Source organism: Micrasema longulum, unplaced genomic scaffold (assembly GCF_059751315.1).
Source record: "Micrasema longulum isolate JH-2025_06_02 unplaced genomic scaffold, ASM5975131v1 h1tg000418l, whole genome shotgun sequence".
NCBI classification, from domain to species: Eukaryota; Metazoa; Arthropoda; class Insecta; order Trichoptera; family Brachycentridae; genus Micrasema; species Micrasema longulum.
In genome coordinates this window covers 1-106,724 of record NW_028277618.1, presented here as the reverse complement: position 1 = coordinate 106,724, position 106,724 = coordinate 1, and the positions used below count along the sequence as shown (strand labels likewise).

Here is a 106,724-nt window from a genome sequence, read left to right as displayed (position 1 = left end):
TCTAAAAATATACAAAACATATACGTACTGAAAAAACACCCGAGCAAAACAGTTCTTACAGCCCGTGTGACGAGTGATATGTGATGTTATTTTATTGACTTTTTATTTAAACAAAAAGTATTGATAAATAAGTATTTTTTCCATCTGCCAGTCTGTAGCACTAACTATGCACAACACTCTTTCCTCTATCGTTCTTGCTCTAACCATAATGTTTTTTTTTCATCTATTGATATATTTTACATACCCCTTAATTTATTTAAAAATAAATTAAGAATTATTATTTCTAGCTGCGATACGATCCCACTTACTATTTAATGATGCACACTCCTGAACACTTACTCCCACACTGATACACATGAATACACATCTACACTTACTCTCATACAAATACACATAAACACATCCTTTTGTTGTAACACAATTTAATAATATGTATGATTTTTATTTAGAAATTTTGCTGGTCTGTCTTTAAACTGTATTAAAAAAAATGTTATTATATCATTGTCGACTGTTTGTTTATTTTAAATAAATAAAAAAAACCATTGCGTTATCATATATAATAACCCCTCATTCCAGCACTTTTGCTGATTGGGAATATTTCGTACAAATAAAATATGTAATGTAATGTAATGTAATATGTTAAGTTTATAAACCTTGTATTTTGTCATAAATAAATAAATCTAAATTAATCTGATTGAAATTGGCACTGATTATCATAGGCAACTGAAATGGCTCAAAATTAGACAGCAAAGAGAGACTATCACTCCCTCTCACTTCTGTTCAATGTACTTCATAGCCCCAACGCTCCTATATACCTGCGTGAACAATTTCGACGCTTATCAGTTCACGGTTTACCTGTTTTGCTGATTGGGAATATTTTGTACAAATAAAATATGTAATAAGTAAAGTTTAAAAACCTCGTATTTTGTCATGAATAAATAAATATTTAATTTCTATTAAAAATACACCATTTTAAGATATTTTAAAATGGATTATTTAATAGTTTAATAAAATGTAATGAAATTGCAATATATTGAGCAATCCTTTGATACATCTCTGTATCAAAATGAAGGGTAATCGCAAACCGTTCGTTCGTTTCCCGCATGCGTTAGTCGGTCGTTCGCCATCAAGCGGTCACCATGTCGGCTATATGGTCCGCCCTAAAAACCGCATCTAAAGACGCTATCAAACAAAATAACGTCTCGGGGATATCCACCATAAAAACTTTATTCCCGAAGCAAAACAACAACGAAACGAGTGCACGCGACAGCCTTAAACCAAATTTAAAAAGTAAATTTTTTAGCTCGAAACAAAAGAACGCGTTTGAATTTGAGCGGGCGGAAATTGGCGGGTTAGAAAATTCTGACAGATCTAAATGTTTTCATTTGCAGAATCGTTCGTATTCGATTGATAAAGGTGTAAAGGTTAAAAGTGATAGTGTCGAAGGTTCTGTGCCAGTGAGAAAGCGCTCGACAGCTACAATTGAAGAGTTGGAAAGTGCACAAGTGACATGTCCATATACAGCTAAGGAATTCGAAGCATCAAAACCTTATTCCGAAGTACCAGGTCCTAAGCCTTTACCGATCGTCGGGAACACCTGGAGATTGATCCCTTTCATCGGGCAGTATCAGATATCGGATCTAGGAAAAGTTTCCCAGATTTTGTACGACGAGTATGGGAAAATTGTGAAGATGTCTGGATTGGTCGGGCGGCCGGATTTGCTTTTTGTGTACGACGCTGATGAGATCGAAAAAATATATAGGAGAGAAGGACCAACTCCGTTTAGACCTTCCATGCCATGTTTGGTGGAATATAAAAGCATTGTGAGGAAGGATTTCTTTGGAGAGCTAGCAGGAGTCGTCGGGGTGTAAGTTTTTAAATTGATTTATTTTTCTACTCGTAAAAGAAAACGCGAATAAAATAAAATTTTGGAATTTAAAATCGAACACCGCATCACTGTCTTTGCGTACAAACCTCACTTCCTTTACATTCTTACATTTTCTGATACACGCACGCCGATTATTCCGAATCTTGATATGGCCATTTTTAAGTATTGGGTGTTGATATAAGTTTTCAAAAATTCAAAAATTTTGCTATCAATAAAACATACAATACATGAACAAGATATTACACTCATAGTGGTGGTATTCTGAATCTTCTCTATCCCCTAGAGCAGTGGTCGGCAAACTTATCAGTCAAAAGAGCCAAAAATCAGCGGTACAAGAATTAAGATTTCTTTTGCGAGCCAAATTTATTTTCGTGAGGTATCCTCAAAGCCAACAAACCTTACTATGTGGTAGAAGATTTGCGTATTATCTCTCTATTTTAACTGAAAATTCTTTGAATTGGCGATAATTGACCAATTGTGTTGACGATCTTGATTACCAATTCCAAAATATTGAATTTCTTCTGAAAATGTCTTCGCACAAAGCGCTTCTTGGTGAATGATGTAACGATAAACAAGTATCTCGTGATGATAGAAACAGAACCTTTTCTTTTTCCGGTCACACTTTTTGTCCCATCTGTTGAAATTAAAACAATTTTATCGAGTGTAAGACGATGTTTCTCTGTCCATTTAATGACAGCGTTTGCAATATCCTCGCCACGTGTTTGACCTTTCAGTGGCAATAATCCTAAAAGTTCTTCATTAGGACCGGTTGACAAAATAAACGAAGAGTGAAACTTGGGTTGTATGAGCCGCACTCGAGTGACTTGCGACACATGCGGCTCGCGAGCCGCGGTTTGTCGACCACTGCCCTAGAGAGTGGTTAATTTGGGATTTTATATTTTTTTGCATGCACCTAAACTTTGCTTCAAATACGACCACACTGATGATTAAACGTCAAAGAAATACGAACACGTGAAACTAAATATGATCTTTTTTATTTAGATCATTATTGTGACCTTAAGCATTACCCAAAACACTTCATTTGGTTCAATTTACCAAACCATTTTAGTTTTTTCAATTTTTTATACATCATTTGACGTTTAATTATCAGTGTGGCCATTATATAAAGCAGTAAAGTGTCTTCGCATAAAAAAAAATAGATCCACAAATTAACCACTTTTCAGGGGGTAGAGTAGATTCAAAATATCACCCCAGGAGTTATAAAAAACCTCGTTTGGGGTGGCACAAAAAAAAAAGTGATAAAACATAATGTCAGTCAATACAATCCAAAACAGTAAAAAAATATAATATTAGAAACATAAAACACAGTTTTCTTTTTTAAAATTGATTTATTTCTCAAGTTAGCTTATAGTATAATTCATGATATTTAAACTAATATTTACACTTATTTCACTTATATAATATCTGTTTACATCATTTTACAGTACACAACATTTATTTTTGAATTCATTCAATTTTTTTTCATTCTTCACACATTCAGGTATTTCTTTATACATTTTCAAACCTTTAAATATAATATAATTTTGAGGTTTTGTTTTTTTTTTAAATGGCAGACTTATTCGATTCTTATTTCTAGTAATATGATTATGAATTTTTTTATTCAGCACTATCTTATTAATTAAGTATTTGGGCATTCAGTTAATCAAAAATTTAACTATAAAAACAAGCATATTATTTATATCAGTCTTTTTTTTATTGCTATCCAATTAGGACCTTATCGCATTTTTCTATTTTATGATACTTATTTTTTTTTAACACGTTTTTTTTGGCTCTATTTTGAAGTGGTTCCAATTTAATCCAATTTCCGCATTGGCTAAAAATAATACTGTTGAGCTGTAATCTATATGCGGAATGATTATACTTTTTTATAAATAATGCATATAGTTTTATTATGCATTATTTATATAAATTATATTTATAACTATCACTATTAAAAAGATTGAAGTAACAACAATTCTAGATTTGCTATTTGACTTTTCGTTTCGGGCAGTTGTGCCCGTTTTTTTTTCAAAATGAAGAGAACTAGAGGACACAACTAAACAAACTTTAAACGAATTAGTCAATAATGTATTCTTTTTCGTTATTTTAAAACAAACTATTCTAAAATATATATACAGGGTGACTGAAACTGCCCGCTATTGTAAATTCGCACAAAGAGGAGGTCATTTGCTAATTATTGGACCCAACTTTCCCTAACTAAAGTTTTATAGTTTGAGAGATATGTCATTTTTTTACTCTTTTGAGATTTTTTCACAATTTGACCTTTAAGCATTTACAACTTTTTATATATATATGTAACCCCAGTGAGGTAACATTATTTTTATTATTGATTATAGTTTGTAAGAGTAAAATATGAATAAATAAACAGATATTATACCTTTTATAAATCAATTCATTTAAAAAAAATATATAAATATATTTTTGAACTTACCGGTAATCGAATCCAGAATCTATGGCAGGCTAACGCGCTTACCGCTGGTCACAAAGCGAACAACGAATAAATATTTTTCTTTGTAGTGTGATTACGAATTGATCCACATAATTAATGAAGCAATGTTGCGATTTCGTTATTAAAGAGAAATTTCACAAGTGAAACCATTTTAACTCACATGCGTTCATCAACATTTGATACGTACGATGAAGCTCCCATAAAACAAATCATTAATTAAACATTAGCACGCTTAGCAACAAAAACAATTTAAAATCTATATTTTAACGAAACGATAATATATAGTAACATAAAACTAGAATCGAAACAATAAAAGAAAATCTGGTTTCGCACATGTAGTATATGTGTTTGTATATACATAGCACTTGTCGGCCCCGTGGTGTAATGGTCAGCGCGTTTGTCTAGCATGCAAGAGGTCTCGGGTTCGAATCCCAATATGGTTGATACGAAATATCTACAAGACGCTCGAATAACGCTTTTAGCCGTTCTTTCGCTGTACATTTGCACAACATGTCCAAATCAACGCAGCACCCCTTTCTTGATTCTGTCAATAATGCATGTCACAGCCTTACACGGTTCACGGATCTCGACATTTGTGCACCTATCACATATCTTTTAACCACACATTCGCCCGAGGGATCGCATTTCGACAGCATTTAACCTATTTTCATCATTATACTTCGCTCCCATACTTAAGAGTTGGCACTAGAACTCCATTGTGAACTGCTAGTTTTGCCTCCTGCGGTAGACATTTGTTTGCCAAAGTAGATTTCAGTGCACCGCTCACCCTGTTCCCGGACTTACCCTCCTTTCAATATCTTTCTCAGCTTTCCATCCCTAGTAAACATACTTCTTAGATACACAAATTCCTCTACCTGATCCAAAATATCTCCGTTTACACTGATCTCACATTTAGTTATATTGTTATCCCTTTCAAAAACCATCACTTTCGATTTATCAACATTCATTAGCAAATGGCTTTTCTTTCATACATCGTAGACTTTTGTTACCAAAAATCGACCGAGGAACATAATTTCCAAGTCTGTAAAGGAACATTAAGAAGTATTTGTTGAAGAATAGTTGAGACATCAAATACACCAATAAATATTTTAAAGATGCAGATTTAGTTTACATTAAATCGGCGTTCTAAAAGACAAAATTAGACTTCCATTTAGGAAAAAGGCAAAGTCACAAAATTCAGTTTTATTTAAAGCAATTAAAAAGTATTACGAAATGGAAAAAAATATTTATGAAGAAAAAACATATCAAAATTTAAAATAATGGTCAAGACATATGTGATAAACAATTTATAAATTAAATATATTTGCAATGTTATTATTAGAACACACATAACAATATGTATGATATGTGTGCCCTACTTAAAGATTTAAATAAAAAAAATAAAAAAATAGATTAAGAAAAAGTTCCATGTCAGTATATTTATAGTTCTCTCATAATTCCTAATTTGTAAGAAATTTTTCCTATATGGTTTCGTGTGCTGAGCTAACTCGATGCAATTTATATAAATAACATATAAAATAGTCCATATTACATCGGCGTATTCAAAAACGGGAGAATACAATTAAATAAATCGTGATAAATCATTATATCGCATCTTTGCAAGAGCAACGTATTATCTCGAAAAACGCAATTTTACAGGAATCACACTTACACAACATTAAAAAAAGTATAACACCTGAACGAATGTTTATTTTTACTATGAATCTAAATTGAAGATAAAGGAATTAATTGAAAATCCATAGTAAAAAAACATTCGTTTAGATTTTTTACTTATCTTCCTTTAAATTGCATTTTTCGAGATGACACGTTATTCTTGCAAAGAGGCGATATCATCAATATTGAAATAAATTAGTAGTAACTTTACACACTGTGTAACATTCACCATTCTCCCTGTATTTAAAAATCCACATTTCCTTAACTTTTCCATCTGTCGACTTTTGTGAAGTGAAAGAGCTGACTTTCTGTTGAGAAAAAAAATCATCTCTATAACTCCATATTGTGGTAATTCAGCTCTGCTACAAACATTTGGTGTTGATTTAACTAACTGGTAAATAAATAAATATTAATATTAAAAATGTGTTAACAGGCGTTGCCTTGTTGTTGAAATAATTCAGTCAGGTGAATCTTATTCCTCTTATAATTTTAAATATGTATTTTTATTACATTTATATATTCATACAAATATTTATATTAGGTTGGGGAAAGGGTAATTTCGTATTTTACGCCCTTTTTTTCAACTACGTATTTCTCGTTCATTATTGGTTATATTTGATCGTACGATACGGCGTTATAAAGGTGTGAGTGTATGCTACAAACGTTTTGTTGACAGTATTGCGCTTAGTCGGTTCAGTCGTGAACTATCGTGCGTCGAGTTTGGAGGTTACAAAGGAAGAAATTCGCCATATTTTACATGTTTTCTACCTGAAAGAGAAAAACGCCTCAGAAGCTCCGGGAGCTCGCTTGGGAAGTTTTTATGCATCCACCCTATGGTCCAAACTTGGCACCAGTTGAATACTTCCTATTCCTGTCTATGGCCAACGCGCTTGGGGGTACAAATTTGGCTGAGGCCAAGAGAGGCCTGTGAAAATTGGTTGACCGAGTTTTTTAAAAATAAGGACAAGAGCTTCTACGAAAGGGGCATTATAAAGCATTATTCTCGTTGACAACAAGGTATCAAACAGAACGGCGCATATTTGACTTGAATCAGATGATTGTAACACTTTTTATGAAGCATTGAAATAAAGCAAAAAATACGAAATTACTTTTTCCCCAACCTATAATATATAACAAAAAAAAAACGTATCCCTAACTCTATGAGGCCAAAAGCTTTGTGTTGAGTTGGGATACAACATAATGGAAGGTGGAAGCGCGGACATTATCAAACAATAGCAAAACTAAAAATAAAAGATTATTACTTTCAATAAACATCTGAACAGCACGCTTAATAGTATATACATCCATGCGATATCTCGCTGCAGTCTCCTGCAATAGTTCTTAGACAAAATCCAAACTTGTACACGTCTCCTAAAAAAGGCTTTCGTTTTGGAGGACTAAATATGTTCTTCCAGGATATTGAACATCTTTGGAGCCACAAAAGCTGAATTTCTCTGAGCGAAAATCATACGTATTTAATTATAATAAAAATATGATAAATAGTATTTTGTTTGTTTGTACGTTTTTATACAAAAAATAACTAAAAGGAAAAAAATATTATTGATAAAAATGGTGGGTTTTATCCTCTTAAAGAAAACATCGCGTTACGTCATCGTTGGATATAGTACGTTTTGGCTTTGTTCTATTTAAGAATATGCACGTGTAATTTACTAAGTCTTCTATATTTTTTTTTAACTAATGAAGAAAAACGTCATATATTCATCATAATTCCCTTTCCGCACCTAATAGTGCATAAGGCACTGCTGCATCGGTACACCAATTGCAGCGTATCTTTATAAATTTTATTACATGAAGGTAAGATGATCAGTCTTACGCCTCAGGTACCTGTCCAGGGACTATGAAATATTCTAGTGTAAAAACACCCCTTCAAATAAATATTTCATATCAACCATGTCGGAAATCGAACCCGAGACCTCTTGGATGGTAGGCAAACGTACTGACCATTACACCACGAGGCCGAAAATATAACATTTAGAAACATATACCTTTGTATTTTGAAATGTATTTTTTTTCGTAATTTAATTTTAGCCTTGCCAGGAATCCAAACCCAAGATTTAAAGCATAGTGTGCAAACGCGCAAATCGCTAAACTACAATACGGACTTATATCCAGACGATTTTCTTATTCAGAATGTTTACCCGAAAGTAGCCGTCGAGTGTTGAGTCGAAAACGGATTATGTTTTGTTTTACATACATAATTGTATTTTCCATTCACCCGGACATCGATAAAAACTACTAGCTACTAGTATATAATAAAATATGATGTTTCCATTATTTTCGGCCTTGTGGTGTGGTGGTCAGTGCGTTTGCCTAAATGCAAGAGGTCTCGTATTCGATTCCCGACATGGTTGATATGAAATATTTATTTAAAAGGGTGTTTTCACACTAAAATATTTCAGTCCCCGGACTGGTACCAGAAGCATGAGACTGATCATCTACCCACATGTAACAAAAGTGATCAAGATACTCTGCGATTGGTGTACCAATGCAGTGCCCTATGCACCATTAGGTGCGGAAAGGAAATGATGATGAATTACATGGGAAAATACCACGGAAATAAACGTGCTAATTTATTGAATATTTTCACCTCCTAATTAAAAATACAATCAATAAATATTTGCATTGTTTAATGATAAAATATTACAGTGTGTAACCACTATAAAATCTGTACGCGAGAGGTAAACTACAGAATCTCCAAAATCCAACATATTTAATGAGAGAGACTTTATTGATTTTTTATACTTTAAACATCATGCAATTTTTTAATGGAGGCTTTAAAGTAAATTTCGACGCTGGAAAAAAAAGAGTTACTAAGCTTTATGTAGCAACTTTATAAAAAAGCCAATAAATGTTTTTTTTATTAAAAAAAAAAACTCATACGTACGTATTATTTTGGGGTTATTCAGTAATATTTAAAAATACAAAATTCCTTATTAATTAAAACAAAAACATTTTAACTGGCTCTGCTGTAAGGTTGCTACATGTCTTGATAGCTGTTTTCCTTTCTAGCGTCGATTTGTGAAAACTAGAAATTGTATAAATTGATACACATTACAAAAGTGCACTTAAAAAGTAGTAGAATCAGATTGCGGTCCCATGGCTTGTTTCTGAAATATTTTTTGTGCATGGAAGTTGCATTATTTTTTACCTTGCCTATAATATACAAGGTTTATTTTTCAAAGAGAGGATTTTTCTGCTATTATATTACTTAATTTTAGATATTGTTTGGATTAGGAAGGATATTCTTATGTGGGTCAATCAGGAACTTCTCAGTATTTGCTCATGTGGAGAGGAAACCACTTAAAACTCTTCAGGAGAAGCCGGCCTGTTGGCAGTAGTCAACAATATTAAATTATGAATCTTACCCTAAAAAATAATGGTTTCAGCTCGTTAACTTCACTAACATCAACACATGAAAGATTCAAATAATGTTTTTTTAAAAAGGAATAACCCGCTAAGCCTCTATTTTGAGGCTTGTCAGCAGGTGGAATAGAGGGAATATGGAAGGAGGTGACGAAAAATACGCCCCAACACCTAGACTAATTAAGAAAAAAATATTTCTTGGATTTTTTTCTTGCAACTAGCTGGAATCGATCCTGCGATGACAGTTTCACGGTTGGCCGTCTAACCAACTGCGCCACGGCGTCTTTCTGTTACACAGTGTGTAAAGTGGCCACTTACACAAGCCGATGACAGGTCATGAGCCCTGTAGATGCCTAGGCTTCTATATTACCTTCTCTAAAATGTTCAAAAAATTTGTTGTAATATGTTCATATTGACAGCTTCCCAGGGAGTTGAATCCAGTCCTTGTCTACAAAAATTTGGGCAAACTTAAAATATTGTTCATTTCATCGTATTTGGAGCTACCGTAGTTTACTTTTCGCGTACAGATATGTTTGAATGGTTGGGAATAAATTATAAATTATCACGAGGAGTTATGCGAGTGTAATAATTTCTAAAATAAACCGCCGCTCGGCGTTTCTTTGCGATGTATCACCACATTATTGTAACAGGAAATTAGCTATCACGCAAACCTATGATTTCTCCTGAATCAAAAAATATATCTATCAAGAAACCACAAAATACCAAATGATTTTATATCACTGACCTCCTAGCTTCGCTTCGTGGTGTAGTGATGAGTGCGCTTTCTACAATGCAAAACTTTGTTACCAGAACAACAAGAGAGTTTACGTCAGTTGATGCATTCAAAATATTATACATGACCCTTGTAAGAAGCCAGTTAGAATATGGGTCCTCAGTTTGGTCTCCTCATTATGTTACCTATATAAACAGTGTGGAGAAGGTCCAACACAAGATTTTAAGATCCATGAATTTTAAATTAAACATTCCAATTGAAGAGCTTTCCTGTAAATGTTTAATGAAGCAGTTAAAATTCATATGCATTAGTGTTAGAAGGGAAATTTCAGATTTAGTGCTGCTTTTCAAGTTATTAAATAATGTTCTTGACAGTCCCGAACTTTTAAATTGTGTGAATTTTTATGTGAGACAGCGTGGGACGAGACGAAATACTTATTTTGCTGTGGATTTGAATAGTTCAAACTATGCTAAATACTCACCTATTTTACGGTTCCACATGTTGGCAAACAAACATGGAAGCTTTTATTTATTAAATTTATCTTTATACCGATTAAAACCATAACTTTTTTATCACTTCTTTTCTAAATTATAAAGATGTACTAAGTGTTATACTTGTTTTACTGTTTATGCTATGATTCATCGCCTCTGTTATTTCAATCCGTTTATATTTAAACCCTTTATTAATTGTTAATTTGCTGCATACCTATGTTATAATTTCTTATTAAATTTTTCTTTATTATTTCCTTATTTTCTGCTGATTTTATTTCATGTATCTATATTTTCTATACTATGTTCATGTGTTTTGTTTCATTATATATATTTTTCAATATCATTTTATACTTTGTCAAAGGCGTAAGCCGTCGAAATAAATAAATATCATATTTATTTATTGTACACGTTTATTTCAATTTCAATTTTTTTATTTAATACGTTTATGGACATAAATTTTTTATTCAAGGCATCACTATCATCATTCCCTTTCCACATCTAATGGTCCGTAGGGCAATGGATTGGTACACCAATCACAGCGTATCTCGATAAATTTTGTTACATGAAGGTAAGGTGATCAGTCTTACGCTTCAGGTACCAGTCCAGGGACTATAAAATATTCTTGTGTGAAAACACTCTTTTAAATAAATATTTCATATCAAACATGTCGGAAATCAAAACCTATCCACCACGAGGCCGACGAATTCAAGGCATACATAACACAAAAATAATAGCGATACAATTTAAATGTTATTAAGTGGTAAAATAAGAATTTCCAGAAATGAGGATGTTAATATCTTATATTTGGTAATAGACTAAATAACAAAGCCAATTTTTTTTTATATTATATTTTATATAAATATCGTATTATCGCGCTATGATTTTTTAATGTTTTGTATTCCTGAAATAGATCCGCTTGTAACGTCAGAGGTTTTTCTCTGTCTGTTCTTCCGATTGGCTCGTTTGCGGTAAGGAAACCGGATATCCTTCACAGCTCTCATATCATTGGTTGGTGACATCATTATCATGAACCAGTGACGTCGTTCAAAGAAGTGCGTTTTTTTTTTGTACATTTTCAAGAAACTTTTCCATTCAAATTTAATGCTCTAATTTCCCGTAGGGCTGAAGTTCTTTATTTATGTAAAAGGAAACTTCCCTCTCTGAACTTTTTTTCAGTAACACGAAATATGTCGATATCCGAAGAGATACGGTTTAGTAAAGACATTGCTCTTCCTACTGGCATTACCATTGGCAGGCTGGTTCTGCAAGCAGGAAGATAAAACAGCTTAAGCTGCCTGTGTCTAAGTTAGTCATTAGGAACGTAAAGAAAAATACTTTCCATTACACCTAAGTTGATTGCTATACCACGGATCAATCGGAAAAAATACATAAACAAATACACATTTGTTCTTTTCTCCATCCTAATGTGGCCAAGCATTCCCAGTATGAAGTCTGAGGGGTACAACCACGGATAGTATATGTACTCCCCTTAAGTATAGAAACTTCAGAAATTTCTTCTGAACCATCTCCAGCATAACAGAGTACTTCAATTTGTGGGGTGCCCAGTTCAGAGATCCACACTCAAGTTTGCTTCGCACTGAGTTATGAAGAAGCCTAAAAAACGAGTATTCAAGAAAACCTTTACAGTTCGGAGAACAAATTCTAACATAATGCGGAAATGCGTAAATGTATTTAATTACAGTCATTCCGGGTATCATTGGAATTCAATATAACATTGGACAAAAACCTGACTTATATATGACTTTCTAAAAGAATAAAAAAAGCTTTATCAATTTTTTTTTATTTATTTGTGTGGTACCATCGCTCGAGCCCCAGAGTAAGTATGTTTGGGGTAATGTAACCAAATTCATGTTTTTTTAAAAATGCTTTGGATCAGAAGAGTATTTTATATAAAAAAATATAGTTTAATGTTACCCGGAGAGATTTTTAGTCAAAAATCAAGAAATTTGTTCATCGAAAATATTTAAGTTCAAAGTTACCCAAATATCAGTATAACATTGGACCACCCATAAAAAACATCATTAAAGTTATGTTTTCATATAATTTTATAAATTGTGTGGTCAAATTTAGTTATCCTGGCTCAATCCAACGAAAAAAATATTAGAAAAAACGTGTTGAAGTCGTCCAATGTTACCCGACATGACTGTAATAAATGGTTTTTTTTTGTTAGAGTTAGGTCATCGTCTTGTTTGTTTTCCAGTGCATTTTTGTGTACGATTTGAATGACGTTTTATAAAACACAACTTTTAATTAAAAATAATATTTTACGTGTACGACTTAATTATTTGAATACTTTCCGTTTGCTTTTTAACATAAATCGTTTTTATTGGCTTTAGGCATTAGCCTTTTAAATATATCATTTGTTAGTTTAATGTATTAATCTAAGTAAGTAGCTTGACAAATATTAACAAATAGCTGTAAATTGACATTGAAGTGATATCTTACAAAAACAAGCCTCACGAACTAAACAAATATTGCTTTTATCCTTATTGACAATACGGAAATATCACGTACGACGAATATCGATCAAAATATATTAAATGGATTCAGAAAAAATAATTGTATTTTCGAAATTAATATGGATAATGTTAAGAAATGTTTTCATACATAACCTTAAAAAAAATATATAAAAAATATGTCCCTAGAAAAACGCGACATGTGTGGCCTTGATAATTGTGAGATTCGTGACGGTGTTCTATAAAAATTGAAACGGTTACAAACAAAGTTCAGAATTGACAAAATTCGTAACGTATTCGAGGCGTGGCCAATGTTGTGCCAAATTCAAAATTTTATAAATTAAAAAATATTTTTTATGCTATCTTCTAATTAGTATTTTTACTAGTACCCTTATTACATAAAAAAACGTGTTATTTCCTAATTATGTCTGTACTTATTTTTTCTGGACTTACCTGTAATAAAAGAAATACTAAATGTTACTTCATTACACAGAATAATGGACCAGAAAAATAATTATGTCACAAAAGTTGGAAGATTTGGCATGTGAGCATGAGGACATGAATTTGGTGTAGATTTTTAAATATTTTTGCTGGAGACCTTAACGCTCGGCTATCTGAAAATTGAAACCCGCAACTAATTTCAGTCAATCGCTCATAACTTATTACGTCATAAACATTAGAAACAATATGCCTGCTAGTAAAACAATTAGAAAAAATCATTTTTCATTATTTTGAAAATGATTAGCAAAAGTAATAATAATTTTAAAAAATAATGAAGAAAAAAAATCCTAGTTATTTGTGGGTAATTTGTTGATTTATTATATACACACAAACTGTTAGCAAGAAAAAATAATCTTTGAGATAATAAAGGCAAATTACATAATTTGAAAATAAATTAACGTTGGTAAAAACTTCAAATAGCATGTGTGTTATCAGCACGTTGGTTTTATATTTTTGTGCGTCTACAATTGCGAAGGTGTGTTGTAGGATTCACATGTTAGTGTAATCAATATCCTGATAAAGAGACGGGTCTTGAAACCGGCTGACATTTTTTAAAAAATATTTTCGCCGCAAAACAAATATTTTTGATTAAAATTTCCTAGTAGATAATTCAGAAATACATGACAGTAAATTTAATTCACTTGTTTTTGTTTTATGGGTCATTAACAAAGTGTTTCGGGTTAACTAATGAGTTGAATCCATAAAACAAAAACAATTTAATTAAATTTACTGTCATATAATTATGAATTCTCTATCCTTACCTCAGTTTTGTGTGAATGCATTGAATTTCATAATAAAGATACCAGTCTCGAAGATGTCGTGAAAGCGATGAAACCGATCACTGGATTTTCAAATTTATAGATTAAAGTATCACTCGTCTTTTATTTCTATAATAAATTACAACGAACTTCAATCAAGAATTTTCACTTACTAACTTCAGTGCCTAACTAAATTTAATAAAATGTTGTAATTTGATATAACTTATTATTTTTGTTTTGTTTACTAAAAAGCATATCCGCCATGTGAAGGTTTGCACGTGCTACCATAACTAAGAGTGACTTTATCTTCTTTATGTCTATTAGCGTTAAAATACCGGTTCCGTACATTAAAGGTCAACGCCCATCATAAATTCAAAGCCCCGCATTCACTATTTTTGATTCCGCATTCAGCCAATACTAGACATGTTTATTTCCATATTTTTTGGACATTTTATTATCTTCTATCCACAAGTGATATCATGATTAACGTTAGCACTGTTAATTTAGATTGTTGCTAAAATTACGTGTTTTTTTAAATGCAGCAATAGATCATAGAAGCAGCGTAAGTTTATGTATCAACGATAAATAATCGGCAAATAATTATAAAATAATCCATTCTTTAAAAAAAATTGTATGTGTCATGTGATTATCAAAAAAGTATTATTTTTGATTTTAGTAATAATAATTTATTAATTAGCTCCGCAAAATGGAAGATCTATCATCAAAATGACACCACTGAGTTTTGGCAAAATATTTTTTTATTTACCAAGTATATTTTTTTTATATATCGCACCCCCAGAAGTAGGTGTCGAAGCCTTAATTTTACCCCTTTGAGTAATGAGGAGTGCAGCTTTATAAAGGTGTAAATATTGTCTTAAAACAGCAAATGTCACACTGACATTATTTAATTTTTTTTTATTTTTTATATCGATTAGTATAATGTAAAATTGCTTTTATTTCTTTATTGTTATGTTTTTTTACAAGTTCAAGATATTTATATTACCAATGTTTGTTTTTTCATCAATGTTTTTATAATTTTCATACTGATTTTTTTTTTCAGACTTTGTCATTTGTAAATAACTGTTATGTAATTTTTTTTAAATGCTACCTTTCACTTATAATTTTACTTACATGTATGTTTATTATTTTATTTACAGCTAATATGTTAAAAGCAGAGAGTGCCGTTTATTTCAATAAAATAAAATACGATATTTATAAATTTTTCAAATTTTATAAAGTGCACTAAAGGTATACTAATAATTTTATTTCATTAAAATACATGAAAAACATTATGAAATCGTGATATTCAGTTTAAACACTGTCAAGTTCAAGTCAAACACTGGTAAGTTTTTTGAGATTAAAAGAAGCTTGTTCGATTGCCGGCCCTCCAACTATCGCTACGTAAATAATACGATGGTCCTTTATTCTATGTCGACGTAGCTTCGTTATTCTATTTTAATATTTATTCATTTTTTCTCTAAGAATTTTCCCGAGGGAGTAAGATATTTTTTTCGGGATGTAAAGTTAATTCTGACACTTATTACCTCTTTGGCTATACATATGCAAAAAATCAAGGCAATCAGTTTCTCCGTTGCGACGTAAACGAAGAATTTATTTTTACGCTAAAATTTTTCCTGAGGGAGCGATATTTTTTTTTCGAAGTAAAAAGTAGCTTATTTCACTTCTCATCTCTTCGGCTATTCCTATGCAAAAAATTGCGTCAATCGGTCACTCCGTTGCGATGTGAAGGAAACACAAACAAACATGGAAACAAACACACTTATAATATTAGTACGAATTAACCTAGTATTTTGTCACTTTAAAAAAAAAAAAATATTCAAATTTTTGTTTTTTACAATAAACATAATAACAAAACAGAGTTTAAAAAGAAAAGCATAATAACATATCAATGAAATACATATTAATAGAAAAATAGTAAACAAAAAATCCCACAAAGGCACTTCCCGGGCATAAATATGTGTACGGGTGCCTTCGATAGCTATCGATGTTCTTATTTCCATAATCGCCTGGGAGAATTTATCTCCAACTATACTGTCACACTGATGTATTTCTGTATTTTCCAATTATTGTCATCGCCACTCTAAAACGATTCAAAATTCACCTTGGAAAAGGATCGTATTATTTATTTTTCCAATTTCCAGGAAAACTATTGGTACAAAAGGGATAGTGTTGAAAGATTCTGAAAAAATATTTTGACAAAAAATGAAAAGACAATTATATATAATGGACAAAAATTGTGTGATGCAGGTTGATTATAGGTGTATAGAATTTGTTGAATAATGAAGATCAACAGATCTTTTAACGTGGCTATTTAGCATATTATTTTCATTGCTAGTAAAATCGCGCTAATTAAATTCAAACAGCAACAGATGCTATCAACATCTGTCCACCTGTCGAGGTCAACATAATTTGTCGACAAACTATACAGATACAGGTAGATTTTTTAAAGACAGACTTTCTTAAATATTGAAATGTTTATTCGAGAAGTTTTTTTTTTGTACATTGACGAGTTTAGTAATTTCATTTCACGAGTGACCTACCTTAAAACCCAATACTCAGAGAGAAAATTAAAAAATAAATCATTTTAAAAATTATCATTTAATTTTTGGTGTTAACGAAAGTCGTGTCAGTTTTTTCCCAAATTTAAAAATGAGCTCCAAAAGTTTTAAACGAAGATTTATAAGTCGTTCAACGTAAATTTTTTTGCTACCAACGGTATTTTGATTGCTTTTACGTTGCATGCATTTTTTTAAAGCCTTCAAAATGGATTGTCAAGTAGACGAACGTGAGCATTTTCGACACCTTTTTCTGTTTTTGTTCGATCGAGAGAATGAAAAAGTACGGTGAAAATACCATAAATAGATGACAAATTAGATGTAAAATAATGAAGGAGAATACATTATTGACTAAATTGTAGTACTTTTTTTGTTGTGTCACCTTGTTCTGTTACTTGGAAAAAAACAGACAAAACTTCTATCAATACCTAATATTTAATTTATCTCTTTTACGTATAGTATATCATTTATATTACAAAACACGAAAAACTCACAAAAAATAAAAATATAAATTATTATTATAAAATTTGTTTCGCCTGACATGGGATAGATATAAGAGCTAGCACACCAGCGGTGCCTTTCTGAACCGCTCTCGCGGCCGTAGAAAAACTTTTATTTTGCGTATTTTGTATGTAAATTCTTTAACAATTCATATTGAACATGTTATCAATAAATCTTTAAAACACCTTGGATTTATTAACAGAATCTCATCTGACTTCAAAAATATCAATACCCTTAAAACTCTCTTGTGTTCCCTAGTTCGCCCGCACCTAGAGTATTCTCTCTGTTATCTGGTCTCCGTATTATGATGTTCACACAAAAAATATTGAATCAGTTCAGCATCGATTTTTAAGAAAGATAGGCTGGAGGTTGGGCTTATCCAGAGACCAATATACGTAAAATGAGTTAGAAACTAGCTTAAATATTTCTTATCTTCTAGTCATAATTGAAATTCTCAATCCACTTTTTGATGCGCCTGAACTACTGAGCTCCCAACTAGAAACCTCAGACAAAACTTACTCTTTCATACCGTTAACCATATAACTAACTATGGTTTTCATTCCCCTTTGCCAAGAATTCTTAGGTCTGCCAACAAACATACCAGTCTTGATTTCTTTGTTAACAAGTTGTCTTCTTTCATACGATCACTGAATTAAGTTCAATCATAAACACCTCTCTCGCGCTTCCACTCCCACCAAGTCTACTATATACCATTGTGTCTTTGTACTTTTTTCATATTAATTTTCTATGTTTACATAAATATGTCCTTAATAATGCCCATTGGGCGTATATATAAATAAATAAATCAAATTAAATACTCATAATAAAATAGGCCGAAGAAAACGCCTTTATTTTTAATACGCGAGATAAATGCTTTTTCTACGGCCGCGAGAGTGTTAGGAATATCACTCCAGGACAAAGAATCTGCTCAGAACATCAAAAATGCATAGGTAATAAGTCCCTTTGACCTAAAGTGGTGTTAGTTTGTATTTGTTTATGTTGTCTTTGTGTCGAAGATCTAGTGATTATATTTTTCGTAAGGTTTTAGAGTAAAATGCGCAAGAATGACGTAGTTAAATAATGATCTAATTTATCGAAGAAACATATTTTTATTCAATTTTGCCTGTATTCCATTACTGGCTTATCTCTTTTAAGGTCCAAATAGTAGTTTGCATGCATGTTTTCATCCCATTTTCCCCTATAGCGTGATTCTATACGGCTCATATCTTGGTTAAATCTCTGCTAAAAGCTTTTTCTACGGCCGCGAGAGTGTTTGGCATTTCACCCCAGGACAAAGAATCTGCTCAAAACATCAAAAATGCATAGGTAATAAGTCCCTTTGACCTAAAGTGGTGTTAGTTTGTATTTGTTTATGTTGTCTTTGTGTCGAAGATCTAGTGATTATATTTTTCGTAAGGTTTTAGAGTAAAATGCGCAAGAATGACGTAGTTAAATAATGATCTAATTTATCGAAGAAACATATTTTTATTCAATTTTGCCTGTATTCCATTACTGGCTTATCTCTTTTAAGGTCCAAATAGTAGTTTTCATGCATGTTTTCATCCCATTTTCCCCTAAAGCGTGATTCTATACGGCTCATATCTTGGTTAAATCTCTGCTAAAAGCTTTTTCTACGGCCGCGAGAGTGTTTGGCATTTCACCCCAGGACAAAGAATCTGCTCAAAACATCAAAAATGCATAGGTAATAAGTCCCTTTGACCTAAAGTGGTGTTAGTTTGTATTTGTTTATGTTGTCTTTGTGTCGAAGATCTAGTGATTATATTTTTGATACGTGGTATATTGTTGGGGTTATGTGTGTCGTTTGATTGTTGCATTATATGTGTTGAGTAAGAGTGGTTTTTAAAAAGCCAGGGGCATATTCAATATGACCACATCTATGTACGGATATAATAATTTACATTTAAATATAATTTATTATGACTGTGGCTACTACTTTCTCCCAAATTTGCCTCAAAACCAGCCATATGATAAATTGCAGTTGTGAGTTTTTGCAGTGAACTAAGCACTTTGCAAAAAACCGAGATTATGTAGTAATTCTACTAAAAAACTTTCCAATAAATGCATCTCAAATTAAAATAAATAAATTGGTCAAAAAATACAAAATATATAAATCCTCAATTTTTGAAAAACTTTTTAAATGTTGCTTTCTGCTTTCTTGTATGGAATTGGAGTATACTTATGGTTATATTTTACTTCTTAAATTATTGTTTCAAACGTATACCACTGGTGAACGGTGATTTTATTTACAAGTAAGCTATTAAAAATTCATTTATTTGGATGCTTACCTTATAATATTATATATGCATATGTAGGTATATTATAGTAAGTTATAATACTAAAATTGCTATTTTTTTCTGTGGTTCTGTGTGATACACAACTCTTATCTATGAAATCAACTTAAACGACGTAACTTTGTGATATATCATATTGTGTAGCTATATTATCCATCAATTTAACACATAACTTATATAAAAGTTTATAAAAAATAGCTCAATGAATTCAGTCAGTATTAGGTACTCTCATTGCGATTAAAATGTCAATTGGCCGATTTGTACTAGAAATGAATAATGCTAAAAATAGCCGCGTCGAGCGCCACGTGTGTTGCGAGTCATATGGCAAAAGTATAATCTCTAAGAAAAATAGTCCTTAAGAAATAATGTTTGAAATACTGTTTTTCAAATCGAGAATCTTCAAAGAATTCGTGTAATCTGAAAGTTTACTCTAAGAGGAAAATCCCGTCACTGGGTTTAAGATGTTCAAAATATAGTACACTCATTTGTATGAAAAAATAAGCTGGAGTAATCGGCTAGCTTTTTGACTCATTGCTGGTGCTGGGCGCGCTTTATTAATATTTTTATTTATACTTGGCGAAAAATTCAAATGGTGGCAATGATTCATAAAAAAAGAGTAATTATTTGTTTGTTTTTCTGTAAATAAAGTTACCGTAAAATACTTTTATGGATAGTCAAATATAATGGTAAAGCTGTGCATAATCGCTTCCATACACGATTCCCCCTGACGTATACATATGTTTATTTAGTGTATTTCAATTCTTATATATAGACTGTTAAAATATCATTCTTTGGTATTTGACAAAACATGAAGGCACATAATTTAACAAACGTAGCTTTTTGATAATATTTGCGTTTGTGGGGTTCATAGTCCATGACTAATGACATACATGTGCTAAATAATTTTAGCTGAAATATTGAGCCATGACGCCAAGAAGCAAGTCAGCGTTTTCTATTTAATGTAATTCATTACATTCTGCGAAACACGAGATCAACGTCCTGCAGTACACTAATATCGTCCCTACCATCGAAATATTATAAGTTTATTAATAATTTATTTATAGAACATATTAACAAAAACACTGATGAATATATTTATTTTTTAAAAAGTAAAAATTTACTTAATATTTACACTATACTGTGAAGAGTATATACACACTCTGTTTTGAAGGTTTTGACATACCTGGTAACAAATTTAGGCTCTTATTGGAATACAACTAAAATTGCATTATACTCGTATACCTTAGAAATATTCTCTATGTCTGTTTTTATGACATGTTTGTTCGTTTGTTGTATTGTATTCTGTTGCCTTTAAAAAATATAAAAAACTTAGGCGTAAATTATAGGCGTTATCGAAGATCGGATGTGGCCGCAAGATTGTTCTTTTCGTACAGATGACAAAGAACAGATAGTTTTCGAATTGTTATTAAATATTTATAAATAACCACTTACCGATTTTTCTATGTCTACCGGTTTCAAGATATACCCGTCTCTTCACCGTAGTTGTTGCATAAAAATATAAAACCAACACGTCATGCATTTTAATAAGGGCATGCACTGATTAGGACAAACGTGCACTTATTAGGTTATGAAAATATTTTATGTTGTGGAAGAAATCGAGAATTTTCATTTCGTTGCGCAAGCCTTCATTGTTGAATTGTGTCAACGAAGCAATGCTCACATATAAACACAGTAATTTTCTCCGCCGTTAGAACAAAACAATGACGCGCTAAAAATGAACGATAAGACACTAATTATATTTTATCACGAAATACATCTATGTTGCAGAGGCGAACCGTGTATAGAAGCAATTATGCGCAGCTTACCATTATATTTGACCATCCATAATAATGTTTTACGGTAGCTTTATTTACAGGAAAACAAACAAACATTGCCACCATTTGTATTTTTCTCCAAATATAAATAAAAATATTAATAAAGCGCCGAGGAACTAGCCGATTACTCCTGCTTATTTCTTCATACAAATAAGTATACTATATTTTGATCATCTTAAACCCAGTGGCGGGATTTTTCTCCCAGAGTAAACTTGCAGATCACACAAATCCTTTGAAGATTCTCGATTTGGAAAACAGTATTTCAAACATTATTTCTCAAGGACTATTTTTCTTTGAGATGATACCTTTGACATATGACTCGCAACACATGTGGTGCTCGACGCGGCCGTTTTAGGCATTATTAATTTCTAGAACAAATCGGCCAGTGGACATTTAAATAGTAATGAGAATACCTACTACTGACTGAATTCATTAAGCTATTTTTTATAAACTTTTATAAAATTAATTTGTTAAATTAATGAATAATATAGTTACACTATATAATATATCACGCTGTTGCGTCGTTTGAGTCGATTTCATAGAAGAGAGTTGTTTTATCACACAGAACCACAGAAAAAATAGCAACCGAACAGAACCACAGAAAAAATAGCAATTCGTAATATATATAACTTACATTGTATTATGGACCTTCTATGTACGTACAAGTAAATGATATTTTTTTTAAACTTACCTGTAAAAAAAACTACCGTTTGCCACTGCTATGTTGTGTCTATGACCGAATTGGTAAACCACTATGACAATTGAACGTAGTTGAGCAGAAAACAGCCGGTCCACAATTTTGAAAAAATTAGATATTAATGTTATCGAGTGCAGTAAGGTCAATTTCATGTTCAGTTACAAACAGCCAAGCTGATTTCTTATAAAAATTTTAATTATCACCTTCTGAAAATAGTGTTGATTACAAAAACGGCATTTCTCACTTGCAGAAATCACCTACGGCACCAGAAAAATCTTACCGTATAGATGCTGATAGGAAGATTAATGCCTCCAGAAAATACAGTATTTTAGTGTCGTAAATTCATTCATTTAAAAATACATGTACTAAAATAATATGTTTTAATACACAATGTCAACTCATACATTCAAAGTTTGAATGAGGTATCTTTCAATTTTAAATCTGGCTGTTGTCTGCAAAATGCACATCTTAGTTTGTGTGGTTAACCAGACTTTAAATCATTAAAACTGAGCGTCTTATAGTTCGATTCGTCGTATCATCCAAAACATTTTTTTTCTTCTAAAAATTTAAATATGAATTTTGGGGTGCGTCTTATGATCCGATGCGTGTTATCGTCTGCAAAATACGGTAAAATAGCTAAACCTTTATTAATGTGTAAAATTTATCTCATCGGCCTTGTAATATAATGGTCAGCTAGTTTGCTTACTATGCAAGAGATCTCGGGTTTGATTCCCGACAGAATTGATATGAAATATTTACTTAAAAGGGTGTTTTTACACTAGAATATTTCATAGACCTAGGACTGATACCTAAAGCGTAAGACTGATCATCTTACCTTCTTGTAACAAAAATGGTCAAGAAACGCTGCGATTGGTGTACCAATGCAGTGCCCCATGTACTATCAGGTGCGTAAAGGCAATGATAGTGATGACGTCCTTTTGTTTTGCGGCTAATTTCATGTTTAGTATGCTGTCATAAAATCATACTTTATTTTTTGTGCATTGGGGATCCTCTGTGAATTGTAGCATATTGAATTGAATTGATAATGAGATTTATCTGGTTGAATTATTTCACCAACGCCTGGACATACTCAAAATATCGATGATACTTAAGACTTCAGATGCTATGTGCGGTATGTGATGGTTAAGTTGGAGACTCTGTCACCTGAAGTAATTTAAATTGTACTTTAAGTTTCTAGGTCGTCATGTCTTTATTATATATAACCTTGCATACATAATGGCGTGGGCTTGAATAAAACAGCGGGTGCTCCATCTCAGGTAATTTAACGTAGTTAATGGGATGTATACCAAAGGTTTAACATCAATTGAGATAAGACCATCAATTTGACCTAGTAAGATAATACAAAACATGGCGTTGTTAAAATTACCAAATATTTTCTCGCTTGAAAACAAGAAAATTCTCATAATTGACAAAACTAAACTTTTTGAATCTTAAATGAACTATGTAATTGACTAATTTGTTTTAAATTTGTCTTGGTTTGATAGGATAATGTGCTGACGCGGTGGTTGGTGTGTGGTTCAGTGATTGTGTTGTAGATGATTTTGCATGAACCCATATAAAGAAATCTTTTGGTTTTTCCCAAAATTGAAAATGTTTTGTTCTCTGCGATCTTTTTCGTTAAACCCTAGTGTTGTGATGAAATGTAAGTTTCAAGTGTACTTATATAGTTTATAAATGTTGATTATTAGTATATAGTAAAATGATGATTAGATATAAGTTTATATTAGGACATGGTTGTACCTTTTTAAGACCAAATATATTTTTTTTTTAAAGAAGGTGATTCTTTTTTTTCCCTTGCTAATTCTGAATCTGCTCGTAAGGTTTTAGAGTAAAATGCGCAAGAATGACGTAGTTAAATAATGACCTAATTTATCGAAGAAACATATTTTTATTCAATTTTGCCTGTATTTCATTACTGGCTTATCTCTTTTAAGGTCCAAATAGTAGTTTGCATGCATGTTTTCATCCCATTTTCCCCTATAGCGTGATTCTATACGGCTCATATCTTGGTTAAATCTCTGAACACCCGAGGTACGTAGGGCCAAACCCTTATCTAGATCTCCAACTTTACAATCAAAGATAGCTCATATCTTTTTTTTTACAATGTACATAAGAGGTATAGAGTATTCAAAAAATAAAAGATACATAGCAAGGAAATACATATTAATGAAATACATAAAAAATATTTAAAAATAGTGAACGGAAAAATCCCACAAAGGCATGGCCTGTTCGTGGGTATACAAGAAATGTTTATGAATTTTTGCTCCTATAATAAATAGACAGGTAAATGTCTTTGTATAAGAAAGAGAAAAAAAAAATCATTAAAAGATTAGTAGGTACTTTTTTATTTTATAGTAATTAAAAAGGGAAATAAAAAATATAAAACACAAATATTACTTATTATTAAAGGGCAACAATATACATCATAGAAACAAAGAGTTAATATCATTAGTTTGAATCCAGGATAGTGCGTGTTTTTTAAAAGAAGGAACATTTTGAAAGTTTGGTATCAATGAAATATTATCAGTAAAAAAGAATTTAAAAGGATTAAATTTTTTTTAAGGCTTAAATCACTTCACCACACACGTAACAAAAGTTATCAAAACTACTTACACGGTTGAGTGGCATTGTAAAGTTGAAAACTTGAGGAGAAAAAACTGCTTGAAAACAAATGCAGGTTAAATATGTCCCGATGTCTGAGTGTTCTTAATCCCGCATTTTTTTGAAATTGCAATGTTGGTATCATCTTTAAAGCTTTATATTTTAAAGCTAGATAAATTAAATATCGATAACCACGCGATGTTTTTAGGGAAATTAAAACAAAAATGAAAGAAAGTGGGTTAGAAATTTGAGATTTTTCTGAAAATCGATTCTATCGAATGTTCGCGATTTTGATATTGACGACTCCATACTCACGAGGCAGACTGAAGATGATTTCAAATCCACTTCATACTACCCCAAGATTATTAATAATGTTAACCCTACTTAACGGTTCGTTACCGAGATACTCTTACTAATTTACACTTATGTTTTTGATTGCATAATGCGATGGTATATACATTTTGCTCGTGGCACAATTTCTTACATTCGTAAAAAAGACTATCCAAGGTCTGCGGACAATAATTCTGATAGGATGATAAATAAATCTCAGATTGACAATAAATTTGAATGAAACTGAATGAATTAGCCTTATCTAAAAACACACGCATAGTACATAACAATGATGACTTCACATATTTTTACACTTTGAATTATTAGTAAAAAAATTGTAAGACAATACATCACGTAATTTAATGTTTAATTTAAAATTACAAAAAAATCTGTGAGAAAACTTCGAATACGAATAACGCGACGTGCCATGAATTTAAAATGCCGATTTGTTTCAGAACATGAATTTATACAATTTATTGAAATTGAACATGTTAAATACTTAGGACTAACAATAGACAGACAATTGATATGGACATTTCATATCAACAATTTAATTAGCAAAGTGGCGACATTATCGAGTCTTTTTTTTAAAATCAAAAACTTTGTTCCAATAAAGGAAAATAAATTAATACACGAAGCCTATGTAAAAACTAAAATATGTTATATGCAACTTCTATGGGGAACAGGAAATCAAAATGACATAAACAGACTACAAAGACAGCAAAATAAAATATTAAAGTTAGTATATGACCTATTCTATCTAACAGCAACTAAAGATCTTTTTAAACAAACTGAACAATTGAATGTAATTGAATTCTTTAAACTAGAATCCTTAAAATTTATTCATAAATTAGCCACTGATGTAATTGTTGACGAAGACTTAAAACTTGAAAAAAACTGTAGTAAACATGAACACAATACGAGAATATCAGAAAAATATCATATACAACCTTTTAAAACGAGAAAGGACAATCGAGACTAATAAACCATGGACTGAAATTATACAACAAACCACCAGACAAAACTAAAGAAATGACTCAGACAACCTTTACAAAAGATGTTAAAAATATTATTATTAACAGTAGAATATGAATTTTAAGAGTAAAAGTATTTTGTTAAATGTATGTAACCCGTAAGAGTTTTTCAATGAAAAATTTAAATAAAAAAATATATTAAAAAATACCAATATTATGAGTGCGAAAGTGCGTTTGTTTGTTTGTGTTTCTTTTACGTCGCAACGGAGCAACTGATCAACAAGGAGCTTAAAACTGTTATAGGCTACTTTTTATCCCGAAAAAAATATCACTCCCTAGGGAAAATTCTTAGTGGAAAAAATAATTATTTTTTCATTTCGCAACGGAGCGACCGATTGACGTGATTTGATGTGACGTGACATGGCGTAACGGGCATAGGGATAGCCGGAGAGCTGACAAGTGTCACAAGCTACTTTTTATATTGAAAAAATATTACTTCTTCTGGAAAAAAATATTAATATTAAAACAGCATTTACTAACAGATTGTCGTTTCTTTTTGCATAGCGATAGTCGGAGGACTGGTAATCGACAGGCTACTTTTTCTTATGAAAGAATATGTCTTCCCGTCAGGGAAATTCTTATTAATAAACGACAAAAGTAATTCATTAATCGATTTCTCCCTAATACCAGGCGAGCGATGCCGCGGGTAAAAGCTAGTGTAAACACACTTTACATTACTTTACTTTATAAACATAAAAATAGAATAAATATTCAACAATGTTTGAGTATGTGCAAATGCTTGCAGTCTGACTGGATTTCCTCCCTAGGGAGTCGTTTATATTAATATTTATTTCAACAGAGAGGGAAAACATTTTTGAGAAGGGAATAGGGAAGTCTAGGCATTTATCCGGCTGAAGATTCATCCGGCTGAACCAAATCACCTACTAGGTAACGCCTAAAAAAAAAATTCCAATTTTTATACTTTAATTAAATATGAACAACTCCCTAGGGAGGAAATCCAGCCAGTCTGCAAGCATTTGGATATACTCAAACATTGTTGAATTAACTACCTGGTAAAATAAGAAGTATAAAAAATGGAAAATTGTTTTCAGGCGTTGCCTAGTAGATGATTTGGTAGTATGCAGTGCTGGGAACCATGTTGAGTTTAATTTAAGCCCGTCGTCTTTGTTTATGTTATCTGGGTGTCTGTGTATTTCAATCGCCTCTTTTATTGTTTGTGCACTGAAATTAATGGGTTTATGTAAAAATTTTGGTTCAATGCAATGGTAGCCGAAACGTCGGAACAAATCCAACACACACGGTATCACCCAAAAAAGAAACATTGATAACAGTGACCGTGAAAACCTTCGCACCTATTCAATATTGTCTGTTAACCATTACGTACATATATTATTTACAATTCGTAAGATGCCGTTTTTTACTTATATTTCTTCAAGAAAAGTATGGGGACTTGACGTTTAAGCAATATCTTCAAAAATTATATGCCGTATAGTACAAATAAAAGGTAGGTACTCTAGTGGTCTTTGAGAAGAGTGACCTGTCTTTTTTAAATTCCTACTTATTTTTAATGTGTTTTATAAGCGCTGTGGTGTAATGTAATATACTCGTAAGTCAATATTTATCATGACTTTACTATCAGTAAATACCACCATATTGATTTTCGTCCCTATTTACAATACGATTTCTGAATACGTCTTCTTATATCAATAATATTTTGAGTATGTCTAAACAAGTGCTGGGTTTAGCTTTATAGAAAGTAAATTATTTATCATTTATTTATTTTATTTATTTGTTTAATCTAATATAGAATACAAATACATAGTTTACAAAAGAAAATGATTATACAATAGGTACATTTTATATAATTTCCTTTTTTATTTATGGATGTAGCCACTCTGCTGGCCCACAGGCTTGTTTCAGAGTGTCAGTGTATTATTTATTTCATTTAATATTTTTTTATTTTAAAAAAAAATTTTTTTTTAAAGGAAATATTTGTGTTCTTATGATTTACCCAAATATTTAATTTTGAGGGCCATTTTCAACGAGTTGTAAATAACTCACTATTAGAAAATGGGAATCAAGTTGGGGTAGAGTAGGATTCGAACCACAGACCTTTGGTCCGTGAGTCCAAGACACTAGCCACAGGACCACAACCCGATTCAAAGAAACAAACAGTCGATAATGATATAGTAACATTAAAAAAAAAAAATACAGCTTAAAGACAGACCAGCGAAGTTTCTAAATAAAATTCATACATATTATTACATTGTGTTACAACAAAAGAATGTGTTTATGTGTATTTGTATGAGAGTAAGTGTAGATGTGTGTTTATGTGTATTAGTGTGGGAGTAAGTGTTCAGGTGTGTGTAAGTGTGAGCATCATTAAATAGTAAGTGGGATCGTATCGCAGCCAGAAATAATAAGTCTTAATTTTTTTATAAATAAATTAAGAGGCATGTAAAATATATGAATAGATGAAAAAAAAACCTTATAGTTAGAGCAAGAACGATAGAGGAGATATATATTTTATACATAATTATACATACTTTCACATCGATTGTTGTGTAAAAATTCAAAAGAAACATGAGCAAAGATTCTAAATCATACCTACATCAATAAAACGAGAAAGGACTTTCATGAAATAAAAATTATATTCTGATATATGAAACATATTCCTCAGCTTCCTGTCTAGTCTTTTTAGCAATCCATTTATGGACTCTAGCTTTGATTGTTTTTCATTTTGTTCACCAATATTATAGTATTTTTTTTGTCTTTGCCTAGTGTCGTAAATTTGTTGTCCGTCATTATGTCTGTCAGGCTTTTGATGGAAATGCCTTAAAATTGTCTTTATGTATATTTGTCTCATGTCTAGTACTGGAAATTCTGTAAAAAGTCTGTCTGTACAGTATTAGTAAGGCTTTTTTGTGATATATACTTCTTGATATTATATTGAACAGAGATGTAAAATAAAAAATATTAATGAAGTTTGTGATAGTTATCAAAAATATGTGAAAAATAAACTGCAACTAACACATTAAAATCAAATGTATGAAACATTGTTTAAATATTTGTAGTGAATTCAGTGCACTCAGTAATCTCTATATATATATAATTCCTCTGTTTTTGTGATGTCACTGAACTCCTGCTAAACGGCTTAAATGATTTACGTACAGTTTTCAGAGAAATATAGATCTTTGCGCTGTGCGTGTTCATAGATATTAAAATCTTCAATCTAATATGTAAAAAATAAGTAAGGAGCATAAATGTTTTATTCACCGATTTACCAGAGTTACATTCGAGGAGAATGCATTTACAAAAAAAATGGAAAGATGTTGTTTTTTTGTGTTTAAAAAAAGTTTATTTTTGAATGTTTACAAACAGCATTTGTTTTTTGTGGATCTCAATTAGATTATTTTCTTAAATTCCTCATAATTTCTACCCATTTATTAATTTTTATTGGATTTTTGGTAACACTAAAATAATATGAAATTCAATAGATTTAAAAAAATCGTATTCCTACATAAGTACACCCCTCTGTTGGTGAGAAGACCATAGTTTGACGTTTGCAAAAAGAATGCCTAAGAATATTTATGAAAATAATATTTATTTTATATTTTGGAATTTAACCACAAAAAAGTACCTACTCACATTCAATATTTGAATATTAACAATTTTTAGTTTTGGTTAGTTCCTAGGACAGCGGTGCCCGTATCTTGACGGCCGTAGTGAACGATGATGCAGTGAACAGCCGTCGTAACAGTGACTGGAGAGTGAGTTTCTTAGGAAAACGGTGTTGTTAAATGTTATCAACACCGTTTTCCTAGAAAACCACTCTCTAGTCACCGTTACGACGGCTGTTCACTGCATCATCGTTCACTACGGCCGTCAAGATACGGGCACCGCTGTCCTAAAAAACCCTAGGTTAAAGCTTACTCCCGATTCTCTACGTAACTAGATGTTTCTTATCCGGTTGGAGTTTTATATGAAGCATGGCTCTCATATATTCTCTGAGTCACACTGAGCTTTCTTAGAGCGGAACTTTCTTGTGAATGACCATTACACCTCGTGGTGTAATGATTAGCCTACCATGCAAGAGGTTTCGAGCTTGATTCCCGACATGGTTGACATGAAATATTATTTAAAGGGGTGTTTTTACATTAGAATATTTCATAGTTCCTAGACTGGTACCTGTAGCGTAAGACTGATCACCTTACCTTCATGTAACAAAAATGATCAAGATACGCTGCGATTGGTGTACCAATGCTTTGCCCTATGCACCATTACCTGCGGCGAGGGTACGATGATTATGCTCAGCAGTGGACAGATGATGATGATGATGATCATAAATAAAAAAATAAGTTATATGAAATACTAGTAAAAAGAAAAATAAAACCAACGTGCTGATAGAACACCTGTTTTTAGAAAGTCAAGGTGTATTGCTGAATTTGGATGTCAGTGTAATTAGTGTGCTGACGAAGATATGTGTATGTGTCGAAACTAGTAGACGCACAATATATTTAATACAAATATTTACTAACATTTACTTTAGAAAAATAAAAAAGTTCTTGATTAATATCTTAACATGTTACACTTAAAATGTTTGGGAGTAGTTACAAAAAAGTTTACAATGAAACAAAATAGATAAAAGTACATGGATACAAGTCGAGAGAACTTAATATTAGGTGCTTACATCGGTGTGTCCGTTTTTTGTCTGTCCGTTTGTTCTTTTATGCATTGTCCTTCTTAACTTCACAACAAATAAGTCAATAATTCATAGCATCTTCACAGTATACGGCGAAAATATAGCGAGCATCGTTGGCAGCTTTATTTCCTCGATTGAACGCGAACAGAAGGAGGTGTCGACAATGCTCACTTTTATCTACTTGACATTCCATTTTGAAGGCTTGTAATCAATTAAAATAATGTGTGTAACGTAAAAGCAAACACAATATCTCGAAGAGCAGAAAAAATTCTTTCGAAATATTTATTTTGTTTTTCATTTGGTGCTCATTTTTAAATTTTGAAAAAAATGGACACAACTATATTAACATTCAGACATATTTTTTAATTTCGTCAACACAAAAGTACGATTTTTACATATCTTCAAATTTAATGTTTTTTTTAGCAACACGTAATATTACTAGCGTTTAGAAATTAACAGATTGAGGTTTTTACACAATTTTTGTCTTAAATACTCATAAGTTCCTACGACTCCTCCTGACTAATGACATAAAGAAACGAGGCCAGCATCTTTTTAAGTTTGACAATACCACCACATTTTCGTGTTTAGGGATAAGATATTTAGAACCTACATTAATTAAGTTACATAAGGCTACACATCCTCGCCGTTCAGGCTAAATTCACTAACCCTAAAAATAACAGTTTTGAGTTAAATGTGCCATTCAAAGCGTAAAATTATGTTATTTAACAGGCAAATGTCACAATGGTTAGAAAAAAGTTGCGTAAATTTAAATTATTTGTTTTTTACTTGTGAATTTATGTCAAATATTAAAACAAAAAAAAACATCCTAAAAATATTTTACCAAATGTTATTAACTATTTGTATATAACCATTTACCGACTTTTCTTTGTCTACCGGTTTCGAGACGTACCCGTCTGTTCGTCACAGTAAAAAGTAAATAATATGGAAATATTTCACATTAGGAAAGCTTTGAAAAATAATGATCCTTTGATCAATGATCGAACAACCTTTCAATATAACCCGTTATACGATGTTCGGTTGTAGAGGTCACCCTAAACTTATTAAGCTCAAGCTCCTCCCTCCATTTCTTCCAACCTGTTTTCAACTATTTCTGAATAATAATAAGATATTTTCATAATCTAATCAGTGTATATTTGTCCTAATCAGTGCATGTAGTTATAAAAATGTATGTCGTGTTGGTTCTATATTTATGTGCAACAACTATGGTAAAGGTGTATAGTGGGTTTTGCATGTTGGTTTAATTGGTGTCCTGATAAAGAGACGGGTACGTCTTGAAATCGGTTGACATAGAAAAGTCGGTAAATGGTTATATACAAATTTAATGCTTGAAATATTAATAATACTAAAAATATATTTTATTTAAATAAAAAATCACATTTAACTACAAGATTATAATAATTGAAGGTATGAGTAGATATAGGTGTTTTGTGAAAAAAACTAAAAGCTGGGATATCTGGGGTTAAAGTTTTGAACACCAGTACAATTGTTCATAAAATAATACCTTCATTTGCTCTTAAAATCATTTGTCTGCTACATTTTTATGGCGCAGTTAGCTTTATGTGATAGGGTTGCATATCAAATATTAATTTGTGTAAAAAAAATATTTTTGGAAATTTTGGACATAACGCGTTCACCCACTCATGTCTTTAGTTATCTATAATATTTCCTTCCTTTCGCTAACTCTTATATCTTGCATAGTTCAGATTGTAATCACGCAAAAGTAACTTAATTATAGCCACCTTACCCCAATCTCAAATCTCAAATCTTCCACATATATTTTAATATATCAGAGGGAAAAATGTTACCAATGGAATTTAGACATTATTGAATTATGTTGTGTACCTACATAAAGCCTCCAAAACACAAACATTACATTTTCCTTGGTCTCCAAACGTTCAAATCACGATTTCTCAAAATGATTTTTTTTGGGTTAGTAACTTTTGCCTGAACGGCGACGAAATAATTTTTACCAAGTTGTCCAAAGAAATTTTACAGTATGTTAATTCAAACAACTTAAGAAAATATAAATTGTTGAATTAGTGAAACTTTTTGCTTGGAAAGTCCATGAAGAACATTTGTCATAACATTTTTATGTCAAATCCTTTTAAAATCATTATTTAGAAATAATATTTGCATGATTTTTAGATTTATAAGAGAAAAATATTTATTTCGTAAAATATTATGGGTGAATTCGTCAGTGACCTAACATGGACTTGACGGTATTTGACTCGATTCGAAAAGTGTTAAAACACTTTAAATTTTTCGTTTTAAATGTCATCCGTTGGTACTAAAAAAACAATATTGTTATTTCATTTTATGTTATATTGATTTGTAAATTTTTTATTCAATTTATTTATTTTATACAAGTGTATGTACATTACATAAATATTTCAATGCGTACATAACACGAAAAAATTAATACTAAAATTAAAATATATATTTAGATGGTAAAATAAAAACACCCAGCAATTATAGAAAAAGAATGCTATCCTCTCTGAACTTCTTTTCACTAATATGAAAGATGTCGATACCCGAAGAGATACGGTTGAGTAAAGACATTGCTCTTCCTACTGGCATTACCATCGACAGGTTGGTTTTGCAAGCAGGAAGATAAAACAGCTTAAGCTGCTTATGTCTAAGGTAGTAGTCATCAGGAACATAAAGAATATACACCCACGGATAGTATCCGCACTCCCTTAAGTAAAGATACCTCAGAAATTTCTTCTGAACCATCTCCAGCATAACAGAGTACTTCAACTCATGGGGCGCCCAGTATAGAGATCCACACTCAAGTCTGCTTCGCATCAATGAGTTATAAAGAAGCCGAAGAACACGAATATTTAAGAACACCTTAGCTGTTTGGAGAACAAATCCCAACATTTTGCACGCATTGGACAGTGCCTATGTGCGTATGAAATTTCAGTCTAGCATCAAACATAACTCCCAGATCTTTTACAGTGGCAGTTTAAGTGAACTCATTCCCATACAGTACCGTACAAAAATAGTTTTTAATGCCCTTGCATATGAAAAAACATTACATTTAGAAACATTAAAATTGAGTTGGTTCTGAGTTCCCCGATCAAATATATTATTTATATCAGACTGGAGAAGGTGGCAATCATCCAAGATGAAAATCTCCAGAAACAATTTTAGATCATCTGCTAACAACAGAACTCGGCAATGCAATTTTGATCTGAGTACGTCCCATTCGTTGGCCTCGTGGTGTTATGGCCAGCGCGTTCGCCTACCATGCAAGGAGGCTCGAGTTCGGTTCCCGACAAGTTTGACATGAAATATTAATAAAAAAGTGTGTTTTTACATTCGAATATTTCATAGTCCCTGAACTGGTACCTTAAGCATAAGACTTATCATCTTACCTGCATGTAACAAAAATGATCAAGATACGCTGCGATTGTGTATCAATGCAGTCCCCTATGCACCATTAGGTGCGGAAAGGGAATGATAATGATGACGGCGTCCCATTTTTTCCAGATAACATCATAATTGTTACTTTTCATCAAAATAGACAAATGGTTTACATTAAACACGTGAGATGTGACAATCCATTTGATTAATTTTGACGAAAACGTAACAATTATGAAGTAAGCATTTGGTAATTGACCCTGGTTATTTTACGTTACTTTTAGCATGCATCCAATTTGGCCATTTCGATGAAAATACCCATCGACAATTCCTCTCTCTTCTGTAACTCATAGTGTCCATGCGGCTCGACTGTGGAATCATCTACCATCCACCATCAAAGATGTTACTACATTATCTCTGTTTAAATCACGTCTGAAGAAACATCTCCTTTCTCTTCCTTAATCTCTCCTCCTTTCCTTTTTCCTCTTTCCTTTTTTTTCCTTTTTTCCATTGAGTAATAGTTTTGATTTATGGTAATTTATAAACGAATACGTTTATTTCTATTTATATATATCTTTAGCTTATTAATGTTTTTTTTTATTGAATATGTTCTTTAACTTGAAAACAAAGAAACTTTACCTTCCTGGCTCCGAAATTTTTTAATCAACTTCCGGCAGCCATAAAAAACTCCACAAGTGCAATTGTATTTAAGAAAAATGTTTGCAATTGGTTGCTGCACATCGATAGGGACGAGGATGTCAATTTTTTTTCAAGTTCGAGATTATCAAAAATTTACAAATCTGCTTTCCTTCCATACTTTTAACTTTTATTTGCTTTTTAAATATATTGATAATTTTTATGTTTTTCTTCTTATGTATTTTTGTATAATTTAATTTAGTACGTACTATTATTTGGCATATGATTTATTGCTCCTATTTTTTATATTCTTACTATAATTGAGTGAATTTCTAGAAAACATAACTCAATTATCATTTCAATTATACTTGTATATATGTATATTATTTTTCTGTTGATTTAAATGATGCTCTCATTTTGTTTTTTTTTTAATTTTTTTATTTTAATGATACCACTATTTTGTATATTTGATTATGTGTGATTCTTAATTTGTATAATTTATATTTTAAAAATTATTTCTGACTATCTTTTTTGCATTGTATTCTTTGGAATTCGATTATTTATTACATTTACCTTTTTTTCTAGATTGTGATTCTATGTCATTATAATTTGATCTAATTAATTTTACTATGTATTTTTATTGTTATTTATTGTGGCTTGACACAGGCATAGCCTAAAAAGCCTTAATAAGTTAATAAATATTTAATTTTGTAATTTTGAATGAATAAATAAATAAATAAAATAAATAAATAAATTATAAAAATAAAACTTTTATTTTATTGGTTGGTTGGAAGAAATTGCCATTTGGCAATAAGCCCGCCAATGTACAAATAACATTATGTACAAAAAAGTCAAATAAATAAATAAAATCCAAAGATTAGTGAACTTTACACTTTTTAGGTGCAACTGACTTTCAGTTATTTAGAAATGAAACAAAAATTACAAGAGTAGATGCGCATTAGCTTTAATTTTATTTAGTTGTATTTTATTTTTATTAGTACCTATATTTATTATAAGAAATTGCATTTACCATCGTTAGAATGGACTGCAAAAGTCCGTCAATTAAATAAATCAATTATCAAGAAATCACACAAAAACTTGATAATGCATTCATTATTTAACAGTAAGAATTTATTTAATTTATAACAAAAATAGTAATTTAAAAGGAATTGAACTTTACGGAAATATTCACACACTTCCTGAAATTTATAATGTATAAATTATCCTATGTATGACCTCGAACATCACATTTGCACTTTTACAATTGGTTACATCGTGCGGGAAAATCATTAATAAAATGAATTCAATGCCATCGTGGAATAATTATATGACGTCACCCTAAGGTCATTGATTTGGTGTATTCTAAAACTAGTTTTGAGATTGAATAAGAGCGAAGCATTTTTATTATGAAATTCAAGATTATTCTAGAACCTTCAAGGCAAATCATGTTTTCATTATCATTGCCAACATTTATTTATTAATTTATTTATTAATAAAATCATACAGTCTTTATATAAAACAAGGTACAAAAGAGCAATTAAAAAAAGGAGGACCAATTACAGATTTCACACTAATGAATGCAGGAGGAGAGGGGAAAAATAATTTAATTCTAAAAAAGTAAAAATAAAAATATTACATAAAAAGTTCATAAAAAGGAGAAGACATGGTACAGCTACTCTTCTGTCCTCCCTCTCTCCCTGCTTCCGTGAACATTTAAATTTAATTGTAAAAAATCACAACCAACAATAAATTATTCGATGCAGGTAGTAGAAGTATAAATTAAGAGTTGAAAGCAAATGTTTAAAATTAAAAGTAAAAGTTAAAATTAAAATGAAAAGTTTAAATTAAAATTCAGTTAAAAGTTCAAATTAAAAGTTAAAATTAAGAATTAAAATTAAAATGTTAAAATTGAAAGATAAAATTAAAAATCAAATTTAAAGTTAAAAGTCAAGCAGGAGATAAATTTAAAATGTCTTTAACTGATCTGATAAAAATATGGTATTTACAATGTAGTATGTCGATGTCACTAAAAACTGTCATTATAGGTAATCTGTATTCTTCGTAAAGTGCTATTTTTTAAATAATTAGTCATTGAGTTAGGAATGTCGAAGAGTACAGATTGACGAGTTCTACGGATATATTATATATTCTATTTAGATATCATTATTTCCGTATCACAAGTGATGTTAAATAGGTTATTGCGTTGATACACTGAGAGGGTATTTCACCATCTTCCTGTAAACCTTGATTAGCTAATATATCCTACTGAATCGATATCAAGTTAAAAAATCAACCACTCGGATTTTTTCACCGATGAAATCCAAATTTCATCCGATGTTGCCAGACAGATGTTTTGATATTTTTTGTTGAATCATGGTAAGGTGGTCAGTCTTACGCTTCAGGTACCAGTCCAAGGACTATGAAATGTTCTAGTGTGAAAACACCCGTTTAAATAAATATTTCGTATCTACCATGTTGGGAAACGAGCCCGAGACATCTCGCGTGGTAGGCAAACGTGCTGACCATTACATCACGAGGCCGACAGAAAAAAATATGTATAAAGTCATATTTGCGATCTAATGATTTACCCAAATAGTAAGTATGCATTTATTCACCTCGGATGCGACGATGAATAGTAAATTAAATAGTTTTTCTTACATTTTAAATCACTAAAACTCTTAGGTTTTGTTAGAAGGACATCTGTTGACTTTATTAATATGTTCACAGTTCACAGTGAAAACACTATATTGCTCACTTGTTCGTCCTCTTTTAGAATATGCCTCCGTGATCTGGTCTCCCTTCTATGTAGGCCGGATAAAGCATACCGAATCGGTGCAATATCGTTTGCTAAGAAAAGTAGCATGGATGATTGGCCTCGAGAAGAGAGACTACACTTACAGAGAAATGGAGTCAGTATTGAAAATCTCTTGTCTACAAAAACGTAGAAATAACATCGACTCCACATTTATGATTAATTTAATGAATGGCTTCTGGAACAAGTGGCATTCAATGTTCCGATCCGCCGGTTGCGAAATAATAATGTGCTGTTCCTCGATCAACACAGCGCAAACTATGGCTTGCATGCACCAATGTCCCGATTGTGTCGTATTTTAGACTCAAGACAAGATCTGGAATTTTTTTGTGTAAGTCTTTATAGATTTAAAAAATCACTAAGATAGACCGGATCTTGTCTTGAGGTTGTAATAGTTTTTTTTTGTCCTAGCTTTAATTTTGTTAAGTTGTATTTTATTTGTTAAGTTGTATTTTATTTGATTAGTACCTGTATTTATTATACGAAATCGTATTTACCATTGTTAGAGTGAACTGCACGAGTCCGTCAATAAATAAATAATAAATAAATTCAGTAGTACGAGAAACTTTTTTTTATTTTTAAAGTCTCATACCTAGCATAATGTAGTATGTACCAACTTGTGCCAGAAACCCGACGAAATATTAAATTATGACGATCAATCAATCAATCTAATCAAGCTATATTTTAAGGACTATACGAACCCTATATTCACCGATTATCAAAAAAGTATCAAATGACTGGACTCAAACCTCGCAGACTAAAAGTAAATCTCGGCTAACACGAGATGGATTTAAACGTGATTTTCATTGTCTTCTAATGTATTCATAGACCTCTACAGGCCCAGTATTACAATGAGAAATTAACATTTAACATCAATTTTATCATTAACATATTACAACAGAGATGAAGAACATTTAAGAGAAGGTAATATAGAAGTCTAGGCATCTACAGGGCTTATGACCTGTCATTGGCCGGCTTAAGTGGCCACTTTACACACTGTGTAACATTCACCATTCTGCCCATATTTTAACATCTATATTCTTTCAATTATTTCATCTGTTGATGTTTGTGAAGTTAAAGAGCTGAAAACTTTATTTATGCGGGTGAGATTCATCTAATTTAATTATTTCACGATTTGTACGTCATAATTATAGACTTGTATCGACTATCGTCAAGTCTTTGCAGAGGTAATAATCACACGTAAGCTTCACTTTCTCCATCATGGGGAATGGGAATGTATAATGATACCCATGGCTCTTACTATATTTTGACTTTCCGATACTTAAATAATCTAGGTCGCCGGACAGACAATACACAGTAATGGCCACGTGTAGACATCAAGTAATTACGACGATCCATCCTAACATAAACAGTATTTCGTCGACGGTAATCTACGAGTGACCGACCGAAACACTTTTTTCGACCAAAACTTAATTTTGGCTTCTGTTCTATTTCCAGCTGAAACCCGAAGCGAAACTTATTCAAATAAGTTAAATACACTTTGAAACGCCGAAAATTTTGCATTTTTATTTCACAAAGTAACGTTCGAGGGTTGTTTATTACACATTATTTGAGACATAAGTCCCAACTCCATGGTACTAAAAGTCCTGTGTTAAGTTGGGACGAGCAATTAGTTAACACAGACACATGAGTATATCATCACAAATATAGTATAGGATCAAAAACAAAACAGCAATATAATTTAAAAAAACAAAAGGTTCTTGTTTTGTCTTCAAAGGTGTAAAAAAATATAATAATCTTCCCAGTGAACTAAAAACTATTAAACAAAATATATCAATAAATAAATTTAAAGTTAATCTAAAGAATTTTTTGAACACGTGTAAAAACAATATAAAATTTTAATTAGTATGAATTTACCATTGTTTTATGTTTTTTCTTTACATATCCTTTGTTTTTATTTTACTTTTTCATGTACTCGTATTTAAAATTATATAAACTCTTATAAATAAATAACTAAAACAGTGAAAGGGCCGGTTGCATGGACAAAAGTTAAGTTAAAGTCAGGGCTAAAGTCAAATAAAAGTTACTTTTATGTCAAAATGCGTTGCATCAAAAAAAGTTAACTTAATATTATCAAAAAAGTTACTTTTATTTGACCGGCCGCTAGGGGACCGTTTAAAGTTATGTTTAAAGTTAAATGCGATCTGCCATCTGTCAAAAAAGCGTCGTTAGTGTTGAAATCTATTGATCGATCTGTAAAAAGTTGCACAAAATGTCCATTATATCTGATTTTTCGTCTTCCGATGACGAATTTATCATCGAGTATATTCTAAACCGAAAAAAAAAACTGTTCAAACCACGAACGGACCATTTTTTGTGGGAAGAGTCCGACCTTATCGCAAGATTTCGAATGCCAAAAAAGTGAAGAACTAATAATTATTTGAATTTTTAATTGTTAATTATTTTTCAAAACACAGGACTTGATCATCAGCGGCGTGGTGTAAAATAAATCTAAATCATGATTGTATTGAAATGCTGTTTATTTATTTTTAAATAGAGCTAGATTGAGCTCAGCTAACTCTTTCTGGGCATTTAAGGCTGCCATAGTTGCCCGAAAAATGTCATTATTTTGCTCTACTTCTAGAGTAAAAAGTTCTTCATTTTGTTTTAACTTTTGTTCTTTTATTTTTTTATCTAGTTCAAAAAGGACGATGTCCCTTTTGTTCTTTTCTTCTCCGAATGCGCAGTGTTGCTTCGCCCTTTCGCACATACTGAAAATTGGAACGAAATTTAAACGTTTGTGCCCAAAGACGCGTCGCGGGGCATGTGTATTGCTACATGTAAATAAACAAGTACGTGCTTGCGCAAAAATCCCAATATTTTTTAGGGTGAAACTTGAACCTTTACAGTGGCAACATTCTTAACTTTAACTTAACTAAAATAATGTTGATGCAACGGAATTTTTCAGTTACCAGATTTTGAACCTTAACTAAGTTTAAATATTTAACTTTAAACTAAATTTATACCAACTTTGATTCAACCGGCCCTAAGTCACTCTTCAAGCACAAGAGTTAGTCTCTTTTTTTTTAGTGTTACAGTGATAACATTTACTAAATGTGTAAAAGTCGATATGTTTAGAATTTTACATGTACTTTGTAAAACATGTACTTTTTATGAAATTTATTAATAAAAAAATATATTGCACATTAATTTGATAAATAGTAAACTAAAACATTGGGAAAATCATCAAGGAGTTTCCTACTCAATTTCCTCCCACTAAGGAAAATCCAGTCCTTAACTCCTCTCTTGAAAATAGTTTTTGTCCTTGAGAGTTTAATACGCTCAATCAAAATATTGAACCCTCTCCGTGTGATAAAAGAGAGATGTCTCTGAGCAAAAGTCGTACGGGTATTAGGTATGACATAATTCGTGCTCTGGGAACACCTTGTACGAACATTTTGCTGAGATCTCTCCTTATTGTTTGACCAGAAGTGTGTAAGTGCTTCTTTTCTTTCTTTAAATTACCTTACTAGTTCATTTAAATAAGTGTTTTTATAAAATACACAATGAAATCAAAGGCATAAATTTAATGGTCCTTTGTTATGTAATACAGATAACTTAAATGTAACAGTTCTTTTATGTTCGCTATAACTAGTTATCGGTTATTATTTGTCCGCCTCGTGGTGTAAGGGTCAGCGCGTTTGCCTTCCATGCAAGAGGTTTCGGGTTCGATTCCCTATATAGTTGAAATGAAATATTTATTTAAAAGGGTGTTTTCACACCAAAATTTTTCATAGTCCCTGGATAGGCACCTGAAGCGTTAGACTGATCATCTTACCTTCAGGTAACAAAACTGATCAAGATACCATATTTTTATCTTTTTTTATTTCGCAAAGTTACTTTTGGTCTTGCATTGCAGTACGCTTTTTTGGTTGCTACATATCTTTAAAAAAAAAAAAATTGTTGTTAATTTTTAAAATTATAATTACGTTTCCACTTTTTATTATTATTTTTTAAAAATATTTATTTAATTAACACAATTATACATTTTTACAGTTTAAACATTCAATTTTGATATTTTTACTTAAACTAAAATACCACCAAGCCAATTTCTGTAGCTTGTTGGTGGAGATTTATATTTATACTAACTTATATAATATTATCTACATTTATAAAAACAATTAATTAACAGCCGGAAAGATCAGAATGTACATGTATGTACAAATAATAAAAGTAATAATATATATATTTTTTTTAATACAAGAAAATATATGAACAATTTAATTATTTACACATAAGCTACTATTCATATATAAACTTCGAGTAGCCACTCTCTTATTTTGCTCTTGTTACATTGTGGGTTAAATTTTAGTTATCTCGGCAATAAATTTAAAATGCTAGGTACTAAATATTTGAGAATTCTACTACTATACTTATTATTGATTCTACTAAGGAAAAAAATAATTTAAAAAAAACTTATTCATATTATTATTATTGTAATAACTTATTTTTACAAATAAGTCATTCATTAAAAAAGACCAGTCTGAATATGCCCATTAGATGGTGAAAGCACTAATTGGTCAGAGCGTAATAAGAATTTTTAAATTAATAACTTATCTGTAAATATAAGTTACTAGGGACCCGACAGACCTTGTCCTGCCCGAACGTTGGCTTGCCTGCTATTATCTTGGAAAAATACTTTTCATCTAGGTACTTGTTTGTGATTAAATTCCAAAACTAAAAATTGACAATATTAAAAAAATATTGAATTTAAGTAGGTACCTAGGTACTTGTTTATGGTTGAATTCCAAAACATGAAATCAATATTTTTTCAAATATGGCATTCTTTTTGCAAACGTGAAACTCCGGTCTTCTCACCAACAGAGAGGTGTAAATATGTACGAAAACGATTTTTTTAAATGTATTAAATTTAATATTATTTTTGTATTACAAAAAATCTAGTAAAAATAAATAAATGGGTAGAAAACATAAGGAATTTAAGGAAAGGATCTGATTAAAATCCACAAATAACAAATGCTGTTTGTAAACATTTAAAAACAAACTTTTTCATACACAAAAAAACAACATCTTTCCATTTTTTAGTAAATGCATTCTCCGCGAATGCAACCCTGGTAGATTGACGAATAAAACATTTATTCTCCTTTTTTTTTTGTAAACTTATTAATTTGAAGATTTTAGTATCTACGAACACGCACATCGCAAAGATCTATATTTCTCTGAAAACCGCACGTAAATCGGTTAAACCGTTTAGGAGTACAGTGACATCACACTAACAGGGGAATTATATATTTAAAGATTACATCATTACAATGGAATTCCATCAAAAAATGTCAATAAATAATTTTAATCAAATAATGTATTATTTTTATCAATGCCCGCCTTTTTTATGTTAAGGCAACCCACCCTACAAGAACGATTTTTGCCATATGGTAAATAATCATTTTTATATTTAAAAAAATACATAATTACGAACAATTTTTAAAAAATATCGTAATATAGTCCATTCAAATATTTAATAAACTTATTTGTGCGTAATAAAAAGTTTTTATATAAAATCATTCAAATGTGCGTGTTTACTCAAGCAAAAATGTATTCTTACTTCGTTAACCGCCAGGCACTAAGGCATCAAATTATTTTAAAATATTTGAACGCTCAATATATAATTTTTAAAGGAAGATTTATGTGCCATATTAGTAGAAAAAAAATAAGAATCCAATCTTCAAACGGTGATTTGCGGTTAATCCGAGCAAACAGTTTATGTTTATGGCCACTTAATGTTTATGTCGCGTTTGTTTGCTAAACAATTCACAAATTTACATTCAATATACACACTCTACACCTACACCTATGTATTGACTACTTTCAAACAGTTTCAAGGTTACCCCTACTGTAGAACAAAACCTAAAGAAATACAAAGAATGAACGTGTAATAAAAAAAATGATCATGTTATGGCAGCCGATGAGATCACAATAGTTAAAATGTGATTTTTCTCAGGTCCAGATTTTTTAAATTTGTTGATAGATTATCAAACAACACCAAATAATAATATGTATCGTATTATCATGATTTTTTTTAAAGTTTTGTAATTTTGAAAATTCCCACCGAAACTTCTGAATTTCACCGCCCGTGACGTCACGCGTTCAGAACGGTAAGCGTTTCTGACATTAAAAGATCTGAACCCCGTACAAATTATCGGTTAAACGTCAAAAAACACTAAAAGTCGAAAAACATGGCTTCCCCAGTAACCAGAAACCTTTTGCCGGTTGCCGCAAACACGTAACGTAATATTCAATTCAATATACGAGAAAGACTATCATTTTTATTTTGTATTTAAATAAGAAAACATACATATTACAAAAAAAATAATAATGTTTTCCTAAGTCTATGAGGCCAAGAGCCCTGTGTTGAGTTTAAGATTCAGACGAGTTGAGTTTTTTTGCCGTTTGTCAACAATTACCTGAAAATCACCAACAGACATATAAAAAAGAACTACATCGTCTGCATTCTCCAAGTCGCACAAATTTAGGGGGGAGATCACTTGTATGCCTTGATCAGGTGGTATTGATTTGCATTAGATAAGTATATAAGTATTGATTTGCATCAGTATGATAAATAAGAACGGTGCAATAACGCATCCTTGCCTCACTCCAGTCAAGACCCCGAACCAATCGGTCAAAGAGCTGCCGATTCTCACACGACAATTTCTGCTATGTGGAGCGCCTTTAAAACGGCAATAATCTTGGGAGGAATACCATACGCATCGAGAATTTTCCAAAGAGATGATCGATGCGGACTATCGAATGCTTTCTCGTAGTAAAAGACAAGAAACAAATATGGGACAAGAACTTTAAAATATGTGGTTCCGGTTATGTTCAATTTGTTACCAAACAATCTGAGAAATGGCACCACCAAAAGTGACAAGACCCATGGACCCTGCAGAAGTAACAAAATAGACCAACCTAGCTGTTTCTACACCAGTAAAGCTAGGGTTTCCTAGGACAACGGTACCCGTATTGAACGGTGATGCGGTAGATAGCCGTCGTAACGGTGACTAGAGTGTGGTTTCCTAGGAAATGGTGTTGATAACACCGTTTTCCTAGGAAACCACTCTCAAGTCGACGTTACGACGGCTGTCCACCGCATCACCGTTCACTACGGCCGTTAAGATGCGGGCACCGCTGTCCTAGGAAACCCTAGCTTTAGATGTCGAATCTTTTTTAACAGCCAAGGCTGCAGAACTAAGTCTGCTCGATAAACCAGCTACATGTGCCCCATTGAAGCTTAAAATCTAATTTTATGCCCAAAAATACAGTAGTATTCACAAGATCCGGTTCTTGGTCTTTAAGTTTTACATTAAACATAGTTTGTTTGACATTACGTGTCAAAAATCGTATACATTTCGTATTTTTTTCATTGAATCATAAAATGTTGGAATTAAACCAATTCAACACCACGGAGAGAGCATTGTTTATGTCGTCAATAGCCGATTGGTGTCGTTTTACTTTGAATAGAATCGATGTATCATCTGCAAATAATACAACTTCCTGATTTTTATTTACAAAATCTATAATCTATATAATAAAGTTATTAATATAGACGAGAAATAGGAACGGTCCTAATGATTACTAACCTGTTATAAGTATAGATCTAATATTGTGTTGTAAATGTACAACAGGGATTGAGAATACCTTAAATAAGGGAATATGGCAGTCTAGGCATTTACAGGGCTAACACTAATAATAAAGTTTTATTTTCATAATAATTCGACAAATTTGGTTTAATTGTTTTTTTAAAACATAAATTATCTTTTACCTAAGATTTATAAACATAAATTAAACCTAATAATTATAAAACGTACTCAGTAAAAGTTCAAATAATTTAAGAATAAATGTAAAAATAAAATAATAACGTATTTTAAAGTAATACGATTTATTCCTTAGAGATTATTCGCTAAAGGTTGGGAAAGAAAAATGAAATATGTCGATTTTGCTATTTCGGCAATAAACTTATTATACGAGTATGATTCCTGATTATCAATAGAATATATTTTAAATGTAAAAACCAAACACAAAAAACAAGAATTTTGTCCTTGTGAAATTAATAACAACTGTTTATTTTTATTGTGTTTATAAACGACACAAAATAAACTAGACTCCATTCGTTGATGATGTCCTGATTAAAATATTTAAAAAAAAACGTTATTGAGTTGTTTATTATACTCCACCGTCAAGACTCGTAAAATACGTTTCTTTATAGTTCTTGCGCTAAGTATTCAGATTAAAACTAGTTTTTATTTTCTAAGCTAAAATTAAGGATAATTATCGCTGACTGTTACATTCAAGAAAATTATCCTCAGGGCAGCTATTACAAACGCTATCTTCGTAAAATCGAAATTTATTTACGAATTTTCATAATCGCTAGAGGGAGTTTATCTTTAACTATACCGTTAAGATGAAGGTATGATGTCTTTATCTTCCCATAATAATCGAGGCCCTGGTCTTTAAACAGTCTGGCTACTATGGAATGCGAGAGTTCTTATTTTGCATGATCTTAATAACCCGCTAGGGAGTAAAGCCAGCGTGTTTACAAACATTTGGACAAACTTAAGACATTGCTTTTTTTCATTGAAAATAATTTTTACAAAATAAGTATAAAGTTGCAAATGTTTTGTACATACATAATTAATAATAACGTTTCTACCTTTCTAATAGAGTAAAAACTCGTGTTTAGAGAGGAAGTTCGTTTTGCATTTGTTTTTATTATCTAAAACAGGTTCCTTAAAATATATATTACATTTATTATATACGCCCAGAAGGCTTTAACATGAGAGCTATAAAATTAAAATTCAAGCGTTTCGTGGTGTGACAAGACAATATGTAGGTCTAATATCGTAATACCATAAAAAGATACCTAATTTTCTACTGCATGGAGTAAACGATAGGGTGGGTCCCATGTTTAAAAAAAAATAGATTGAAATGTTTTAATATTTGCTGAAATACATGCGCGTTAAATTCATTTGAAATTATTTATTGATGACGTTACTGTGTTACAATTAATTAATCCTAAAGCGTATCACATTACTTTCGCGAAGTAACGGAGTGAAAGTATGTATCTCTACAATATATTCTTACATTGGCCACCTGTTTTTTTTATTTCTTACGCTTCATAAAACGGCTGAACTGAAAAACAATTTCTTACTGTGCACTGATCAAATTAAGAGCGCAAAGAGGATAGCCCGCTTTACCAGATTAAATTTGCCATTCTTAGTATTTGATACTGCCAGTGACTGCATACGCATTAGAGACCAGGGCCCTTACACAAAGAGATGTAGAAAAACTCAAATGCACACAGCAATCCATGGAAAGATCCATGCTCGGTGTAAGCCTAAGAGACAGAATAAGAAATGGGAAATTAGGAACAGAACCAGAATAGCGGATATCATGAATCGCGTAGCGAGGCTGAAGTGGCAATGGGCAGGACATGTTGCGAGACGAGACCCCACAAGATGGACCCCAATTTTTTTTAAGATGGAGACCTTGGGAAAATAAGCGAGGCATCGGAGGACCTCAGAAAAGATGGTCCGACGACAAATATTTTCTGCAAGCAGCAACCGAACGAAAGAAATGGAAGGCTATGGATGAGGCCTATATCCAGCAATGGAGGGCAGAAGGCTGAAGAGAAAGAACAATGAAGTATTTGATTTGGGCGAAAAATCTTAGAAACCAATCCAATGGAACAGAAATTCAAATTATTTTTTTAAAAATGGCTTCTGGATTTGGGTCCTGAAAACTGCCTTGAGATGGGGTCAATCCACCAAAACAGTAGTCTATTTGAACTCGGAATTATTGTTGCATGTCTGCTATTTGCTATTGTTATATGCGATCAGTTATATACATTTATATTTATTTTTTCATTGTTTTATATTTACTTACTATTTCTTCTTCTCTTCCTTCTCTATTTTCCCATCCGACTTTCTTTCACCCCTAGCTAATTGTACGTTTTGTTTTTTTTTGTTCCTATATAAAACTCGTAATTGGTCTTGTTATTTGTTGTTACTCTTAATTTGTTGTTACTCTTTATGTATTGTTTATAAGTATGACTGTGTTGGTTTAAAAAAAAAAAAAAGTATTTTTTGTTGTCAATACAGTGTTATTTACTATATTATATTTATTCATTATTTACTAGAACAAAATATAAAAATAATGTAAATGAATGCCTTCACACGGGTTATGCCCAGTGAGGTGTTCATTTAGAAAATAAAAAATAATAAATAAGTTTTATGTAAAGTAAATAAATATAAAGATTTAAGAGAAAACAGTCTCTCTTTTCTTCATACAAACCTATTCCCAGATTTTTTCTGTGGATTATGTAACTTGAGCAATGATTTATTTAACAAACTATAGATATTTACCATTGGCGCGACTATATTGTTTTACTTTTTAGAAAAATTCTTTATTATGGGAGTTAGGACCATCCAAAATATGATAATTAATTTGGAAAAACGGAAAAAGTACCTACCCAGCAAATTTCTTTCTAATACTTTTTCTTTAAATAATTTTACCTAACGGCACAGCGACACATCGCTCTTAGTGAGGCATAATTAGTCTGATGCGGTTTTCTTTTCACACAGTACCGGAAAGGAATTTACGAGAGAGTCACAGAAAAACAATGTATAAATACCTAATAAAAATATTGTTGTATTGTTGTATCGTTTTGTAACGGTGGCATCTACGTCAATTCATTATCGGAAGCGAACGCGCAAATAATTGGCGAGAAAGTAAAAAAAATGGGTTACTTGTTTGGCGCTGTGAGTGTGGTCAGTGATGGTGCGCTTAAGGTACTCAAATTGCAGTAATAAATTTAAAACATTATTTTTAATCTATCCACTTAATATTTCGCTGGGTATCTGATAAGATTTTAATGTGTTGTAATTTCACATCGTGTAAATTTTTGAATAAATTGTTTTTTTTTCATTAATATGATGCATGTTTTTTTCTTCTTTTACAATCTACTTAACTTTTACAATCTAATAAATTTAGTTAATGTTATAACTGTAACTTTCCAAAACGAGACTAGACTAGACTTGTGCTCGGAGAATGACTGACACTGTTATAGTTATTTAGTAATTTGATTGTACAATTATTTAAAGCATTAACTTTGTGGTCAAACATTGTACTAATGTTATTAAATATTTTTATATAACCACTTACCGGCTTTTATATTTCTACCGGTTTCGAGACGTGCCCGTCTTTTCGTCAGGACACCAATTAAACCAACACGATCGTAGTTTGCTTGAATTTAATTCTATTATATGGTTTCCTAATTATAATATTCATATAACGCGGATTAAATAGGTGCAGCTAAATTTTTCAAATCGTTAATATTCAGAATCGGATTAAATACTTTCATAATTAACTATTATGATCGTCTAGAGTACTTTCACACATTTAGCTTAGAATTCAGAAGGATTTTGGCTGGTTTGATATTCTTGCACAAATTAATATCTCATTGTATAGATGCCCATGATATCCTTGTTCAGATAAACATTAATGTACCTCGCCGTAACTTGCGTACCAATCATGTATTTGCTGTGGGAAATTATAAAACTAACATCGGATTCTTTTCCCCTCTGCCAAGGATCCTCACAGAACAGTGAACGAAATCTCACTAAACGGTACTGTCGATGTGTTCCTACCAAGGGCAGGCATTTAAGAAGCAAGTGGTGTTGTCTCTCCTGACTCGAGATGTCACACTTGCCATTTCCGCTTGGATTATGCTATATTCATACCTTTTGTTAATTATACACACTAAGCACGTTTAGATTAAGCATTCCTCATTAATACCAATCTAATAGGGCTAACTTAAGCCTGTTGATTGGCTTAAAAAAAAACATGCTTAATAACATGCAAAACCCACTATACACCTTCACCATAGTTGTTGCATAAAAATATAAAACCAACACGACATGCATTTTAAAAGGCACATGCACTGATAAGGACAAACATGCACTGATTAAATTATGAAAATATTCTATGTTGTTTGAGAAAAAAATGAAAAAAAGTAGAGAGGATGGAGGAAGGGGGTAAGCTTAATAGGTTTAATAGGGTAACTATTACAGTGGAACATCGTATAAACGACTATATTAAAAGTTTGTTTGATTATTGATCAAAAGAACATTATTTTTTAAAGCTTTCTAGTAATTTGAAGTCATATAATATACGAGCTGAACCCGGCAATGCTTTGCTATTGCTAGATTTGAGTACATACTCGTGTATATGTTTATATAGAAAAGAAAAAAAATGTTTTGTGTTAAATAAAGATATATATATATTAATCGAAAATTTTATATCAATTGTTGTATTTAGTCCAAATGAAATATGTACGTATACATTAATATGTTTAATTGTGCAGAAAAAGAATTACATTATTATCTCTTTTTTTGTGTGTCCTTATGTTCTCTTCATTTGGAAGAAAACTGACACAACTTAAGTTTACACCTAAAATATAATGTACAATAAGTTTATAATTGAAAACAAATAAATGCCTAGAATTCAATATTCCCAATAAGACTTCCATATTCCAGAAAATAACAGAATCGGTTGACTTTTGAGGTGCGGAAAACGGGATAGCGAAACGTCGATTTTGTCTATTCTAACAAAAGGTCTTACATGCAGTTGTCTTTTTTGCACTGTACTGGGGATGCATCTGCAAGAGAGAGACCGAAAAATAATGTTCAAATATCCATTCGTCAAAATTTTTACATACGGCCCCAGCCTCTGAATTGATTTTTTGACGTTATAATTTGTCAGTTTCAATTTTAATTATATTTTGGTAGTCAGGTGCCAGAAGGGAGGGGTCCATTTGTATTTTTTTCTGTTTTTTAATTTTAGAAAATTTCAGTAAAAACACATAAGAAAAAAACAGAATTATTAAGAATGGTAATTTATCATTGAAAGGCAAAACTAAAATATGTTGGTTTGTGGATTAAAGATGGTCCTTTTTGCCATCTGACTGCCGATTTCATATGACATGACATTAAAATACTTGAAGGCAAACAGAAATGTCGAAAATGCTCGCTTTCATCAACTTGACATTCCATTTTGAAGGGTTGGCTAATCAAATAAAATAATGTGGACTCACGGCCAAAAGTCCAAGGTTCAAATCCCACTCTACCACAACTTGTCAGTATTTCCAGCACAAGCTGTTTACGGCTTTTAGGAAATGGTCTGATATTTAAAATAATAATTCCTCTTTTTTTCTTAAAAAAATAATTTTGTAGATCAGAACATTTTCTTTTGAATGACGTATACTATTTTGTTTTACTTTTGGTACTCGTGAAATTTGGAAAAAAACGTACTCAACTTATTTTAAAACCTAAATATATATTAAATAAATATACTTACTACAATGTTACGTGAGTATTTTGCAAGTAGAGATTTATTCATTTATTTTTGTTATTTGCAGGCATGGAGAACCTTGGAGACAATTCAGAACCAAAGTGCAGAAGCCCGTTCTTCAGATCCAAACGGTGAGGAAATACATAGAGCCCATTGAGCATGTGACCAAGGACTTCATACAGAGAATGCAGGAGATGAAAGATAGTCACGACGAGATGCCAGCAGACTTTGATAACGAGATACACAAGTGGTCTTTGGAATGTAAGAATATTTTTTATTTTTCCTTTAACATACTGTGTGAAAAAAACTCCCTCGACTCACTGCATGGTAACCTGAGGTTAGGAAATGATCGCCTGATAATAAGCGCCTCTTTTTATTTTATTGAAATTATATATGTGTCTTGCTAAGTGATCTGATTAAATAACGTCTCTTTCTCTCAAACGAGTGTTTTATATCTATGTGGGGTTTATAGTCCATAGTCGGTGACACACACGTGCTTAAATATTTCACCTAAAATAGTGCGATGACCGATGAAGCAATGTTATCGTTTTCTATAGAATCCAATACAATAAATTATGCAACTCTAACAGTATTGCTCAGAAAGAGAGGAGCATTGCTCTGCAGTACATTAACACCGTCTCTACCATCGAGATGCGAACAAAAAAGGAACGTGGCTTATACAGAGACTACAAGTCGTGGTAGTTCAGTCAGCCAGTCCCACAGTTCCAGCATATAATTTAAGTGCAGTCTCTTCAACCCATCATCGCCGTAAAACTCGCGTAACACAATTAAATAAACAGCAATATTGTATCTTGTGTCAATCTCTAACTGGGGTAGGAGCTCCAACCCTCAACAACAAAACTCCTACAAATATTTGTCTCAGGCACTGTGACTCCATTTGTAAGACGTTCAACTGAAACTGGTGAGCGGGTTTGATTCCCGCCAGTTGCACGAAAAAAATCTGGGTGTAGTGGTGTATTTTTCATTACCTCCTTCCATATCCCCTCTATCTCCTCTATGATGACAAGCCTCTTAATAGAGGCTTGGTGGGTTATTCCTTAAAAAAAAGTGTACTCGATATTTTGTCATTTTCGAAGATCCTTATGGACAAAACATTTTACTTAAATGATCTAATATACCTAAATATGTAATATATATATTTTTGCATGATGTAACATAATGTTACATCACCGCGCCAAAAGGATTTTTCTAGCACAGCTTTTTAACAGTTCAAATGTTGATACTAACATACCCGTCACCACCACAATATATTCTATTTATGAACGTATTTTGTAACAGGTATTGGACGTGTGGCGCTGGACGTCAGGCTCGGTTGCTTGGACCCGAACTTGTCGTCAGACTCTGAGCCCCAGAAGATAATTAACGCTGCCAAGTTTGCACTGAGGAACGTGGCCACCCTCGAGCTGAAAGCGCCCTTCTGGCGGTACATACCCACCCTGCTGTGGTCGCGATACGTCAACAACATGAACTTCTTCATAGAGTAAGTAACTAAGGCTGGGTCGCCCTCCCGCACCGGTTCTCTGCTCTCTTTTCTGAGTCAAAAGACATAACCTGAAGACTCGACTCAGAACCTTTGGTAAAGATCTGATGCACATCTATTCCAGTAGCTCAGACAATGAGGATAGTAAATGTAATCTGCCAAAATGCCACGATCTATTTAAGGGAAATTAAAGCCCCGCTGATGCCTATCGATAGAACAACTTCAGCTCAATATTTTATTTACCAAGAAAATGGGGAGAAACTTTTACACTTCTCCAAACTACTGCGGGATGAGGTGAGTCCACTCAGTCCTGTTCAGGCAGTGGATACAAATACCCAGACCGACATTATGATAAAATAGTAGGGAACAGGGTAAACGGTGCGCTAAAATCTACTTCGGCAAACTAATTCTAATAACCATGGTTTTCAGGAACCTCTGCCTAGAATCTTCATACTTTTTTACGGAAGTCAAGATCTTAGTTATTTTGGATATCCACAAAAAACCTGAGGTTTTCCTGTAATTTGAATTATTTAATTCCAAAAACACGTAAGACGTTTGCTTAAAGGAATTTCTCTTTCGTGGCCCCAAGAGTATTTAATGTCCTGGATGAATATATTAAGTTCTTTAAAACAAACGCCATTTTTTGAAAGAGTGTACAAGTCTGGATTGTTTCTAAGGGAAGAGACCATTGCAGGAAACTGCTAGGAGATATTGCATAGATTAATATACTGTTAAGCGTGTTGCCCAGATGTTTATTGCAATATATGTATGTTTATGTAATAAAATTTAATTTTTATTTTTGCTATTATTTAATTATGTACATGCTTCCACTTTCCATTATGTTGTATTCCAACTTCACAAAGGACCCTTGACCTCATAGAGTTTGGGATACGTCATTATTATTTTTTTGTAATAAATATATGTAATTTTATGAAAAAAAAAAAAAAAAATCGTTGATAGTGGATAATTGATAATTCCACAGCAGAGCCGAATGGACACTATAAAAGTTAGAGAAGAAAGAGGAATTGTGGAAGGGTATTAATTATGACGACCATATAAAATGTGCTTTCCATTGATGAGATAATTCTTTTTACAGGATATGTTCGAAATACATCGACATGGCGTTGGACAAACTAAAGGACAAGGAGGTGTCCTCAGACTACGACCTTTCTCTCCTGGAGAGAGTCTTGATAAGCGAAAAGGATCCCAAAATAGCAACTGTCATGGCCCTGGATCTTATCTTGGTCGGCATTGACACTGTGAGGATATTTCTATTCTATCTAGAATTTTACTTTTATATTTTATCTAGAACATTCGATTGTATTTAAAAGACAGGCATATATAGATATTTAAATCGATTTTAATTATGCACATAATCCAATTTTCCATTCTTACTTTCCTTTATTCATCCTCTACCACTTCTCACCAATTTTCTTCTTTTCCTTCCCACTATCTCCTTGTTTTGTCCATATTTATCTTATTCTTATTAATAGTACATATTTTTTTTATATAGTTTAAGCCGTCGTGACTTTATTTTAGTACAATTATTAAGTAAATTCATGTTGTTGGATGGCAGGCACTACTATTTTTTTTATATACATTTTTTACTGTTTCTGTTTATATTTATTTAACCTGTACATCTGTTTGTACACTTAATAAATAATATTACGATATTTTAAGCTTTTTCTAATGTTTAAAGACAAGATACTGGATTTTACCCCCTATAATACAATAAGATTAAAATATTACACCTAAGATGGATTATATTTTAGAGGAGGAAATATGGAAGTCTAGGCATTTTTAAGGCTTATGACCTGTCATTGGCTTGTTTACGTAGTCACTTTGCAAACTGTGTTCATTCGCCATTTTGACAATTTTAATCTATGTTTAAACATAGGCAAAGCAATGAATACTCTCATATACTCTTATGATTTAAAAAAAGTTTTATAACGCGTTTATCAAATATTATTTTGCCCAGAGATAAGAAAAAAAAAGACATTTTAGGCATCTATAAGCTTTATATACCCTATCGTTGCATGCTGGTTGGTTTAAGTATGATAATTAAACACAGAGAATGGTCATTAAATGATTATCACTTTACACATTGTGAAGCGTAACAATTTCTATTCTGCCTATGTTTGATCATTCATAATGACGGATCATAAGCCTTGTAAATACCTCGTCTTCCGATTTTTTTAAATGTTCTTTATTTCTGTTGTAATAAATTTCAATCTTAATAACTCTCTGGGTAGTGGAATCCAATGCTAGTCTACAAACATTTGGATACATTTAAAATATAGCCAATTTTTTCCCCGCCAGATTTCCATGGCGGTGTGTTCCATTCTCTACCAACTGGCCACGAGATCAGAAGAACAAGAGAAAATCTACCAGGAGTTGCTAAATGTCCTGCCGGACCCCGACACTCCGATCACTTCCTCTCACCTGGACCAACTGAACTATCTCAAAGCCTTCGTCAAAGAAGTCTTCAGGTAAAAAAAAGGATGGAGATATCACATATTACGAATACCGATAAAATATGTGAAATGGATTTTTAAAAAATAATTGTATTTTCAAAATCAATATGGAAAAAAAAAATTATTGCGGAGAAATGTTTTCATACGTAACTTTAAAACGCAAATTCTTTAAAAACACATGCCTACAAAAACGCGATATGTTTGGCTTTGATATTTGTGTATATTATGGTTAGAAAATAGAAAATATAAGCTTATGTTAATTCTTTTCATTAAGAATTCGTCCTTGTGTAAGTATGTAAAATACATAGGAATTCATTTATCATCGAACCTTATCCAGTCTAAACCAATGCCAATATCATATTATTATTATCAATCTTATTCTTATCTTTCTTGTTTCATATTGTTGTCTCCCGGGACAATGTCCGCGATCAAACTAATTTTGGGCGAAATGTTCCGATGTTCATGTACGCACGGAAGGTTTCATCTCTTTCTTTCTCATGAGAAAATCTAGAGATAAGACATTGGTTTTGGGACAGATTCAGAAATGACCCGCACAACTATTTTAATAAGAGGCAAATTTTGGGGGGTCATTTAACCAATGGACATTAGGGAAAGCCGCCTCTGGTGTGACGCCGATGAATAAAATATAAAGTAAACATATGTAGGCAGTTATAAAAAAATAAAAAATTATTCGAAAATTTTTATTGTTTTTTTCATAGCTTAGAAGTTATTGTGATGTATATTTTCTCGTAATAAGCTTAGGTCATGGGCCAGGAAGCAGAGCGCAATGCTCTAGCAAAAAGTACTTGGTCAACACCACCCGAAGGAACTGATCAAATAATATTCGCAAAAGTTAGCTTTCAACCTAATAAATCTCAGCCTAAATCGAGTGAGGGTTACACCTTTACAGAGACTATGTGAATGTGATGCTTCACATCATTAAAGAAGCCACATCCTCGAGGGACCACTGGTTGAACCTGAGGATGTTTAAGTACTCATGCTCTAACTTATAGCCCGATACTTTACGAATGGAGGGGGAGATTTAGCGAAATGAGAACTCTCGCCTTCCACACAGTAGCCAGGGTCTTTATAGACCTGAACTTGGAGGGAGAGAACTATTCACGGGGATCCATCACAATAGATCTTCACAAGCCGTGGTGATGTCAGGAGCTTACATGGCACTGCCCCCCCCCCTCTTTAAATAAGAATAAGATTAATCATATTATGTATTTTAAACTTATGGACCCATTTTGAAAATATTTCTTTGTGACTAAAATAGAAAATATGAGCATGTTAAATGATGCATTATTTCAGGGTCTACTCGACAGTGATTGGCAACGGTCGGACATTACAGGAAGACATGATCATCTGTGGTTATAAAATACCTAAAGGGGTAAGAAACATAAAAATATAAAAAAGAAAATTTAATTTAAAAACTAATATATTGAACTCACAGATCAGCGGAGTAACTGTTTTTTTTTTTATCTATTAAATATTAGGGCCCAATACACAAACTAGCCGGCCCGTGACACTAGATATTTTATGTACTTCTATAGTGTATCATTCCACCTTGTATTTTCAAAACAAAAAAAAACTACTTGCTGGACGTGCATCCAGCTCAAAGCATTTCTCCGAACTGATAAATAAATTAATATATGTACTGTCAGAATTGTTTCAACCCGTTGCCTCCGGCCGTGTGTCAAATCATCATCATCGAGTAAAGTTGGAGCTATACAATGTCTTCTCCATTTTATGTACTTTTTATTTAATATTCATATTTTTATTTTTTTAGAATTTAATTCTTTTTTCCCCTCTCCTCCTGCATTCGTAATAAATTAGTGTGAAATCTGTAATTGGTCTTACTTTTTTTAATTGTTTTTTTGTACCTTGTATTTATATTGTGGCGGGTCGACAACGACGGCACGAGCCGAACATTGCCGAACGCCGACGTAGAGCGTACGAACGGGCCAAACCGGCTTCGAGAAAACTACCGGATTCCGACCTCACCGCACGCGTCTTCGAGGCACAAAATTACCGCCAATTTAGATTTACCAACTTCATTTTATTTTGCCTAATATAGTTATTAGAATCCTTCTTTCAATGTGTTAGCTTCAGTAGATTAGTTTCGTGAATAAATCTTTGTGTAAAACGTAAGTACCCTGTTTTACTTGCTCTCATTCTGTGCACCCACATAACTTTGTACATCACAAAATTAGGCCACCAACTAGGGGCCTACATAAAGGTGGTAACAACACGACTAAAAGTGGTATACCCCGACGTTTGAACACGAAAACACAACATTAAACAATCAATCACGGTGACCCCATTCAAATTCCATAAAAATTGCGCAAAATTTCAGACAGAAATATCTTCGCTTGACAAAATTGTACAACAATTATTTTTTTTCGGTCGGTACATGAAAAATTTAAAATTTCATTTTTAATTTGATTGCACTTTTAATTTATTTGTAATTAATCAAGGTTAATCTATTTCAAGGTTAACTTATTGTAAGGTTAATTAATTTAGTATAATAGAATTATATTATAATAATTATAATATATAATAGAATTAGATTTTTCAAAGACCGAGCGAATCGAGTGAATTTTTCTGTCGGTAACAATCTTCAATGTAAATGTAACTAATGTAAATGTAATTAATGTAACTAGTGAATTGATTAAACTGTGATTAATTTCTTAACAATATTACTCGGCCGGGATTAATTCAAACAGGTGATTCATAATTTAACTAAAATTATTATAAACAAACATAATATAATACGTTCGAGCGACTCGCTCACCAAAAATCGCACGCCGAGTAATACATTCCTACAACACATATAAATTTTATTTTTTTATTTTTCTTGAGTCAAACACACAACAAGTAACAGCAGTAACAATTTCAATAACAACAAATACAACAACAATTTCAACAAAACAAGCTATAGGGCCAACGGAAATAACAAGAAAACTATTCTTTGTTACTTCCACACAAAATTTGGCGATCAAGCTAAGAAATGCGTCACACCATGTGAATTTAAACCGCATCTAGCTTCAAAAAACTAGATGGTCGAATCATAGCGGAGGCGGCTGATTCAACCAACACAACACGTCTCTTTGTTAAAGATCGGGATACCGGTGTGTCATACCTCGTTGACTCCGGATCGGAAATATCATTAATTCCTAGATCTTTACACAAACGCCATGGAGAAAAGTCTAAGCTAATTCTCTATGCAGCGAACGGGACTACGATCCAGAATTTCGGAGTTACCACGGTAACACTGAATCTGGGATGTAAACAAATGTTTACATGGAAGTTTATAATAGCGGATACGACACGCCCTATTATAGGAGCAGATTTTCTCCACAACTTCCACCTGTTAGTAGATGTTAGGAACAAACGGTTAGTAGACAATACAAACGGCAAGATAGTCAGAGCATTTGACATCTCCACAAACAACAACATAACATGTTCCATATCATTAACAGACAAAACCAACATTTACCACTCACTCATATTGAAGTATCCACAACTAGTAGATATCAATAAACCATACGCAGGGCTGGATAAACACAACACAATCCACCATATAGATACCCGTGGCAAACCCGTTATGTGTAAGACTCGTCGGCTGTCCCCAGAACTACTGAGGCAGGCGAAGCAAGAGTTCGATCACATGGTGGCTCAAGGTATTTGTAGACCCTCCAAGAGTGAGTGGGCCTCTCCATTGCATATGGTGAAGAAGAGCGATGGTACTTATCGCCCTTGTGGCGATTACCGTAGCTTAAACGCACAGACGGTACCTGATCGTTATTCCTTGCCACATATCCACGATATATGCAATGACTTATTTAACTGTAAAATTTTTTCCAAAATTGACTTACAACGAGCATATCACCAAATTCCAATTAATGAAACTGACATTAAAAAGACAGCTATAACCACACCATTCGGGTTATTTGAATTTGTAAGAATGCCATTCGGACTATCATGCGCTGCACAAACATTCCAACGTCACATCAACGAAGTCACAAGAGGTCTAGAAGGAGTACACGCATATATCGACGATATATTGATCGCTTCACCAGACGAAGAAACACATGTGGAACACTTAAAAGCTTTGTTCCAGCGACTTCAAGATCATGGAATGGTGGTAAACCCATCTAAATGCGAGTTTGCCAAGAAAACACTGTTATTTCTTGGTTATGAAATTTCGGCTGAAGGCATCGGACCCTCGCCAACAAAAGTGGAAGCCATCACGAACCTCAACAAGCCAGAAACCATTAAGCAGTTGAGAAGATTCTTGGCCATGGGAAACTTCTACCGAAGATTCATACCACGAGCAGCACACAAATTGATACGACTACACGATTACCTCAAGGGAGCAAAAAAGAATGACAACAGAAAAGTAGAGTGGAACGAAGTCACTACACACGATTTCGAAGAGGTCAAGAACTCGCTGATCAACGCCACTAAGCTTAGCTACCCAGAGGAAAGCAGCAAGATGTCAGTGTGGACAGACGCCTCAGATTACGCAATCGGAGGCGTGCTACAACAAACCACAGACGGCATCAACTACAAACCGATAAGTTTCTTCTCAAAAAAGTTGAACAAGGCTCAGTGTTCATATAGTACGTACGACAGGGAACTACTAGCCATTTTTGAGACTGTAAGGTACTTTCAACATTATCTGGAGGGCAGAGAATTCTGTATATACACGGACCATAAACCACTACAATTCGTGTTTAGAAGGAAAAGTCACGACAAAGAAAGCCCCAGACAACTCAGATATCTAGACTACATCTCACAGTTCAGCACGGACATCAAATACATAAAAGGAGAAGACAACGTCGTCGCCGATACCTTATCAAGAATCGACATGATCGAACAAGAGGCAAACATATCGTTCGAAAAGATCCATAAAGAACAAAGGCAGGACAACGAACTACTCGCACTCTTGGACGACAAGAACACTGCTCTGAACCTGATCAAAACCAACATGCAGGGACAAGAAATCGTCTTCGATCTCAACAAAGGCAACATGCGACCGTACATCCCAAAAACGCTACAGAGATCTTTCTTCAACCAAGTGCATAACCTCAACCATGCAGGAGCCGACGCCACGACCAAGACCATCAGTCAAAGAGGCGTCTGGAAAAATATGAAAGCAGACTGCGCAGCTTGGACGAAGGCCTGCATACCCTGTCAGAAGAGCAAAGTCAACAAACACACGAGGACACCGATCATCAAGATCGACATGCCGAGACAGAAATTCTGCGTGGTCCATGTCGACCTCATCGGACCTTTTCCACCATCAGAGGGACTGAGGTACTGCCTCACATGTATCGACCGATACACTCGATGGGCGGAAGTAATCCCTATCGCAGATATCCAGACCCACACAATCATCAGAGCCATCTGGGACAACTGGATTGCGAGATACGGCGTACCGGAGAAAATTATAACTGATCAGGGTAGGCAATTCATGTCTACGGACTTTAACTTGTTTTGTTCCAGATCAGGCATAGCACACTCCAACACGACGCCTTACCATCCACAAAGTAATGGCATGATCGAGCGATTTCATAGAACGCTGAAGACGGCCATTAAAGCTCACCACCCTGTTCCGTGGACAAAATCGATCAGCACCATACTACTCGGACTGAGGGCCACACTGCGCACGAATGCAGAGCACTCAGCAGCAGAGATGCTGTATGGGTGCAAACTAAAGTTACCAGCAGACATCCTGGAGCAGACGAACGACTACATTGACCCGGACTCCTACACTAGGCAACTGGTAAATTTCATGCAAAACGTCAAACCAAGGCCAGTCGAGCACCACAATAAAGGTAACGTTTTCATCCACCCGGAACTAAAGAGAGCCACACACTTGTTTCTGAGGGACGACAGAGTGTACAAACCCCTGATGCCGAACTACAAGGGGCCCTACAAGGTCATCACCAGGGCGGAAAAGACGGTAACACTGGACGTGGATGGCGAACATAAAAAGGTTTCGCTGGACAGGTGCAAGCCGGCGTTCCAGACAGCGGAAGAACGAGCCAGTCCAGCAGAAACGGAAACACCAACAGAACAACCGGCATACACAACGCGTAGCGGCAGGAGGGTGATACAGCGTCAGTTTTGAAAAACAGATTTCAAAACTTGGAAGGGGGCTGTGTGGCGGGTCGACAACGACGGCACGAGCCGAACATTGCCGAACGCCGACGTAGAGCGTACGAACGGGCCAAACCGGCTTCGAGAAAACTACCGGATTCCGACCTCACCGCACGCGTCTTCGAGGCACAAAATTACCGCCAATTTAGATTTACCAACTTCATTTTATTTTGCCTAATATAGTTATTAGAATCCTTCTTTCAATGTGTTAGCTTCAGTAGATTAGTTTCGTGAATAAATCTTTGTGTAAAACGTAAGTACCCTGTTTTACTTGCTCTCATTCTGTGCACCCACATAACTTTGTACATCACAAAATTAGGCCACCAACTAGGGGCCTACATAAAGGTGGTAACAACACGACTAAAATATAAAGACTGAATGATTTCCTTAATAAATAAATAAATCATCAACATTCCATGTCCGCTCCCTAGTTGGAGCATTTGGTACCCACGAAGATCATCCAGGCATCTCTGTCGGCTGCCAGCTCCTGTGCATCCTCCCAAGTTAGGTTTGCGTCTCGTAGTTCTGACATGAACTGCCGATGAACAGTCATCAGTGGACGTCCAAGACGTCGAGAACCTGATTTATTTATATTTTTTTACATTTGGATTATTTATATAGCGCCGTTTGTGTGAAAATCACCTCAAAGGCTTGTGTCTTGTAATGTAGGCAAGCATGGTTAAGGCTTTCAGGAGGCATCCGCAGTACATGGCCAAGCTAACCGTATTGCCTCCGCTTGATGACATGTGCCACCGGAGTTTGCTACGTCCGTTCTCTTATAACTTAAAAAAAAAACTAAATACAAATTTCTATGGAGACCACTTGTGTGTAAATTAGCCACTTAAACCAGCCAATGACAGGTCATAAGCCCTGTAAATGCCTAGACTTCTATATTCCCTTCTCAAAAATGTTTTCCCTCTCTGTTTCTACAAATTTTAATCTAAATTACTCCCTTGAGAGGAAGTTCGGCCTGTCTACAAGCATTTGGACACACTCAAAACATTGTTAATTTGAATTGTTTCCATCGGCACGGGACACCCCAGCGAGGTTACATTTTTTTTAATAATAGTAAAAAAATACGAAATATGTTGTTGCAACACCAAAGCCGTGAGGTTGACAGGTCCGAACGCGCAGTCCGCTGCAACATCAGCTCGGACAAGAACTCGTGTGTAACGGATTAATAAATAACTTCAATTGCAATTCATATTTCTCATTTAACCTTAAATCAACTCACGCGCACCCGTCCTATAATGTAAAAGAATAAATAAATCAATCATCAAAATTTATCTGTTTATTCGATTCTTATTTACAGACAAGAATGGTATTCCCCACCCTGATCACGGGCAACATGGAGGAATGGGTGACGGACAGCAAAACATTCAGGCCTGAACGCTGGCTTAGGGGCGCAGAGGGGACCATCCACCCCTACGCCTCCCTCCCCTACGGGTTCGGGGCCAGGATGTGCCTGGGGAGGAGGTTCGCAGACATGGAGATTCAGATCCTCTTGGCTAAGGTACGTGTTGGAAGGAATTAGTGAAGAACTCGTTCAAAATCTTCTGAGAATTATAACTTTCATAAACTGTTATAAAACAACTTTGTATTTAACCACTATTATTTTTTCTACCGACCGGTTTCAAAGCTACACAAGCTTCTTTATCAAGATTTTATCAACTAATGAATCCTATTCTACTTTATTTTAACAGTGATGTTTTAATAAAAATCAAAACACATGGAACTCATAAGTTAAGTCTTTCTGTTATTAATCTGATTGAGAATTGGCACTGGTTATCGTAGGCAACTGAAATGGCTCAAAATTAGACAGCAGAGAGAGACTATCACTCCCTCTCACTTCTGTTCAATGTACTTCATAGTCCTAACGCTCCAATATACCTGCGTGAAAAATTTCAACGCTTATCAGTTCATGGTTTACCTCTTCGTTCTAATTCTCAAGGCACTCTCTTAATACCCATCCACAATTCCTCTATCTTCTCTAATTCATACAGTGTCCATGCCACTCGACTGTGGAATCATCTCCCATCCACCATCAAATATGTTACTACAGTATCTCTGTTTAAATCACGTCTGAAGAAACATCTGCTTTCTTTTCCTTAATCTCTCCTCTTTTCTTCTTTCCTATTTTTTTCATTTTCTCATTGACTAATAGTATTGATTTAAGTTAATTTTTATATAAATACATCTTGTTCTATTTTTACATATCTTTAGCTTTTTTTAGTCTTTATTTTTTTTTAATATGTTTTAACTTGAATTATAAAAATAAAACTTTTATTTTATTGGTTGATTGGAAGAAATTGCCGTTTGGCAATAAGCCCGCCAATGTACAAATAAAATAATGTACAAAAACTTAAATAAAAAATGAAATAATAATCACAATTTTAAAATAGACAGAGGACTAAAAGTTTTTTATTTTGAAAAAAAAATATTTAAACTAGACAACTTGGTTAGCTCTAAAGTTTAAAAAGCGATTCAATATAAGAAAAAAATTAACAAAATTTTCTTAAGGCCACTCCTGTCTAGTTTTAAAGATCGTACCCATCTCACATTACGTTTCCCATCCATACAAAACAAAAACACTTGATTAATAGCAGCATAATATTTGGTAAACATTGATAAAATAATAAAGGATAGAATTCATTAGTTAAGTATACCTTGATAAAGAACATTGGATAGCTTTGAAACCAGTGGGTAGAAAAAATAGAAAATAAGTGGCTCAATACAACGCTGTTTTATATTTATTTCTTACCATAAAAATAGTGCTTCAAAAATAGATTTTATAAATGTTTTTGTGTTTACTGTATACAAAAATTTTCTCCAGTGTGCATTTATTAATAAATAATACATATATTAATAATGGTTATATTTTTTTCTTTTAAGCTGATTCGCTCGTACAAACTGGAGTACCATCACAAGCCACTGGACTACGCAGTAACCTTCATGTACGCCCCTGATGGAGAACTTAAGTTTAAGATGATCAAACGATAAGAAAATACTTAAATGCTATAAAAAACTATGTAATACTCAGTATTTAATAGAAAACGAACGGAAAATGGCGAACAAACTCCTGGGCTCCGATTAAAATGGAAAGTCAACAAAGTTATCTTTAATTGTCTTTAAATTAAAATAAAAAAATAATTACAAAAATGTGTAAATTTGTATGAAAATTTTGAGTGTCTTTGTCGGTAACTTATAGTTAAACACGTTTTACTAAACATATTATGTGAATGTAAAATTTTACTTTATATATTATCAACGATAACTTGTTAAATTTCCATTGTGATACGGGCTATGATCACTTTTTGAACGTAGAACAACACAATTATATTAGTTTTTATGTATTTTTTGTTTCATTAAATAAAGCTGGTTGCGCCACATTTGCTATATGTATTTTGTATTTCAAATTTACAAAGTTGCTGCGTTAATTTTTTTGCTACCTACTGAGCCCTAGTTTGGATATTGCGTTTATTCTACTGTGGGTACAATATTTTTCTCTTCGGCCGATTAAACTGTCATAGAATGTGCATGTGATCTAAGATTTTCAGCGCGATTGCTAACAAGTTGTTTTAGCTATCAATAAGTCATACCAATCGACTGCGTCGTGTTATCGCATGAATCAATACTTAAGAAACCGACAAGTGCCGATTTGACAACAGGAAATCTGATAGAGCCTGCCGTGACAGAAGTTCGAAAATTAAGGTTATAAAAATCCCATTATAAGGTAGGTAATCGGAAAATATATCATACTACGAATTCCGATTAAAATATATGAAATGAATTTAGAATAATTGATTGCATTTTCAAAATCAATATGGATTTCTCCACAATATTGTGGAGAAATGTTTTCATACATAAATGTAAAAAAAAAATCATTAAAAATACGTTCGTAGAAAAACGCGACGTGTTTGGCCTTGCTTTTTGAGACGTCAAGATTTGTGATAATGTTCTAAACGAAATTTAATGGCTAGGAACAAATAAACGTGAATCGTGACGTATTAGGGGCGTGGCCGAAGGAATGACCGTTTTTACGGGAATTCAAAATTACAAATTTAAAAATACATTTTGTGCTCCAAAAAAATTGGCAAAATTTTTTTTTTTGGACAGTATTTAATAGGCTTTTATTACTTTAAAAATGTTTTTAAAAAGTCACATTTCCTTATTGCATCCATTTGTATTTGGTTTTAGTGAAAAAGTGAATAAAGATAACACCATAGCAACGCCAAATTCCGCGAACCATCAAAACCCACAAATTTCGAGCATCCACCTGCTATCTGGTGTGTGGCGCGATCAAAACGGTACGATAATTTAGAAAAATCAGTGTTTCAATTTATGTATTTTTTGTAATAAATATGAATCCCCGAATTTAAATCTGTTACTATTGGACTGGGCCCCGATTACAACGGGACGTTAACAGAGTTATCTTCAATTATTTATAAAGAAAAATTTAATTTTCTGTACGAAAATTTGAAGTATCTTTTTTTTATAAAAATAAATATTTGCGATCTTATGATTTACCCAAATATTTAAATTTTGGGGGGCATTTTTAACGAGTTGTAAATAACTCACTTTTAGAAAATGGGAACCAAGTTGTGGTAGAGCGGGGTGCGAACCTTGGACCTCTGATCCGTGAGTCCGCGACACTAGCCACGGGACCACAACCCGGTTCAAATCTTCGTTGGTAACCTGCAATTAAACGTGTTTCAGAACACATTTTTTTATGAATATTTATGTCATTGTTTATATAGAAAATTCCATTTTATATTATAAATGAAGATAACTCTGTTACCATCTCACTGTAAAACTGGCACGATTACAATGAGAGAGTTATATTCATAATCGAGTAAGATCGATTTTAATTTTTGAAAAACTGTATAAAAAGTATCTGATAATATTTTTTATGTGTGTGACTTCATTATTTTTAGTAAATCTTAATATAGTATTATAAATTCAAACACAGAAATGTAAAAAAAATATTTGCTAAGTTTAATATAAGAAAATATATTTTTGAAATAAATATTACATTAAATATTATTACTTTTATATTTTCCCATTATTTTAATTTTAAATTGAAAAATTTCAAATGTTTTTTTTTATTAAATAAAGTTCCTTTTTTCCCAGGACTGCTCTGTAGCTCAATCACAAATAACTATCGACGTGATTGAAAACATGCCAAGCATTTGAGCGATCACAATGAACAATAATGAACATGCTTAAGTTATCTCAGTCATAAGTCAACGCGTGTGTAATCTCTAATTCAACGCTCGTGTCGAAACCGAAAAATGCTTTTTGTTTTCCTCGTAAATAAATACAGTTCATTGGCGAAAAATAGGTGTTACTATAAAAAAATAATACAATTTATTGCATTTGCAAAAAAGTAAGGAGCATTTAATACAAAAAAGTGAAAATTAAATTACAATTACTATGGGGACTGCTTTTCTTGACATTTGACTTGCCAACCGCCGCGCCGGCTAAATGCAATAAATAGCATAAAAAATAATAAACAAAACAGCAGTGTTGGAATATTTTCCATATTTACACCGGTGAAATTCAAATGTGTGATTGCGCAGCAGGATTGTACGTCGCGAAACGTAAATATTTTGACATTTAATATAAGGTGTTCACGGATGTTGCATTGTGATCGCGAATACGATAAACAACCATGGTGAAAAATTGTTTTCGCGTCGCTTCTTAGCACGTCGATAAAGCACTTTCTACATACACCGAGCATCTGTCTTTCCTTGGATCGTTGCGTGCATTTTTATTTATGGCTACTTTTTTGTGTTACATACATGGTTTCTAGTCCCTATGTTGTCACCGGCAATATGCACGATTCACATACTTGTCTTTTAAAGCATATAGAGACTTCTTTATTTTCAAAAATATATTTAAGTTTGCCGTAAGCAACCTAGCCCTATTCTTCTTGGTAACTTCGCTATCTGGTTATCTTTACCAAGCTTGACTTTGTGGCCTAGATATACGTATTCATCAACCACTTCGAATTTATTATTGTTAATGAAAATGTTTCCTGTTGGACTCATAATCTTTGTTTGATGCATATTCATTTCCAAACAATTTCCTTCGCGGAGCCTGTAACCGCTAGAAGACGCGTCCCCAGGTGGTGGATGGGTAACACTCGGCAGATATGCAGGGTAGGAGAGAAATAAAATACCTCCCGTGAACCAAACAGGCAGTAGCGTCTGACCCAGATTGGGCGGCTACAAACAGCGTATGCTCCCTATGTTAAGGGCGGCTTAATCCAAAATCACCAACACGTCTGGCAAGCGTGGTGTTTTAATGCCAAAAACCTCCAAACAAAACGAAATGAACTCGAATCTTTTTTTAATTTAAATGTTTTATTTCTTACTTTTTTCAAACCTACATGTGTTACGCACATCATTTAAACAAAAAAAACTAATATTTTGATCATTTAATGTATGTTGTCCTCACAACTTCAATTGAATTCTCTTTACAGAGAGAATTTTATCGCCACCCAAAGTCTTACACTTGTAGTGGCGACTCCGGACACTTTTCTTAAACTAGCAAATGAAAAAATTACATATATATCATAGCGGTAATGTGCTTCACATGTTCTTAAAACATTGACTAGTTTAAATTATTTTTTTAAAAATATTTTGTCCACCCGAATACACTTAATAAATATTCGGAAATGTGTCCGGAGCCACCTCGTTCTCCGGTACATAAAAATATACATTTTTTAATTTAAGCTTCGTTAGATAACAATTTTAAAAAAAAACACTTATCTTCCTAATTGTATTAAGGTGAATGAATGATCGCTTTGCTCGATGAATCCTTTATCGGACAGGACTCTTGAAACTTTGAAATATTTTTTTTAATAGTTTTCTTTCCTTATACAGAGTTAAAGAGCTGGAACCTTTATTTATGCGGGTGAGATTCATCTAATTAAATTTTGAAATCTAATTGAACAAACTCAAAATATTGTTGATAAATTACCTGGTCCATGAAGAAGTATAGAAATTAAAAAATAATATTTTCAGGCGTTGCCTAGTGCAGGTGAAATAACTCAATTAGATGAATCTCACCCGCATAAATAAAGGTTTCAGCTCTTTATTTTCACAAACATCAACAGATAAAAGAATTGAAGGAATATAGATGTTCAAATATAGGCAGAATGGTGAATGTTACACAGTGTGTAAAGTAGCCACTTAAACCAGCCATTGACAGGTCATAAGCCCTGTAGATGCCTGGACTTCTATATTACCTTCTCTTAAATGTTCTTCATCTCTGTTGTAATATGTTAATATAAACAGCTCCCCAGGGAGTTGAATCCAGTCCTTGTCTACAAAAATTTGGACAAACTCAAAATATTGTTGTTAAAATGAAATGGACTAAAAGGTTAATAAAAAAATATGACAGATTAATTATTTATTTATTTCTCCAACCTTTTGGTCTTATGTTTAATTGAGCATTTATTAAAAAATAATTAAAGCGCGATAATAAATTCTTGATCATGTTAACGATCAATAAGCTTCAATTTAAGGGGACCATTCGGTGTGTAAATGGGGACAATATGATAGTCCAGTTTCCCATAGTGATATTCTATTTTATACGCCTGCACCATCTGAAAATAAATAATAGATTAATTTACTGTCGTAATCATTTACATAATTTTTAGTTTAATAATAAAATGTTTTTACAGGGCCTTACTTATAAACCTGGTATAAAATTATGCCTAGGCATAACGGTAGATATTTCGACCACTTTGCCCGGGCCAACTTTATACCAGATTTATAAGGCCTACAATATACTTGTTATTTTCTTACAAAAATCGTATTTTGTTAAGCCCATTTTATATGGGACCGAATCTTGTCTACCATGTTTGACAAGTTTTATCTTTCCGAGACTAAAAGCGAAAAAAATCCGCGAGTTCCTGACGGAGATTCCAGGAATACTCAAGCTAAAATGCTCGCAATACGATTTAAAATATATATGTATTTATATACATATGTTTTTATAATTGTCATGATAGTATTTAAAAAACCGTTTCATAATATTTCGAGTTTTTTGCGAAATTCGTACATTTTATCATAAAATACTGTTCGCGCTGCTCTCATTGTGACATGTTCAACAACACTGATCTAAATTTTTGCTATGCGTTAGCAAGGCGGTTCAATTAAAATATAAAGCACGAAAACCGGATTTATGTGGTTATGGTTGGAAATATGTGCCCAAATAGCAAAAAGCACACGTGTAAACTGACCAACATATCAAAGATTATAAAACTGTAAAGCGATGAATTGTAATGTTTTCTGTTTGCGCAGGGGGAAAAGAAAGACAAATTTGAATTATTATTAAGAGAATTTGGCAAAAAAACATTTTAACGATTTTGATATATTCTTAATGTTATGGGGTATGATTACGCAAAAAATGAAATTAATATGATCATTAACAAAAAAGTTTTAGGAGACCCTAGACAGCCTAGACTATAGTTAAAAAGCTAATTTTATGTGCAGTAAAAACGTTTTCCCGGGGCCAATCACCTCAGTACGAGACGGACACTTATCAGTATTTTTAACTGAAAGCAGCCATCGAGTTAAAAGCATTCTTCCGAGATTTTAATTCTATTTCACAAAGCATTTTATTACTCATCCACCCAGATACAGAGAAATAATATTTTTATTACCTTACAAATAACCATTTGCAGTTCTAGCTCTGCAAATCTTTTTCCAATGCACATCCTTTTTCCGTATCCAAACGGGAGCGAGGCAAAAGGGTGATGCGTTGGGCTCTCTTTTCTATCGTCTTCCTTAGTTTCCTGCACTCCTGGTGTCTTGTTGGGACATTCAGCCTTCAGCCATCTTTCTGGTTGAAATTTGGAGCTGTCTTTGAAGTATTTATCTAAATTGCTGGCCACGTAATGTTGGAAAACCACTTGCGTCTAAAAAGCGTAAAAACAATTATTTATTAAGCAAATATTTAGAGTTCGTCCAAATTTTCGTAGAAACACTGCAATTCTCCCCCTTTGGGAGTTATTATAATTAACAAATTAAAAAAAATGGAGAACATTTTAGAGAAGAGAATAAGGAAGTCCAGGCATTTACAGGGCTTATGTTCAGTCATCGGATGTTTTTATTTTTTGAATATTAGATTTAAAAAAAAAATATTTTCTTATGATTTACTCAAATACTTCAATTTGGGTGTCACTTTTAACAAGTTATAAATAACTCACTATGAGAAAATGAGAATAAAGTTGCGGTAGAGTGGAATTCGAATCTCGTATCTCTGATCCGTTAGTCCGCAACAGTAGCCACGGACCGCAACTCGATTTAAGTGATTAATTTGGTTTGAGTGGTATTTTTACACACACACACGTGTTATATTAACCATTCTGCCAATGTTCGAACATCCATATTTCTTTATTTATTTTCTTATTTTAATTTTATTTTTTAAAATTTATTTATTCATATCTTTTGCTTACAAACTATAATTAATAATAAAAATAATGTGACCTCACTGGGGTTTCCCGTGACGAGGACACTTAGCAATATACTTATTTAAAATTACATTTGAGAATAAACAAAGAAGACTAACTTAAAAAAACGAAGATAATTATCAAATATTCAGACAGTTTTAAAAACAATGTATTTAAAAAACCTAACATAAGCTATACACTTGTGGAGCGGTTGATTCAATATTGGTTTGGGCGAATGAGACAATCCATTTTACTTCTACCTAGCTCCACTATCCATTTTTTTATAGCCTTTTTAAACATTTTCTCGTTACTAATTGTTTTAATAGATAGTGGAATTAGGTTATAGATTTTAATTGAATAAGATCCCTTTGTCCGAAAGTGGTTTGAGTTTGTATTTGTTTAAGTTGTCTATGTGTTGAGGATCTAGTGATTATATTATTTGTATGTGATGTATTGTGGGGGGGTTATGTCTTTCATTTGATTTCTTCCATCTATTGAGGTCTACGTGTTATTTGAAAGGGAAAATAAAAAGCAAGTTGCATAAACTTAATCCTTGACGGAACAAATTTGTCATGGTGTAAAATAACGCATTTAACTCTTATATGAGGATGCATTTGATGAAATGAATCACTGTGGGCATATATTTGAAAATTTTTGAGTAGTTTCGGCCATTTTTTGCAGTAATAAGGTTTAAAAAATACTCCTGGGGACTAGTTTTGCGTAGAACTATCACCCGTTTGATTACTTACTTGCTATCATAATATAATAGCAAGTAAGTTATGTATTTTAAAAATATTTATGTGGTTTGATTATAATGCAAGTTGTCAATGTAAATATAACTAGCGGGCCCGACAGACGTTGTCCTGCCCTAACGTTAACTTGCCTGCTATAACCTTGGAAAAAGACTTTTCACTGATAAACAGGTATTTGTAAATAACGGAATTCCAAAATTAAAAATTATTAATATTCAAATATTTCATTTAAGTAGGTATCTAGGTACTTGTTTATGGTTGAATTCCAAAACATAAAACAATAAATTTTCAAATATAGAATTATTTTTGCTAATGTCAAACTCAGCTCTTCTCACCAACAGGGGGGGCACTTTATTCATGAATGCGATTTTCAAAAATGTATTGAATGTCAGTTGATATTATTTTAGTATTACCAAAAATCCAGTAAAAAGAAATTAATTGGAAGAAACAATAAGGAATGTAAGGAAAGAATCTGATTGGGATCCATATAGAGCGAATGTTGTTTTTAAACATTCAAAAATAAACTTTTTTTAAACACAAAAAACAACATTCTTCCATTTTTGCCTAGTATGCATTCTAGTCAAATGCAACCCCGGTAGGTCGATGTAAAAAATATTTATACTTCTAACTTTTTTTTTACTGATTTGATTGAAAGTTTTAATATCTACGAACACGCGCAGAGCAAAGATCTGCATTTCGCTGAAAACCGCACGTAAATCGGTTAATCCGTTTAGGAGGAGTTTAGTGACATCACACGAACAGAAAAATGGTATATATAAAGATTGCCACTATTTTTTTATTATATAAAGAGTTTTAAAAAAAAAAGTTTGATGATTGTTTTCAAACCATAAAATATCACAATTCAAATATAAAAAGTTAAAAAAACTCTACTAAATTTATGTTCAGGGAACAAAAAGTTAAGAGTCTAAAACAACTTGCAACTTTACTAATATAAAAGTAAAAAAATATTATTTAAATAATGTCAAAATAACTGTATGCAAAATATTATAATTTATAGTAACTAATGCTAATCAAAATAATATACTCACTCCTTTAGGAATTCGATATCCTCTTATGACAGTATCTTTTGTAAGGCATCTTCCATTTCCAATTACAACTGGATACATTCTAAAAAAAATCAAGATATAATTCTGATCAATACAAATACTCGAGCGATTTTATAATAGGCAGTAAAATGATTTGTTATTTTCTTTGCCTTGTTCAAGTGATCAAAATTACATTAAATGAAAAAAAAAACGAAGCCCTAAATACACAAATACAAAGTTATTGTTTTTAGGCAATGAATTATCAAAAAATTGAAGCTGCAGGACGATTTCTTACTTAAAAATGCCCGGAAAATGGTTTTTCAAATATGTTTCTAGATTATTTGAGTATCTTTGTCAGTTAGTCGCCGGTAATATTTTTTTAATGTAAATTACATAGGTGTTTTTTCAGTATTACCTATATCTTATCCTTATTCTAATCATTTTTTATCCTTTACATCCCTCCTAACGCCTTTAGGACGTAATTATTATTTTAGATTTTTTTTGTTCATTGGTATGTTCAAAAAAAATGTCGTGTTGTAAAAAACTTTAATTCGACTGTGATTGTGTAAATTGTTTATAAACCTTCTGTCGTTTTTTCAGATAAATAAAATAATCTTACATGTATCGTGTTTAAAAAACCTTTACGTGTAAAAACTGCATTCAATTTTATTTTGTATGAATGTATTATAATTTTATGTTTTTTTCTTCATATATCCCATGTTTTTTTTCATTTTTCATTTCATTTTTATGTACTCGTTTATTCAAAATTATATAAACTCACAACTACAACAGTGTAAGTCACTCTCCAAGCACAAGAGTTGGTCTCTTTTTTTGGAGAGTTACAGTGATAACATTTACTAGATGTATAAAAGAAGATCTGTATAGAAATTATTTTAAACATGTACCTTTTATAAAATTTATTAATAAACAAAAAATAAAATATGTTATACCTTAATGTTTCCTTGATGCAAGCCTTTAGGTATTGCATGCTTTCTAATTTTGCTGCTGTAATTTGAGTATCTTTGGTTGGTAGTACTGTACATATTTCCTTATAAAGATTTTCTTGAACTTCTAGATTTTGTGTTAGCTGGTAAAGAACTGAAGCAACGGCTGTGGCAGTCTAAAAAAAAACAAAATTTCTGTTTTGATAAAAAAAAAAACGAATAGCCAGTTGAAAAGATTAAACAATCATCATGTATTTTTTATTTATATAATTTCGAAACAATTTTTTTTTTAAAATTCTGGACAAGGACTGAATTCAACTCCCTGGGGAGCTGTTGATATTAACATAATACAACGGAGAAGTAGAACATTTTAGAGAAGGTAATATAGAAGTCTAGGCATCTACAGGGCTTATGACTTGTCATTGGCTGGTTTAAATGGCCACTTTACACACTGTGTAACATTCACCACTCCGCCTATATCTTAACATCTATATTCCTCTAATTCTTTCATCTGTTGACGTTTGTGAAGTTAAAGAGCTGAAACCTTTATTGTGGCGAATTGTTCTTCATCTCGCTTATAATATGTCAACAAAAGTTTAGACAAAACAAAAAAAAATTGTCACAATTATTATTAAAGCCAAACATGTCGCGGTTTTGTAGGGACATGTTTTTCAATAATTTTTTTTTAATGTTATGTATGAAAACATTTCTCCACGATAATATCCATATATCCATAGGACCAGGGCCTATATTCTCTCTCGCACAGTAAATAGATTCCCGGACGAAATAAAGAATAGTGATATAAATAAAAATAAAGTAAAATTGGTTTTAAAAATATTTTTCTGAAATTCTAAGTTTAGTGTGTAAATAAAAAAAAGGGGGGAAACCAAACAATTGAAAACAGTGTCAAAAAAAGTGTTTGTTTATTATTTTTTATATATTTCGGTATCAAAAAGACTTGATTTACTTGTATTTCATTTTTTTCAACTTTTATTTTATTGATGTATTTAAGATTTTAATGTATTTTTATGTAAACATTATTATATTGTGTTACCAAAATGTTTAAAGAGAGAAATCCCTGCTTTTGCAGTTTGGCGGGAATTATAAAAATGATTAGAAGAATGCTTATGTAAAAAAATTTCAATAAAAAAAATAAAAAAATAGATTTTGAAAATTCAATTAAATTTTCTATATTTTTATCTGAATTCGTAGTATGAGATATTTCCCTTTTATTACCGTGTCAATGCCAACTATAAACATGTCTACAGCCATCACAATGGCCACCTTGGGATCGTTGGTATTTGCGTCTAATAATCTCTGGAGCAGGGACCTTTCTCTTCCTTCTACAACCTTTCCTTCGTCCCTCTTAATGGCGGCCTCCACATGATGGACTGCCAACCTGAAATCAGAAACATCACATTACCTGCTGCAGGACTCAAACCTCGAACATTTCGATCGGAAAAGCTACATTTTAATACCAAGCACCTAGATAAAAACGAACTAGATATTTATAAGGTACTAGCTGACCCTACAGACGTTGTCCTGCCCGAATGTTGGCTTGCCTTGAAAAAATACTTTTTATTGATAAGTAGGTGCCTGGGTACTTGTTTGTGATTAAATTCCAAAACTAAAAATTGTAAATATTTAAATATTAAATTTTAGTAGGTACTTGTTTATGGTTGAATTCCAAAACATAAAATAAATATTTTTTCAAATAAGGCGTTCTTTCTGCAAACGTCAAACTCCGGTCCTCTCACCAACAAAGGGGTGTACTTATGTAGGAATACGATTTTTTTAAATGTATTGAATTTAATATTATTTTAGAATTATCAAAAATCCAGTAAAAAGAAATAAATGGGTAGAAATTATAAAGAATTTAAGGATAATATCCACACTCTTCTAGGTACAGATAGCGCAGAAATTTTTGAATGAAGTACCTACTTACTATTAACTCAATCGTAATTACTAGTAGTGTAGAGTGGGATAAATAACCCTAGTTAGATAGTCAAAGGCACTTTGTATAAATTATAATTTTTGTGTGTGTAATATAATAATATATGATAATAAATAAATAAATACAAATAACTCTAAGCTTATGACTATTCTAGAATCTAGAACGAGCTATCCATTAAATGTGGGTATGCAAATGACTGTGTATATGTTGTGGTTCCCGACAAAATACCTACATTCATTATAGCTAATGTGTAGTTCATTTGATTTGTGTGTAAGTTTTTATTTTAATTAATTAACTTGGGCGTCTTACTGCTTCGCTCAATTAAGGAATTGTTGTGGCCAGCAGCTCAATTTGACGCGGCGATTACCCCTGTCGGAAAGGGATAATTTAAATCATGACAGCACATTTAATTGAGTTCTTCGATTATATGTGTAGTTGAAATTTTCCCCCGGAGATGTCGGGCATTTTGCTCGGTCGGTATTACCGCGCCTGAAGGAAAACGGATGTGAATGAAACGCGGACTTGTGACAGTTTTGGTCACCTGCTTGACTTGATCTTCAAGATCTCCACCGCAGCATCGCGCTTATTTCATCTCCACGAGCCAACAACGTATCAAACCTAGACAAATAACCTCCTTTAAGTGCTCTACAAAAAATGGATAAAAGAGGACGCAACTAGATTTTCAAGGTTCAGTTTTCTTTATCCTTATTTGACGGGTGATACTTTTTTTGTGTAAATTGAACTGCTGGCAATAAATCTGTACCTCAGAGGCTGAAAAGTGCAAATACAAACGTCAAATCTACTTCTAATAATTATTATCATTCATTTGTATGTTTTTAGTATCGTTGGTTCTTTCATTATAAGACTTTAATTTCTTCAAATCAATGGACATGATCATAAACTGGATACAAAAATCGAAATGTCATTTCATCAAATTCTGTATTTGCATCCGTCTGCCTCTGAGGTACAGAAATATTTTATTAAATTTTCTATTTATTATATATTAATATACGCATTGCTTTGCTAACCATACATGTATCATGTTTCATTTGATTTTGGTATCAAAACTGCAACTAAGTCAGTTCCTTAATCGATTCGGGTTTCAAAATTATAATTGGGTTATTTCTCAATTTTTGTTACGTAAGTGTTAAAATAAGTACCTGCTGAATAACTACTCTTTTCGAAAAAAAAATCAAATCAAGTATTGAATTAACAATTTACGATTATTCGATATATACTACTTTATTCAATATGTGCCTCAAAATATAATTAAATCACAATTTTCTTTGACATGTTTGTCAAAATAGCAACTGATTTACTGCTCCACTTGATTTGAGTGTCAAAATAACAACTTATTTACTGTTTTATTTGACTCCGTAATAAAATATTACCTTTTGATGGTGTCCAAAGCCGCCACATATTTGTTCCACGTCGGGGTGCTGAAGAGTCTCCAGAAAGGGACCTTCAACTCCAGAACTCCGACGTTCTTGAAGAAGGTAGTGACTGCATCTATCAACTCCTGAGTATCCGGCGGTGAGTTCTCATCTAGGCACCCTAATCTGGTGTCTAGAGCGACTCGAGAAATAGCTAGAAGTAGAATTAATTATCTTTTTGAATTAAAACTGAAGAACATCATGATCATGTGAATAATTATTCCGATAAACATATAGGAACAAAGATCGGGAACATTTAAGAGAATGGTATATTAAAGTTAAGGCATTTACGCTTACGCATTTAGGCTTTCGACCTATAATTGGCTGGTTTAAGTGGCCCCATTACACACCGTGTAACGTTTAGATTAATCTGACTGATTAATTCATTATTTCACCTTCATACTTTATATTTAAAATATTTTTTCATTTTAATGCTTTTTTTTTGGATCAGTTGGTTTAATCAACAATGATTTGAGAGACAAGGATTGAATTTCAGCTCCTAGGAAGTTATTGGGATATATGCAGGTCTAATAACCTGTCTTTGGCTGGTTTATGTGGCTAATTTACACTCCCATTCAGCCTATATATTTTTTCTTTTTTTAATAAAATATAAAGTTAAAACATGTAAACAAAAAAAAATACATAATAAAGCAAAAGTACAGAATCAAAAAACGAAACAAAGTACCACACCAAAAAAGAGGCAAACTCTTGTGCTTGCTGTGGGATTATATTATAATAATTTAAGTACAAAATACACATATATTTTTAAAAAATAAATGAAGGTATCGAAAACATTTTTTATAAATAAGTGCATATATATATGCATGCAAATGCGCACATATTAACATACATATTCCTTCAACTCTTTCATCTGTTTATTTTTAGGAAGTCAAAGAGCTGAAACCTTTTTTGACACCAGTGATATTCATCTGACTGAATTTAAACTTACGTACTGGGCAACGCCAGAAAAACATTTTTTTTTTTTAAATTTAAATAAACAAATCATTAAATTACCATAGAAAAATAGTTCGAATAAAAATTACTATTTTATGCCAAAGAAGTTTATTAAAACTTACATTCTAGGGACCATTTGTTGATTTCATTCAAAAAATCGGCTGGCATTTCAAGATTCTCGTCCCTAATACTCCGAGCCCTAAAACAAAATTTTCACATTATTTAAGCGAGCAATATCTCAACAGAGACGAAAGAAATGATTCTTTAGACGCCGAAAGGTTACTGCAAACAAACGTGTAGTTTGCAATTGTTAGGCTTTGGTCTATTATGTGAATTAGGCTTTGACGCGCACACTATGATGTGATTTTTGACAATCCTGAGGAAGTTATAAGAAACGAGACCACTTCGGGAAGATGTATCGACATTTTGAGGACCCCGGTGAAAAAAAATGAAATAACTTAAAATCCGTAAAAATCAACAGGAGTAAAAAAAATAATTGGATTTTTTTTTCATGTATATCAGTGTTGTGGCGTACGCCCTACTGGTGGGGCATAGCGCCTTAGAGGGGGGGCACCACGCTTCAGAGATAAGACACGCCGGCATTCCACATATAAAGGGGAATACTCATCAGTCATACAAAAAAATGCCTGGGATGTACAAAATTTAAATATACGCCCAATTGTACTTGTGAAGTGACTGATAATGCTAAACTTGTTATTTTCGACCATCTGCAAACTTTATTAACTGATTTTAAAGCACAAATTGCTGATTTAAAAGAAATAAATTTTCCAGCTCGGTTGATAACCAATGCCGGTAGATATACCAAATGAACAACTGTATCAAGAGGAATTTTCAGAAATGCAAAATGATGATTCAATTACAAATTTATTGAATATAAAAGGAATAATGGCATGGATTTGCTTGCGAAAAAACTAACACAAAATAACATACTACAACAGAGATGAAGAACATTTAAGAGAAGGTAATATAGAAGTCCAGGCATCTACAGGGCTTATGACCTGTCAATGGCTGGTTTAAGTGGCCACTTTACACACTGTGTAACATTCACCATTCTGCCCATATTTGAACATCTATATTCCTTCAATTCTTTCATCTGTTGATGTTTGTGAAGTTAAAGAGCTGAAACCTTTATTTATGCGGGTGAGATTCATCAATTTGAATTATTTCACCTACATACTAGGCTAGTTGAATCCAGTCCTTGTCTACAAAAATTTGGACAAACTCAAAATGTTGTTAACACATAATATCCTAATACTACTTTGCATGCCAGAAAATGATTATTACCCTTTCCCTCATCTTATTTGGTGGAATGTGGTTTTAGCGCCCTACGCGATTTACTCATTAAAAAACGAAATCGATTACCTCAGACTGAAATAACTCAGTAAGATCCGGACATCAAATTTCTTTGTAGCAAGCGTAACTGTATTTACTCAAAAATTAGGCGTCGAGATATGTGTGTGTTTGTTCTCAATTTCAATTGTCACTTGTGTTTTATTTTTATTTTATTCTACTTAATTACATTTACAATTTGTGTTTTGTAATAATTTTACTTATTAAATATTTATTATTTTATTTATTTAATTTTACAATACGCCCAAGGGGCATTTACAAAAAATATACAGGTAAGTACAAACATAGTGCGTAAAAATTTAAAAGATAAACAACGCTTTTTTGTATACATGTAGAAACAATAAGAAGCATACTGCCATGCAAAAATAAAAAGTAAAACTTACATAGTAAAAACGAAAAAAAAATGGATAAAAGAAAAGTAATTGAATTAAAAAGCAAATTGTAAATAACTTGTAAAGAATTCAAACAAAAAAAATAAATACATTTTCATATACTTATAAGTATAAAAAAAAATGGTATCAACAAATTATTGTTAAAAACAAATAATGAAAATTAGTTAACAGTAAGTATATATGTGAAAATAATATAATATACGGTACACAAAAATATTTGATAAATTAATAGCAGAAAGAGATAAGATAATAATAATACACATCAAAAACAGAAAAAGAATTGTATGAAAAAGAAAGTTTTATTACGACATTAATAATTAGTTTCAAACAGTGCATTTAAGAACGTTTTAAAATGGATAATTGTCGTATTAAAAATGTCTATATCACAAGTAAATTTGTTGGCTAAGGAATGTAAACGCGGAATCGGAGAGTGTCGTGCATAGTTAGTACCTACGTATGTACTCGTAGTTGCAAACAACTCCGTACTTCTAGTGACTCGATTAAATATGTACCTATTAGAATAGGTTTTATTTCATTTCATTAGGGGTTCATATGTTTGTAAACACGGCAGAGCCAATTGTACAATTTTGAGGGGTCGAGTTGAAGTTGGTATTTGCGTGAGCAAACGCAAATATTTTCATTGTATTTTTACTATCATCTTGTTTTTAGTCATTACCACGATTTCGATTGGAATGCATTAAAGTTTCGTCATGTGTGCGTTTTACGAAAATAACCGATCGGTGATCGCCACCCAGGGGGCTTTTTTCGTCAATTCTCGTCTACGTCACTCTGCACGTACCTACATGTAATTTACTTCAATACAAAAAATAATGAAAATGAAAACATTTTTTTGTTTTATAAAGGTAAATTCGGAAGTTTATAAAAACAATTTGGCTTGTAAAACACTGTATCAAAATACCTGTTCTACTCGTAAAGTTACGTGAATATATAATAACAATAATAAAGAATACAGAAATAAAATATTTGAAAAATGGTGTAATGTCAAAGCACCAGTAAATGACCACCCCCCAGTAAATAACCATTCGTTAATAAAACACAATATAATAAGAATTGCTACATGTGTCCAGTCAAAAAAACTTTTAACATTAGAAACTATTACAAAAGCAGTAGGCGGATACATCTTTTGGTATAAAACAAATCTATCAGTTTTGAACTGTGAGTTGTCAAAAGGTAATAGTGCGTCTTCCCGTTATTGTTCTGAGATTGATAGTGTTTTATAAGGAAAGGTGTGGTAAGTGTTTTATTTGATGCTATTTCTTATGCACTTCTTTTAATATATCCATATTCTAATGTGTTAGGGTGTTTTATAATGTTATTATGTAACAAAATCTGAATATTATTTTTACTAGGGTAGTAGTGGTCATTCACTGGTGATTCTGCTATTTTTTTAGAGAATTATAATTGTAATACTCGTATTTCAATAAAAAAGTAAAAATACGTAGAAAAATTAATGTGTTTTTTATTGTTTTCTTTTATTTTGTACGCTTAAATAATGAAACTTATGCCTTCAATGTGTATTTCACTACAAGCTGAACCTTAAACGGTCATTCGCATAAACGGCTTTGACCACTGAATAGTATTTAATATATCTGTGGCTTTAACCCTACAGTAAAAAATAAAATTTAAAACAAAAAAAAAAATGCATACGCAACTAAACAATTTATACAAATAATAATCAAAAACAAACAAAATAAAAGAAGACTCAAAAACAAAAAATAATATTGATTCTTGAAGATAGCACTAAATTCTTAGAAATTATATTGTATGCCGCCAGAGTAAGCTTAAATAATTAATATTTTTATTTACAGCGTTATTTTGAAAAGGTATTTTGCAATATTTGTTATAAAACATCTGATATGAATGAAGTCACTGAAATTAAATATTTAGGTGTAATGTTGGATTCAAAACTTACATTTCACCAAAACGCTAAGATGGTAATAAATAAGATTGCAAAAAAAATATCAATTTTGGGAAGGATCAGAAGATTTATTGATAAGGACTCCTGCAAAACTATTTACAAAGCAATTATTGAACCACACGTTAACTACTGTAGTAGCATTTTATTTTTATCAAACAAAGAAAACATAGATAAACTAACTGTATTACAAAATAAAGCCTTTAGAATCATTTTGAAAAAAAAACAGATATACGAGGGTAAAGTCGATGGTAAATGAAATGAAATTATTAACAAATAAACAAAGAATATTTTACAATACAATGATATTTGTTCATAAAATTATAAACTCTAATAAAAAAACAGAATTTTGGAAAAAAATTGATCGGAACCAGCATGAACACGATCACAATACTAGAGAAAAGAACAAAATTAGACTTCCATTTAGGAAAAAGGCAAAGTCACAAAATTCAATTTTATTTAAAGCAATTAAAAAGTATTACGAAATGGAAAAAAATATTTATGAAGAAAAAAACATATCAAAATTTAAAATAATGGTCAAGACATATGTGATAAACAATTTATGAATTAAATATATTTGCAATGTTATTATTAGAACACACATAACAATATGTATGATATGTGTGCCCTACTTTAAGATTTAAATAAAATAAATAAATAAATAAATATAATGGATGTTTTTTTATGCAAAAATATTAGACTAGTATATTCCTAAGGTGATCACTTAAAATGGAAGTTTAAATTACCTTTGAATCAGAGCGTCAGCAGCTTCTTCTACGGGTCTCACATAAAGTTTGACAGTTCTTGGTTGTAACATGGCCTGCTGTACCTTGCTACGAAAAATGCTCCAGTTTTCCCCGTGCCTGTACAAAACACAAATAGGTACTTCATAATTTACTTTCTTTCTTTTTAGTGAAGCATGTGGACATCACCAGTCCCCTCCAGGAGACCCTATTACCAACTGCAACTCCCACGTCAATCCCGCAGTTCCGCCGAATAAAGCCGATAGATCGTCATCGACGATCTTTCACTAGTATGGCGGAAGCCCGGTTAGAAGGAGAAGCAGCTTGGGTTAAGGCTCTCCTGATAGAATGGAGGCTGCTGCGTCCGTTCTTGGACTTCAATGTTGGTAATTAAATCAAATAACCTAATACCTTATATTCTCCTCAATCACTCACTATCAAAACTCACAATTTTTAGATTTTTGCCAGGATTTGCATCTATATTGGAGATCCAAAAATATAATATAATATTTTTACTTTTTATCCTGAACGTTTTTACTCCTCTAATGGATCATGATGCTTATGTTTAGAGGAGTTCATTTTACAATTTATACAACATTCTTTGTAATATTTATAATTTTAAAAACATTAATATATATGTACTTACATATACACGGTTATTCAGCGCCATACTGCGAAACTTCAGAGGTACATTTTTCTGATGTACTCTTAAAAACATCTCAATTACTTTTTTGACAAATCGCATTAATTACTACGGAAATGGCTCGTAAGAGAGGGGGTAAGAGTCTACGAAAGAGATGCTAGTCCAAGACATTAAGGATTTTTTCCATTTTCAAATTGAATTACTATTATTTTTCTTTAAAAAAAGATTTTTTTTAAATATGTTCGTTTTTTTTAAAGTTAACCTCGAGGAAAGTTCTTCTGAATTTTCGCGGTCTGGCCTGTATTAACACCGTGTATATTTTATTACAAAAGTTTAGATGTAGTGGGTTTCATGGGATTCTTTAGTTTGGATGAGTGCCCTTTTTATTTCAGAAGGCAATTTATTAGAATTATTTTTTCCCAAAAATGAATAATGATTTTGTACTGCACTTGGGGCTGTTGTAATTAATTTTGTCTAATATGGATATGTTTTTATTTAAAAACTTGTATGGCGTTATTTCAAAAAATAATTAGAGATATTCGTTATTCTTATTTTGTAAGGTTTTGTAGTTTTAATCTAAGTCATGTTTTAATTAGACAAAAACTGTTTTCAAGAAAGGAAAAGAAGTTAAGAACTGGATTTTCCTTGGTGGGAGGGATTTAAGTAGGAAAATCCTTGATAATTTTACTGTTTACCATATTGATGTGTCATATACTACTATATGTTTTTTCGTATATTTTTTTTGGTTTCTGATCCTTTATTTGTTGTGATATACACATGTGTCTGTGTCAACTAATTGTTCGTCTCTTCTCAACACAGGCCTTTTAGTCCAATGGATTTAAGACTTATGTATCAAGTAATGTGTAATAAACTACATATATGTAAATAAATTAGTTGATTGGATATTTTTTTTATTACTTACACGGCTATCACTCCTGCCATATCACCGAAGAAATCCTTCCGCAGGACATGTTTGTAGTAGTTTAGTGAGGGCATCGAAGGTCTAAAATAATAAGAACGTTTAAGCCACATCCTTAATACAGTGTCCCTAATCATCGATGAAATTAATGGGAATGATAAACTTACCCGAGTCCCACTTAAAATGAGCATATTTATTTTAAAAAATCCAGCACATTTAGACAAATTTTACTTTCCAAATTTGATGTGAAAATGTTCATTTAAAGATTACAACAAATATACATTGAATAAATAAGAGAGATATGAGGGTACTATTTGCAAACCCGGCAAAATCCATCTTTCTTTATTTTGAGCAAATCACAAAAAGTGATACAATACTTAACTACAACTTTTTTTTAAACTTCAATTTTTTTATTATAATCAGTAAATATTTTATACGTAAGCAGTGATGACATAAGCATGATTATGTCAAGAAACAGTAGTGAAATAATAAATTTAATTTTATACATTCCAACTTTACAATACTCAAGTAGAGGTTCCCATGTTTGCAACAAACCTGATAATTTAAATGTCAAGTTTTTACAAAGAAAGCCGTATTTTTAACTGACAATATTATAATTATTGTAAAAAATTGTATTTTGAATAAGTTTCAATTAATATTTCACTTTTTTTAGATTTTGGATTTTGCCAGGTTTGCAAGTAATACCCTCATATGTCAAGTCTTGTATCCTATGTAGACTCGTATTGCGCCACAGCCTCAAAAAAGAAAGAACCTTTTAAAATGTAGTTAAAATATTAAATTGTCATACGAAATAACATACAAGTGGCATTTTTTTTTAAGGTATAACCCACTAAGCCTCTATTTTGAGGCTTGCAGCAGGTGGGATAGAGGAGATATGGAAGGAGGTAATGTAAAATACACCACAAAACCCAGACCAATTGAGAAAAAAACTTTCTTGGATTTTTTTCTTGCAACTGGCGGGAATCGAACCCGTGACGCCAGTTTCACAGTTGGCCGTCTAACCAACTGCGCCACGGCGCGGCGCCTCTCTGATGATCTAATTAGGCATTTTACCAATAGTCGCTTAATTTTCACAGATTTTTTTCATATTAAAAATAATCACCTATGCGGTAGCTGATCCTCACTTCTGAAAACCTGTTCTATATCATCAGGGTCGAAGATAAACAGCATATCCGGTCTTCCGATTAGGTCTCCCATTTTTACTATTGGTCCATATTTAGCGTATAGCTCCAAACATAACTTGTCAATGTGCTCGATTTCATAGTTGCCTGGAATAGAATTTATGACGATTTAATGTTTTTGTTTTTATTTAAACTGATACTTAGAGACTATTAATTTAAAAAATGTACAGTTTGCCATCCAATTGCATGTATTCACTTAATTTAAATAAAATAAAACAACGGTTTAAACTATCCGATTAAAAAATAATGTTATTATTTAGATGAAAATAAAAGAAATAGGGACAAAATAATGTGACAGTGGGAAAAGAAGGAAAGACATTGGGAGTGGTGGAGAATGAATGAAGGAGAGTAGGAGTGAAAAATTGCATTTGATTTGATGACGAGAAATTCAGAGCAATAAAAGACAAAATGTCTATTATTTATTATCTGTTATTATGGATCAAGCTTGTGAGTTCTCTTCTGTACCTATTATATTTAACATTATAGTTAATTTTTATAAGTCCTTACTATTTATATATACATGAAGTAAAGGTTTGAAAATCAATATTGCAAATACCCGTATACTGTGTAATGCTTCGGGCTATAATCCCAAAATTCCCTGACTGATCACCCAAGTCATCGAAAAGGTCCAGAGATTCAAATTCCTGGGAATATACGTAACGGAAATGACACCTTTTAAAAAGAGCTGGGAGTGCTTCTAGGATTAGCAGGTGCCGCATTCAGCAGTATGAAGGCTGTCTGAAGATCGGATATTTATTCAGTGATAATTGATTGCCGCCTGTACTCTCCTCTACGGATAAAAATCATGGCACCTCTCTATGGCCCAAAACAGCAAAATACTGAGTTTCGAGAATAGATGTCTCTGAAGAATCTTGGGTGTTTGATGGTTTGACTTTGTGAGGAATGAAGAAATAGGAGAATGGACGCAGAAAACTCCGGTCATAACTATCATCAAGAGGAGGCGATACGGTTGGCCGGGCCATATACTGCGGATGGCTCCTGAGAGCCTTAACCTACTTTACTAGGCATCAGATGCTCAACGTTCTAGACGTCCTCTGGGGACGGTTCGTCGGGAGTTAATGCCAAAACTATGGAACGCGAAACTGACCTGAGAGGATGCACAGAGCTGGCAGCCGACATATATGGATGAAGGCTCTCTAACTAGGGAGCGGATATGGAATTATGATAAACAAAAATCCCGGACAATATTTTTTTGACTCGATAGCTGCTCTCATGTGAAAGAAAATCTTGAATATGGAAATCAAGTGGAAACACTTCTGCCTCCCGGTATTTCCCGGATATTAAGGTAAAATACTCTCCAATAGCAAGAGTATTTGCTTCTTCAACATAGTTTCACTAATTTGAAAGATGTCAAGTGATGATGTTCAGCTGCCTGACTGCTCTTTCAATCGGCATAACCAGAGGCCGGTTGTTTCTAGAAGCCGGGAGGTAAAACAGCTTTGCTGACGCTGTTGGAGATAACCACCAGGAACATGAAAATTGATTCTCTCTAAAATGCCCGAGTTTTCGATTTATTATCTTATCAGTTTAAAAAAATACGTCAGTGTGAACCCTCTTTTCAAAAGTCCTACGCACCACTGGGTACGGAAAGAATGACAATGAATTGATATTATGATATTAATTGATATGATGAGCGCATCGTTAATTCCTGGTTTAATAAACCTGTTGATTGTAACCGCGCTTGGAGAATTTTATACTTGAAATGAATATGCAAATAACGCCATTATTTTTAAGCGAGGTCAAGGATTATGTATTCTTATAACATAAAATAAACAACAAAAATATATGAGAGGCGTTTAAAATAAAAGGTTACGACTGTTTCCAAGGATTTTTATTTTGTTAAATATCACTTTTTTTAACAATTATAAATTAATAAGGGCCTATGAAATACTGTTGAGAAAACAAAAAAAAAAAGTACTTAGCACATTTTTTTTGTAAAATTCGCAATTTTAAATTCTCTCGAAAAAAGTTCATTGCAATTGCCACGCCCCTAATACGTCACGATTCGGGTAAATTTTAGACTTTGTTTGTGGCCGTTTGAATTTTAATAGAACATCATCACGAATCTTGACGTCACATTTGTCAAGGCCATCATGTCGCGTATTTGTTCAGACATATTTTTTTAACAACTAAATTTTAAAAATTATCTATGAAAATATTTCTTTAAAATATCCGTATTGATTGTGAAAAATCAATTAATTTTATGAATCCATTTCACATGTTTTATTTGTATTTCATTTGAACCACTAAATATATTAAATTTATACAAACAAACAAACCATCACGCTGTTTTTGCGTAGTGGTAGGCAGAGAGGATAGAACGCCTCATTACTCTGTCTTTGCATACAGATCTCTCTTCCTCTACATTCATACATCTTCTCATGCACGCACACCGATTATTCCGACGTTTGACATGTCCATCTTCAAGTATTTGTTGAGTTTGGTCATCCACTTTTTTTCGGTCTTGCTCGTTTTCTGCATCCATCAACATTCGCATTGTAATATTTTTAGCCGTTATTTTGTCGTCCATTCGCTCTACATGTCTAAACCAACGCAGCGCTCCTTTCCTGATTTTGTCGATAATGCTTGTCTCGGCCTAACATAATGCCTAAAGAAACCATTTACTCACTAATGGTTGAGAGAAAACAGGATAAGTTTCTTCCTTGCCTCTACACGAGAGAGTATGGATACTACCCATTGCAGTACCCAGCATTGTTTCTTTTAGGTATGCTTGGTTTCACAAGTTTGCGGGCCAGAATGAGCATTGCCGCGCTAATGATGACCTTTTAACTTCTGAATTCTTTAATTTACAATCGCAACATTTTGGAGCGCATACAATTATATATTTCAAGCAACTATTTAAGAGCTAGGCAACACAGACCATTTGTTTTTCCAGTATGCAGGACAAATTTACCGTTGATGATGCCTGTGGGGAGAATGATTGGTCTATTGAACAGCCTACCGAAAGGTGGATCTTTTCCATGCTGGGATTACCAGTTTTAGACTCTTCCTCTCTAACATTTATTGACATATTATTGACTTATTTGCCTTTACACCGTTAATTTTACAAAATATATAAAAAGCTGGTTACTCGTCCAGGTTCTAGCATAGTAGTAATAATATTATAGACAAATAAATACTGTGTTTTTTCACATCTGAGTTATCAAGTCATGTCAGCAATCAGCTTTTTTTATGAAATATTTTTAAAATACCATTTCAAATATGGGTGGTAAATTGATATTAATATTTTCGAAGCTAGACAGGAGTGGACTAAAATATATATTGTTTATGAATTATTTTTTCTCATAATGAATCGATTTTTAATTTCTAAGATTTCTAAGTTGTCTAATTTTAATACTTTATTTTCAACATTAGGAATTTTAATCCAGTCAAATTACCACCCCTTAAGGAAAAAAAGACTTGATATATTGGCTCCGCGTGTTATATTTTAAAAACATGGAATATAAATAAAATAGAAAAAAATTAATAAGTAAAGTAAACCTTCACGAAGAAACTTGGTTTCTTTGAAACCGATCAGCGGGAAAAAAAATTAGCGGTTTACAACAAAGTTGTTTTTTTAATTTTATCTTCTTTTATTGCTTGAACAGAAGATTATTTTTTTTCAGTAAGTGCGCCAAATTCTTTGTGCTTGAAGTTTTAAACAAATAAATCAATAAAAAGGAATAATTATTTAGTTAAATGAATTTGAAAGGGTTTTTTAATTTAATTCACGGAGGAGCACGTAATGTTACTCTGCAACCTGTCGGTTTGAATAAATAATAAATTATGTTTTTTTCATTATAGTGTTCTTATTTTAATTTACAATTCTTGTTGTAAGTAATGTTTTCTTTTTATCATTTTATAGAGAGTTAAATTAAACACTAATTTCATGAAAACAAATCAGAAATAGTTCGACTTCAAATTTCACTTTCGTAGCGTGTAGCAAACATAATATATGCATGGAATGTTGCGTCTTCAATTCAGTCTAGCAATGTATTAACGCTTTGATTAGACTAAATAGAGTTTTTGAATTTTTTGTTTCAGAGTTATGTTTTTTTTTATTCGAAATATAAAAAAAAAAGTATTTCTAATGTGTACCGCCAGGGAAAGTCGAAATAAAAAAGTGTCAAAATGATACATTTACAAAAATAATAAAAAACCAACTCTATAATTACTTATAATATTGAAAAAAAAAACTTAAATGCCATCATTATTTTTATAATTAGGTTAGTAAAGGAATTGTCATTTTACACAATCAAACGGGTAGTGACAGACCGCAACAAGATTTTTAGCCGAAATCGAAACTTATTGAAATAAGTTAAAAGTCTAAATTTGTTGCAACAGAGAGGTAAAACATTTTCGAGAAAGCAGTATGGAAGTCTAGCCATTTACAGGGCTTTTGACCTGCCATTGGCTGGTTTAAGTGGCCACTTTACACACTGTGTAACATTCACCATTCTGACCATGCTTCAACATCTACATTTTCTTAACTATTTAATCGGTTGACTCTTGTGAAGTAAAAGAGCTGAAACCTTTATCATGTGGGTGAGATTCATCCGGCTGAACCAATTCACCGACGAGGCAACGCCTGAAAACAATTTCACAATTTTAATACTTCTGCTTTTACCAGTTAGTTAAATCAAAAATGTTCTGGGTTTGTCCAAATGCTTGCAGACTGACCGGATTTCCTCCCTAGGGAGTTACTAAGATTTAAATTTGTTGCAACAGAGGGGGAAAACATTTTTGAGAAAGGAAAATAATGTGAATTATCGACAGAATCAAGAAAGGGGTGTTGCGTTGGTTTGGACATGTAGAGCGAATAGACAGCAAAAGAACGGCTAAAAGGATTTACGATGCGAATATTGATGGATGCAGAAAACGAGGAAGACCGAGAAAGACATGGCACGATCAAGTTCATCAAATACTTGAAGATGGACGTACAAGAGTAGGAATAATCGGCGTGCGTGCATGAGAAGATGTATGAATGTAGAGGGAAGCGAGGTCTGTATGCAAAGACAGAGTGATATGGATATGGTGAAACGACGTGATGGTGTGTTATTGTTGTTGTTGTTGTTGTATATATTTCAACAAATTTATATCTAAGTAAGTCCCTAGGGAGGAAATCAAGCCAGTCTGCAAACACTTGGACATACTCAAAACATTGCTGAAGTTAAAAGTCACTTCAAAACGCCTAAAATAAGACGTTTTTACTGTTAAATTTTATGAGTTTACTAAAATAAGTGTTAATAAGGAAAAAAGCAAAGTCACAAAATTCAATTTTATTTAAAGCAATTAAAAAATATTACGAAATGGAAAGAAATATTTATGAAGAAAAAAACATATCAAAATTTAAAATAATGGTCAAGACATATGTGATAAACAATTTATAAATTAAATATATTTGCAATGTTATTATTAGAACACACATAACAATATGTATGATATGTGTGCCCTACTTTAAGATTTAAATAAAATTTTAAAAAAATAAAAAATACAATGATAATAAAGGCATACATGTAATGAGTAAATTTGATTAAAATTTTGTCATAATACATTTATAGGGATTGAAGAATATTTATTCTCTGGGATGTTTTTGTGATAATGTTAAAAATAAATTCTCCTGGTTCATTAAAAAATAATCAATTTAGAGGTTAATGTTATTACGATAATCATGTTAAAAAATATATTATCTCGTAGTTTATTCCAAAAAATATTAATATAGAGATAATTATTATTCCGTTCAAATATAAAATTATCACAAACGGAAATGACCCGGATTTACCGTTGATATCACGATAATAAGGCTCAAATTCCCATGCTCGCGTTTATACTTATGGTACAGACACAATCAATCAATTCTAGAATACTAATATTATAGATGTTTCTTCCTTCAAACCATAATCCACGCAATTGCGTGATGAAGCATATTAGAATAATGCAGAAGAAACAATGGTCGTCAGAAAAATTAATCTGATTTTTTACATAGAAAACATAATCAACACACATAATATACAAATATACATCATCGTCATCACCGTAATTCCCTTTCCATAGGGCACTGCAATCGCAGCATATATTTTCTCACATGAAGGTAAGATCATAGTAGTGGTCCAGGGACCATGAAATATTCTACTGTGAAAACACCCTTTTAAATAAATATTTCATATCAACCATGTCGGGAATCGAGCCCGAGACCTCTTCACTGGTAGGCAAACGCGCTGACCATTACACCACGAGGTCGACAAATATACAAACTTAATATACATACTAGGCTTTATATCATGTGTATGTCTACGCAGGTCGATCAATGACTACCGAGGTCTATGACTCGCCTACAGTCTGTATTGAATACCGCAGAGAGACTTATTTTCAGAATTTCTAAGTGCAGTCATATCACTCCACTACTTTGGGAATTAGCATGACTCTGTTTTCCACAGAGGGTGGAATACAAGCTGTGTTGGCTTAAGTACAAGTCACTGCACAACTCTGCTCCAGAATATCTAAGGGAACTCTTCATGCCAGATGAACTGGCTGACAGACGTCTTACACTTAGATCAGCTACATCTACGTCGAGAGCAAAGGTTATTACACCTCTACGCTCTACGCAAACAGCGCACTTAATTCGGCGAACGCGCATTTGCGGTCGCAGGCCCTACGGCATGGAATGCTCACCCAGCAGAGATGCGAAACTGTAAGAGTGAAGTGATATTTCGGAAAAAACTTAAAACCCACTTGTTCTCTAAATCATTTGAATAAATCCTTAGCATGTGATGACAAAGTACATTTTTTTTCTTAAATCACAAATTTAAAAAATTGAAATTTTATTTACTTCCTAATATAATCACTTTGTAAAGCGCCCTCGAGGTATTATATTACGAAAATGGCGCTGTATAAATTATCCATAATAATAGTAATAAATAGATGAAAAATTGATGAGAGCAAAAATATTATAGTATTTCTGTACAGATACTGCTGTGACAATTTTAGTTCTTCATTTATTTATTTATTAACGGATATTGTTAATTTTTAGAATTTATAGAGTTTTAATATTACTATAAAAGAATAGCTAAAAACATTTTTAAAAAAAGAAAAGAAGCATTGACAAACAAACGTAAGGGACATCAAGACAAGATCTGGATTATTTATTTAGTGCTCGTTTAAATCGTTGTAAACTTAAACCAAAAAAGTCCAGATCTTGTCTTGAGTTGACAATACGACAATTACGTGTCATTGGAGAATTAAGGTCTAGTTTGTTATATGCTGATCGACGAACAGTACTAAAATTGTTTCTCAACCTACGAGTCGGAATATGGAATTTTACTTGTCCCAGTAATGATGAAGCATCGATTATATCATTTAGTATGCCGAACATACATATATATGGAATCAATATTAGTTCTACGTTTTTGTAAACTAGAAATATTTAACATTGACTCTATATCAGCATAAGAATAATTACCTCTCTCTAGTCCAAGCATCCACGCTACTTTTCGAAGCAAGCACTTTGATACACACACTATGAGACGCAAATAAAGGATGGATGATATTTTTCAAAGCAAAATGGCCGAAAATCTACATAATTTTATGGTGTTGTCTGTAAGGATTGAATAAGGAATTATTTAAGAACCAATTTTGAATGACTGAAAAACATAATAAAAATTAATCACGTGATTACCATTATATTATACTTATAAGAATATTGATCCCGTGCGTGGATATAAATTCGTGTTAATAACCTATAGGAAATTGAAGCAATCGCTGTAAAAAGTTGACATATCATATTAGAACCTTATGCATTTCCACTCTCCAAGCACAGGAGCTAGTCTCTTTGTTGGAAAATTCCAGCTTTAAGACAACTATAAAATATAAAAGTTGACTATAAAACGTCACATCGGGCATTAATAGGTTTGAAAATACAAGAATTAAAAGGAAAACAATGAATAAAGTTTCTTGTAATCATCTTTTTATCTAAAATTTAAAGTTGCGGAAACAATTATAACTTCAAATCATCAAAAAAAATACAAAGAAATCACCATTTGAGCTTGAGCTAAATTACACTTTTACGCCATATAATAATAACAATTTTATGTCATACGAGTATAATAATAACACGTGCTGCTGACTTTTTGTTTCAACTTTTATCCAACTATTTTACCCTGGTGGTGATTTTTGAAATAAATTATAAAGTCTAGTATCTATACAATATAATACACTAATTGCCGAGTAATAAAACTGTTAGAAACCACTTTTATGCTATTAATACTAAATGCACTCTCGTTCAAGCATTTCTACAACCCATTCTAGATTACGCTGATGTTTCCAGGACTGATTTAAGCTGTGAGCAAAAAACTTAAACGACTTTAGAATACATGCGTAAGGTATATTTTTGGTCTTAGGAAATATGACATCATTTCAGATTATCGTAGGCAACCGAAATGGCTCAAAATTTGACAGCGGAGAGACTATCACTCCCTCTCAATTCTGTTTAATGTACTTCATAGTCCTAACGTGAAATAATATACCTCCGTGAAAAATTTCAACGCTTATCAGTTCATGGTTTACCTCTTCGTTCTAATTCTCAAAGTTCTCTCTTAATACCCATCCACGATTCCTCTGTCTTCTCTAAATCATACAGTGTCCATGCGGCTCGACTGTAGAATCATCTCCCATCCACCATTAAAGATGTTACTACAGTATCTCTGTTTAAATCACGTCTGAAGAAACATTTCTTTTCTTTTCTTTAATCTCCCCTCCTTTCCTGTTTCCTCTTTTTTCCTTTTCCTCGTTGAGTCATGGTATTGATTTAAGATAATTTATACACAAATTAAATTATTTACATTTTTATGAATCTTTAGCTTTTTTATTTTTATTTTCTAATGAATATGTTTTGTAACTTTAAGTATAAAAATAAAACTTTTATTTATATGGTTGGTTGGAAGAAATTTCCATTAGGTAATAAGCCCGCCAATGTACAATTTGCATTATGTACATAAAGTTTAATAAAAAATAAAAAATAACTAGTGACGTCGTTCAAAGTTGTTCGTTTTTATTTAAATATTTTTTATTAATTTTTTCATTCATTTTCAAGAAATTTAGCCGCACAAACGAATGCTTTAATTTTTACCGCGCGTAAGAAGTCATATTTTATATCCATGTTCCCGTAGGGCTGAACTACTTTATTGTTTGATGAAATGCGATTAATAAAGCTCCATCAAAAATGTAGTAGATAATTTCAATCTCCCTTATATATTAAAAAATATATTAGATCACATTATTTTTACTCGCTATATTTGTTTAGTTGGCATGTTTTTGCTGTGAGAGCTTAGAATGACATTGGTGATTTTATGGAAAATCATTATTGTAAATTTATTTCTGGAAATATTACGAAGCTTATTAACGATCGTATATCGTGGTCGTGAAAATATTTTAACACACAAATCATCAAACTACGTTTAGTTTATACTCACGATACCGTTTTTATAATATTATTTTATTTCGGTTATGATGTTGATAACAGGTGTATTAGAATTTTTATTTATTGGATACTTGGTCGTATTATGTATTCTATCTTCTGTCATTGTGTGTTAACATAAGTAGTGTCCATTTTTTCAAATACAGAAAATAAGATTACACAACAAATGGGTCAATAGTGTTAGCCAGTAACCTTTTTTACTTTGTTTTAGATGTTTCATACTATGTTTTTTCTTTTTTCCTGCGTATTTTACTATGCTTTATATACAAATTGTGGAGGTTCAAACAAGAGGCCTTTGTTCAACACTGGACTCAAGAAAAAGTCCGAACAAATAAGTAGAGTAAATCAGCTCAAATGTTTTTTTCAAACGAAATATCCAATTTCTTCACATGAACGAATGCTTAGTCTATAAATATAATGTTTATATTTGAAGCTCTAACTTTGTGGTTGTTCATTATAATAAAATAAACAAAACAACTTTGTTTTTAACCACTAATTTTTATTTTCCACCGACCGGTTTCAAAGCAAACAAGCTTCTTCGTCAAGGTTTACGTAACTAATGAATTGATTCCTTTTTTTATTTCTATCATGTTCACTAAATACTACACGTGGACCCAATAAATCAAGTAGTTTTTTCCTTACACGGGTAGTAATTTGATATCACTATTTTCAAAGTTGGACCGGGGAGGACTAAAAAAAATATTGTTAGAAATAATGCTTAGTCATTAATCTATGGATTACTTGAGGCATTTGCAGATAAACTAGATAACTCGCAAAGGAAAACCACTTCCGCACATCAACGGACGACTGTTTTTAAACATATTATGTACATTATTTATATATATTTACGCCCAATGGGCATTTTTAAGGACATATAGAAAATTATTATAAAGGAAAGTAGAAAGACACAATGCTGAGTAGACTTGGTAGGAGTGGAAGCGGGAGAGGGGTGTTTATAATTGAATTTGACTCAGTGGTCGTACGAAAGAAGACAGCTTGTTATCAAAGAAATCAAAACTATTATTTTATGGGAGGAGAGAATATCAAACGAATTACATAATATTAAGTGTAACCGATATTAAAAAAAAATAACATCATCTTACCAACGAAGGGGATGAATCTCCATGTATTTCCAAGAACTGGTATTGGTTTAGGTCCCGGTACTTGGCTATAGGGGTTGGCTTTCTTCAACAGGACATCCTGACCATCTTCTAGAGTCTCTTGGCCCCCCTCCAGACATGGAGCAAGAGACGATTTCCACCTTATTCTGCATACCACTTCACTGTAATTACTTCTTCTGTTTACCAGAAATGAGTTCACTAAACTTCTTGTTAATTTGATCACAGCCATTTTAATCTAATGAACTATACATTGGTACCTAGAAGTTTAAGTTATTATAATGACATTATAATTGTGTTATTTTTCAATTAAGACAATGTAAATAATGCACTTTTTGGGTTCTAAGATCATATGCGTAGAATTAAGAATAGTCTAGAAAACGTATACGCAAATCAAACAGAAGGCAACTAAACTACTCATAAATGAGTAGGTTTACGTTTTGACCCGTTAGTTTCTTTGTAGACGTCGCTCAGTACGCAATTCGTGATTTTAATTCAACTATGCCGTGTTGTATCTTTTAAAAGTGTATAAATACTGCTAGGATCTTAAAGAAACAGGATAGGATCACATTTTATGTGTAAGTAACAAATGCATTACTTAAAAATTGAATTATTTTTCCATCTGTCAGATTGTCTAAAAAACAAAATAGACATTTCGTTAGTGTTGCCAGGGTAGTAATTTTTTTACCATACTTTGCTTATCTAATGAGAGAACTAATGATAATTTGACCTCAGAAAAAAAAACTCTGTGGTGGACATTTGACCAACATTATCTTGAAAATATCAAATTTAATATTTTTATATTTTTATATTTTTCTTTTATTTTTCTTTTTTTTCTTTTCTTTTCTTTTCTTTTCTTTTCTTTTCTTTTCTTTTCTTTTCTTTTCTTTTCTTTTCTTTTCTTTTCTTTTCTTTTCTTTTCTTTTCTTTTCTTTTCTTTTCTTTTCTTTTCTTTTCTTTTCTTTTCTTTTTTTTTCTTTTCTTTTCTTTTCTTTTCTTTTCTATTCTTTTCTTTTCTATTCTTTTCTTTTCTTTTCATGGTCAAGTCATACCATATATATGTGCTATAAACTTTTTAATAATTAAAAAATGAATGGCCCACGCTCAGACGCTGTAGTCTTTGTGAGCATTTTTTCCAATTCATGTTATAGCTTAATTTTAAGATGTATTTTTCTAAAGTGTATTTTTGCTATCATATTTTCATGTAAATAATACGTGTATGGAAAAATAAACAAATAAAAAATATAATTAATTAATTAAATTAAATGGCACCCGTGTTGCTCGAGTGATCAAATCGAATGACATTGCGATAAAATATTTTCATCAAATTGAAATGTTAAACTGCGATCAAAGTGGGTCATAAATCAAATGTAGACTTCGGAATCGCTAAAAGCATACCGTAATGTGAGGTGAAATCGATCGGGTGGGGTGAATTCGTAATTTTTGTGTTTTTTCAATTGTACCACTACTGTCGTCTTTCGGTTTCAGTCGAAGATTTATAATCTATTACAATGCAGTATGATAGTTATCCAATTGAATACGAGTTGTCAACTAAACAGATAGTAGAATATTTGACATCGATTAAATCCCAAAGCTGGTATTTATTTAGCATATTTTGAGTTTTATTATAAACAAACAAGTGCTCAGGTGAAATTAATAAAGATAAAAGCCATACTTTTAAACCTGGTATAAAATTACGCCTGGAATAGGGCTGGTATAGCGACCATAGAAACTTATTCAACGCTTATGCATGCGTCCAATGTGGTACAACACTGAAATAAGCCTGCGATCTGTCATCTGTCACGTTTTTCAGTAGTAAAATGGATTGCATTTATCTAGAATTTAAACAATTAAGAAAAATTTATGTTTTTTTAGAGATTTTATAGTGAAACCAGCGGGCCCGACTGACGTTGTCCTGCCCGAACATTGGCTTGCCTGCCATTAGCATTAGCAACAAATATGCCATTTTGTCACGTGGTTTAATTTGTTCGCCTTTTTGACATTTGCAAAGTCACATTCCACAGTGTAACAATGTGTAAAAAATGAATAAAACATAATATTTTATTTTTGAGAATTGTAATAAAAAAACAGTGGTTATATTTCAATCAAGTAAAAACGCGAGTAAACCAACAAATTGATAGTAAAACGATAGTTAAACTGAATTCGTTAATAAATTAAACTATAGTAAAACTCAACTTTCGTTTAAGAAGTACTTGTTTGTGATTAAATTCCAGAACTAAAAATTGTCAAGATTAAAACAATATTGAATTTAAGTAGGTACTTGTTTATGGTTGAATTCCAAAACATAAAATCAATATTTTTTCAAATATGGCATTCTGTTTGCAAACGTCAAACTCCGGTCGTCTCACCAACAAAGTGGTGTACTTTTGTAGGAATACGTTTTTTTTACAATGTATTGAATTTAATATTACTAAAGTGTTACCAAAAATCCAATAAAAAGAAACAAATGGGTAGAAATTTTAATGAATTTAAGGAAAGAATCTGATTGAGATCCACAAAAAACAAATGCTGTTTGTAAACATTCAAAAACAAACTTTTTTATACACTAAAAAACAACATCTTGAATTTTTTTTGAAAATGCATTATCCTCGAATGCAACTCTGGTAGATAGATGAATAAAACATTTATGCTCTTAACTTCTTTTTACATATTCAATTGAAGATTTTAATATCTACGAACACGCACAGCGCAAAGATCTATATTTCTCTGAAAACCCCACGTAGATCGCTTAAGCCGTTTAGGAGGAATTATTTATATAAAAGAATATCGTTTACATTCAGAAAAAAAGTATTTGTTTTGACAATGATCCTAGTTATATTTCGAAATATTTATGCATAAAAGATTTATTGAATTTCATATTCAAATGTATTTAATGAAAATATACGCATCAAATATTGGCCATTCCGAATTTAATAATATTGCCCCATGAGCTAAAACACGAAAAGTCGAATAGAAAATCCAGAAGTGTCGCAATGAAAAATTATTACTCAAATATTTTTGATGGTGATAGTTATTCATGTAATTTAGATAGATGGTGTAAAGTACTGTGTTTCATGTTTCTTATATTATGTTTTCTTACTAATTCGGATGTATTAACTATCTATGATATTATGTATTGTCACAAAAATGTTGAAACCGGTAGACAGAAAAGTCGGTGAGTGGTTTTATACAAATTTTATTAACATAATATGTTTTTTTTATTTACGGTCCCAAATTCGTTTTTTTAATAACTCCTGGGAGAATAATATGTACTTTTTGTGTTAAATGTTTTATTAATAATAAAAAAAAATCGTCTAAGTATTTATCAATGGCATTTATCATTTCATGTCGGTATGTGATTTATCTTTTTTATGAATATACCTAGTACAGTTATACTAGGTTGTTAATATTGTGTCAATAACCTTTTTCTAATACCGGGTATAAATAGTTACACTGGGTATAGTTATCCCTTAGTGTAAGCTTGGTATAAGGAAATGTAATAAGAAAGGCCCCAAGAGTATTTCTAAATGTTAAATCTATTAGCTGATGTGATCTTTACAATATCAATTGGGTCAAAACATAGATAAATTATCCATATTTATAGTTAAATGTAAATTTTGGCATTTTGCACGGTGAAATCATATCAGGAACATACAAAAAGCAGAAATTTCCAGGAAAATGCAAATAGAAAAAAAATCATACTTGAAAAAGAATGATGGGAAGTGCGAGTAGAAAGAATGAGTAGGGGAAGGGTGTACAAAATAACATAGGCGGGTAAAATGACACAGTAATCATATCTCAGAAACCAAACTCTTGGTCATGTTTGAACCTGCACAAAAATGAGCACTGGTACGACACATAAATACTCACCAATATTTAGGACGCTTATGGCAACCGCCCGAGAAGGACGTGTTGCGGGTTAGTTTGTGAAATAAAACAATATTTTTGTTGCGCGGACACCGAAGGTATTATTATTATTTTATTTGTGTTATTCTACAACACAAACTGAAAGGATATGTTGTGTCATTGTTAATCTTCATGTAAAACTATAATTTTGTTAAAATTTACAAAGTGCAATGTGAAATTTTTTAATGTTTATAAAAACTCACGCAGTGGGGCAAAACGACATATGTACTGGTAGGGTAAAATGACATACTTTGTCATTTTTCCCCACTTAATACTTTTATTTCTTTAGAAGAATAATAATGCTTCGCAATTATGTGCGTAAAACATGACATTTGAATACAACTCCAAATATATCAGAGGCTAGAGCTAAAGGTTCCAAAAAACATATCCCGGAAAATTGTAAACAAGGTATATGTAAAAAATTGACTATTGATTCAGACACTGAAGATCTTCTACTTACAGACGATGAAGATGACTGCTCGTGCATTTATTGTAATGAGTTATATACGAGATCAAAGCCAGGTGAAACATGGTTAAAATGCATCAAGTGTGGAAACTGGGTTCATGCAGAATGTGCTGGTTTAAATAAAAAAAAACAAGATTTTTGTTTGTGAAGTGTGCACTTAATATTTTAATTCTTTAATATTCATAAAAAAACTTATCAATTCTGTTTTTAAAAAGTGTTGAATAATATCATCCCATCTAAGTTTATATCGTATGTCATTTTGTACACCCGGTGGGGCGAAACGGTTTTTTTGCAGTATGTTTTTATTTTTGTATTTTTAAAAATAGTGTACATTTTGAACCAAAGAGACTTTTTACTAAATATGTTACCAATGAATTTTTTTTTCATTTTACAAAAATCTATGTCATTTTGTACACCCTTCCCCTATAAGAAAAGCTACCGAAAAATGTGTAACTTTTTTTAAAAAATCGTATGGCGGAAAACTCTATTGATTGAAATTGAGGATTTCTGAGGGGGGGGGAGCTGAGGTGCTATTCTTAATTTAGGGACCAATATACTTTAGGGATTAATACCGGTACCGATAAGGGCAGGTATGAAGGTCATAAAAACGTTAATAAGATATTGTTTTAAATTGAATATTACAACCAGAATTATCTTATTTTAAAAAAAAGAGGATATAATTCTATAAAAAAAGGTTTCAACTAAAATATTTCAATAAATATATTTTTCTTGAAATATTACCAAAGGCATAATTTTTCGTAGAAATATACGAAAATGTCAGAAAAATGCATGTTATTTAAAATGCTTGTATTTCTTTTCAAAAACAAAAAATTAAATTTTGCTTCGGCCACTTTAATATTCAATTTATTATCTTCAAATAACTACATTAAATTTTAGTTCAATACTTAGTCTTTATTGAGATCTCAGATACCTAAGTTTAGTCTAAATTTGAAATGGCGTAATCTGCCGGTCAAAAAGTAATTATGTTTTAGTAACATAAAAGTTTTAAGTATATTTTTTAACACAAATACCTTTAAAAGATATTGTTATTATCTAATTTACGGTTTTAATTTATTTATTATTGTGCGATTAAAAAAACACATTCGTTTTAAAATGGCAAAATAGTTTGATTTCTTAATTTTGCTTGCGTTTTACCAGACTACAGCCTTAAATGAGGTAGTTCAGTGCTACGTGAAGCTGAATATAAAACATGTTTTGACATACGCGGTAAAAATTGGAGCATTTTATGTAATGGCGATGGTTCTTCAAAATATATGTAAAATCAAATAAACTGTCACAAGTTCTTCCGAATCAACTATTAATAGAGTTTTCTGAACTCTTCGGCGAACGTCGTGACGTCACGAAGAGCAATTTCACAATTACAAAACTTTAAAAGATCAATGCGCGATAATACGACACATAAAAATATTAAAAAAAAACTTTTTTGATTTAGTTAGATAATCTGTTTACATACAAAAAAACCATTAAAAACCACCGAACTTCCTCATTATGTTTATAAGCATTATTTAAAAAAAGTATTGTAGTTTTCTGTGTATAATTCACGTTTTTCAGTGTCTATTCACAACACGCGTGAGCGCTTTTTCTTGTAACCTCTCTAAATTGTCCGGGAAACGAACAAAGGCTGATGAATTCACTATCAAATTAACCAATTCACTTAACATATAACTAATTAAAGGTCACTTCGCGGGCGTAAGAACAAGAATTCTTTGCTAACAACCTTCGTTTGAAAATTCAATAATATTCGAACAAAAGTTCGCTATTTTAAAAGACAGGTTTAAACAATGAGTGGATAATAGATAATACTCATCCAACACGTGAGGTCGGGCCTCTACTGACAACTGGTTTTAGTTCAAGAGATATTTTATGTTCAGCCATTATGAAGACAAGCTGTATACTCTATTCGTCGAACGATCTAGCTGAGTCGTTAAACTAGATGTAATTTTGATGTTTTTTGTTGATATTTCTTTATAAAACCCCATAGTAAATGATTATGATAAAATTATAAATAAAATTATCTATGAAACTTCTTATAAAATCTTAATAACATTAACTATCAAAATGAATAACTTCTTATTAATATTCAAAGCATTAACTTAATGGTTTTATTTTAATTTTATGTTAATAAAATTTGTATAAAACCACTCACCGACTTATCTGTCTACCGGTTTCGAGACGTAACCCGTCTCTTCGTCAGGACAACAACACTACACCAACATGCAAATACCACTACACACCTTCACCGTAGGTAAAGTCACGTGTTATACATATTATCAAAAATTTAAAGTACCTATTTCAAAATATAAAAACAGGACGTGCGAATTGAAGAATTATTTTTTCCAGAAGTACTTTGAATAAATAATGTTAGTTTATAGAGAATGCGCATCTTGAACATATACCTTTTAATATTTCACCGTTTTTGCTTGTATATGTAATTTTTAATACTATTTAAATGTTATTTGTGTTTTTTTCTTTTTATATACTTTTTTTGGCTTGTATACATAATTTCAATTTTTTCAACGTTTTTGATAAAAAAAATTAACCTGTATTGGGTGTGCGCATATTTTGTTAATTAAAAAAAATGATTTTATTTTGTACTAGTTCAGTATGTATATATACATCCATGTAATTTTTAAACTTTTTCAATTTTCTTTCCCAGATTGCATAATGTAAACATTTATTTTGAATTTATTTCCATGCCTAGTATTCTGTTTATTCTGTTATTTTCAAGTATTTTTCATACCCTTTTTAATTTTGTAGTATATCATAATTTTAATTTTTCTGCTTTTGTTAAATAATATTATAGTTTAAAATTTAAAAACGTCTCTAAAAAAATTATTATCTGTATGTCCCTAAATGAGTTTTTTTAAAAAAAACTCCTTGGGAATATTGTATATAATTATGTATAATATGTTTTCAATATAATAAAAATAAAAATAAAATATATTTTGTTGTCTCGTTCACAATTTGTGTAATATACCGTGTTGTGTACGTAATTGTTAGGTTTTTTTTTCAAATATCACTGTAATTTAACAACATAGCACTATGTGCGCAACGATAAACATAAATAATAAATAAAATAAAATAAAAACAATGAATCTTCACTTTACAGTTTTATTTTTTATTATGATGAATTATTTATGACAGTGCAGAGTTGGTACGAATAAAGCATAATATGAGTAGGTTCCTTTGTAAAAATGGTGGCTTTACAAATTCAAGTGAGTTATGGAAGAGAAAGTTTCGTATAGCCTCTTTCGCGTAGTCTGCGAAGTGAAGCCACTTGGAGCAGGTGCTTGGCTCAGTTTCTTCTATGTCCACAATCACCGATAAATTACAATAAATTACGGCGAATACGTATGAATAAATTTATCTAATAAAATACAATTCGCTCTCTTAAAAATTACTTTAAAATCTACTTTGGTAATCAAATGTTTATCGCAGGAAGCTAAACTAGTAGCTCACAATGGAGTTCTAGTGCCAACTCTAATGTATGGAAGCGAAGTATGGAATTAGAAAAATGTTGATGAAAGTAGGTTAAATGCTGTCGAAATGCGATCCCTCAGGCGAATGTGTGGTAAAACGATATATGATAAGTGCACAAATGTCGAGATTCAATTCAATTCAATTAATTTATTTTAAATATAACATATACATCACAAACATATATTCAATACGTACATATTATAAAAAAATTATACACGAAAGAGACTCATGTCAAAGTAGTCGAAGAATCCTGCTCTGGAAAACCCCTTTTGGATACATGGAATAGATCAATATCCAGAGCAATCTTGTTCAACATAGCGGTAGCCCTTCCAACAGGCATAACCATAGGCAGGATGGTCCTGAATATCGGAATATGAATCAATCTATGCTGACGCCGTTTATCAGGAACATACAAAGCAATGCTCATCATAATCTCAGGATTATCGACCATACCGCGCAACAATCGATAAAAATGTGTACTCAAATACATATTCCTTCTTGTCTCTAAACTGTTGTAGCCAAGCATACCCTGGAGAAACTCGGTCGGGTAGAGCCAAGGATAATACCCACACTTTCTCATGTAGAGATATCTCAGAAACTTCTTTGGATTTTCTCTATCATAAGAGAGTACTTTAGTTCATGTGGCCCCCAAATCATCGAGCCACATCGAGTCTTCTTCGCACCAAAGAGTTGTAAAGAGTTCTAAGTACGCAAGTATTTTCGAAAATCCTGGCAGTACGCAGAACAAATCATAATAAGATCCGAGATCCGTGAACTGTGTAAGGCTGAGACACGCATTATTGACAGAATCAAGAAAGGGGGACAGCGTTGGTTTGGACATGTGGAGCGAATGGACAGCGAAAGAATGGCTGAAAGGATCCACGATGCTAATGTTGATGGATGCAGAAAACGAGGAAGACCAATAAAGACATGGCACGATCCAGTCCATCAAATACTTGAAGATGGACATGTCAAGTGTAGAAATAATCGGCGTGCGTGCATGAGAAGATGTATGAATGTAGAAGAAACGAGGTCTGTATGCAAAGATAGAGTAATATGGCGTTCTATCATCTCTGCCTATCCCTATGGAAACGGCGTGATGGTTAGTTTGTTTCTTTGTAAAATTACTCACTATAATATGGCGAATGGCACACCTGACGTCCCTGAAGTAACCTGACAACTCAGTCATTGTTGTTATAAGCAACTACCGTACATTAACGGAGACTGGACTGCTGTGCACATGCAAACCACGAGCCCACTGCGTGATATCGCATGATTTGCCCACACGGCATGGCGGCCTCCGTGGTGTAGTGGTCAAGACGCTTGATTCACGCACGGAAGGTTCCGGGTTCGATTCCCGGTGAGAACACAAAAATTAAAATGTGATTTTTCTCAAGCCTGGGTGCTCTGTGATGTAATTCACCACTGTAATTAGGCCTCCTGGCCTGTTGTGGTGCAAAAAAATAAATGTAAAAAAAAAAAAAATGTAAAATAAAATACAATACGGTGGATCGATTTTTATATGGCTCAATTATAACTTATAGCATTATAGGATGGGGAGGCACTAATAAATCGATATTAAAACCTCTTGAATCTGCTCAAAAATCAATAATTAAAATATTTTTTAAAAACCCTTCAGGTACCCCAGCGTCAAGTTATTCGTTTCGTATCGTTTTTTTTTTTTTTTTAAATTTAAAAATACATCTTATAATAACATAAATTGGGAAAAATATCCACAAAGACTTGAAAGAGAAAATTGAAATATTTTAGTAAATTACATGTTTAAAAAAAAAAAATACATCTTAAAATTAAACTATAACATAAATTGGAAAAAAAACCACAAAGACTTTAGCGTCTGAGCGTGACCATTCCTTTTTCAATTATTGATAAGTTTATAGCATATATATATGGTATGACATGACCATGAAAAGAAAAGAAAAAAAAAACAAAAGAAAAACAAAATAAAATATCGTGGTTGCACATTAAATATGGGCCATGTGACTCAGAACACATTCTGAGAAAATCGATTAAAAAAAAAACTAAATCGAAAATAACACTTTTGTGTATGAAAGAAGTAAAAAAATTCGGTGTTTTTCAATAAAGTAATATATTTATTTGAGATATTAATTACTTTATGTCGAAAAGTCGCATTTTTATGATTTTCTTAGAATGTGCTCCAAGCCACATGGCATATTTATGTGCAACGACGATATGCTGTTATTATAAAAACAGAATTTATTTGAGGTTTGCATTTTATTTTATTTTTTAAATGGTGTCTATCTGTTCCTTTAATGCTAATCCAAGACCTCAAACCTACTTTAAACTGTACCAGTGATTTAATTTTGCTAATATGTGTTTTTTTAATAACATATTAACCGAGGCGTTTTACATTGATATTTTTATTAAAATCATTAACTATGGAGTTTCATAAAAAAAGCAAAATATAAATATTATTAAATTTAAATAGGTACGAACGAATCTAATAGGTAAAGTCAATCCACTATACGGAGCCGTTTAGATTAAGATGATATGTGTGTAATAGGCTATTCTCTGACGGATATCACGCGGTTGGTTTGTTTATTTGAAAAGTCTTGTAATAATGAACAGACTTGTGGCAAACATGATTTTATCAACTTTTCAACCCTTCTTTTACCGTGCTAAAAAAATCCGCGCGTTCTGGTGCTGTGTAGTCAACACGCATACGAAAATGATGGATATAAAATCTGAAAAATTGTACCTCAATAGGCGACTATAGTTGGAATACAGTCGCTAAAGATATTTGCTGATCGAATCACACTGAATACAAAATTAAAAAGTTTAAAATAAAACGTAATTTAAAAAATAATATTTATTCATTCATAAACAAGAAACATTAAAAAATACAAACAACAGCAATAGAAATGTAAAATAATAATTTAATACAATGAAATTTGTCCTCGTTTAATATTTATTGTGAAAGGACCTAAAATGAAAACTACGTATGCTTGAATTAATAGCTATTTTTAATATGATTTTACTATAGTCCTTAAAATGTAACATGATTAGAATGACAGTTGTCAAAAAAAGTGACGACATAACTTTGTAGTAACGTCAAAGGAGTTATTTATATTGACTCACGAAAAATCATTTGTATCTGGCGAGTTCATTTATTTTTTTAATACAATACTTGAAACATAAATCAACA

General features: G+C 32.1%; 2 protein-coding genes across 4 annotated transcripts; one reads left to right on the top strand and one right to left on the bottom strand.

The window, feature by feature from the left end:
- The first annotated feature begins 1,101 nt into the window (after positions 1–1,101).
- On the top strand, positions 1,102–64,698 carry Cyp301a1 (Probable cytochrome P450 301a1, mitochondrial). Its single transcript, XM_088226268.1, has 8 exons — positions 1,102–1,867; positions 51,226–51,419; positions 52,458–52,659; positions 53,756–53,918; positions 54,979–55,148; positions 56,448–56,526; positions 62,617–62,817; positions 64,197–64,698. Exons 1-8 carry the CDS (start codon positions 1,140–1,142, stop codon positions 64,302–64,304), a joined length of 1,845 nt encoding a protein of 614 aa, XP_088082394.1. The 5' UTR covers positions 1,102–1,139; the 3' UTR covers positions 64,305–64,698.
- A 4,010-nt stretch (positions 64,699–68,708) lies between these two features.
- Positions 68,709–101,911, bottom strand: LOC148281697 (putative cytochrome P450 301a1, mitochondrial). 3 transcript variants are annotated; one of them, XM_088226266.1, is made up of 12 exons: positions 101,864–101,911; positions 95,653–95,927; positions 84,978–85,143; positions 83,858–83,938; positions 82,296–82,412; positions 77,973–78,049; positions 76,855–77,050; positions 74,746–74,908; positions 73,516–73,685; positions 72,569–72,647; positions 69,979–70,233; positions 68,709–68,916 (listed from the first exon to the last, which is right to left on the bottom strand). In XM_088226266.1, the coding sequence occupies exons 2-12, from the start codon at positions 95,897–95,899 to the stop codon at positions 68,809–68,811; spliced, it is 1,659 nt and encodes a 552-aa protein (XP_088082392.1). In that variant the 5' UTR covers positions 95,900–95,927; positions 101,864–101,911; the 3' UTR covers positions 68,709–68,808. The 3 variants fall into 3 exon arrangements, with proteins under 3 accessions (XP_088082392.1, XP_088082391.1, XP_088082393.1); XM_088226265.1 differs by having other exon boundaries at positions 101,778–101,900; XM_088226267.1 differs by lacking the exon at positions 101,864–101,911 and adding an exon at positions 101,514–101,651.
- Positions 101,912–106,724: the final 4,813 nt, after the last annotated feature.

Bases quoted from the DNA above. Each gene is read 5' to 3' on its own strand.
- Cyp301a1 (XM_088226268.1), top strand. From the start codon at position 1,140: ATGTCGGCTATATGGTCCGCCCTAAAAACCGCATCTAAAGACGCTATC. The intron at 52,660-53,755 runs GTAAGTAACTAA...TTCTTTTTACAG, and splicing joins AACATGAACTTCTTCATAGA to GATATGTTCGAAATACATCG. The intron at 55,149-56,447 runs GTAAAAAAAAGG...GCATTATTTCAG, and splicing joins TTCGTCAAAGAAGTCTTCAG to GGTCTACTCGACAGTGATTG.
- LOC148281697 (XM_088226266.1), bottom strand. From the start codon at position 95,899: ATGGCTGTGATCAAATTAACAAGAAGTTTAGTGAACTCATTTCTGGTA. The intron at 82,413-83,857 runs GTAAGTAATAAA...TGTTTTGTACAG, and splicing joins ATGGCAGGAGTGATAGCCGT to GCACGGGGAAAACTGGAGCA. The intron at 68,917-69,978 runs GTAATAAAAATA...ATTTATTTTCAG, and splicing joins TGCAAATGGTTATTTGTAAG to ATGGTGCAGGCGTATAAAAT.